This window comes from Oncorhynchus keta, chromosome 5 (assembly GCF_023373465.1).
Source record: "Oncorhynchus keta strain PuntledgeMale-10-30-2019 chromosome 5, Oket_V2, whole genome shotgun sequence".
NCBI classification, from domain to species: Eukaryota; Metazoa; Chordata; class Actinopteri; order Salmoniformes; family Salmonidae; genus Oncorhynchus; species Oncorhynchus keta.
Window position 1 is genome coordinate 3,932,727 of NC_068425.1, and position 115,105 is coordinate 4,047,831.

General features: G+C 43.3%; 2 protein-coding genes across 4 annotated transcripts; one reads left to right on the top strand and one right to left on the bottom strand.

Annotated features, from left to right (window-relative positions):
• Positions 1 to 9,896: 9,896 nt before the first annotated feature.
• Positions 9,897 to 107,406, bottom strand: LOC118384328 (thyroid hormone receptor alpha). 3 transcript variants are annotated; one of them, XM_035770745.2, is made up of 10 exons: positions 107,068 to 107,406; positions 49,552 to 49,974; positions 23,353 to 23,636; positions 17,249 to 17,310; positions 14,598 to 14,719; positions 13,982 to 14,129; positions 13,626 to 13,831; positions 12,599 to 12,745; positions 11,663 to 11,921; positions 9,897 to 11,265 (listed from the first exon to the last, which is right to left on the bottom strand). In XM_035770745.2, exons 3-10 carry the CDS (start codon positions 23,406 to 23,408, stop codon positions 11,015 to 11,017), a joined length of 1,251 nt encoding a protein of 416 aa, XP_035626638.2. In that variant the 5' UTR covers positions 23,409 to 23,636; positions 49,552 to 49,974; positions 107,068 to 107,406; the 3' UTR covers positions 9,897 to 11,014. The 3 variants fall into 3 exon arrangements, with proteins under 3 accessions (XP_035626638.2, XP_052374473.1, XP_035626639.2); XM_052518513.1 differs by lacking the exon at positions 107,068 to 107,406 and adding an exon at positions 106,132 to 106,199; XM_035770746.2 differs by lacking the exons at positions 23,353 to 23,636; positions 49,552 to 49,974; positions 107,068 to 107,406 and adding an exon at positions 19,021 to 19,206.
• LOC127929937 (uncharacterized protein K02A2.6-like) lies at positions 38,146 to 49,238 on the top strand. Its single transcript, XM_052518300.1, has 2 exons — positions 38,146 to 39,360; positions 49,158 to 49,238. Exons 1-2 carry the CDS (start codon positions 38,146 to 38,148, stop codon positions 49,236 to 49,238), a joined length of 1,296 nt encoding a protein of 431 aa, XP_052374260.1.
• Positions 107,407 to 115,105: the final 7,699 nt, after the last annotated feature.

Genomic DNA, 115,105 nt, shown 5'->3' on the forward strand with positions numbered 1-115,105 from the left:
CACTACACCCAATATAATGATCCCCAAATCAATGTAATTCTCATCATATTTGTGCCTCTCCGATGGTCCAACGTCCCTGTCTGTTGTTCGGTGTTTTCCCGGGTAAAGGGGGCAGTAGCTCTTCGGCTGCATCAGATTCACAACCGTCAGTGTCCATGCTAGCTGGGCTAACAACAAATGTAGAATTACTGATGCTAGCATTGGATGTGCTCGTGGAAGCAGAACAGCTTGTGTTGTCGTCAGGTGCAGGTGTAGTACTGCTGGTAGTAGCAGTACTACCAGTAGAGCTGGTATGTGTCTCTATGGACACAAGCATTTTTTTTAACCATTTATCCCTTTTCGAGCAAACAGAATGAGCAGCAGCTACGTTTGGCTACATGAGGACCGTTAGTGAAATTCCCGCGAGAGAGTAACGGTTAATGTGATTGATGTTAATTATTTGACTAGGCTACCTGCTTTTGACATTGTGTTATTTCACTGAACACTAGATTATTTTAGGCAGTGAAACGAGGCTCCACAGGCGAGAAAGAAGAAAAAAAAAAGCTCACCCAAATGTATCACCCAGTTGGAAAATGTAAATAACTGTTTGAAAATGAGATTTCTTGTTTGTTACATCAACATAGCTCAGGCAGTAGGAAGCTCTCATCCATTTATATGCAGATGATAATCTTCTACTCAACTGGCCCCTCCCTGGATTTTGTGTTAAACGATCTAAAACAAACGTTTTAGTGTCCAACAAGCTTTCTCTGCCCTTAAACTTGCTCTGAACACCTATAAAACAAAGGTCATGTGGTTTGGTAAGAAGAATGCCCCTCTCCCCACCGGTGTGATTATTACTTCTGATGGTTTAGAGCTTGAGGTAGTCACCTCATACAAATACTTGGGAGTATGGCTAGATGGTACACTGTCCTTTTTGGTTTCCTCTATCTTAACTGCTCTTCTTTCACCCCAGCTGCCAAATTAACCTCGACTCAGATGACCATCCTACCCATGCTAGATTATGGAGATGTAATTTATAGATCGGCAGGTAAAGGTGCTCTCGAGCGTCTAGATGTTCTTCACCATTCGGCCATCAGATTTGCCACCAATGTTCCTTATAGGACACATCACTGCACTCTATACTCCTCTGTAAACTGGTCATCTCTGTATACCCATCGCAAGACCCACTGGTTGTTGCTTATTTATAAAACCCTCTTAGGCCTCACTCCTCCCTATCTGAGATATCTACTGCAGCCCTCATCCTCCACATACAACACCCGTTCTGACAGTCACATTCTGTTAACGGTCCCCAAAGCACACACATCCCTGATTCTTTTCAGTTAGCGACTGGAACGAGCTGCAAAAACCCCTCAAGACTGTCCAGTTTATCTACTACATCTCTTCATTCAAAGACTCGATCATGGACACTCTTCCTGACAGTTGTGGCTGCTTTGCGTGATGTATTGTTGTCTCTACCTTCTTGCCCTTTTGCTGTTGTCCGTGCCCAGCAAAAGTGTGTTTCCCCTGATTTGCGCTGCTACCATATTGTTGTCATGTGTTGCTACCATGTTTTTGTCATGTGTTGCAACCATGCTATGTTGTCGTCTTAGGTCTCTATGTAGTGTTGTGTTGTCTCTCTTGTCGTGATGCATGTTTTGTCCTATATTTTTACTGAATTTATTTTTATTTCTAATCCCAGCCTTTTGGAATGTGTTCTTAACCGACTTCCCTAGTTAAATAAAGGTTCAATAAAAAATAAACTCGGGTCTGAAAATGTTGGAAACATTAACTTGCTTGACCTTGCTGTTACTGTACCTGCCATATGCTTTGTGGACTTCACCGGACAGAGTTTGCCATCTGGCGTTTGTGATAAAACAAAAAGTTGTGGTTGAATTCATTCTGCCACTGTGTCTTCTTATCGTCTCGGCCTTTAGGCCTAAAGTATATATATATATATCACGGTGACGAGGCATATGAATTAACATGTTGTAGAGCAAACAACACAATTATCACGACACATGTGGCCTCGGCTCCCGCTACAGCTTATGTAACACCGTTTTGCATGTGTGTGTGTGTGTAGAGGGGGTTGGGCGGTATTGTTGTATGACGTGTGAACGGCAAGCTATTTAGATTTGCAGAGTGAAGGAACTCGTGCTTGAATTAACCTGTGCCCAGGCACGTGCGCAAACACTGTACTGATGCCATGGACACTTCACTTTACTCAAACACTGGTTTCATTTTAACTACAGTCTCATACAGTACCTGCAAGGTTTCTAAGTGTGTGTTTGAGCACTAAGTAGTGTCCTTTTTTAATGTAATGCAATTTGATGTGTGTGTATATGTGAGAGCGAAAGTGTGTGTGCGCTATTTTTGTGCCTTTGTGGTGCTGCAAGCACTCTCCTCTCCTGAGCAGAAAAATCTGTAATGGATGTCTGAGTGAGGCTGTCAGCCTGTGTGTGTGTGTGTGTTTGCGTTACTCTGTGAACTCAGATGTTTGCAATCTGTCTGATGTGGTGAGGAGCCGAGAGAGCAGCTCTGTTTGCACAGTGAACAAGGGCAGGGAGCGAGGTGGGAAAGACAGGCTGGTGATTGGTGGAGAGGAAGACTGCCTTTATGACGTCATCTCCTCCACAACAAATCTAAAGCAAACTCCCACAGAGTTCACAGTGCTGTACTTACTCAGGTTCAAGTTCAGAACAGAACCCATATCAAGACAGAAATACATACTCTTTATTAGATAAATATATTGCGAATAGACTAGCCCCAACTACCATACAAATATATAATTTTAAAACAATGAACACAATCTCAAAACCCTTCTTTTTTTTTTACAACTGTGCTGATTGATTGTTTGGACCAGTCAGCCCAACACATATCGGCCCAACACATATCGGGACCACCCATACGTAGAATGTATGCACACATGACTGTAAGTCGCTTTGGATAAAAGCGTCTGCTAAATGGCATATATTATTATTATTATATTACATAAGATAATACCCTCCATCAATAGAACATATGCAACGTGAACAGAATACTGGCTTGAGCAGCTGGTGACAGCAATCACATTAACTGAATTGTCGTGTGTGTTGGTGTCGTAGCAGTACACTGCTTGTACAATTCAATTTGATACTTAATTTTTTTTTTTTTTTTTTTACATTTTAGTCTCTGACAAAACCCCTGAATTTTTATTTTGACTAAGAACCTTGGCACATTATAGCCACATGGGTTAACAACAGTAACGTTTAAATAACTGTAATACTTGTAGGACCTAGGCTGTGAAACCCTGATTACTGCATGAGGTTGTGTGACACACTCCCCCAGAAACACAACAAATACGCAACCGCCGGTCTTGCGACCGGCATACAGAGATGCCCAGTTTACAGAAGCACCCAGTGCTTTCACTTGAGCTAAAATTGCGGTTTTATAACCCGACAACCTACGGTCACATTCACTATCAAAACCTTTTTCTAAGGGAAAACCAAAATGAGAACTCTAATTAGAAAAGCCATTCTATTAGACTACCTCGATTTTTGAAACAGCATCTCCCGTTTTGTGCCTTTGTAACGGATGTGAAACGGCTAGCTTAGTTAGCGGTGTGCGCTAAATAGCGTTTCAATCGGTTACGTCACTTGCTCTGAGACCTTGAAGTAGTAGTTCCCCTTGCTCTGCAAGGGCCGCGGCTTTTGTGGAGCGATGGGTAACGATGCTTCGTGGATGACTGTTGTTGAAGTGTGCAGAGGGTCCCTGGTTCGCGCCCGGGTATGGGCGAGGGGACGGTTTAAAAGTCATACATGACCACTTAGGAACATGACCATAGCCGTGGGACGTAGGAGTGCTGAACGTGCTGCAGCATCAACTGGTACATTTCCAAAATCAAATAATTACTCAACTAACCAAAATGAAACAAATAGTCCTGTTTGTACATAGGCCTAAATAAATACAATTATTCAAAATACTACACCAGAGAGGATAATGTAGCCACAGAGGATCAAGATCTTCTTTAAAAAAAAAAATAGCTGTGAATTGCTTAATATGAAACCGCTGGTTTTCAGCTGCTGTTTCCTGACAGCCGCAGCGCCACATTGGCCTTATATTTCAGAACAGTTTTGAAATCAAATGGTTATGGCTGAAAAGAGAAGAGACTAAAATCGGTCTGTAGTTAGGCTACCAAAATCAATAGGCTACCAATATTGAGAGACCAGCGGAGCGCAACTGCCATTAACCGTGAGTGAAGCTATTCCCAGAAGCCCAGCCCAGGATTCACTAACTTCATAATTGGGGAGTTTGTGCCTCTGAATTATGACATTTTAAAAATATTTTGATTCTTTGTATATTTCCTATGCTGCCTTGATTGTGTAATTGCTTGTCATGCAGGGCTGCCTTGGAAAAGACACCTTGTTCTCAAAATGGGACTCCACACTGCCTAAATAAATGACACCAATAGCATGTCAAATGAAGCAGATTTTCCTGATCCCGAACCCCCGGCCTTTCATGATCACTTAGGTGAAAACAAAATCCTTTGTTCCCGGTCAGTAGACTCAAAATTCAAAAAGGTACTCGCACATCTGAGCTATCTTTGTTGGAGGTGCATGGCAACAATTTAATAAGATGAGAGAGGAAAACATTTTTTTTTTGACCGCACACTGCTCTTTATTTATTAAGCTTTTACGTATCGACCTTCGTCAGAGGTGACAAAGGCCTCGAGGCCTATAAGTAAAGCTTAATAAAGAGCAGTGATACCAGGAAGTGCAGTGATACCAGGAAGAGCAGTGTGCGGGTTTCCTCTTTTTCGTCACCCTGTCAGTAGACTGAAATCACAAGACTATGATTTATCTACGCAGGCTATTCAATTAGCACAGGCAGACCAATTCTTAACATAAACATTCAGATTGAATGCATATTTAACCATTGAAATTGGACATTTATGGACCAGGGTTTGGCGATCTGATACTGCATTGAGACAGAGTTTACTGCGTCAATATGACAAAAAGAGTATAAAAGTGGTTTACCCCAGCTTGAGCCTATCGCGACACTAGATTGATCCGCATTCAACACTGTCACAGCCACACCCACTTACCTCTCATCTGCCCAAGACAAGGCGCAAACACAGACAGTCAAAGACGCGTGAAGGAACAATGGTTTGAGTCTAAATAATCATTTATTAAAGTGAAAAGGTCATCGTTTTCTTATATACCTGAGTTCAACCACCTGCTGCTGCTGCTTTCCACTCCACAATGGCTGCATGTGAAAGTGTGCACCTGTGCATGGGTCTGTGTGCAGGCTCCAATGGTCTTATTTTACTTGTCTTTTACTAGGATCAATTCTCTGAAAATAGATTGGCCTATACTTTAGATCGCCTGGTGTGTCTATACGTGATACCTTTGCTGATGGGACCTTCCAAATTGCCCCTGTCACCATATTTCAGTCATGCCTTCTACGGTATCCAAAGTGACATTCAGAATGGACTTCCATTCTGGGGAATTTCAGGCATCATCGCTAATAATTAAGACTATTTGTCACCTTTTGGCGCAACATATGGCATGTTTGAATACAATGTGCTGGGGGGGGGGGGGGGTATAAAAAGCCAGTAAAATCACATTTATGTCTAGGAGCAATGTAACAAGTGGTCACAACCACATCCCACAAACACAAAATTCTGTAGCCTCCGTTCACCCCTCTACATAACATCGAGTCAGACTTGAGTGAATTTGTTAACACATCTACACAGTTTGTCTCATTGGAAATTGCAGGCGTTTTTCATTTTTAATCAGAACCAATATGCTGCATAAAAATGGTTCCCCCAGTCCTGGTCCTTGAGTTGAGTATAGAAACCTCCCCATCCCATCTCCAAATCAGACATGCTCTACAGTACACCATTCAACTGGAGGGAAGAGCAGATAACTGTTCAACTGAAAAAAACTCAAAGAGGGTCATTCACTTGTCAGCAATAATAGGGGCAATACCCTTGCCTTGCCAACCCAAAGACCAGGATTGAGAAAAACAGGAGTCGTTCATGGACTGCTCCCTCTGCCTATACTGTGTTCGCTCCCTGCTAACCCACAACCTCCCATTCTATATACCCTACTTGACTAATGGTTACCACTGGAAATGGACAGGAAATGGGATGAGTTACCAGACTGCTTTCACTTATCTGGTCCTTTCAGATCAGTGTTCATGAAGGTAAGCTGAGAGAAGAGCAAGCACATAGTTAAATGGCCGATTTCAGAAAAATAATTGGCTCAAGAGCAGGTTGAGGAAGGGAAACGTACCCAAGTAAGAAACTGGACATTAACAACGTTTGACGTAAGTAAGTCACTTTTTAACAACACAAATAAAGAGCTCTGGGATGCCACCATCTCTCGATGTATGTTTTCTGTTGTTGTCAACCTATGAAACCAAAAACAATTGATTGGTGAGTGTCTGAGCGCAAGAGCCACTATCGCATTCTGCAGAGCAGCAATGTCTATATGATTTGTCTAGCGTTACAGGGGTACTGACATAGCCTGCCTCCAGACCGGTTTGTTCCATCTGGCCAACTGTGATAATGACCATAGGAGTTTACAAGACAGCCTGATCTGGGACCAGGCTTGGTTAGGCAGTTATGAGGGACATAAACAAGAGTTATAGACATAGATCTTGTTGAGCTACATTTAATACTGAGCCAGGACATAACATCCCAATACACACTATGTAGAGGGAACCTCAGTTAAACATCTCCTGATCCTGTGAGTCTATCTGAGCCTATTGGATTAAGTGGTTGTGAGAAACTGCATGATGTCAAAAGCCTAAAATTCCGCTTGAATTTAAGATAGTGTCGTTTTATATACAGTTCCTGTCAAGAAGCTTCACACAAACGATGTGAGCGTACGATGCGGCGGCTGGCTATTCATGCATGTGAACCACAACTCCTTTTCATTCCGTTTCCAACTTCATTGTCTGAGGTATGAACAGTTGTTTAAAAAAAAATTAAAAAAAAAATTGGTTTCTGTTTTGTAATTTTTTGATTTTTTTTTCTTAAAAACATAATATTCCTGTTTACATTAAGACAGACAGACGGGCAAATTCATGGGTGACGTTTCCCCCAAGCTCTCAACTAAAGGTCCTTTTTTACTTTAACCTATTAGATCAAGGTTAAGATTGGGTAGAGTATAAGCAGAACACAGATCAGTGTTTTAGGGGCGTCTTCCACCTGGAGCGAACAGTACAAACCAGCTGAGATCAAAGTGAAGTTTCACGAAGACCTAGTCTGCGTCAGAAATAGGGGGTCATTTGGGACGCAGCCCCGACACTGCACAGACGTTCAGAAAGTGTCTACAGCTGTTTGTTTTACACAGTAAAGCATCATATCAGTCAAGCGCCCACAACACAGACATTAACTTAGAAATTAAATCAAGTGCTAAACAAACAATAATTATTTAAAAAAACAAAAAAAACATTTATCCAAGTTGTCTTCTCTTTCCCTCCGTTTCTGGGCTTTCAGTCCTGAGTCTCTTTCTAAACAAACAAAAATCTTTATTGAGACCAATCTGTCAGACAAACAGCATTTCAACCCAGAAGTATGACATCACAAATATGCAGAACGACACTTATTAGTGCACAACATTTTCAGTCTGGGACTTCTCCATTTCATTTAGTCTTTTTTTTATATATTTTTTTTACAATCCTCACAACGACATATCATCCATGTATCTGGGCTTTCCGTTCCTCTCCAAGTTCTCAAAGTGCTACTTTTGGTTGGGGTTCGATTGGATGTTCAGAGGGCAGCGAGACAACCATGTTGTGGGGAGGAAGGGGTTATGGGGAGGTTAAAGCGAGTGAGGGCAAAGCATGAGATTGGCATAACGGGGAGGGGGAGATTGGGGCTAGTTTCCTGGACCCAGATTAAGTCTAGTCCTGGACTAAGAAGCATGTTCGATGGAGATTCTCCATTTAAAGAGGTGAATGGGTGTCAGGGTAGAGATGTGTTGAGTTCCAGAATGTACATGATATCCCTGGTTTAGTAGTGTGGTTAGTTAAGGTGGAGAATGGGAGGTGTGGGGGTAGCGTTGAAGGACATACCTAAGCTAACATTTGGTCGGTTGATTGTATCCACACTGTCCTGACACGAGGATGGCTAGCGAAAGCCTGAGGATCTATCTGCTGTGCTGGTGCGATTGATGGTGTCTGAAGGCAGTGTGCTCTTCGATGCTGGTGAGTCTGATTCTGTGTGAGATTGTCAGTAGTCTAGGGACCACTGGCTGTGTGGGAAAGCTCCCTTCTTCGACATGTTGTTAATAACGACCCCTCTGGGGAACATTTCCATGTCGTTCACAGCTAAAAAGCCAACCCTCTTCTACACCTTATCCAAACCAACCGTCTGGTCAAAGCCTGGCTCGTTCACAGTGAAATCAAAGAGTTGATTATCATTATGCTGCATATTGTTTTTATGTTTATGCATCCTTTATTTAAGTAGGAAAGTCACATTGAGATCGGCATCTCTTTTTCAATCGCCGTGCACGTGTTTGAATAACATCCTATTTTCCATACAGTTAAGAGCTTCTAGGTTCCTTTAAATCCCCTTGTGGTAATACTGAGAGTGTGTGTGTGTGTTGTGACAGAATGTTAGGCACCGGGCTGAAGCTAGGGATTAGGGTAAGACTGCAGGAGAGGGGAGGTATTGTATTAGGAGCGGTGGTGATCTGGATTGTATCGCAACACGGCGCATATATGGTGAAAATACAGGGGGAGACATCCCTTTAGTGCAAAACAAACAACTGTCAATGGCTTTGAAGGAGAGGAGGGGGACATGTAGAGAAAGCGCAGAGCTGGCTGGGTGTAGGATTGGATGTGTGGAGAGGACAGTCAGAGAATCATCTCAAAGGCTTTGTGGCTCTCTGGGGCCTTTTTCCATACTTTAGGAGAACGAGGGTTGCTACTGTGAACGGTGCTGTAAAAAGTACATTATATGGCAGGTTGCATTGGCTGGGCCTCTCATTCTTGTCTCGTCTCTGGACCTGCCACATTGAGAACCAGGGTATCCATCCACAGGTGAATACTACTGAATTGAGTTAGAGATTAGAGTAGGTTTGTTTACCACAATAACAACGATAACAACGTCTACAATAACAACGCTTTGGCCCATCCATCGAGCTCAGTTGGCTTCCAAGGTGTACGGTCTGTCTTTTCCTAAGAAAGAAAGTTTCCTCTGAGTTTGTCAGACACAGAATCTGTATTCCCGCCAGTGGGTTTGTTGTTTGTCTTGAACATAGATAGATGGGAGAATCCATTATGAGACTTGGTCTTGTGTGGTAAAAATAATTCAAAAAGAAAAGTGTAAAAGATAAAGACTGCTGTGCATGTTGATCTGCAGCTTACTCCCATTTCATGGGGTCTTGCTGAACAGGGTAGTAGGGGGACCAAACAGGTCCATATTGGCAACTGTGGAAGTATGTGTGTTTTGCACTCAGAGGGGCATCTACACTGACATGAGAGGCGAGGTAGAATCTGTCAGTTTGGAGGTGGAGCCTGTGGTGTAACCACCGGCGAGGTAAGTGACATCTCTCGCCGTCCCTCAACCAATCCCACATCAGAGGGGGCGGGAGTCCTGTGTGATGGGCAGGGCAACATAGGAGACACACACAGTCTGCAACCAGGAAGTGCAGTGCAGTCCAAACAGGAGATGTAGTGGAGGTTTGGGACAGGTAGAGGTTTGGGACAGGTGGCATGACACAACCTAGGTGAGGATCAACTCACCTCAACTGTCATACGAGGTAAAAGAACAGCAAACTATTATTTTGTGTGTGTACACACAGAGAGAGGTATGTATAGATGAGAGGTACCCATATACACAGGCAGAAGGTTGTTTACTATATATATATATATATATATATATATATATATATATATATATATATATATATATATATATATATATATATATATATATTAAAGAGGTATGGCTGTATTCAGGTAGACAGGTATGTATAGGATGAGGAGTACATGGAGGTAAACCAGTGGGTATATAATGCAGGTACAGAGGTATATGTGCATGCAGGTAGACCGGTGTACTGTATACATGCAGTAAGATAGGTATACAGTACTTGTATGTATGAGGGTAAAGGGTTGTGTATATACATGACGGTACACTTGCACCTTTGCACAACAAATTGGATGTTGTTTGTATCCATTGTCATAAAGAGAGGTTTATGTGTCACTCTGTGTAAGGGGGGGTACGTAAGGTACAGGGAGGTAGGTTCACAAGTACACGCCTTGGCTAGGAGGAGTTTGGGCTGCACATCAGGGGGTGGAAGGTGAAGTGTGGGGGAAGACTTGGTGACTGTCCCAGTGGAGGACGGTGAGGAGGCCGAAGAGGGGAGCAGGTTGGAGGGTGGAGGCTCTGATGGAAGCTCGATTGTGGGACAAAATACAGCAGCTATCTGCCCTGCTCGAGTGACGGGCGGCTCTGAAAAGCTACGTCAGTCCCATGTATGAATATGTGTGTCTATAGCAGTGTGTGTGTTAGGTGAATGTAGATGTACATCAGTGGCTTTATGTGTGAGGTTTGATTTTGTAAAGTGATTGTACGCGTGTATATGTTTGTCTGCCTCAGAGCGATTGCCTTCCACTAACACAGAGCTCCCCACCAGTACCGCTACCCCAACCAGACCTCGGGGGTTTGGGTTTGCATACATGTGCACCTGGTGTATAACAACACAGGAGCAGAACACCGCTCAGGGCTGCTAGCCTCTCTATTAGATAGATGCACAGTGCAGTCAGAGAACCACACTTTAGAGGGGGGCCCCACACCCCAACTCAAAGTGGGGCCCAGCAGCCACAAGAGCCCCAAGTGCGGCCAGAAACGAATCATCAAAACGGCTACGCAAAAGAAAGCCTTTGGTTTTCTGAGACCTTTTTCTTGGTGACTATCCGTGCTGCTGGTGGTGGTGATATTGTGTTTCACAAAACAAAGAAAGCGGCCAATTTCTTTACCCCTTTTCTTTTCCCCTAATAATTCCCCCCTCTCTCTTCCATCTATTCCAGGTCAGAAGTCAGTTCATACTTCCTGGTCCTCGAAGACCTCCAGGAAGAGCGGAGGGAAGAGCTCGTTGGGACACTCCACCTTCATGTGGAGGAAGCGGCTGGCGTGGCACGCCCCGATCATCCTCAGGTCCGTCACCTTCATCAGCAACTTGGGCCAGAAGTGGGGAATGTTGTGCTTGCGGTGGTTGATGTAATGCTCGAAGGCAAGCAGGTACGTCTCCTGGCACTTCTCGATCTTATCTACCGACGTCAGGCCCGAGCGATCTGAGAGGAACGCACAAATACATACATTTTAAAGACCAATAACAATACTAGAGAAATGGTAGATATTGAAGCTTGTTCATAAAATGTTACCAACATAGGGAGACCTTCAGTGTGTTCATACAGCTGTTCTTTGTTCATAAAGATGTTATGTCTGTTCTTAAAGTGGTTATGTCTATTCTTAAAGTGGTTATGTCTATTCTTAAAGTGGTTATGTCTGTTCTTAAAGTGGTTATGTCTGTTCTTAAAGTGGTTATGTCTGTTAAAGTGGTTATGATCCTGATGTCCTTCCATTGATTGACTGTTTTGTTTGTTCATAGAGCAGCTGTGTCTGTTCATTAAGATATTATGTCTGCTCATAGAGTTGTTATAACCTTTCCACAGCCTCCTGGCCCCTCACCTGAGCTCATGAGGAGCACAGCCTGCAGCAGGGCCACCTCAGAGTCGTCCAGGTTAAACTGTGCCAGACTCTTGCCCAAATCAAAGATGGCGTCCGACACCACGCCCAGCCCGCCATTCTTCAGCTGCTCCCTCTTCACCGCCATCTCGCCGCTCAGGGTAAGCGTCTCGCTCTCTGGGTCATAGCGCACGGCGGCACGCAGGGACATGATCTCCATACAGCAGCCTTTCAATAGGATGATCTGGTCCTCACAAGGCAGCTGGAGGGAGGATAGGAGAGGGAGACTGTTAGAGTGTACAGCAAATAAACACAATGATGTCATCCCATGGCAGTGAGGGGCCTGAGAGGAAACCTATAGTCAGCTGAGGTAGATTGCACTAAAGGTCAAGACACACACACACACAGAGAGAGATATACAGAAATGCACACTGCAGTCCTCACAAGGCAACTATAGGGCACATGTACATTATACACACATACACAGCCTGGGAACAAACTGAAAGATCCAGTTACTAAATATCGAGTAATTCCAGCAGCTACCACAACAACATTATTCCTCTGCTGGCCAGTGAGACTGCATTGATGTTTATTTGTAATGATAGTCCAGCTACAGATTACATAACTGGTAAATCACAATCGTTCGGGACTGTCTGTCAGGGACCGTGGATGAAGGTGAGTTCTGTGCACCATAGTCTGAGTACCGTGTGCATGCGCACGCATGTGTGAGAGAAAGTGAGTGAGTGTGAAACAGCAGCATTATGTCCTCATTATATAGCAGATTGAGTCATATGCAGGAGGCAGTAGTGAATATACAGTATAACAAGCACGCAGGAACGAACAGACAGACACCATGACAATAAGTTCTGCTGAAGGAGGAAAAAGAGGAGGACACAGGAACTTACACACACACACACATGCACAGTGCTTTAAACCCACCTCTGAGAACATGGGTAGTTTTTTGGCAAAGTCGACGACGCGTGTGATGGCAGGGGTGATGATCTTGGTGAACTCGCTGAAGGCCTCCAGGTCTACCTTGTCTCCGTCTGGGGTGGGAACCCCGGGGGACTGACCGATATCCTCAGGCTGGGGAAACAAAGATGGTGTCTACTGAATAGTCCCACCGGGCAAACAGTCAGATCAACCAACATCCACATCTGGTTTGATATTTCATTTCGGTTGTTCACCAGACCTGGGTTCAAATGTTTTTTTTTGTATTTATATACTTATTTTCTGTGTATTTGAGTATTTTCAAATAATGTGGCAGAAATAAACTACTTCTATTTGAAGTATGAAACTATTTTTAATTCGTAAGCTATTTATATGAAATCATTGGTGCACCGCCCGCCCGCCCGAGCGAGGTGATGCACCGCCCGACCGAGCGAGGTGATGCACCGCCCGACCGAGGTGATGCACCGCCCGACCGAGGTGATGCACCGCCCGACCGAGGTGATGCACCGCCCGACCGAGGTGATGCACCGCCCGACCGAGGTGATGCACCGCCCGACCGAGGTGATGCACCGCCCGACCGAGGTGATGCACCGCCCGACCGAGGTGATGCACCGCCCGACCGAGGTGATGCACCGCCCGACCGAGGTGATGCACCGCCCGCCCGAGGTGATGCACCGCCCGCCCGAGGTGATGCACCGCCCGCCCGAGGTGATGCACCGCCCGCCCGAGGTGATGCACCGCCCGCCCGAGGTGATGCACGAGTGTGAGTGAATGAGGTGAAGTACTGAGTGTGAGTAAGAGAGACAGATTGTACCAGTACTCCTTCTGTTATGCCTGTTTTCGAGGCTGTGGTTATCAACACCTCATGCACTGGATCAATCCATTCTGAGCAGATCCACATCAACTTTACTTTCAACAATAGAACTCTTCATACTGCGGCTCATTTGCCTGGTTGCCTGGCAACAACTTAGTCTCATTTAGCCCTAGCCAACATTAGATTAGCCTAGCATCTCACCAGGAACTTGCGTTTCTGTTTCCAGTGGGAGCCCTGCGCGTTGGTGTGGCGGTGGGCCTCTGTCACATGGCGAATCAGCTCCCACTCCGAGCTGTCGGGTTCCGGACGGGTCTGCAATGTCTTCACAATCTCGTCTTTCTTCCTCTTCTCCCGGTTCTCCTCAATCAGACGCCGCTTGGCAACCCGCTTAGAGTCGTCCAGCACCACTAAGGACACAGAGTTGTTTTGTGAACCTACTGTATTTCAGTACTAAATGTAGAGGTAATGGGAGTGTAAAGCAGTGAGAAGGTAGGTGTGATATATATATGATTGACACTCATGGTTACACACTCATGGAGTGTGTGTGTGTCACTCACAGTCCATGGCCATGCCAACTGCGATGCACTTCCTGAAGCGACACAGTTGGCACTGGTTCCTTGTGATCTTGTCGATGATACAGCAGCCATCGTACTTACAGGAGTAAGCCGGATGAAGGTTCTTCTGGATGGTGCGCCTGAAGAAACCCTGTGGACATTGGTAGCATCAACTTAGTTATGTCAAAGTACGTTATCAACTTAATGACGTATCAACCATGTTGGTAGTTTTTTTTTAGCTTAGAGACTAAGTTTACAAAAGTACAATTGGTTCTGCAATGTTGAAAATCTGATGTGTGGAGACCAAAGTTTTTATTTAAATTTCAATTTATTTGAGAAGAATTAGGGAACTTTTTTCTTTAAGAAAAGTGCAAGGGTGACAATATATGCTATTTGGACACAATTGTATACATTTTTTAAATATCACTAGAATAATATGTCAATAATTTTGCAATAATTCTTGATAGATAAATCAGAAACAACACTAACTTATTTAATGCATATACGAAGGAAAATCAGGTTATTCCCTAGCAGTTACTGTGGAATGCCTAGGTCGTATAACATTTGACCAAACCAGTCCTTTAAGTCCCACAGGCCAGTCATGGGCCATGTCTCTCACCTTGCAGCCCTCGCAGGTGATGCAGCGGTAATGGTAGCCGGTGGCCTTGTCTCCACATACCACACACGGCTCATCCTTCTCCAAGTAGCTGGGGATGTATCCTTGGACAGAGAGGCTCAGTGCTGAAGGAGAGATGGAGAGGAAGAGTAGAGGAGGTAGAGAGAGGACAGGAGGAGGAGGAAGGAAGAGGAGGAAAGAGGAAGAGTAGAGGAGGTAGAGAGAGTACAGGAGGAGGAAGGAAGAGGAGGAAAGAGGAAGAGTAGAGGAGGTAGAGAGAGAGTACAGGAGGAGGAGGAAGGAAGAGGAGGAAAGAGGAAGAGTAGAGGAGGTAGAGAGAGTACAGGAGGAGGAGGAAGGAAGAGGAGGAAAGAGGAAGAGTAGAGGAGGTAGAGAGTACAGGAGGAGGAGGAAGGAAGAGGAGGAAAGAGGAAGAGTAGAGGAGGTAGAGAGAGGACAGGAGGAGGAGGGGAAGCAAAGGAGGAGGAAAGACAGTGGAAGAGAAATGAAGAGGAGGAGGGAGGAAGAGGGAGTACACGAGGAGGAAGAGGAGGAGGAAGAAGAGGTGGAGGGAGTAGAGAAGGAGAGAGAGTGGAAGAATAGAAGAAGGAGGAGTAGTGTTAACACAGGAGCAACGAAAGCACATGTAGTGTGTGTGTGTGTGTGTGTGTGTGTGTGTGTGTGTGTGTGTGTGTGTGTGTGTTTGATTAGGTCTGTGTGTTTCCTGTGTGGGCACACACATGCACAAACACAGTTGAAATCAGAAGTTTACATACACCTTAGACAAATACATTTAAACTCAGTTTCACAATTCACAATGCATTTTACATGCACTCAGTATTTGGTAGCATTGCCTTTAAATTGTTTAACTTGGGTCAATTGTTTTGGGTAGCCTTCCACAAGCTTCCCACAATAAGTTGGGTGAATTTTGGCCAATTCCTCCTGACAAAGCTGGTGTAACTGAGTCAGGTTTGTAGGCCTCCATGCTTGCACACGCTTTTTCAGTTTTGCCCACAAATTTTCTATGGGATTGAGGTCAGGGCTTTGTGATATCTACTCCAATACCTTGACTTTGTTGTCCTTAAGCCATTTTGCCACAACTTTGGAAGTATGCTTGGGGTCATTGTCCATTTGGAAGACACATTTGCGACCAAGCTTTAACTTCCTGATTGATGTATTGAGATGTTGCTTCAACATATCCACATAATTTTCCTGCTGCCATCTATTTTGTGAAGTGCACCAGTCCCTCCTGCAGCAAATTACCCTCACAATATGATGCTGCCACCCCCGTGCTTCACGGTTGGGACATTGTTTTTCGGCTTGCAAGCTCCCCCCTTTCCCCCCTTTCCCCCCCAAACATAACAATGATCATTATGGCCAAACAGTTATATTTTTGTTTCATCAGACCAGAGTACATTTCTCAAAAAAGTACAATCTTTGTCCCCATGTGCAATTGCAAACCATAGTCTAGCTTTTTTATGGTGGTTTTGGAGCAGTGGCTTTTTCCTTGCTGAGAGGCCTTTCAGGTTGTCGATATACGACTCGTTTTTACTGTGGATATAGATACTTTTGCACCCATTTCCTCCAGCATCTTCACAAGGTCCTTTTGCTGTTGTTCTGGGATTGATTTGCGTCTCCTTCCTGAGCGGTATGATGGCTGCGTGATCCCATGGTGTTTATACTTGCGTACTATTGTTTGTACAGATGAACGTGGTACCTTCAGGTGTTTGGAAATTGTTCCCAAGGTTGAACCAGACTTGTGAAGGTCTACCATTATTTTTTCTGAGGTCTTGGCTGATTTCTTTTGACTGTCCCATGATGATGTCAAGCAAAGAGGCACTGAGATTGAAGGTAGGCCTTGAAATACATCCACAGGTATACCTCCAATTGACTCAAATGATGTATATTAGCCTATCAGAAGCTTCTAAAGCCATGACATCCATTTTTTTCCCCCAGGCTGTTTAAAAGGCACAGTCATCTTCGTGTATGTAAACAATTGTTGGAAAAATTACTTGTGTCATGCCCAAAGTAGATGTCCTAACCGACTTGCCAATAGTTTGTTAACAAGAAATGTGTTGAGTGGCTGAAAAACTCCTTTTAAATCACTCCAACCTAAGTGTATGTAAATTTCTGACTTCAACTGTACAGTATACACACACCACTCTGACCTAATATCACCCCAGGGGAGATCCTAAAGTCACTCACCATCTCAAGTCTTCAGAGCAGAGAACCACATTAACCGCATGGCGGTGCCAAGACTACACAGCTGAAACATATTTATTCCTGACAATTCTAACTTGGGAGTCCCCTCTTTGCAAACGACCTAGTTAAATTAAAATGGTTCTCCAATTCATCTCCTGAAACGCGTGCCCGCGTCTTTGTCTAAAACACTGAAAGCAATTGGGCAGATACTCCACATACTGTAATACACCATATGGTTTAAGTAGAGAAAATAAATAACCATCTGACCACCTAGGAATGCTGTCCCGCCCTCATAAAAAAGAAAATGCTTTATAGAAGGGTATCCAAAGTATGTGGCTGAGTGGCTAGAGTGTAAAGTGCTTAGAACAGCTACATGATACAACCATTTGTAAATGAGCATCGACTTGTCCTTAACTGAGGAATGGTGGCCAATGGCTTGTACACAAACTTACCAGACATGCTCTTCACCGAACATGTGCTGTTCTTTCTCTTCCTTTTTGGGCCATCAGGCCACCTGGAGAGAGGGAGGGAGAGAGAAAGACCGAAACAGACAGACAGAAGGGTAGGGAGAGAGAGGAGGATAGATAGAGAGACAGAGAAAGAGGATAGATCGAGAGAAATGGAGAATGTAACTTTTTCCATTCGAACACACAACCAGCACCTTTAAATAACATTCCACCAACCAATCTGCCCTGTAACTAAAAAATCCCACGACCAAAACAAGACTACTTACAAAGCAGGGCAGCCATACAAATCTCTTCACAAGCCGATTACCATTTCATAGACAGGACAAACTACCTCCCATCCCCCGAACAACATATTATTCTGAAAATTGCCTAATGTTATTCAGTTACTAGGCTCACAGTAACCTGGTTCCTATATGTAATCCACATGACATGACCATTTTAGTGACCTCACAAAACATACACCAGGCATACAACATCTGGACTACTGCCTGAAAAGACATGAGGGAGAGGTACTGAGGGAGAGGTGCTGAGGGAGAGGTGCTGAGGGAGAGGTGCTGAGGGAGAGGTGCTGAGGGAGAGGTACTGAGGGAGAGGTACTGAGGGAGAGGTACTGAGGGAGAGGTACTGAGGGAGAGGTGCTGAGGGAGAGGTGCTGAGGGAGAGGTGCTGAGGGAGAGGTGCTGAGGGAGAGGTACTGAGGGAGAGGTACTGAGAGAGAGCGAGAGTGTTAGAGAGAGACCATACAGAGGGGAGAGGTAGAAAGAGAAAGGTGTGCAACTGGAGCACAAAACTCACCAAAGGTCACTTCCACTTAGAAAACTGAGGTTTTTCCTTGCACACGCTACACACATTACCATCAGTTGATACCCAATGTTACAACACATCTATTTGGGTATTTCGGTTTTATTTTAACATCAAAGTCATTGACGTGTGTTGCTGCTCCCCTTAGGAGGAGCGGTTGTCTTTAGCCTGGTCAAGCAGGCTGACTACTGTACTCACGCTTCCTTTCACAAGAGAAGCTAATCGCGGAATCAGGCTGCTTTCATAAGGACATCAGAGAGCTCTTCCACTGTGCTGGACGAAGTCCCTGCGTCTTTCTCTACGCATATCCTCTCTGACATGGTCAATGTGATACGGTCACTCCCTAACACCACCATTCGTTTTTGCCTCTCATTCGCCCAGCCTCAAGTGTTCTGTGGAGGGTACAGCGCCAGGGCATTCATTTAACCACACTCGTGCACACACGCACGTACACACGCACGTACAGGCGTCACAAGAGACCAATTCCCTTACCCCCATCCTTTGTCCATGTATGACAGTTTTACAGATCAACTTTTGTCAAGCATCCTCTTAAATTGTGCTTCATCTAAATGACTGGTCTATCGTTATATAACATCAAGTTACAGTTGAAGTGAGTCATGATTGGCTTAGCACATTGCCTTCAATGTCAGTTCAGTGATAAGAGATTCTCCGTCCTCTCTCCTCTATACACCTCTACTTGTCCCCTCTCTACCCCTTTTCTCCATTCAATCCCTCTCCCGGTTCCCGCTCCCCTTCTCCATCAGAGATATGTTAATCCCAAAATGGTCTCTCCTCCTTTTCAAATGTGATGATGCAAGCTAGATTGTTTTCCCATTTCTTTCACAGTAAAGGTGCGCTTAAAGCAAGAACGTTCAACTACATTTCAAATACACTGTGGTCAACTTGGCTTTTGCTGTCATAAGCTCACACACACACAGAGACACACAGAGACACACCTGTTGATGCAATAGGGCTGCAGAATATGCATGGCTGTCGTCTGTATATCCCCCTGAGAGATCTGTATAGTATATCTTTCCAGAGCGATCCTCTCGGTACAGTATCTGGGATGCTGTGATGTTCGCTGGGAGATTCAGCCCTCAGTACTCTCTCTCTCTCTCTCTCTCACTCCTTTTCTGGCAGGGAGTACGTTACTTTGCTTTCACTTCCCAACCCCTCTCCCCCTTTCCATCTCTCGCTCGATGCTTCCCCTCTCCCTCTCTCTCTCTCTCTCTCGCTCATGCTTTCATCTGTTGACGCCCCCCCTCCCCCCCCTCTGATGACAGCCAATTAGTGATAACTATCACCTCATGTGACAGAGCTTTAGAAGACACCTCTCCCTGTTCCATCCCTTCTCAAAATCCCTCAGTCCTCCTCCTCCTCAGAATGACTTGATCTTCAATCCCAAGTCACAGAGGCTTTGCTTATATAATCATGGAGATTGTATTCTACAATGGGACCCACAGCTAACATGTTGTGACTTTATTATGGAACACCTGGTAAGTATTCCAGTGAGCTTCATCTAAATGACTGGTTGTCTTTTAATGGTGTTACAAAGGAAAATAAAGACAGGTAAATGTGTTTGATTGATCAATAACGCCAAAGGGTTTAATCAATGGCTCTTCGATTTCAGTGTTTTGAAGCTCACTGCCGGGTTGAATTTAGAGAAACCACAAACTGAAACACAAGCAGATTTTTATATATACACACACTGAACAAAAATATTACGCCGCAACGTGACAATTTAAGATTTTACAGAGTTACAGATCATATAAGGAAATCAGTCATTTGAAATGAATTAATGAGGGCCTAATCTGTCTATTTCACACGACTAGGAATAAAGATATGCATCCATTAGTCACAGACACCTTTAAAAAAAAAAGAAGGGACGTAGATCCGGAAACCAGTGACCACTATTTACCTCCTGCAGCGCAACACGTCTCCTTTGCATAGAGTTAGTTAGCGACATGGGGACGTGCAATTATGCTGAAACATGAGGTGATGAGGCGGATGAATGGCATGACAATGGGAAACAGGATCTTGTTAGGTTCTCTCTGTGCAACAACGGCTCAGATGCGAAGTGGTAGGCCACACAAGCTCACAGAACGGGACCGCCAAGTGCTGAAGCGCATAAAAAAAATAAAAAAAATTCTGTCCTCGGTTGCAACAATCACTACCGGATTCCAAACTGCCTCTGGAAGCAACGTCAGCAAAATAATTGTTTTTCAGGAGCTTCATGAAATGGGTTTCCATGGCCAAGCAGGAGCACACAAGCCTAAGATCACCATGCGCAATGACAAGTGTCGCTGGAGTGGTGTAAAGCTCGCCGCCATTGGACTCTGGAGCAGCATAAATGCGTTCTCTGAAGTGATGAATCACGCTTCACCATCTGGATGAATCTAGGTTTGGCAGATGCCAGGAGAACGCTACCCGCCTGAATGCACAGTGCTGACTTTAAAATTTGGTGGAGGAGGAATAATGATCTGGGGCTATTTTTCATGGTTGGAGCTCGGTCCCTTAGTTCCAGTGAAGGGCAATCTTAACGCTACAGCATACAATGACATTCTAGATGATTCTGTACTTCCAATTTTGTGGCAACAGTTTGTGGAAGGCCCTTTCTTTTTTTCAGCATGACAATGCCCCCGTGCACAAAGTGAGTTCCATACAGAAATGCGTTGTCGAGATCAGTGTGGAAGAACTTGACTGGCCTGAAATCAACACCATCGAATATCTTTGGGATGAATTGTAACGCTGAATGCGAGCCAGGCATCAAAGCCCGACCTCACTAACGCTCTTGTTGCTTAATGGAAGCAACTCCCTGCAGCAATGTTCCAACATCTAGTGGAAAGTCTCCCAGAAGAGTGGAGGCTGTTATAGCAGCCAAGGTTGGGGGACCAACTCCATATTAACACCCATGATTTTGGAATGAGATGTTTGACGAGCAGGGTGTCCACATACTTTTGGTCATGTAGTGTAGATCTAAACCACATCAGGGAACAGGACATCATTTTTAAGACCTTACAGTTGCTTAGATACCTTTATATGTAGTGGGTCTAGTCAAGGCGTAAGATGTTTGAAACGTCTTGACAACCGACTGACTGGCCAAACATTTGTTTCTTCACTGTACCTTTCATTACATTGAGATCCGGTTAACGGTCAGCTGGCTGGTTCCTTTTCACAGATCCTCTTTACCTTATGCATCTAGTCCTGTCCCTGAGCTACCTATTCACTCATAAGTCCGGTGTGTGCGTCTGCCTATTAACTAGGCTGGGTTCTTGGACTGCACAGCTTTTCGGTAATCAAGGCTGTGATGACACACACTGCCATCACTGATATGACTAGTAGCTGATGTCACTATCTGGCTGTGATGTGCTCTGCGATAAAGTAAACTCTGTTAAACATTTAGTAAACTAACATGCGTTAACATTACAATATTCTCTCGGTCACTGACCAGCCCATCAGGTCAAACATTTGTCAATAAACGCGCACGCACGCACGTGTACACGTGCACCCACACGGACACACGGTGCTCGGACGTCACCCTTGCAGGGAAAAGCTTGTGAATGGTAAACAGGCTTGTTGTTGCAATTCAGAACATAGTGTTTGAGGACAGAGTCTGATGGGAAGACAACCTGGTCTCAGAGCATTGTGGGCATCAAGTTAAAACACTGACCCCATTTTACAGGACACGTGAGGTCATAGTCTAGGAAATGCAAGTAGAGTATTGAGAAATGTAATTATTTTACTTATCTAGATAATAGATATGAATATTCGATAATGCATTATCTAAAGCAGGGCTCTCCAACCCTGTTCCTGGAGAGCTACCGTCTTGCAGGTATTTGCTCCAACCCTAATCTAGCGCACATGACTAATAATTAGCTGGTTGATAAACTGAAATCAGGTTAGTTACAACTGGGATTGGAGCGAAAACAGACAGGAAGGTAGCTCTCCAAGAACATGGTTGGACAGCCCTGATCTGAAGTGAAACTGAAGGAGTATATTGATCAATGCATGAAGTTACTGTAGATACCGACCCTAAAATCAATGTCCACTTGTACCTGAAGTGAACGAATAACAAAGGTTTGAATTAGAAACAGCTTGAGGACTCTTTGGTTCCGTTGTTGATCTTCAGAGTGGATAAGCAAAAGGCCCCTGAATAGATTTGAATTCATCACCACTTCATTCTTTTTCACACTCCTTATTAAATTAAAGCTGGTAAGTGAATTTATGTGGTGGGCGCCAAACCTCCCTGAGAAGAGAACTCTTAGACTGCTGCTCTCTAGAGTTAATCCTAATGCGCACACACGCATGGGCACACACAGTAGCGACGTCGCTGTGATTGCCCCAGGGCTCTTGTGTGTGTGTGTGAGACCAAAGAGCTGAGTGACTCAGAGATCACAGGGGGGGTGCATGAGGCAGCTCACACAAGGACACGTGCACAGACATCCTCCACACACACACAATTGCACACAAATAAAACATCAACTCACACACACACACACACAAACACACAGAGACATAAATAGCGACACGCCAGAAACAATCCCCTGCTGGCGTCACATATTGATGTGTCCCGAGTTGTCCTGAGTTTGCTTTCCTGCCATTCCATCTGCCCCCACACTCCTAATCCTACACTCTGTTCTGTTAATCCCTGCACAGTGGACACACTCACATGCACACACAAACACCATACACCTTCACCACATCCTCTGTAGTATAGGCCTATAACCAATACATCCCTTCACTAACAATATAAAATACAGTACATTCGACACACACAAATTTGACATCTAACGTGTGCATTTCTCTACCGCCGTCTGTGCTCATTTAAAAAACGGGACTCCAATTCGCTGGATAAATTCAGCATCTTCACATTTAATGAGAAGGAAGGCGCCGCGCATGTGAGCGCACGTGTTGGGCAGGAGGCAGCGCTTCCCTACAACTCCCTCTACATTCCTCCCCTCATTTTTACATTGTGTTTGCGGTAGATCCATGGTGTGGGTGCGTCCATGCCAGTGTGTGTGTGTAGAACATCTCTTTACAACGACAATGTTGAGACATTCGCTTCGTCTCTAGATTTATACATGAAGTTGCATTATATAACGTCTAACTCGTCCTCTGAACATATGACACACTGGTATGCAATCCCCAGAGGCAGTGTTCAAAAATGATTTGGGATGAACTAAGTGGTGTATTGTGTATCTGAAATGTTACGGACGTTGTTAGTTACAAACCCACACACAGAAATCCCGCTCGTACACACCAGGGAACAGGGAGGAACATGGACTGACCGTTTCTCATCTCCCTCTGATGAGTTGGGGTCCTCGACGTTGGAAATGGGCTCCATTCACCTTAATTCCATCCAGCAGCCAATGAGCGGAGACTGAGGGCGGGCCCCAACCTCACTAGCCTGCTCAGCATTCGCAGTTGGCCCCGTCAAACGACGGCCATCGATGGACGGCAGCGGTGAAGCGTTCCCCGGAGATGGTTGTGTGGAACATCGGCGGGGCAGGCCCCGCCCCTGGTTCTACAGGCTAGCACGTGATGTGCTGAGAAGAGGAGACCCAGCTGAAACCTGTGAGGGGACAAACAGAGAAATTAGAGACATAAAATATACAACATATAGTAGGGAACAAATGCATTATGAGACCACTGGTAACCTTTTATGAATTTATAATAGCTGTTATATCTAAAAGGTTGATTAAATAGCTGTTGATCAATTCTACTGAAACCATTCAACTGAAAGTATGGCTTTTAAATGTTTTGGAGAGCAATAAATAATGCATGACAGTTGTCATCCCCTCTAGTTAAATACACTGAACAAAAATATAAAACGCAACATGTAAAGTGTTGTTCCCATGTTCCAGGAGCTGAAATAAAATATCAAAATGTTTCCATACTCACAAAAAGCTTATTTCTCACATTTTGTGCACAGATTTGTCTACATCCCTGTTAGTGAACATTTCTCATTTGCCAAGGTAATCCATCCACCTGACAGGTGGCACATCAAGAAGCTGATTAAACAGCATGATCATTATTACACAGGTGCACCTTGTGCTGGGGACAAAAAAGGCCACTAAATGTGCAGTGTTGTCAGACAACACAATGCCACAGATGTTTCAAGTTGAGGGAATGTGCAATTGGAATGCTGACTGTAGGACTGTCCCCCATATAGTTTAATGTAGTTTTTCTACCATAAGCCGCCTCCAACATCGTTTTAGAGAATTTGGCAGTGCGTCCAACCGGCCTCATAACCACATACCATGTGTAACCAGGCCCAGGACCTCCACATCCGGCTTCTTCACCGGTGTGATCGACTGAGAACAGCCACCCGGACAACAGATGAAACTGGGGAGCATTTCTGTCTCTAAAGCCATTTTGTGTGGAAAAACTCATTCTGACTGGCTGGGCCCGGCTCCCCAGCGGGTGGGCCTATGCCCTCTCAGGCCCACCCATGACTATGCCCCTTCCCAGTCTTGTGACATCCATAGATTAGGGCTTTTTGTGAATTTATTTCAATTGACTGATTTCCTTATATGAACTGTAACTCAGTAAAATCTTTCATTTTTAATTGATTTATTTCACCTTTATTTAACCAGGTATGCTAGTTGAGAACAAGTTCTCATTTGTAACTGCGACCTGGCCAAGATAAAGCATAGCAATTCGACACATACAACACAGAGTTACACATGGAATAAACAAAACATACAGTCAATAATACAGTAGAACAAAAGAAAACAAAAAGTCTATATACAGTGAGTGCAAATGAGGTAAGTTAAGGAAATAAATGGGCCATGGTGGCGAAGTAATTACAATATAGCAATTAAACACTGAAATGGTAGATCGGCAGAAGATGAATGTGCAGGTTGAGATACTGGGGTGCAAAGGAGCAAAATAAATAAATACCAGTATGGGGATGAGGTAGGTAGATCGCCTATCTGTAAACAGCCCATCTAGGTGCAGTGATCTGTAAACTGCTCTGACAGCTGGTGCTTAAAGCTAGTGAGGGAGATGTGAGTCTCCAGCTTCAGAGATTTTTTCAATTCGTTCCAGTCATGGGTAGCAGAGAACCGGAAGGAAAGACGACCAAATGAGGAATTGGCTTTGGGGGTGACCAGTGAGATATACATGCTGGAGCGCGTGCTACGAGTGGGTGCTGCTATGGTGACCAGTGAGCTGAGATAAGGCGGGGCTTTACCTAGCAGAGACTTGTAGATAACCTGTAGCCAGTGGGTTTGGCGACGAGTATGAAGCGAGGGCCAACCAACGAGAGCGTACAGGTTGCAATGGTGGGTAGTGTATGGGGCTTTGGTGACAAAACGGATGGCCCTGTGATAGACTGCATCCAGTTTGCTGAGTAGAGTGTTAGAGGCTATTTTATAGATGACACCACCGAAGTCGAGGATCGGTAGGATGGTCAGTTTTACGAGGGTATGTTTGAGTGAAGGATGCTTTGTTGTGATATAGGTAGCTGATTCTAGATTTAATTTAGGTAAAATCTTTGAAATTGTTGCGTTTCCATTTTTGTTTCATTATAGCTACAACTCAGTTACAGGAGGTACGACTAAAAGCTGGTGACAGTACAGGTCATGTGTGTATGAGAGAATGTTCTAGAAACCATTTGTCTAGGAAACTTTTCCTTTGAGCTTTTCTAGTAACAGCGTCCTGAGCGAGCGGCTAGTCCATGGCTAACGGATTTACAATGATTAGCCTCAAAAAGCCACAATTCCGAGTTTGTGTTGCAGCCCAACTGCAACTATGGATCCAAGGACTGATAGCTCATGAAATCAATATGATAATACACATTTTAAAAGCCATACATAGTTTCTACACAAAATCAAATGACAAAGAGTAAAAACAAGCTTATATTTTGGTTTATGATAGTGTAAGACAGTTGAACTAAAGCTCATGTGACTTTAATAAGTTATATTCTTCAAGAATCAATGGGTTTGCATCTTCAACTGAAATGACCAATGAGCAGGAGTAAATATCCCAGATTGCCCCTTTAACCTATGTTAAGGGTGTGTCCTGCCTGTGTTGTGCGCGCAAACTGGTTTGCCTGCATACAGTGTCACTGTCAGACTTGTGTCATCTAGGATCAAGGTATTGTGCAACATCACACGTCGACTCAATATCCAATGGCTCCATTGCTGATCAATGCGTTAGTCAAACACTGAACCAGCTAATGTTTATTGACCTATACCGAATTTAATCAATGCTTTGAAATAGATGAAACATCTGGAATGGAAAAAGGGGGGTGTGGCAAGACAGGTTCATTGAGAACACTGGACTAAATATATGTATGTATGCAGGCATGTATGTATGTAGATACATTCGTGGCCAAAAGTTTTGAGAATGACACAAATATTAATTTTCAAAGCCTGCTGCCTCAGTTTGTATGATGGCAATTTGCATATACTCCAGAATGTTATGAAGAGTGATCAGATTAATTGCAAAGTCCCTCTTTGCCATGCAAATGAACTGAATCCCCCAAAAACATTTCCACTGCATTTCAGCCCTGCCACAAAAGGACCAGCTGACATCATGTCAGTGATTCTCTCGTCAACACAGGTGTGAGTATTGACGAGGACAAGGCTAGAGATCACTCTGTCATGCTGATTGAGTTTGAATAACAGACTGGAAGCTTCAAAAGGAGGGTGGTGCTTGGAATCATTGTTCTTCCTCTGTCAGTTATGGCCACCTGCAAGGAAACGTGCCGTCATCATTGCTTTGCACAAAATGGGCTTCACAGGCAAGGATATTGCTGCCAGTAAGATTGCACCTAAATCAACCATTTATCGGATCAAGTACTTCAAGGGAGAGCGGTTCAATTGTTGTGAAGAAAGCTTCAGGGCACCCAAGAAAGTCCAGCAAGCACCAGGACGGTCTCCTAAAGTTGATTCAGCTGCGGGATCGGGGCACCACCAGTACAGAGTTTGCTTAGGAATGGCAGCAGGCAGGTGTGAGTGCATCTGCACTCACAGTGAGGCAAAGACTTTTGGAGGATGGCCTGGTGTCAAGAGGGGCAGCAAAGAAGCCACTTCCCTCCAGGAAAAAGATCAGGGACAGACTGATATTCTGCAAAAGGTACAAGGATTGGACTGCTGAGGACTGGGGTAAAGTCATATTTTCTGATGAATCCCCTTTCCGATGGTCTGAGGCATTCGCAAAAAAAGCTTGTCCGGAGAAGACAAGGTGAGAGCTACCATCAGTCCTGTGTCATGCCAACAGTAAAGCATCCTGAGACCATTCATGTGTGGGGTTGCTTCTCAGCCAAGGGAGTGGGCTCACTCACAATTTTTCCTAAGAACACAGCCATGAACAAAGAATGGTACCAACACATCCTCCGAGAGCAACTTCTCCCAACCATCCAGGAATAGTTTAGTGACGAACAATGACTTTCCAGCATGATGGAGCACCTTGCCTAAAGGCAAAAACATCGATATTTTGGGTCCTTGGCCAGGAAACCCCCCAGACTTAATCCCATTGAGAACTTGTGGTCAATCCTCAAGAGGCAGGTGGACAACAAAAACCCACAAATTCTTACAAACTCAAAGCATTGATTATGCAAGAATGGGCTGCCATCAGTCAGGATGTGGCCCAGAAGTTAATTGACAGCATGCCAGGGTGGATTGCAGAGGTCTTGAAAAAAAAAGGGTCAACACTGCAAATATTGACTCTCAAATATTGCATCAACTTGATGTAATTGTCAATAAAAGCTTTTGACACTTACGAAATGCTTGTAATTATATTTCAGTATTCCATAGTAACATCTGACAAAAATATCTAAAGACACTGAAGCAGTAAACTCTGGAAATTAATTTGTGTTAATCTATCTATCTATCTATCTATATTCTCTATCTATCTATATTCTCTATCTATCTATATTCTCTATCTATCTTCTCTATCTATCTAGGGGCGGCAGGGTAGCCTAGTGGTTCGAGCGCTAGACTAGTAACCGGAAGGTTGCAAGTTCAAACCCCCGAGCCGACATGGTACAAATCTGTCGTTCTGCCCCTGAACAGGCAGTTAACCCACTGTTCCTAGGCAGTCATTGAAAATAAGAATTTGTTCTTAACTGACTTGCCTGGTTAAATAAAGGTAAAATAAAAAAAATCTTCTCTATCTATCTATATATATATATATATATATATATATAGTAGATCTCTACTGTATCAAAGTTGCAATGAGATTACTGGTCAGGACAGCTCTACTAAACAGAGACAGAAAACAGACCTTTTCCCCAGTAATCACTTCACTTCTGTTGCTTTGACAGTAGATGGCACGTGTGTGATTTCAGGTCAGACCTTGCTCACTCTCTATAGAACATCACTGCCGGGAGAGAGAGACATGGAAGATTTGAATTGACCGTTAATTTGAGAAATTTACCAGACCCATATTCTTTGGGTGCGTAACCCATTAGGGCCGTCTACTCACGATGCTGGGAATGTCATCAATCACATTTAGATTATGGTAATTCATCTTAACAGAAGTCAGTCTATCAGCGTGTCTCCCACATTACAATGTGGGCTGGAGGCAGAAGGCTATGCATTTTGAAAACAAAGACATAATTGTTTGAAACCTGAATGTTTTACTACATGAAGAGTAATGAAAATAGTGCCAATTTAATTCCACTAAATTATGCAAATGAACCTATAGACCGATAAGTATGACCATCAAATGTATGAAAAGTTCTTCTCTCCCATTTAATGTGGATGGCAACAATTTTATTTATTAGCTTTTCATAATTTTTTTTCTGGCCAAAAGCTGCCATTTACCAACGGAAACACTGACTGACACACACACACACACACGCAATGCGCGCGTTTGACTCAATGTCCGCGTGGCGGGCGGGTTTAAGTCATGAAATATTGTGTGGATGAAGGACGGGTGGTTGGCGGGCGGGATGAATAAAAATTTAAAATGCATTTAAAAACCCAGAAATGTATTAGTCTTGTGCAATTCATATCTGTAGGCTACATTGAGGTTTTTCTTTCATTCTTCTTTATCTGGCGTTCGTGGGTAGCCTAAGCTTTAGGGCCTAACTGTAGCAGTGTAATTGCCAGATGCTTTTGGGAACTGTGTCTAGTAAAAGTTTAATGCCGAGTGCAGGAGTCTCTCCATTTACAAACATCAGTATCAAACCCATCTGTCAGTCTGGACTTCATCACATCATCTTACAAAGTCTCCATGTGCATTTCCATAGATGCATCTGAACACATACACCGTCACTGTTCTATTACCAACGGCAGTTAGGATAGGTGATATCTGACAAACAAACGGTTTCAACAGTTCAGACTAAACCTACCTAATTCTGGTCTCCCCATCGACGACCGTTGGTGATACTGGTCGGTCCCACAGAAACACAGAGCACTGATTTCCTTAATCATTGGTGGTTATGATCACGATTTGGAGGCACAGGTGAAAAGGTAACGCACTGGATTAATTAGAAAATGATAGCAGTCATTTTTTCAATGCGTGATAAATAAGAGGTGTGGCTTATGAGTGTGAGAAGAGGGTCAAATTGCATGTCTCACACCCAATGCATGAGAGTTGGCAGCACCGCCTCAGTCATCAGAGCAGTAACTCGGTCCAAGCTAAATCTAGGTCATAACTTCATACCACAGCCACAAAGTCATACAGGGCACCCATTTCTACAATTAGCTTTTAAACCTTAACCCTAACCTTAACCACACTACTAACCTTTAACCTGATGCCTAACCTTAAATTAAGACCAAAAAGCTCCTTTTTGTTTTCATTAATGTTTACGATATAACCACTATGTGGGTGTGGTAACTAGTGGAAACCATAATTCTATGCGGTACAGATGTAGACTGACTCTAGAGCCAGATTGTTGTTCCTAGTTCACTGTATTAGTCAGACTCAAACCTGAGTTAACTGCCACCATTATATTGTTTTGCCCTAGGCAATACAACTTGTATAAGCTACAAATTAACTTGCAAATCCAACTTGTAGGGTAATGTTAGCTATCTAGCCAACATGACCTAGCCTGTAGCTAGCTAGCAGTATCTAGACAATACACAATAAACTTGTATGAGCTACGACTTAAGTTGCAATGCGGTAGCTAAAACGTTAGCTAGCCTGCCTCGCTAGCTAGCCTGTAAATGGAACAATATTTTTATGTTGCACATCTTCTAGTTGCCTCATTAAATTATTTCTATACGTTTTATATCCCGGGGAAGGACTGCCCGTTCCATGATCTCGACATCACGGTTGACAAGTCCATTGTGTCCTCCTCCCAGAGCGCTAAGAACCTTGGCGTGATCCTGGACAACACCCTGTCGTTCTCAACTAACATCAAGGCGGTGGCCCGTTCCTGTAGGTTCATGCTCTACAACATCCGCAGAGTACGACCCTGCCTCACACAGGAAGCGGCGCAGGTCCTAATCCAGGCACTTGTCATCTCCCGTCTGGATTACTGCAACTCGCTGTTGGCTGGGCTCCCTGCCTGTGCCATTAAACCCCTACAACTCATCCAGAACGCCGCAGCCCGTCTGGTGTTCAACCTTCCCAAATTCTCTCACGTCACCCCGCTCCTCCGCTCTCTCCACTGGCTTCCAGTTGAAGCTCGCATCCGCTACAAGACCATGGTGCTTGCCTACGGAGCTGTGAGGGAACGGCACCTCATTACCTCCAGGCTCTGATCAGGCCCTACACCCAAACAAGGGCACTGCGTTCATCCACCTCTGGCCTGCTCGCCTCCCTACCACTGAGGAAGTACAGTTCCCGCTCAGCCCAGTCAAAACTGTTCGCTGTTCTGGCCCCCCAATGGTGGAACAAACTCCCTCACGACGCCAGGACAGCGGAGTCAATCACCACCTTCCGGAGACACCTGAAACCCCACCTGTTTAAGGAATACCTAGGATAGGATAAAGTAATCCCTCTCACCCCCCTTAAAAGATTTAGATGCACTATTGTAAAGTGGCTGTTCCACTGGATGTCATAACGTGAATGCACCAATTTGTAAGTCGCTCTGGATAAGAGCGTCTGCTAAATGACTTAAATGTAAATGTAATGTATATGTATTCATACACTTTATAGTTGGTTTGAGTTTTTAAGTCATAGAAATTGCGATATTGACCTTGTCCCTTGTGCGTTGGGTAATACTGATGGTCCTAAATATCCCCATAGGGATATTGAATATCTATCCAAATTGACCATGGGAATTAAGATCTGGTTGCAAGGAGCTGCGCTCCGAATTGATGATTACTTGGATGCTGCCAGCTGTGGCTCGACAATTTATCTTCCTACACTAGTCTTTCTGGCTATTGTTTCTCAATTATTTTATATTCTTTTCACTAATCCCTAGCCTTTACATGTCTCTTCCGTTCACATTTCTTGCTCCTCTCAATTACTATGCTGTGATTTATTGCTGAGAGAATTACTAATCTTTCGGTGTACATGCCCCGGGGCAGGGAAATTTAGTCTACTGAGTATTACTGAGACAGAAATGTCATACATTTTCTGGCTGCTGATCTTTCTGACTTGATTAATAACTTGTTTTTCTTTTTTCTCTCCTGCTTAATTGCATTCTCTCTGTGTGTCTTACTCTACTGCTCTCACCCATATATATACAAAGTGGGGCAAAAAAAGTATTTAGTCAGCCACGAATTGTGCAAGTTCTCCCACTTAAAAAGATGAGGCCTGTGATTTTCATCATAGGTACACTTCAACTATGACAGAGAAAATGAGGGAAAAAAACAGAAAATCACATCGTAGGATTTTTAATGAATTTATTTGCAAATTATGGTGGAAAATAAGTATTTGGTCAATAACAAAAGTTCCTCAATACTTTGTCATTGCCAACAAAGGGTATTTAACAGAGGTCAAACATTTTCTGTAAGTCTTCACAAGGTTTTCACACACTGTTGCTGAAATTTTGGCCACATTCCTCCATGCAGATCTCCTCTAGAGCAGTGATGTTTTGGGGCTGTTGCTGGGCAACACGGACTTTCAACTCCCTCCAAAGATTGTCTATGGGGTTGAGATCTGGAGACTGGCTAGGCCACTCCAGGACCTTTAAATGCTTCTTACGAAGCCACTCCTTCATTGCCCGGGCGGTGTGTTTGGGATCATTGTCATGCTGAAAGACCCAGCCACGTTTAATCTTCAATGCTCTTGCTGATGGAAGGAGGTTTTCACTCAAAATCTCACGATACATGGCCCCATTCATTCTTTCCTTTACACGGATCAGTCGTCCTGGTCCCTTTGCAGAAAAACAGCCCCAAAGCATGATGTTTTCACCCCCATGCTTCACAGTAGGTATAGTGGTCTTTGGATGCAACTCAGCATTCTGTCCTCCAAACACGACGAGTTGAGTTTTTACCAAAAAGTTATATTTTGGTTTCATCTGACCATATGACATTCTCCCAATCTTCTTCTGGATCATCCAAATGCTCTCTAGCAAACTTCAGACGGGCCTGGACATGTATTGGTTTAAGCAGGGGGACACGTCTGGCACTGCAGGATTTGAGTCCCTGGCGGCGTAGTGTGTTACTGATGGTAGGCTTTGTTACTTTGGTCCCAGCTCTCTGCAGGTCATTCACTAGGTCCCCCGGTGTGGTTCTGGGATTTTTTGCTCACCGTTCTTATCTCACTGATCATCCCTAAAGCCAACACCTCATTTGGCCGCCTTTCCTTCCAGTTCTCTGCTGCCCATGACTGGAACGAATTGCAAAAATCGTTGAAGTTGGGGACCTATCTCCCTTACCATCTTTAAACATCTGCTATCTGAGCAGCTAACCGATCGTTGCAGCTGTAAATAGTCCATCGGTAAATAGCCCACCCAATTTACCTACCTTATCCCCATACTGTTTTAATTGATTTACTTTTCTGCTCTTTTGCACACCAGTATCTCTACATGACCATCTGATCATTTATCACTCCAGTGTTAATCTGCAAAATTGTAATTATTCGCCTACCTCCTCATGCCTTTTGCACACAATGTATACAGACTATTCTTTTCTTTTTTTCTACTGTGTTATTGACTTGTTAATTGTTTACTCCATGTGTAACTCTGTGTTGTTGTCTGTTCACACTGCTATGCTTTGTCTTGGCTAGGTCGCATTTGTAAATGGGAACTTGTTCTCAACTAGCCTACCTGGTTAAATAAAGGTGAAAAAAAAAAGTCACAACAGTTTTCCAAGTCCAAAAAAGTAAAAAACTAATCCAATTCTAATATATATTTTTAACATTGCATTCAGGCCAAAGAGTTCAATCTTGGTTTCATCAGACCAGATAGTCTTGTTTCTCATGACCTGAGAGTCCTTTAGGTGCCTTTTGGAAAACTCCAAGCAGGCCGTCATATGTTCCTTTTTCTGAGTAGTGGATTCCATCTGGTCACTTTACCATAAGGGTCTGATTGGTGGAATGCTGCAGAGATAGTTGTCCTTCTGGAAGGTGCCCCCATCTCCACAGAGGAACTCTGGAGCTCTGTCAGCGTGACAATCGGGTTCATGTTCACTTCCCTGACCAAGGCACTTCTCTCCCGATTGCTCTGTTTGGCCGGACGACCAGCTCTAGGAACATTTTTTTGGAACCCTTTCCCAGATCTGTGCCTCACCACAATCCTGTCTCGAAGCTCTGCGGACAATTCCTTCAACCTCATGGCTTGGTTTTTGCTCTGACGTGCACTGTCAACTGTGGGACCTTATATAGATAGGTGTGTGCGCCTTTCCAAATCAATTGACTGTTTGAATTCATGTTTACGTGCTTAACTCTGCCTACCACCGCTCAGTCAGATACTTGTATGCTCAGTCAGATTATATGCAACGCAGGACACGCTAGATAATATCTAGTAATATCAACCATGTGTAGTTAACTAGTGATTATGATTGATTGTTTTTTTATAAGATAAGTTTAATGCTAGCTAGCAATTTGGCTTACTGCATTCGCGTAACAGGCAGTTTCCTTGTGGAGTGCAATGAGAGAGAGGCAGGTCGTTATTGCGTTGGACTAGTTAACTGTAAGGTTGCAAGATTGGATACCCCGAGCTGACAAGGTGAAAATCTGTCGTTCTGCCCCTGAAACTGGCAGTTAACCCACCGTTCCTAGGCCGTTATAGAAACTAAGAATGTGCTCTTAACTGACTTGCCTAGTTAAATAAAGGTATAAAAACAAAATAAAAAAATTATAAAAGGCAAATCGGCGCCCAAAAATACAGATTTCCGATTGTTATGAAATCGGCCCTAATTAATCGGCCACTCCGATTAATCGGTCGACCTCTACTGTATACCCTCTAATATATCAAGGGAAAGCTTACTGTTATGTTCTGTTAATTACTGATGTCCCCTTTAACCTGTTAAGTCGACCCTCTACTTTTTCAAACATTCTGTTAAACATCGCGCAACATTTCAGCGCCCTGCTACTCAGGCCAGGAATATAGTATATGCATATGATTAGTATGTGTGGATAGAAAACACTCAGACGTTTATAAAACTGGTTGAATCACGGCTGTGACTATAACAGAACTTGCGTTTCATCGAAAAGTGCAGGAATATCTGATCACTGAAAATGGAAAAAAAATATCCATCCGCGACTTCAAGGAATTGTTCAAGGTGAATCGAATTAAATGAGGCAGAGGTTGCAGTGCCTACAGCTTCCACACGTTGTCTAGAGTCTTGTCATTTGATTTGCAATTGATTCTTGGTCTAACTGAATCAAGGGAATCGATTCCCTCCGGTCTCCGACCGAATGTTTTGGTTGAGCTCTCTCCAAGACATTTTTTCGAAACAGACACCTATAGAATTGACATCGCCTCCTGATGAATTTTATCGCTTATTAACGTGTACTAATACCTAAAGTTGCATTACAAAAGTATTTCGAAGTGTTTTGTGAAAGTTTATCGTCGACTTTTTGAATTTTAAAAAATGAGGTTACGTTATGAAACGCTATTTTTTTCCGTTTATCACACAGTCTTCATAGATCGATATCTAGGCTATATATGGACCGATTTAATCGAAAAAAAGACCCAATGGTGATTATGGGACATCTAGGAGTGCCAACAAAGAAGATGGTCAAAGGTAATGAATGTTTTATATTTTATTTGTGCGGTCTGTGTAGCGACGACTATGCTAATTATTTTGTTTACGTCCCCTGCGGGTCTTTTGGAGTGTTACATGCTATCAGATAATAGCTTCTCATGCTTTCGCCGAAAAGCATTTTAAACATCTGACTCGTTGCCTGGATTCACAACGAGTGTAGCTTTAATTCAATACCCTGCATGTGTATTTTAATGAACGTTTGAATTTTAACTAATATTGGGACGCCTGCGTGCCAGGTAGGACCAAGAGGTTAAGGATGGAGCGCCCTTGGTCATGCGCAGTATTGTTCTATGTTATTCTGGTACTAACTAGTTTGAGTAAATGTGAAGCTCCAGTTCAATTGCTTGTATTCAGAGTCTTTCTTATTACATAAATAAGTACTAAGTGTTATGGCACTACAATGGCGACGAGGATGATTACCTGCAGTGTGCATCATGAATACAGATGGAGCTCGTAGGAAGAGAGGAAGATTTTGACCCTGTAGCACAACAGCTAGCAAGCAGTGAGGACGAGGGGAGAGCTGACGAGAACGAGGCTGCAGATCAAAGATCCATGGAGCCGGAGGTATAGAGAATGGCTAGCATCGGGAAAATAGATGTGTTTGATGACACGCAAGAAAACTGGGCAACTTACATTGAACGACTGGAACAGTACTTCATTGCAAACGACATTGCTGATAACAAAAGAGTACCAGCGTTGTTGAGTTTAATTGGCCCAAAAACATACAGTTTGCTAAGAGATCTGACTGCCCCTCTGAAGCCCTCAAATAAAACATTCACAGAGATTGTGAAGATATTGCAAAATCACCTATCTCCTAAACCACTCCTCATCGCGGAACGTTTTCGTTTCCACAAGAGAGATCAGAATGAGGGGGAGGGTGTTAGTACATATGTAGCAGTGTTGAAGAAACTGTCTGAACATTGCCAGTTGGGAGAGAACCTAAATGACACATTAAGGGATAGATTTGTTTGTGGACTGAAACATGAACACATTCAAAAACGTTTGCTCACAGAATCAGAGCTCACGTTTGCAAAGGCTGTTGAAATTGCTGTGGCTATGGAAATCGCGACTAAAGATACATTTGAGTTGCAAAGTAAGAGAAGTACTGACCTGTCACAAATTTCCCTGCACAAGTTCACGCAGTCGACAGCGCCCCCGTGTGGCCGAAAAATGCAACAGGTGTGACAGATGGTCACAGAGCAGAGGACTGCCGTTTCAAAGACAAAATTTGTCACAAATGAAGTAGAAGGGGGCACATTCAAAGAGCATGCAAAGCAAAATTCAGTCACAACAGGAAAACTGAGAAAATTAAAGGGTCTGTGAATGCACTAGCAGAGAACAGTGGCAGTGATTCAGATGAACGATTAATTGGTACAATGGAGTTAAACACAGTGACTTCTCCCAGCAGTAGCATAATATGGGTGACACCAGATATCGAAGGCAAACCCCTCAAAATGGAGCTGGACACAGGATCTGCAGTGTCTATAATTTCCACTACTGTCTACAATGAGCACTTTAAGGCTATCAAGCTGAAGAACACAAATGTGTTGCTGAAGACATACTCAGGAGAGAGATTGAGCCCAAAGGGGCCTTGCAGGTCAGAGTGCATTATGGGGGGCAAACACAGCAGTTACAGCTGTATGTGGTGCCTGGAACTGGCCCCCCATTATTTGGCAGGGAATGGCTTTCAAAAATAAAGCTGAATTGGTGTGACTTGAAAATGCTCCACACGTTCCAGTCCAAAGAGAAAGGCACAGACCAAACACTGGAACACTTGCGGAATAAATACAACACAGTTTTCAGTGATCAGATGGGAACATTAAAAGGCTTCACAGCAAAACTTGTACTAAGAGATGACGCAACCCCAAAATTCTGCAAAGCCAGATCTGTTCCATACTCCCTGAGACCAAAGGTGGTAGGGGAAATTGATCGCTTGCAGGATACAGGGATCCTGACGAAAGTGGATAGAAGCGAATGGGCCACACCCATAGTTCCTATTGTGAAGAAAGACGGGTCTGTTAGAATGTGTGGGGACTTCAAGGTAACTGTGAATCCAATGTTGCATGTGGACCAATACCCCCTACCACGCCTGGATGACATCTTTGCTGCACTAGCTGGTGGGAAACACTTCAGTAAAATCGATATGAAACAGGCTTACCTGCAGCTACCGGTTGAAGAGAGTTCCAAACAGTACCTGACAATAAACACACACACAAAGGTCTATACAGGTATAACCGCCTGGTTTTTGGCATTGCATCAGCCCCAGCCATTTGGCAACGAACTATTGACCAGATTTTGCAAGGAATCCCATGAACCCAGTGTATCCTGGATGACATGATCATAACAGGACGCACCGACAAAGAGCACCTGGCTAACCTGGAAGAGGTCCTGAAAAGACTGAAAGAGTATGGTCTACAGGCAAACTTAAAGAAGTGTGAGTTCTTCAAAGACAAGATTGTCTTCTGTGGACATGAGATTGACTGCAATGGATTGCACAAAACACAGGACAAAATCGAGGCAGTGGTACAGGCACCACGACCACAAAATATCACAGAAGTGAGATCTTTCACGGGACTGATCAATTACTACAGAAGATTCCTCCCAAACCTTTCAGCAATAGTCCAGCCTCTAAATCATCTCCTGGAAAATAATAGGACATGGCGGTGGACAGAGCAGTGTGACAATGCATTTCTGGAGGCAAAACGGCTCATAACATCTGAACAGGTCCTGATGCATTACGACCCTGAAATGCCAGTGAAGTTGGCTTGTGATGCGTCCCCTTATGGATTCGGGGCAGTCCTTTCACACACACTGAAAGATGGGTCAGAGAGGCCAGTTGCATTTGAGTCACGGACATTGAATGATGCAGAGAAAAACTGCTCACAAATCGACAAAGAAGCACTGGCACTAGTGTGGGGCGTCAAGAAATTCCACGCATACCTATAAGGCAAGCGTTTCACACTGGTTACAGATCACCAGCCGTTGCTTTCCATTTTCAGTCCAAAGAAAGGCATTCCGGCAATGACAGCAGCCAGGTTACAGCGATACGCCCTGTTCCTTGCCAGTCATATGTATGACATTGAGTTTAAGCCGTCATCCCTCCACACCAATGCAGATGGATTATCCAGACTGCCATGTACAAGAGAAAGGCAAAGGAGGGTGGATGCAGTGGACATGTTCCATACCGCTCAGCTCGAGGCCCTACCAGTCACAAGCACAGTTATCAAACATGAGACAAGGAAAGATGTGACCTTGTCAAAAGTGTACACCTACACCATGTCAGGATGGCCAGCTACTGGCAGAAAGGAGCGGATTCCGTATTTCCAGCGGAGAAACGAAATTACAACGTACCAAGGATGTTTGATGTGGGGAATGAGAGTCATGATACCCCAGAAATGCCAACATCTAGTCTTGCAGCAACTACATGAAGGTCATGTTGGAATTGTCAAAATGAAGCTGCTCGCAAGGAGCCACTTCTGGTGGCCAGGTCTGGACCAACAGATAGAAAATATGGCAAAGAACTGTAGTGGATGTTTGGAAACACTTCACATGCCTGCTCCTGTCCCAGTCCACCCATGGGAATGGCCCGCAGAGCCACGGCAGAGAATTCATGTGGACTACGCTGGTCCCTTTGAAAAGCACATGTTTCTGGTTATAGTTTATGCCCATTCCAAATGGCCAGAGGTGTTTTGCACTGACTCCTCCACCTCAGCTCAGACGATAGAGTGTCTCAGAACAACGTTTGCACGCTTCGGTTTGCCACTGCAGCTGGTAAGTGACAACGCGCAAGCTTTTGTAAGTGACGAGTTTACAAGATTCATGTCAGTAAATGGAATCAAACACTCAACCTCAGCTCCGTACCACCCTGCCACCAATAGGCTGGCAGAACGCTTTGTGCAAACCCTAAAGCAAGGACTCCGTGCAGCAAAACGAGACGAAGGGACTTTGCAAACAAAACTGGCCAAGTTCCTGGCCTCCTACCGAAACACCCCACATGCCACAACAAATGAAAGCCCAGCAGCACTGATGTTCGGGAGGCCTCTCCGCACACAGCTGGACATCATGAAACCAAACAGGCGTAATGAAGTGCTGAACAAACAAGCCAAGATGCTCTCCGGTGGCCGGGAGCGCCATCTCCAAACAGGACAGGAAGTGATGGTGCGAGACTACAGAAGAGGGAAATGGACAAGAGGGACCGTACACACACAAACGGGACCTAGAACTTACCAGGTTCAAGTGAGCCCAGACATAATGTGGCGGCGTCACATTAACCAAATGCATTCCATGGAAAACAGCACAACAATCGAGAGAGAACAGGCACAGAGAGCTCCTGAGAGTGACACACAGGGAACTGTAGAGGACGGTGGGGCAGTAGAGAGACCCCAGGCTGAAAGAAGGGAACGTGTTGATGAAGGTGCTGCTATAGCAGAAGCTATAATGGAACAAGCACACACTGAGGATGTTCAGGAGCCTCCAGACAATCCGAGGCGCTACCTGGAACGAAGGCACCGTCCACCAGACAGACTAGACTTATAAACAAACAAACAAAAACTAACTGTTCAAGTTCAAATTAAAAGATGCAAAATAACTACAACAAGTTCTGGGAAATGTTTCAGTTGCGGTTTGGTAAAAGTAACTCTGATCGTATAAGAGAAGGAATGTTATGTTCTGTTAATTACTGATGTCCCCTTTAAGGATGGAGCGCCCTTGGTCATGCGCAGTATTGTTCTATGTTACTCTGGTACTAACTAGTTTGAGTAAATGTGAAGCTCCAGTTCAATTGCTTGTATTCAGAGTCTTTCTTATTACATAAATAAGTACTAAGTGTTAAGACACTACACTTACATTCACAGCTAGCCGTTAGACATTCTTGGAATGTTCAAGTCAACAGAACCTTGACCTTTGACCTCTAGGGTATAAATCGCTTAAAAAAGGAAACCCTGATACATTAACCTTTGTTTGACAAGTGGTTCTGAAAGGTCATTAATTTACATTTGAAATAATATATACAGTGCCTTGCGAAATTATTCGGCCCCCTTGAACTTTGCGACCTTTTGCCACATTTCAGGCTTCAAACAAAGATATAAAACTGTATTTTTTTGTGAAGAATCAACAACAAGTGGGACACAATCATGAAGTGGAACGACATTTATTGGATATTTCAAACTTTTTTAGGATTCACATATTAACCCCACAGAAGCCTTTTTCCAATATGGCCACCAAACAAGTTTTGGGCTCCCGAGTGGCGCAGAGGTCTTAGGCACTTCACCTCAGTACTAGAGGCGTCACTACAGACGCTGAATAGATCCCGGGCTGTATCACAACCGTCCGTGATCGGGAGTCCCATAGGGCAGCACACACTTGGCCCAGCGTCGGCCCAGCGTCCTGGTTAGGGTTTGGCAGGTGTAGGCCGTCAAATAACAAATGTTAACCTTTTGCGTCTAGGGGGCAGTATTTTCGTTTTTGGTTAAAAAATGTACCCATTTGAAACGGCCTATTTCTCAGCCCCAGAAACTAGAATATGCATATAAATTGTCAGATTAGGATAGAAAACACTCTAAAGTTTCCAAAACTGTAAAAATATTGTCTGAGTATAACAGAACTGATATTGCTGGCGAAAGCCTGAGGAAAATCCAATCAGGAAGTGCCTCTTATTTTGAAACCTCTCTGTTCCTATGCAAGCCTATCCTCCATTTAAAGGGATATCAACCAGATTCCTTTTGCTATGGCTTCCCTAAGGTGTCAGTCTTCAGACAGTTTCGGGCTTTTATTTTGAAAAATGAGCGTGAAGGATCACATTGCGTAAGTGGATAGGTGGGGGCTCTGAGTGAGTTTTTGTGCAACTGAGTAAAGCCGCCGTTGTTCCTCCCGCTGTTATTGAAAAACCTACACACTCGGTTGATATATTATCGAATATACATTTTAAAAACATGAGGATTGATTATAAAAAACATTTGACATGTTTCTGTGGACATCATGGATATTATTTGGAATATATGTCTGTGTTGTCGTGACCACTCTTTCCTGTGGATTTTTGATCATAACGCGACAAACGTCGGTATTTTGGGTATAAAAATAATCTTTATGGAACAAAAGGAACATTTGTTGTGTAACTGGGAGTCTCGTGAGTGAAAACATCTGAAAATCAAAGGTAAACAATTCATTTGATTGCTTTCATGTTTTTCGTGACCAAGCTTCCTGATGCTAAGTGTACATGATTTTACGCTATGCTATCGATAAACATACAAACGCTTGGATTGCTTTCGCTGTAAAGCATAATTTCTAAATCTGAGACGACAGGTGGATTAACAAAAGGCTAAGCTGTGTTTTGCAATATTGCACTTGTGATTTCATGAATATGAATATTTTTTAGTAATATTATTTGACTGTTGCGCCATGCTATTCAGCAGTTGCTGACGAAAATGATCCCGCTAACGGGAGGGGTAGTGCCAAGAAGCTGACTTGCCTAGTTAAAAAATAAATAAAACATTTTTAAAAGTTATTTAACTCAATAGGGTCTTTATTAGATCAATTTTGCATTATCATACCTGTATGAAATATAATTGTATCATGCCCAATATCATACATAACATGTTCATAGTGACGTAGAACACACTACCAAATGAGCCGGCTGTGCAGATAAAGATTATTCACAGAACTGTAAGAATGTGCCAAAAAAAACTGTCCGAATCACTGATTTCTAAAGATGTCACGATCACGATCAATAACTGCAGTATTTTTATCTTCAAACATGTCAAATGGATATGTACAAGTGAATAGTCATGGATGTGAGCCGACTCAAATGATATACGTTATCCTATTAACTGTCGCTGGTTGCTCAGCTCCGAGAGGAGCTTTCTAATAGAAACACTGAGGATTTGTTCCCCGGTTCGGGAAGGAAAAGAAGAGGAGATAAGTCGCCCTGGATAAGAGCGTCTGTCAAATGACTCAAATGTAAATGTTACATGAGATAAGGAGGCGGCAGGGTGGACGAGAAGCAGAAGAAGGGGTCTTGATTGTAAAAGCGGCAGACGCATGGCCTCCTGAGCGAGGATCCGGGGGGTAGAGGGAGTGGAACCACTCACATCAACACTCTATAAAAGATGGAAGTTCTACTTTCATCATATCCCCCTCCCCCCTCCTCTATAACCAGAAGGCAGTCATGTTCTATATGTCGAGCTATATTAGAGAGTGTGTGTGTGTGTAGAATGGTAATGAAAAGCCTTATGTGGTGCAGCCATCTGCTCATGGTGGGAAGTCTGTGGCTTAAGCACCAGCTATCTTCATACTAACGGTCTCACGTTACATCCACTGTACATCGCGTGTAGGTGCTGTTTTTGGCCCTGTGTTTTGCTGGTCTGCCTAAAAACAGGGGCTCGATTCAATCTAAATCATAGGACATAAAAGACCTAGCTACTCCTACCAGGTGCTTCCTCACAGGTACACGTTTGTGTGTGTGATCGAATGTGTGTGCGCATTCCTGCATGCGTGAGTTGAGCCACAAGTGGGAAGTCCAGTGTTAATTCTGATGAAGCATACTCGTCACACGAATACCTCCAGAACAGGAGCAATGACTTCCCAGGCAGCTGCCCTGGCCAAGGGGTTGGTTTGGCGGGTCGTCAGTCCACTCAGCCTGCACGCCTGGCAGCTTTTATGAACGGGCATGCCCAAAATCCCTGCCTGGCTGCGTCACCGCCCAAAACACACAGCACAGGGAATCCTGTTCCCCTAGCTGCAACCAGAGTGTCTGTGTGTACTGTGTTTGTTTGAGACCGTGACAAAAGCGGGCCCTGAGCCACAAGCACTCAGGTAAGAGCAGGAGCCCAAGGTGAGAGTGCTACACACAGATGCGCACGCACACTTCCCTTTGCAGTGAGGCTGACTGAATTTGCATTCCAGTGTTCACAGTAAACCGTCAACAAATTAGATTGATCTCCATCTCGGGTTGGTGTATATGAAACTATGGTGCTGATGAGAAGGGAAATGAAACCTCTCCCTCTCTCTCGTGAAAAAGGTAGCTGGACTGTTGAACGTGCTGCGAAATCGCATAAGATACGGTTGTTACTGTAATGAATGCTTCAGAAAGGCCGCAGTGTTAAAATAGCAACACAGAGCATACCTATGGGGAGTGACAGATGGGCCTGGGTCCTAAATGGCACCCTAATCCCTTTATAGTGCACTTCTTTTGATCAGGGCCCATAGAGCTTTAGTCAAAAGTAGTGCACTATATAGGAACGTGGGTGCTATTTAGGATGCAGACAGGGTCTACGGTAGCTACCTGTATTGTTCTCCAGGGAGAGGTGACTGGGAGAGAAGGGGCAGAGGTGGGGTGGTGGAGGGTCTCTGGTTTCCTTTTAGCCATAATCTTGCGTGACTGCGAACAATGTACTTCAAAAGGTGAGACGGCACTGGCCTTCTTTAGGGCCCCTGTAAAACCAAGCCCCCCCTACAATATCAATGAACACGAAAGACCCTAAGGGTACACAGTGATTGCAAAAGCAATAATGGCAGAAATACGGGGATAGGTGTGTGAGGAGACACCCAAGTTCCAGTATGGGAGGCAGAAAGCACACCAGACCTCGGGTGCTAACCTTGCATGTGAAAGAAACCCTTTAACGGTGAATAGATTTTTTTTAAATCATGGTCTCTCTCTCAGGTCTCGGGAGAAGAAAAAAAAAAACAGAACCACGACACTCAAACTTGACCCATACACACCTCTAACACCCAGGTCCAGTCATAGAGTGTTGACGTGAGCCTAACCATGTCTAAGATTCTCTACTGCACTTGGTCTGCCTTCCACATCTCATCCACACAGATAGGCAGAGGTGGAATGTGTGTGTGTGTGTGTGTGTGTATATATATAATATATACATTTCTAGTTGAGTACTCAACTTGTTGTGTTAGTTTATTAAAAAAGATTAAGGCATTCCAAATGGGTTAAAAACAGACAATATATTAATTTCTATCAGTATTTTTCAGTGAGAATTAAGGACAGGTTAGTAGACAGGCCTTTGTATCTGTATCAAACTTTATTTAAAAAAGGCATTTAAAAGCGGAGATCCGCGAAGGTAAAAAAAACACAAAAAACAGTCATTGGTCGCCCCAGGCGCATTACTTGTTCTATTTGTATTTTTTTTAAAGAGGTGTTGAGCATCCAGTGACCTAACAGAAAAGACTGTAGTCCATACGCTGCTGTTCAATTGTGCGTGTAATGATGTGCAGTGATGACCAAGGGAATAAAACAGTGTTGATTGTTTAGCTTTGACTTCAGTAAAGGCATTGCCAATTTTGTATGTTTTTTTTTTTTTTTGGGGGGGGGGTTCTGCATGTCATTACAATTGTGGAATAGTTCTAGTTCTGTGGACACAACAACTTGACATCAACTGCAGACTTTCTAACTTGCAGCTGAAGTTTATCATGTGTGATGTGTTTGGAACTGGAGCTTGGAGGGAATAGTAAGGCAGACTTGTTAGCTGGTGCTAAGCAGACCAGGCCTGTTATTAAAATATGGGCTGCTTTCAGACTTGATATACTGTACATGCTGCTTTCTGACTTCATATACTGTGCAGGTGTGAATTCTTGTTCTCCATGCATCCAGCCGCCTGTCTGACAAGTAGACAGAGCATTGAAGCCTGCCACGTGAGGCTTACATTCGCTGGACTTCCCCGGGAGTATCTCAAGTCCCTTTATGGCTCCTTAAAAGGAGAGGTCACTCCAAAATCAACATGTTTTTCAGGCCTTTTAGGATCTCAAATATGGTCAAAATGTCGAGAAGAGTCCCACACCATCTGTTGTGTATATCCAGCTATAAGCCTCCATCCCAAATAAAAGGGAAAGAAAGGCACCACCCGAAATGACATAAGACATCCAGCTACATCTATACAACAGATGGCATGGAGTCATCTCAAACATTTGACCACTTTCAGGGCCTGAGCAACAACATCAATAAATGTTCAAAAAAACATTCATTTGTGTGCGAGTTGTTCCTTTAAATCCGAAATCTGACTGACAACAGACAGGGCAAAGGTTGTGAAGGAGCATGAAGGTACACTTTATCAATACTGTAGGTCTACCTGTGGAACAACCCAGTTCTCGTGGCCACGACCAGGGCTCGTCAGTATTATTCCAGAGCAGTGGTGTGGTGGGCGGAACGTTCCGCAGGGTTCCGGAGTGTTACAGAGTGCGTCTGGCCTGGAACTCCCCACCAGCAGCAGGGCAGTAGGCCCCAGGTGGGATTTATGAAGTGTTAAGAATGTTTTGATCTCAAAACCTGATGCAGGCCATCTGGGAGCAGTCTACACCTCACTGGCGCCTCCATGATGCCTCGTCCTCCATCCACCCACTCCCCCTACAGAAAACACTCAGTGTATCTAATATACAGGGAGGTAGCCTGGGTAGGGTAGGAGAGTTAAAAAGTTGGAGACCATGCCCTCTTTTCCCAAGCCACAAGGCCCTCACAACTCCAACATCAATCTCCATCTGGCACAAGGCAGGCTGTCACATTCCTTCCCCAGAACACCCAACCCAACTCGACCAAATATGGACTGGGCTGATACATTCAGTACTGCTGACAAATGTGTCTCAAGTGATTGAGCGGATTAAGTCTATCAGCACAGCCCTTTTATAGGGTGAAGAGCAAAAGCATCCACTTACTCATTCATTTCTAGAGCTGTCTGAGCTGCAATCGCTCCCAAGACCCCATGCATGCTTCACAGAAGTTTACACACTTGAATAATGCAACACAGCATGTAGAAATGTTGACACTGTTCATTACTGTTCGCAAAACAATGTCCATACAGGCTAGAACACTATCCAATGCAAGATGATTACATACCACCACAGACAGATGCTGGCACTAAGACCGCACTCAATGAGCTGTACACCGCCATAAGCAAACAGGAAAACGCTCATCCAGGTGGCGCTCCTAGTTGCCCGGGACTTTAATGCAGGGAAACAAATCAGTTTTACCTAATTTCTCCCAGCATGTTAAATGTGCAACCAGAGAGAAAAATAAAAAATAAAAAATAAATAAATCTAGACCACCTTTACTCCACACACAGAGACGCGTACAAAGCTCTCCCTCCATTAGGCAAATTTCACCATAATTCTATCCTCCTGATTCCTACGTACAAGCAAAAATTAAAGCAGGAAGCACCAGTGACTCGGTCAATAAAAAAAGTGGCCAGATGAAGCAGATGCTAAGCCACAGGACTGTTTTGCAAGCACAGACTGGAATATGTTCCGGCATTGAAGAGTACACCACATCAGTCACTGGCTTCATCAATAAGTGCATCGATGACATAGTCTCCACAGTGACTGTACGTACATACTGCACGATATAGTCAGTGAACATATCGGAATCGGCCGATATTAGCTAAAAATGCCAACATCGGTATAGGCCGATATCTAGTTTAACGCTTGATGTGCAAAACCAAGTTCAAAGCTGACGTGCATACCTATATAAATAAATAAGGTACATGATACAATGACACCATTTAAAATGTTGCGCTACACGTGCAACACAGAACTCCTAAGCAAGCCCACAATGTCTGCTGTGTGGATCGAGCAGTCAACAAGTTGAGCAGTCATTCGAAAGAGTAGCAACATTTCAGCGAGACAACTCAAAGGTGAAATCCATTAAAGCCAGGAATAATGAAACTCATTGCCCTTGACAACCAACCGTTCTCTGTCGTGGGTGATGTTGGCTTTCGCCGACTGGTCGAGCACCGGCTAACACAAAGTGAGACATTTTTCCCGATGTTGCCCTACCGGAGTTACACAGTAGTAGCTTCACTGCTATTAGCTTCACGACATACACTATGGAGCCGCCGTTTGTGTCTATGAGTGTCAAAAAAAAAAGATACAGTAGCACTGTCAAATATGTATAAAAATGTCAGCAAACACCTGTGTGTTTAGAATACCGTGTAGGTAATAAAGCATCATTCGCTAGACCGCTACTTCTGGGGTAGCTAGCTTTAGCTTAGTACCTAGCTAGCACCAATACAACCAGCCTGAAAACAATGACCAGTAAAAACTGCAGTCATTTTCATTATTCTTAGCAATGATTTAGGAATCCTTGTAAGTATTAGCAAATAGTAGAATTATGCCTTGCTTTTATTTTGAAGGCTAATCGCAAAGTCCACCATTAATCAAATAAGAACTGCCTTATAAATTAGGGTTATTTTACATTATGACACATCGCTACAGTGGGGCAAAAAAAGTATTTAGTCAAATAAATGATTACCATTATGCCGTTTTGTAGTTTGATAGATTTTTACCTAAGTAACATTTATTGTAGAATTGATTCAAATAATGCATAAACATTTTGTTTCAAATGTAATGACAGAGCAGTAGCTGAGTTTATCTGCTTGGATCAAGTGCCATTCTGGCTTTGGCTAATAAGCCTTTTTTTGTGTGGTCTCGTTTTGGTATTGAGATAATAAACCTGGTATCGGTATTCAAGTCAAAATGCTGGTATCGTGGCAACACTAGTTATAGGGCTATAGGCAAGAGTCATAGATTCTACAGCCGACCTTGCGCGTCGTCTCTGACTGGTAACATATTGATATTGCATGATGAAAGCATCTACCTTCAACTCTGTTTGCACTCTGCAGTCTGGACACACGCTGAGCTTCAGCAGGCAGGGAGGGAGGGAGGCACATACACCGGTTTTGACAATACCAGTGTTACAATATTTTTTTTCCATGGCAAAAATGTAAACACGAAGCTCTCTTGGTCCTTTAAAAACCTGCTGCCTGTAAAATAGTGTGTTATAAGCTTGGAAAATAAATACATGTGACTCTGGATGACAACATAATGGTGTTTGTTTCCAACATCAGGGCTGTTTTCCTAATTAAGTTACATTCGCTTCGTGTTTTGTTTCCTTGCCACGATACGAACAAGTATCGTACAGAGCACACACAAACGCACACCAACACTCGCACAAACGCATAGCTTCCACAAGTTCAGTAAGGTGAGCACTCCACGGCAGGAGCCTCTGATTGGACTGCCTGGGGTTCTGGTTTCTATACATCAACCTGTTGCTCAGCTGTTCCCGTGCAGCATGTGCAGGAAAGGGAGGACATTACCATGGCAACACAAAGTGCAGGAAAGGGGAAGGTGTTATGGTGCTAGTATGATGCGTGAGACGATTATCAATAGAAGTCAATACAAGTGAAATTTTCACAGCAGAGGGAGTAGGGAATGCTGAGAGAAATTAAAAAGGGGGATCCCTGAGGACGGGGTCAAAGATACGAGTGTTTTGTCACACGATGAGGAATATGGAAATAGCATTGTTTATGTCAAATAAACAATGGAGCCTTGGGAGCGGCAGGTAGCCTAGAAGTTAGAGAAGGTTGCTGGTTCGAATTCCCGAGCCGACTAGGTGAAAAACATCTGTCCATCTGCCCGTGAGCAAAGGCCTAAAACCTTAATTGCTACAGTGTCCCTGGCCGTGACCCCACTGTCCGCTGGGGTTTTAGGGGAGGGGGATGTGCAACAAAACACACTTGTTACACACCTGTACATGTGTGAAACAGAACAAATATCAGCACTTTCGGTATTGAGCTACGTCCCTAACCCAGAATCCCATTGAAACACAGGGACTGGTTCAATCCTGACTTTACCCCTCAGGCATCATAATGGAAGACATTAGATCAAGGGGATCAAAAGGGGACATGAGATCTGTTTGATCCAGACTTATTTGAGCTAAACACACAGGGAGGGAGATCTCCATCTTAGTCTATGAAGCACAACAGTCAAACATCAACCCCGAGGTGTGTCCACACCAAATGTGCCACATTGGTGTCAGCAGTGGGATATAGCCATAGCCCCACAGTCAAACAATCCAGAGTGCACTAGCACCGTCGTGTTAAAAAGGCATACAGAAAAGGGCTCGGCCCAAGGAGGACCTGATCCTCCATCAGCACTCCTACTCCGAGATGCTTTTTTAACATGGGCCCTGTTCAGTTGGATCAGTCACTTCGATCTCTTGACAGTCTAGCTCCCTCCTCTACTTCGACTCTCTCCCCCAGAAACCCTCACGCCACCTGGCGGGTCACGGAGGATTAGCCAATCAAAAAGGTCAGAGGTACACGGAGCTTCCAGTGGCTTAACGCCACAGCCAGACAACACACGAGAGGCAGTGGACTGGTTTACTCAGGCTACTCATGTTGGGAAATAAGTTAGTCGACCGCGTTTAGAACAATTCCTTGACTCAAGACCACATTAAGAGCACCCTAAATCTATACCTTAAGCCTTGAGATAACCTTGCCTCGCCTTCTCAAATTCAATGTGCAGATATGGATATAAAAGAGCTGAAGCTCTGAGCTATCCAATCAGGCCCCAGCCTTGCTACTCCTGTTGTTTCACCCACTGCATCATAAGGCGGAGAGAAGGGGCCGAGTGGGAAGGAACCAGAGAACTCACCTGTGGATTGTTCTTCTCACCCTCGCTCTGCTGGGTCTTACTGTTCTTCTTACAGCCTTTGCCACCTGGCGGGCTATTATCGGCTGATAATAGGCTCCCCTTTCAGTCCCTCTCAGCCCCTAAGGCAACGCGCTGCTCTCAGGGTCCCCAAACCATTCAGGCTTGCCGCTGTGCTGTTTAATGTAAGTGACTGACCCCCAAGCATGCATCCTTCTGGTTTTGACTGCCTCCCAGGTGGGCCATTTTCCAGATGTGATGCTGCCACCCAGGCAAACTGTTTTCAGGCTCTCTCCGTGCTTTTTTTTTGGCAGCAACTCACTAGCTCGGCTAGCCCTGGGTCTGAAAGCCTCAAGACGTGCTCCACTGCTCGGTCCTTGTCTACCTCCCAAAAAGGTGGTCTCCAGTGGATCAGTCAGCCTGCACCTGTAAGACACACACAGAACAGAAGGGTTCGACATAAACACAGAGAAGCCAACAAACTGAGTACAAAAAACCTTTAAACTCACAGGGTAGATTATCAGAGGACTGGTTTCCGGAACACAGATTACACCTAGACAAACTCACAGGGTAGATACTGTAAAAACAGTCAAAGCCTTGATTTTACTGGTGTGTCTATGAGTTTGGTCTGCCTTGCTGGTGTGGTATTGTGGAGTTGAGGTCAACATTATTTTAGGAAGGTATTACTTGAGGACAAGTTCAAGTAGGGAGAATAGCATTTTAGAAAATCTATAAATTGCTCAAGAGACTGTTTCACATACAGTGCAAGTAGGAAATGGCCTATTCTGCAAGTAGGAAATAGCCTACTATAGCCCAAAGCAAGTGGAGTTTGTCAAAAGGCACCTAAATGACTGACCATGAGAAACAAGATTCTCTGGTCTGATGCAGCAGGGACTGGGAGACTAGTCAAGATCGAGGGAAAGATGTACGGTGGGTGCACAGTACAGAGAGTTCCTTGATGAAAACCTGCTCCAGGGTGCTCAGGACCTCAGACTGGGGCAAAGGTTCATCTTCCAGCAGGACAACAAACCTAAGCACACAGCCAAGACAATGCAGGAGTGGCTCGGGACAAGACTCTGAACGTCCTCGAGTGGCCCAGCCAGAGCCCGGACTTGAACCCAATTGAATATTTCTGGAAAGACCTGAAAATAGCTGTGCAGCGACGCTCCTCATCCAACCTGACAGAGCTTGAGAGGATCTGCAGAGAAGAATGGGAGAAAATCCCCAAATACCGGTGCACCAAGCTTATAGTGTCATACCCAAGAAGACTCGAGGCTGTAATCGCTGGTCAAAGGGGCTTCAACAAAGTACTGAGTAAAGGGTCTGAATACTTATGTAAATGTGATAAAGTTATTTATTTTTAATACATTTGCCAACATTTCTAAAAAAACATTTTTGCTTTGTCATTATGGGGAATTGTGTGTAGATTGATGGGGGAAAAAACTATCAATTTTAGAATAAGGCTGTAAAGTAACAAAATATGGAAAACGCAAGGGGTCTGAATACTTTCCGAATGCACTGTATCTTTAAGCATGGTCAAGTTAATAGTTATGTTTTGGATGATGCGTTAAACCACCCAGACACATAAAAGATGCAGTCATCCCTCTGAAAGGAAACCGGCTTAGGGATGTCACGAGGCCTTTGGTGATTTTAAAACAGAGTTCAATAGCTGTGATGGGAGAAAACTGAAGATGGATCAACAACATTGTAGTGACTCCATAATAATGACCTAAAGTGAGTGAAAAGAACACAAATATACAGAATAAAAATATTCAGAAACATTCAAAAGTACACAACAAGGCACAGAATAAAAAACAAATACTGTATAATTGCTGTTTAGCCATGATCCCCAACACCTTGACAGAACTTGAATAATTTTTAAAAGAATAAAATGGGCAAATATTTCACAATTTTCACAAAAAGCTCTTAAGAGACTTACCCAAGAAGACTCACATCTATAAATCAGGCGTTTCTAACATGTATTGACTCGGGGGTGAATTCTTATCTAAATCAAGGTACACAGTATTCATCTTTTTTTAAATAGAATTTTTCTTACAATTTGACAGTATTTTGCGTAGATCATTGACAGAAAATGACAATGAAATCCATTTGAATCCCAGTTTGGAACACAAAATGTGAAGAAATCCAAGGCAGACGTTCCATAGTCACTAAGTAGGGCTGCAAAGAGTCGCAAACCTTCCGGAACATTTCAGGACATTTTTCATGGGGAGGTTAAGCCCGGGAAATTTGCTTAAATTCCTCATCAAAAATGTTAGTTTATATCAGTCAACCTTTTTTTGTGGGATACACCTAAAGGCAATTCTAGGTATTGTGGCATGTTCTGGTTAAACTATCCCCAATTCAATGGAATTGCAACCCTTTGCATGTACAGTGCACTCCTCCATCACATGTACAGCTGATTCTCAAGATCTTGCACAGGAATGAGATGCTATTGAGCCCACACTACTACACAGTCTGAGCCAAGGACTACATGCTTTCTGGTATGTTTTGATTACAATACTGGGTGGGGTGAATATATTTTATACGACATACAATATTTTTTGTTAACTAATAAATAGTAGCCTTCAGCAAAGTGTGTTTAAATCATTTCTAACTTGTTAACAATTTCTGCTAATTAGTTTTTGCTACCATGTGGGTTTTAGCTTGCTTGAGCCTGCCAATTGAGTGTTAATTCACCTGTTTCCATACATTTCATTTTAAAACATTTATCTTACAAATGAGTTGTTTAATCTAACTGCTTAACTATTTATCTGTACATGGAATTGTATTTTTTGTTATCTTTACAGGAAAATGCCACGGGCACTATCTGACACGTGGAGACATTTCACAGAAACTAATGTAGAAGGAAAAGCTGTGTACATTTGCAAATGTACACAGCAACTAATGCTAAATTATATATGTGAAAAATGCAACAAAGATGCAGAATCTGGCCAAGCGCATAAAGTTCCCTCAGCGCTCACAACAAGCAACCTCTGACAAAAGTTATATTCGAGGTGAAAATTATCAGACACCTTATTGATAGCAACAGCTCATGGTTCTCCTGGAATAAGAAGTTGTTTTTTTACTCAATGGAGGAACGTAGTCAGAGAAATTCTGATGAATGTCTTGCTCGAGCTGTGTATGCTACTGGTTCATCTCTGATGCTCACAGGCAATGTGTATTAGAAGAGATTTCTGAATGTTCTTCGCCCAGCATATACCCCTCCAACCAGACATGCTTTATCTACTAATTTGTTGGATGCAGAGTTCAAGTGAAGGTCAAGCAAATCATAGAGAAAGCAGATTATTGCAATCATCTCTGATGGGTCGTTGAACATTCGTGGACAAGGAATAATTAACTACATCATCTCCACCCATCAACAGTCTGCCGATATGGACTTCCCCATCAAGAGGATCCTCCTGGATGATGTATTTTGGGAGAGAGTGGTAAAGCAGCCTGAAACTCCTTAAACCTATAGCAGTAGCCATTGCACGGATTGAGGGAGACAATGCCATCCGGTGTGATGTTCAGACTCTGCTTGCAGATGTAAGAGAATAAATTCATACTGCCCTGCCTACTTCACTGTTGCTCCAAGCAGAGTAAACTGCAGTTCTGAAATACATCAAAAAAGCATGAAGACTTCTGCCTGAAGCCCAGACATGTCGCAGTGTACATGTTGGACCCCAAGTATGCTGGCAAGAGCATCCTGTCTGGTGCAGAGATCAACAAGGCCTATGGTGTCATCGCTACCATGTCTCGCCACCTTGGCCTGGATGAGGGCAAAGTTCTTGGCAGTCTGTGGTAGTACACTTCCAAGCAAGGGCTTTAGGATGTAGATGCAATGTGGCAGTCGTGCCAATATATCTCATCAGCAACCTGGTGGAAGGGACTTTGTGGATCTGAGGCTCTTTCCCCTTTAGTTTCTGGACTATCATTTTACAGATGTATGTTGAAAACGTTTTTGGGAGAAGCGATGGATCATTGGGAATCATTCAATATTCCCTTTTGTTGTTCAGTGAAATCATCCCGTGTGAAGAGTCACAAATGTAACTTGAATTAAAATGAGTTGACTAAATAGTTGTTTTCTTCTATTGGAAGGATTTAATCATTTGCAATTATGTGTACTTATGATCAGGTAAGATGTTTATGATTCGGTCTCCATATGATATGGTAAATATATCCAATGCAAAAAACACCTACATTTAAATGGTACTAATATTAATGTGCATATATTTCCGTTAATTCCCATATATTCCCGTTAATTCCCACGGAAAGTTTCCACCTCGGAATATTCCCCAAAATGTGCAACTCTAGCTGTAAGTAGTGGCCACCGGCAGCGCTAACACCTCTACTGTGGAATTGAGGATACAGCTATTGTAAAATAAAGAAAATAAGTACTCTGGGGGGGGAAATGTGCCATTCAAGACTACTTCATGCTCTATCATTATTTGTGAATTACAGGACTCCGGTTCCAGCGTCAGCTAGGAAGCATCAAAAAAACCCCAGAGTACCCAGCTCCTCTGTGAGACATTATGAACAGCATGAACTCATTTCCAGTACTCTTACAGCCCAGCCCGGAAGGCCTACTCAAAACTGTTTAAGGCAAGGACATATTTTCACTGTGTTACTTTGGTAACGGCCTTGTGATTTTTAGCCATTGAACAAACAAGGAGAGGGTGACTCAGATCGACTCCCTGGCGCTTGAAAGAGTGACAGAGGGAGCGCAATCACAAACAAAACATCAATTAGTTAGTTAATTTAATTAATGTTAGCAATCAGTGACTATCTGCCAAGGACACACTGACAAGGAGGGATGAAAATAACATTTGGCATTGGCAAGACTTCTGTCAGAGACTGCCTTCCCTCCTTTCCTTTTTCCACATTTTGTTGTGTTACAGCCGGTATTTAAATTGATGACATTTAGATATTGTGTCACTGATCCACACACAATACCTCAATGTGAAAGTGGGTTTTTTTGTAGAACATTTGAGATTAATATAAAATGTAAACCTGAAATGACTCGAGTCAATAAGTATTCAACCTCTTTCTTATGGCAAGCCTAAATAAGTTAAGGCGTGAAAATGGCCTTCACAACTCACATAATAAGTTGCATGGACTCACTGTGTTTTTATGACTACCTCATCTCTGTACCCCACACATGCAGATAATTGTCACGCCCTGGCCTTAGTGATCTTTGTTTTCTTTATTATTTTGGTTTAGGCCAGGGTGTGACATGGGTGATTTATTGTGTTCGTAATGTCGAAGGGTTTATTAGAATATGGGGTTGTGTTCAGTTTTGTTGTTTAGGTAAGTCTATGGTTGCCTAGAGTGGTTCTCAGAGGCAGGTGTTTTTCGTTGTCTCTGATTGGGAACCATATTTTAGACCATATTCTTTGGGTATTTTGTGGGTGATTGTTTCCTGTCTTTGTGTTTTATGCACCAGTTAGGACTGTTACGGTTTTCACGTTTATTGTTTTGTAGTTTGTTCATGTTTTGAGTTTTCTTATTAAAGAACCATGAACTTCAACCACGCTGCATTTTGGTCCGCCTCTCCTTCCCAGGAAGAAAATCGTGACAATAATTGTAAGGTCCCACAATCGAGTAGTGATTTTCAAGCACAGATTCAACCACAAAGACCAGTAAGGTTTTTCAATGCCTCGCAAAGATGGGCATCGATTGGCAGATGCAAATATCCCTTTGAGTATGGTGAAGTTATTCATTAGGCTTTGGAAGGTGTATCAATACAACCAGTCACTACAAAGATACAGGTGTCCTTCCTAACTCAGTTGCCGGAGAGTAAGGAAACTGTTCAGGCATTTCACCATGAGGCCAATGGTAAAACAGTTACAGAGTTTAATGGTTGTGATATGAGAAAACTGAGAATGATCAACAATGTAGGTACTCCACAATACTAACATAAATGACAGTGAAAAGGAAACCTGTACAGAATAAAAATATTCAAAAACATGCATTCTGTTTGCAACAAGGCACAAAAGTAATACTGCAAAAAATGTGCCAAAGAAATGAACTTTTTGTTCTGAATACAAAGTGTTATGTTTGGGGTTAATCCAATTCAACACATTACCGAGTACCACTCTATATTTACAAGTGTAGTGGTGGGTGTATCATGTTACAGGTATGCTTGTAATTATTAAAGGACTACGGAGTTTCAGGATACATTTTTTTTTACCCGAATGGAGAAAAGCACAGGCAAACTCCTAAAGAAACACCTTCAATCAATATTAATATATATAATATATATTCAATCAATCCCTATACCAGTCTGCTGTTCCCACATGCTTCAAGAGGGCCACCATTGTTCCTGTTCCCAAGAAAGCTAAGGTAACTGAGCTAAACGACTACCGCCCCGTAGCACTCACTTCCGTCATCATGAAGTGCTTTGAGAGACTAGTCAAGGACCATATCACCTCCACCCTACCTGACACCCTAGACCCACTCCAATTTGCTTACCGCCCAAATAGGTCCACAGACGATGCAATCTCAACCACACTGCACACTGCCCTAACCCACCTGGACAAGAGGAATACCTATGTGAGAATGCTGTTCATCGACTACAGCTCGGCATTCAACACCATAGTACCCTCCAAGCTCGTCATCAAGCTAGAGACCCTGGGTCTCGACCCCGCCCTGTGCAACTGGGTACTGGACTTCCTGACGGGCCACCCCCAGGTGGTGAGGGTAGGCAACAACATCTCCTCCCCGCTGATCCTCAACACGGGGGCCCCACAAGGGTGCGTTCTGAGCCCTCTCCTGTACTCCCTGTTCACCCACGACTGCGTGGCCACGCACGCCTCCAACTCAATCATCAAGTTTGCGGACGACACAACAGTGGTAGGCTTGATTACCAACAACGACGAGACGGCCTACAGGGAGGAGGTGAGGGCCCTCTGAGTGTGGTGTCAGGAAAATAACCTCACACTCAACGTCAACAAAACTAAGGAGATGATTGTGGACTTCAGGAAACAGCAGAGGGAACACCCCCCTATCCACATCGATGGAACAGTAGTGGAGAGGGTAGCAAGTTAAGTTCCTCGGCATACACATCACAGACAAACTGAATTGGTCCACTCACACTGACAGCGTCGTGAAGAAGGCTCAGCAGCGCCTCTTCAACCTCAGGAGGCTGAAGAAATTCGGCTTGTCACCAAAAGCACTCACAAACTTCTACAGATGCACAATCCAGAGCATCCTGGCGGGCTGTATCACCCACCGCCTGGTACGGCAACTGCTCCGCCCACAACCGTAAGGCTCTCCAGAGGGTAGTAAGGTCTGCACAACGCATCACCGGGGGCAAACTACCTGCCCTCCAGGACACCTACACCACCCGATGTTACAGGAAGGCCATAAAGATCATCAAGGACATCAACCACCCGAACCACTGCCTGTTCACCCCGCTATCATCCAGAAGGCGAGGTCAGTACAGGTGCATCAAAGCTGGGACCGAGAGACTGAAAAACAGCTTCTCTCTCAAGGCCATCAGACTGTTAAACAGCCACCACTAACATTGAGTGGCTGCTGCCAACACACTGACTCAACTCCAGCCACTTTAATAATGGGAATTGATGGGAAATGTAAAATATATCACTAGCCACTTTAAACAATGCTACCTCATATGTTTACATACCCTACATTATTCATCTCATATGTATACGTATATACTGTACTCTATATCATCTACTGCATCTTTATGTAATACATGTATCACTAGCCACTTTAACTATGCCACTTTGTTTACATACTCATCTCATATGTATATACTGTACTCAATACCATCTACTGTATCTTGCCTATGCTGCTCTGTACCATCACTCATTCATATATCTTTATGTACATATTCTTTATTCCCTTATACACACACAAGTGTAAGATACATACACAAGTGTAAGACAGTAGTTTTGGAATTGTTAGTTAGATAACTTGTTGGTTATTACTGCATTGCCGGAACTAGAAGCACAAGCATTTCGCTACACTCGCATTAACATCTGCTAACCATGTGTATGTGACAAATAAGATTGGATTTGAATTCCACTTTGACATTATGGGGTATTGTGTGTATGCCAGTGCCAAAAAAAAAATTGCAATTTAATCTATTTTAAATTTAGCTGTAACAAAAAGTGGAAAACGTCAAGGGAGGTGAATAGTTTCTGAAGTCACTGTTCACGCGTTGCAAAATAATGGGTGTAATGACCAATGACAATCCCCATGGTAATGATAGGTTCATCCACAGGCCAAGACGTGACATTGCGTGTTCCCTTGGACTCATCTGTGTGTCACTATTTAGCGAGCTGAACTGGTATGAGTTCAGAGTAAGTGAGAATATTCCGTGCCCTTGGCCTTCTGTTGATATGCCTTTTCGGCAAACAAGTAGTGTAGTTAAGAGTTGCAGCTGTCATGACACACACAACTCTCCCTTTCTATTCTTCTCCCCACCCTACCCCTTCTTTCTTTTTGTACCCCCCTTCTCGCACTCTTAGCAGATAAATAATAATAATAATAATAATAATAATAATAAACATTACAGCAACGTAAACAGGGCTGAAAAGTGACTTGTAGCTGGAATACAGAAATACTTGTGGCAATATACTGATGGTAATATAGTGCACTTGGAAAGTATTCAGACCCTTGACTTTTTCCTAATTTTGTTAAATTTGTTAAAATAGAGTAAATATTTTGTTTTCTCATCCATCTACGCACAATACCCCATAATGGCAAAGCCAAAACAGGTTTAGAATGTTTTGCAAATGTATTAAAAATAACAGAAATACCTTATTTACATAAGTATTCAGACACTTTGATATGAGACTCAAAATTGAGCTCAGGTGCATCCTGTTTTAATTTAACATCCTTGAGATGTTTCTACAACTTGGAGTCCACCTGTGCTAAATTCAATTGATTGGGCATTATTTGGAAAGGTACACACCTGTCTATATAAGGTCCCACAGTTGACAGTGCATGTCAGAGCAAAGACCCAGCCTTGAGGTCGAATGAATTGTCAGTAGAGCTCCGAGACAGGATTGTGTCGAGGTACAGATCTGGGGAAGGGTACCAAAAAATGTCTGCAGCATTAAAGGTCCTCAATAACACAGTGGGCTCCATCATTCTTAAATGGAAGAAGTTTGGAACCACCAAAACTCTTCCTAGAGCTGGCTGCCTGGCCAAACTGAGCAATCGGGGGGGAAAGAGCATTGGCCAGGGAGGTGACCAAGAACCCGATGGTCACTGACAGAGCTTCAAGAGTTCCTCTGGGGAGATGGGAGAACCTTCCAGAAGGACAACCATCTCTGCAGCACTCCACCAATCAGGCCTTTATGGTAGAGAGGCCAGAAAGAAGCCACTCCTCAGTAAAAGGCACAACAGCCCACTTGGAGTTTGCCAAAAGTGGCAGCAGTGTAGCCTAGTGGTTAGTGTTGGACTAGTAACCAAAAGGTTGCAAGTTCAAATCCCCAAGCTGACAAGGTACAACATCTGTCGTTCTGCCACTGAACAAGGCAGATAACCTGCTGTTTCTAGGCTGTCATTGAAAATAAGAATTTGTTTTTAATTGACTGACTTGCCTGGTTAAATAAAAGGCACCTATAAAAGGACTCTCAGACCATGAGAAACAAGATTCTCTGGTCTGATGAAACTATTTGGCCCGCATGAGGTCAATCTTGGTTTCATCAGACCAGAGAATCTTGTTTCTCATGGTCAGAGTCCTTTCACTTTTTATGGCTGCAGGGGCAGTATTGAGTAGCTTGGAAGAAAAGGTGCCCATTGTAAACAGCTAGCTCCTCAGTCTCAGTTGCTAATATATGCATATTATTATGAGTATTGGATAGAAAACTCTAAAGTTTCTAAAACTGTCAAAATATTGTATATGAGTATAACAGAACTGATATTGCAGGCGAAACCTTTAGGAAAATCAAAAAAGGAAGTGGCTTCTATTTTGAAAACTCCATGTTCCATAGCCTCAATTTGCTGGATTTAAAGGGATATGAACCAGATTCCTATCGCTTCCTCAAGGTGTCAACAGTCTTCAGACATACAGTGGGGAGAACAAGTATTTGATACACTGCCGATTTTGCAGATTTTCCTACTTACAAAGCATGTAGAGGTCTAATTTTTATCATAGGTACACTTAAACTGTGAGACGGAATCTAAAACAAAAATCCAGATAATCACATTGTATGATTTTAAAGTAATTAATTTGCATTTTATTGCATGACATAAGTATTTGATACATCAGAAAAGCAGAACTTAATATTTGGTACAGAAACCTGTGTTTGCAATTACAGAGATCATACGTTTCCTGTAGTTCTTGACCAGGTTTGCACACACTGCAGCAGGGATTTTGTCCCACTCCTCCATACAGACCTTCTCCAGATCCTTCAGGTTTCGGGGCTGTCACTGGGCAATACGGACTTTCAGCTCCCTCCAAAACTGTTATATTGGGTTCAGGTCTGGAGACTGGCTAGGCCACTACAGGATCTTGAGATGCTTCTTACGGAGCCACTCCTTAGTTGCCCTGGCTGTGTGTTTCGGATCGTTGTCATGCTGGAACACCCAGACACGACCAATCTTCAATGCTCTTACTGAGGGAAGGAGGTTGTTGGCCAAGATCTCGCGATACATGGCCCGATCCATTCGACCCTCAATACGGCGCAGTCGTCCTGTCCCCTTTGCAGAAAAACATCCTCAAAGAATGATGTTTCCACCTCCATGCTTCACGGTGGGATGGTGTCCTTGGGGTTGTACTAATCCTTCTTCCTCCAAACACGGCGAGTGGAGTTTAGAGCAAAAGGCTCTATTTTTTGTCTCATCAGACCACATGAACTTCTCCCATTCCTCCTCTGGATCATCCAAATGGTCATTGGGAAACTTCAGATGGGCCTGAACATGCGCTGGCTTGAGCAGGGGGATCTTGCGTGCGCTGCAAAATTTTAATCTATGACGGCGTAGTGTGTTACTAATGGTTTTCTTTGAGACTGTGGTCCCAGCTCTCTTCAGGTCATTGACCAGGTCCTGCCGTATAGTTCTGGGCTGATCCCTCACCTTCCTCATGATCATTGATGCCCCACGAGGTGAGATCTTGCATGGAGCCCCAGACCGAGGGTGATTGACCGTCATCTTGAGCTTCTTCCATTTTCAAATAATTGCGCCAACAGTTGTTGCCTTCTTACCAAGCTGCTTGCCTATTGTCCTGTAGCCCATCCCAGCCTTGTGCAGGTCTACAATTTTATCCCTGATGTCCTTACACAACTCTCGGGTCTTGGCCATTGTGGAGAGGTTGGAGTCTGTTTGATTGAGTGTGTGGACAGGTGTCTTTTATACAGGTAACGAGTTCAAACAGGTGTAGTTAATACAGGTAATGAGTGGAGAACAGGAGGGAAAAACTAACAGGTCTGTGAGAGCCGGAATTCTTACTGGTTGGTAGGTTTTCAAATAGTTATGTCATGCAATAAAACGCAAATGAATTACTTAAAAATCATACAATGTGATTTTCTGGATTTTTGTTTTAGATTCCGTCTCTCACAGTTGAAGGGTACCTATGATAAAAATTAGACCTCTACGTGCTTTGTAAGTAGGAAAACCTGCAAAATTGGTAGTGTATCAAATACTTTCTCCCCCACTGGAGTTTCAGGCTTTTATTTTGAAAAATGAGCCAGAACGATAACATCGCGTCAAGTGGTCCCATGAGTTTGGAAAGGTATTACTTTTCCCTCTCCTACTGTGAAAGACATTTGCGGTTGATATATTATCGATTATTTATTTTAAAAACCTGAGGATTGATTGTAAAAAACGTTTGACATGTTTCTGTGGACATTATGGAAACTATTTGGAATTTGTCTGCGTTGTCGTGGGCGCTTTTTCTTCTGAATTTCTGAACATAACGCGCCAAACAAAACAGATATTTTGGAGATAAAAATGTTCTTTATGGAACAAAGGGAACATTTGTTGTGTAACTGGGAGTCTCGTGAGTGAAAACATCAGAAGGGAAACAATTAATTTGATTGCTTTTCTGATTTGTGACCAAGCTACCTGATGCTAAGTGTAAGTTTTCCTATATTGCACTTGTGATTTCTTGAATATAAATATTTTGAATAATATTTATTGAATGTAGCGGTATGCTATTCAGCAGTTGTTGATGACAGTTATCCCGTTAGTGGGATTGCAGCCATAACAAGTTAAGTGCCTTTTGGTGTCACGTCTGTAGGAAACCTGGCACCATTCCTACGGTGAATCATGGTGGCAGCATCATGCTGTGGAGATTTTTTTCAGCGGCAGGGACTGCGAGACTAGTCAGGAAAGAGTGAAAGATGAAAGGAGCAAAGTACAGAGAAATCCTTGATGAAAACCTGTTCCAGAGCACTCAGACTGGGGCGACGGTTCACCTTCCAACAGGACAACAACCCTGAAAAGACAATGCAGGAGCGGCTCGAAAGTCTCCGAATGTCCTTGAGTGGCCCAGTCAGAGTCCGGACATGAACCCATTCGAACATCTCTGGAGACCTGAAAATAGCTGTGCAGTGACGCTCCCCATCCAATCAGACAGAGTTTGAAAGGATCTGCAGAGAAGATTGAGAGAAACTCACCAAATACAGGTGTACCAAGCTTGTAGCGTCACACCCAAGAAGACTTGAGGCTGCAATCGCTGCCAAAGGTGATTCAACAGCATAATCATTACACAGGCAAGTGTGTGTGGGTGGATTTTGCAACTTACAATATTGCTCCATTGTTTACATTTGTTGATGGGCCCATTTGATTGTGGCTTTACTTTACTATCACAGCGATGGTGCATTGATTGTGTAGCCTAGAGATTAGTGATACAGGTTTAAACTCAACAGCCACGTGTACAGTGTACAGACCAAATGTACCCTATCAGTAAAATAACAGCACATCCACTGCTGTGATGTCACATCAGATATTGGTCAGTAGTTACTGACAGCTTCCTTTACCGCTGAAAGAGAAGGGAGGAGGCCAGGGACAACTAGTGAGACAAGAAAGAAAGGAAAGAAAGAGGAAGAGGAAGAGAAAGGCACCAGACATGAGAAATTGAACATAGATTAGATGGAGAGAAATAGCAGGAACAGAGAGAGAAGTGAGAGAGAATTTCAGAGAGAGGAAGAGAAAGTTAGTGTGAGAGAGTAAAAGAAAGAAAGTGTAAGACAGGCTGAAAGAGAGGAGAAAGGAAGTGAGAGGGAGCCTAAGGCAGAGTGAGTGACTATGCATTCTGTGCAGCAGCACCCCTGAGGGGCCCCTTGCTTCATTGGTTAGCTGAGGGTATATGAGGAAAGGAGAGGTCAGTACTAAACCTAACTCAGTCAGCCAGTCAAAGCACAGAGGCCTGCCTGAGCAACAACTAGGTTGGAACTCTGCATATAACCTACATGGTATACATCTTCCCTCTCGACCCCCTCCATCCACCTCCGTTCCCCACCCTCTGTCTAAAAAGGCACGCTCTCCATACATAACTTATATTATACCCCCTCTCCCCCATCTACAACTGATAAGGTGGTCAAAGATAAGGGGAGATTGAGGATGGCGAGGGTCTGCTCCAGGCCTGATTTAGGTCCCTTAGAATGTGTCCAAACATTGCTGAGATGGGAACATAGTGAGCAGGACTGATGGAGAAAAAAACACACACGTTGAGTAGAGGAGAGCTGAGCAGAGGAGAGGAGAACAGAGTAGAACAAAGAATCGAGCAGAGTAGAGGAGAGCATAGAGAGCTGAGCAGAGTAGAGGAGAGCATAGAGAGCTGAGCAGAGGAAACGTGCTGCCTTCTGAGAATTCGCAAGCTACCATCCATTCTAATGTCCAACATGCAATTATAGGAAAATAAAATGGATGACCTACGATGACCTCAAGATTATACCAAAGGGACATTAAAAACGAATATTTTATGCTTCACCGAGTCATGGCTGAACGACTACACGGATAATAGAGCTGGCAGGAGTTTCCATGCACTGGCAAGACAGAGAAGCTACGTGTCTATTTGTCAATAACAGCTGGTGCGAGTTGTCTAATATTAAAGAAGTCTCGAGGTAATGCTCGCCTGAGGTAGAGTACCTTATAATAAGCTGTAGACCACACTATCTACCAAGAGAGTACTCATCTATATTATTTGCAGCCGTCGAGTTACCACCACAAACCGATGCTGGCACTAAGACCGCTCTCAACCAACTCGATAAGGCCATAAGCAAACAAGAAAATGCTCATCCAGAATCGGCGGTCCTAGTGGCCCGGGGACTTCAGACAAACTTAAATTAGTTTTAGCAAATTTTTACCAGCATGTCACGTGCAACCAGCGGGGGAAATAAAAAAAATAATAAAAGTATTTTATTTGTAAACTCTGGACCACCTTTACTCCACACACAGATGCAAACAAATCTCTCCCCCGTCCTCAATTTGGCCAATCTGACCATAATTCTATCCTCCTGATTCCTGCTTACAAGAAAAAACTAAAGCAGGAAGTAACAGTGACTCACTCAATACGGAAGTGCTCAGATGAAGCGGATGCTACAGGACTGTTTTGCTAGCATAGACTGGAATATGTTCCGGGATTCATCCAACGGCATTGAGGACTACACCACCTCAGTCATTGGCTTCATCAACAAGTGTATAGACCATGTTCCCACAGTGACCGTACGTACATATCCCAACCAGAAGCCATGGATTACAGGCAACATCTGTATCGAGCTAAAGGCTAGAGCTGACGCTTTCAAGGAGCGGGACACTAATCCAGACGCATAGAACAAATCCCACTATGCCCTCAGACGAACCATCAAACAAGCAAAGCGTCAATAAAGGATTAAGATTGAATCCTACTACACCGGCTCTGAAGCTCGTCGGATGTGGCAGGGCATGACAACTATTACAGACTGCAAATGGAAACCCAGCCGTGAGCTGCCCAGTGACACAGGTCTACCAGATGAGCAAAATGCATTTTATGCTCGCTTCGGGGCAAGCAACACTGGAGCATGCATAACAGCACCAGCTGTTCTGGACGACTGTGTGATACATGGGCTACCGAGAGCATTAAGACCTTTAAACAGGTCAACATTCACAAATCCCCGGGGCCAAAAGGATTACAAGGACGTGTACTTAAAGCATGCGTGGACCAACTGGCAAGCATCTTCACTGACATTTTCAACCTCTCCCTGACCGAGTCCGTAATACCTACATGTTTCAAACAGACCTCCATGGTCCCTGTGCCCAAGGAAGCGAAGGTAACCTGCCTAAATGACTACCGACACGTCGCACTCTATAGCCATTAAGTGCTTTGAAAGGCTGGTCATGGCACACATCAACACCATCGTCCCGGAAACCCTAGACCCACTCCAATTCACATACTGCCCCAACAGATCTGAAGCCTGGACAAAAGGAACACCTATGTGAGAATGCTGTTCATTGACTACATTCAGCGTTTAACACCATAAAGCTCATCACTAAGCTAAGGACCCTGCGGCTAAACACCTCCCTCTCCAACTGGATCCTGCACTTCTTGACGGGCCGCCCCCAGGCAACAACACATCTGCTACGGTGATCCTCAACACTGGGGCCCCTCAGGGGTGTATGCTTAGTCCCCTCCTGTACTCCCTGTTCACCCATGACTGTGTCGCCAAACACGACTCCAACACTATCAATAAGTTTGCTGACGACACAACAGTGGTAGGTCTGATCACCTGCCAGTGAGGTGCCAGGACAACAACCTCTCCCTCAATGTGAGCAAGACAAAAGGAGCTGATCGTGGACAACAGGAAAAGGACCCATTAACATCGGGGCTGTAGTGGAGCGGGTCGAGAGTTTCAAGTTCCTGGTGTCCACGTCACCAATAAAATATCATGGCCCAAACACACAAAGACAGTCGTGAAAAGGGCACGACAACACCTTTTCCCCCTCTGGAGACTGAAAAGATTTGGCATGAGTCCCAGATCCTCAAAAGGTTCTACAGCTGCACCACCGAGAGCATCCTGACCGGTTGCATCACCGTACTGGTTTGGTAACTGCTTCTGACCGTAAGGCGCTAGAGGGTAGTGCGTACGGCCCAGTACATCACTGGGGGCAAGCTTCCAGCCATCCAGGACCTATATACTAGGCAGTGTCAAAGACTCCAGTCACCCAAGTCATAGACAGTTCTCTGCTTACCACACGGAAAGCGGTACCAGAGCGCCAAGTCTAGGACCAAAAGGCTCCTTTAACAGCTTCTAACCCCAAGCCATAAGACTACTGAACAATTAACCAAATGTTGTGTAGTGCAGTGGTTCCAAAACTGTGGGTTTCAACCCAGACAGGGCTCTAGGTGGGTTGCGGGATGACAGTTTGTGAAGAGCAAATTATTATTTACTTAACTTTCAGTATGAGAAAACGCTTTCAGTGTAAACTTAAACCAAGTATTTAGAAAAGACATACCTACAGTATATATTTTTCAATAATAGCCTATTACCTTTGAGAATTTACAAACAAAATAAAAGACAAAAATCAGGCCCCCATTTATATTTGAGCCTAAGAACACAGCATTAGCCTCGGTCAAAATGTGTTACATTTTAGGAAATTAAGCTTAACTGCACAATTCTCTTTCAGCTCCATGGCAGGATGTGTGGAATTTCAGGAAATAACTTCTGAAACTACAACATTCTCTTTGCTGCCAAGATGATATTTTCTACTTATTTTTGGTCTGTGTATATTTCTTTCGCCACTCAACCATTATGGTGGGTCGCGGATCAAAAATACACCTCAATTGGTGTGTCAAAGCAATAAAGTTTGGGAACCCTACATGTAGTGTAAAGGGAGTAAAGGACAATTACACTAAATTTACACAACAGCGAGTGAAGTGGTTGACACATGTATGATGGGTGAACACGAGTACATAATGTCCTTTCCGAGGCACTAAGAGATGCAGACAGCGTGTACACACACACACACACACACACACACACTAACTCAGCGAGTGGATTAGAGGTCACTGATAAAAGTGTTTGCTCAGTGCGAAGCCTTTGCAGATGGGTGAGGCGATAAGGGAGTTCAATGGGGGTGGCCTCGGGTGTGTTATGCAAACGAGGAAAGACACACACACACACAAAGAGAGAGAGACACCAATGATTTATATATACACTAGATGACTAACAGGGGGGGTACTGTAAAGCCACTGTGCCTCCATCTTGACACCACCCCACCATTGTACTTTTTTTTAACCAATAAGAAATGCATTTATTAATGTCTACATTAGTTTCCCCATTTATTATATTACAGACACAATGTGCAGAGATGTCATCAAGGCAAAGGGTGGCTACTTTGAAGAATCTCAAATATATTTTGATTTGTTAAACACATTTTTGGTTACTTCATGATTCCATAGGTCTTATTTCATAGTTGACGGCTTCACTACTATTCCACAATGTAGAAAATAGTACAAATAAAGACTGATATTATTTTTGTGTGTATTATTATTCACCATAGACTATAAAAGCACCAGCTGCAAGTTATTTTCATTTAGGCAATCTGTTCAAGTATTTCCAAACATAATACAGAGAGCTGTGATCGTATACAAATGTAAACACGGTTTGAAATGATTGTTTGTCAAATGTGTGTTTGGGCTTCTTGCAAGTCAATTTGCGATCTGCAAACTATTTGTAATTATGTTTCGGCTCCCCGACCATCCATTCAATAAAAAAATTGTCTCGTGGCTAAATGTAGTTGATAATCCCTGCCTTAATACTTTAAAATTATATAAAATACTTTTTTTTTTTTAGTCCTGAAAATCTATTTTTTTTAGATTACTAAATGTTAGTGTCCCCTACCACCACAAAACAAATACTTGGAATTTTGAAAAACTGAAGGATTGGACGACTGCCAATCAGTGGCTTCAAAGCTTCTCCATGGTCAATACAGAGCATCACCGCGTGCACACACAGAGACATACAGTACACACACACACGTCGCCCCAGATGGCACATCGAGGGGCCTGGTATGTGTGATTGACCTTGGCTGCTGTGGCGATAGTCCAAGTGGGCACCAGGCAAAAACAACCGCAGGAGGAGGGAGGGCTGTTGTCATTTTCGGCAACCTTTTAGTTACGCAATACTTGCAACTAAGCATAACCAACAAGCCCAGCTGAGGACAAGAAAAAGGAGGAGAAGGAGCATGTGTGTGAGTGTGTGTTCATGCATGTGTCCATGTGTGTGTTCATGCATGTGTCCATGTGTGTGTGCACTAGTGTGTGTGCACTATATCCACGGGGCGGGTGGGTTTTAGGGCCATGAAATATTGTGTGGATGAAGGGCGGGTGGGTTGAAAAAAAAAAAAATGTATGCATTTTTTTCTAAACACGCCAAAAGTATCATTCATGTGCAATTCATATCTGTAGGCTACATTATCTGTCGCTAGGCTCTAAAGCTTAGGCTATGCACTAACTGTAGCGCACCAAATACACACCAATTGCTAAATGCTTTTGGGAACTTCGGTAGAAAAAGTGAACACTGATCCAACCGAGGCAAAACGGACAGTGTCGGAGTTTAATTCAATAAGAAAAAAGCTGCGAAATGGAGAGTTGAAAATAAATAGAAGGCCAGAAGAGTGGGCTATTATCTGGAAAATATTTGGTGAGCTGGCAAAAGAGGCTGAGAGCAGTGCCAGCACTGGGGACTTCAACATGGCACGTCAAGGGAACTGTACTGTTCAGATGGGTTGAATGGAATAGTAGACTAACTGAAATCTGAACTGTAGGTCTTATAACCTCTCACATTGCCTAATATAATATTAACCCCTGCGGAATTAAGTATTTCTTGCAGTAAAATGATACACCAAATGTAAATTCTTACTCAGAAACATGAGTAGAGAAATATTCTTTCAGAATCTTGAGACAATTAATGTGTGGTGCTGCTGCTCTGTCAGCATCTTGACAGCTGATAGCAGTATTTCAAAACATTCAAAATATTCATCCAAACCAAACTGAAATCGTTTTTTAAAAATTGTGTCGTTTGATAGATTTCAATGTCCTTCAAACCGGTGAAACTGATGCCATTTGGTGATTTTACACTGAAAATCGTTCCTGTTTTTTTGGTTATGGGTGAGTTATTGCATTTTATCCCCAGTCCCTAAACGTCTTTGCTGCATGAGAGAAGCAGAGATGAAAGAAAACAAACCTTACCGATGTCAACCAGATTGAAGAATTGATTCTATCGATTTAGCAAATTAAATTAAATGTTATTGGTCACATACACATATTTAGCAGATGTTATTGCGGATGTAGAGAAATGCTTCTGTTTTTGTGACATTCTGGTATCTAAAAAGGCCTGTCAACAACAACAAAAAAAATACTCCCTCTGACTATATTAGTGGGTTAGGGTCGGGTGCGGACCTCACATCTTTCATTTATCATATATACGTCGGGCAGTTGCGAATGGGTTATTAGCAATTGCGGGCGGAACACACAGCTGACCATGCATCACTAGTGTGTGTCCGCTTGCATGTTTATATACACGTGTCTCTGTGTCCATGTACAGTGGGGCAAAAAAGTATTTAGTCAGCCACCAATTGTGCAAGTTCTCCCACTTAAAAAGATGAGGCCTGTAATTTTCATCATAGGTACATAGGTCGATTTCTCAGCCAAACGTGAAGAACAAACGGAGCTATTTCGCCTACAAAAATAATATTTTTGGAAAAAAGGAACATTTGCTATCTAACTGGGAGTCTCGTGAGTGAAAACATCCGAAGCTCAAAGGGAAACGATTTCATTTGATTGCTTTTCTGATTTTCGTGACCAGGTTGCCTGCTGCTAGCTAGTCATAATGCTATGCTAGGCTATCGATAAACTTACACAAATGCTCGTCTTGCTTTGGCTGTAAAGCATATTTTCCAAATCTGAGATGACAGGCTGTGTTTAAATAGATTTCACAAATATGAATATTTTCTAGTAATATTTATGTCCGTTGCGTTATGCTAATTAGTGTCAGTTGATGATTACGCTCCCGGACCTGGGATGGGTAGTATCAAGAGGTTTTAACAGTCTATCCCGTGTGTCACGGTTTTCTTGCGGTGAAGGAGAGTCGGACCAAAATGCAGCGTGGTAATTTTGATACATGTTTAATAACCGAATAAACGCGAACAATACAAAAAACAATAAACGTAACATGAAAACCGAAACAGCCTATGCTGGTGCAAACTAACACAGAGACAGGAACAATCACCCACGCAACACTCAAAGAATATGGCTGCCTAAATATGGTTCCCAATCAGAGACAACGATAAACACCTGCCTCTGAGAACCACTCCAGACAGCCATAGACTATGCTAGATACCCCCACTAAGCCACAAACCCAATACCTAACAAAACCCCAAAACAAAACACACCACAATAAACCCATGTCACACCCTGGCCTGACCAAAATAATAAAGAAAACACAAAATACTAAGACCAGGGCGTGACACCGTGCGTCAATCCAAGTAATAATAAATTGTCCCCATCATAATCTGTCAGGTTAAAGAGTTTATTTTGCATGGGCTGCGTCTCAATCCACTACACCCGCCCTATGTCGGCCTTCCACATCTGCGGTGGAAACTCTCACAAACACGACGGTGTTCTCCGTTTTGCTCTACGACACCCCACAAGTGTCACGGGACTCGTCTGTGAATGGACGTACGGAGGTAGTTTTGTTAGGGGGTTAAATATGTGTCCAAAAAAAACTAAACAATTTCCTGAGCCTTCTTATATGCATCATTCAATGCGTTTCTATGGGCTATAGTAGTAAAGGCCAAGGACTATATATTTTTTGTATTTCTTTTTTGGACACCTAAAGGGGTCCTAAAATACTAAATCATAAAGCTAAATGATTAATGGTATAATCATCTTAAAAAGTTTTTTCACAGTTTTGTACCCCCCGCGGTTTAGATAGAGGTTAACTGTTTTTATAGACCACCTTCTCATTAAATCATACTCTGCTATGTCATACATTCTACACTTGTCCTGGCAGAAGATGGATTTAGGCTAGTAGTAGGCACAGATCTAGGATCAGATTACACGCACTAAATTCCTCACTTTATCCCTCAGGGAGAAGAACTGAGGTTAGATCACCTAAGTGCATCTTCAGCCTACTCCTAAAAGTAAATGTAGGTTAGCCAATCCTGCAACTTACTGTGCAATGTGCACTACACATTTTAATGTTACCCTGGTATTCCTGTACTGTAACGGCGTTCTTCGTTTGTCGAAAGAGAGTCGGACCCAAAATGCAGCGTGGTTGTTACTCATGTTCTTTAATGAATGAAATGACGATACATGAAATAACTATACAATACAAAACAACAAACGGAACGTGAAACCTAATTACAGCCTATCTGGTGAAACTACACAGAGACAGGAACAATCACCCACGAAATACACAGCGAAACCAGGCTACCTAAATACGGTTCCCAATCAGAGACAAGGAGAATCACCTGACTCTGATTGAGAACCGCCTCAGGCAGCAAAGCCCATACTACACCCCTACTCAGCCGCAATCCCAATAATACAAAAGCCCCAATACGAAATATAACATACACCCATGTCACACCCTGGCCTGACCAAATAATTAAAGAAAACAAAAAATACTAAGACCAAGGCGTGACAGAACCCCCCCCCCCCTAAGGTGCGGACTCCCGGACGCACCTCAAAACCATAGGGAGGGTCCGGGTGGGCGTCTGTCCATGGTGGCGGTTCCGGCTCGGGACGTGGACCCCACTCCATTAATGTCCTAGTTCTTCCCCTTCGCGTCCTGGGATAATCCACCCTCGCCGCCGACCATGGCCTAATAGTCCTCACCCAGAACCCCACAGAACTGAGGAGCAGCTTGTGACTGAGGGGCAGCTCGGGACTGAGATGAAGCTCAGGCAGGTAGTAGGCTCCGGTAGATCCTGGCTGGCTGGCGGATCTGGAAGATTCTGGTTGACTGGCGGATCTGGAAGAGACTGGTTGACTGGCGGATCTGGAAGAGACTGGTTGACTGGCGGATCTGGAAGAGACTGGTTGACTGGCGGATCTGGAAGAGACTGGTTGACTGGCGGATCTGGAAGAGACTGGTTGACTGGCGGATCTGGAAGAGACTGATTGACTGGCGGATCTGGAAGAGACTGATTGACTGGCGGATCTGGAAGAGACTGGTTGACTGGCGGATCTGGAAGAGACTGGTTGACTGGCAGATCTGGAAGAGACTGGTTGACTGGCAGATCTGGTTGACTGGCAGATCTGGAAGAGACTGGTTGACTGGCAGATCTGGAAGAGACTGGTTGACTGGCAGATCTGGTTGACTGGCAGATCTGGTTGACTGGCAGATCTGGTTGACTGGCAGATCTGGTTGACTGGCAGATCTGGAAGAGACTGGCAGATCTGGAAGAGACTGGAAGAGTCTGGCAGATCTGGCAGATCTGGAAGAGACTGGTTGACTGGCAGATCTGGAAGAGACTGGTTGACTGGCAGATCTGGAAGAATCTGGTTGACTGGCAGATCTGGAAGAATCTGGTTGACTGGCAGATCTAGAAGATCATGGCTGACTGGCAGATCTAGAAGATCATGGCTGACTGGCGGATCTAGCTGCTCTATGCAGACTGACAGCTCTGGCAGCTCCATGCAGACTGACAGCTCTGGCAGCTCCATGCAGGCTGACAGCTCTTTGCAGACTGACAGCTCTTTGCAGACTGACAGCTCTGGCTGCTTCGAACAGGCAGGAGGCTCCGGCAGCGCTATAGAGGAGGAAGGCACTGATAGCGCTGAACAGGCGGGAGACTCCGACAGCGCAGGAGGGAAGGAAGGCTCTGATAGCACTGAACAGACAGGAGACTCCGGTAGCGCAGGAGAGGAGAAAGGCTCCGACAGCGCTGGAGAGGCGGGAGACTCCGACAGCACTGGAGGGAAGGAAGGCTCTGGCTGTGCTGAACAGGCGAGGCGCACAGAAGGCCTGGTGCGTGGTGCTGGAACTGGTGCTACAGGATCGAGGACACGCACAGGAAGCCTGGTGCGGGGAGCTGCTACCGGAGGACTGGTGTGTGGAGGTGGCTCTGGATAGACCGGACCGTGCAGGCGCACTGGAGCTCTTGAGCACCGAGCCTGCCCAAGCTTACCTGGCTCGATGCCCACACCTAGCCCGGCCAATAGGAAGGGCTGGTATGTGCCGCACCGGGCTATGCACCCGCACTGGAAACACCGTGCGCTCCATAGCATAACAAGGTGCCTGCCCGGTCTCTCTAGCCACCGGTAAGCACAGGGAGTTTGCGCAGGGCTCCTACCTGGCATAGCCATACTCCCATTAAGCCCCCAATAATTTTTTGGGGCTGCTTTTCAGGCTTCCATCCGCGTCACCGTGCTGCCTCCTCATACCAGCGCCTCTCCGCTTTAGCCGCCTCTAGTTCTTCCTTGGGACGGCGATATTCTCCCGGCTGCGCCCAGGGTCCTTTTCCGTCTAATATCATCTCCCAAGACCAGAAGTCCTTATATTGCTGCTCCTCACAATTAACAGGGAGAGTAGGCTCAGGTCTGACTCCTGAGTCAGCTACTCTTTCCCTGAGCCCTCCCCCAATAAATATTTGGGGGTTACTTTCGGTTTTCGCTCTGCGCCGCCGCGTCTTTCTTTTCGACTCCATTCGCCTATAGCCCTCTTCGCACTGCTCTAGCGAATCCCAGGCGGGCTCCTGCACTCTCTCTGGGTCGGCCACCCACCTGTCTATTTCTTCCCACATCGTATACTCCATGCCATTGCTGTCCATAACATCCTCCTTTTTCTGCTCCTGCTGTCGCTGCCTGTAACCACGCCACTCGGTCCGTGTGTGGTGGGTGATTCTGTAACGGCGTTCTTCGTTTGTCGAAAGAGAGTCGGACCGAAATGCAGCGTGGTTGTTACTCATGTTCTTTAATGAATGAAATGACGATACATGAAATAACTATACAATACAAAACAACAAACGGAACCTGAAACCTAATTACAGCCTATTTTTTGTTTTTTGTTTTTTGTGGTTACTCATGACTTTAATAGAAAAGTGACACATGAAAATAACGATACAAAATACAAAACAAACGGAACTTGAAACCTATTACAGCCTCTTTTAAAAAACTTTTTTTATAAAAAATAATTTATTATCTTCAATACCATTCTTTCTTTAAAACTCATAATTTACATACACTCAAATAATGGAATTTTAATTAAACTAAATAAACTAAACATAAACCCAAACAAAACCTCAGGGGAGCATCTTCCCTCCCAGTGACCCTACAAAATACCTTTCCCTATCTCCCCGTCCCTAATCTAACCCCTTACAAATCTAAATGACACCCAGCCCTAAACCCCCCTTCCATCTCTCCCGAGCAGCATGCTGCCCCCACTTCCTCTCCTCCCTCTTCATCCTCCCCCTCAAATCTCCTTCCACCCTCCTCACTATCCCTTCCACCCCCCAATCTCTCCCTGTCTTCACCATGTTCTGCCTTGCTTCCCACAGCCCCCGTTTAAAGAGACTCATGAGAAGCCAGAGCAGAAACCTGTCCCTATCCGTCCCTCTCGCTCTCCCTACACCCCTCTCTAACCTGGCCCACGTCAATACAAAATCCCCCTTTACCAAACAACACCCGTGCCCTAGCCCATACTACTCCGGCAAAGGCACAGTCCCAAAAGACATGGCGCACAGTCTCCTCCCTGCCACAAGAGGATCTTGGACAGGTGGGGGATTGCACCAAACGATACCGGTACAAGATGGAACGTACCGGCAAGCACTTATGGAGGCTCAACCAATTCAGGTCCTTGAGCCTGTTGTCCAGACCCCGCGCCTGCACTCCCTCCCAAACCACTTCCGAGATGCCCACTACAGGCGCCGGACTCCCCGCCTTTCTGACCTCCTCGTACAGGTGCCTGTGATCTAAACCTACTCGGGCAACTTCAACCTCAGGGTGCGCACACAGCCACTTGGCCACATGACCAAAGTGCCACGGCAGCGGTTCCGCCCGAGGACCCGTGTTAGACCACACCATTATGCTTCTCGCCTGATACGAGAAGAACACCCGCAGGAGGTAACCGGATGGGTGTATCACTGGCTGAGCAAGTTCCGTTAACAAGAAAGAAACAAAAATTGTGTCCAGCTTGAGGGGGAAATGTGGTACCCCCCTACCTCCCTCCCCGATGGGACAGATCATGCGTGCCCTGGTGACCCACTCGCACCTGCCACTCCACATAAACTGAAACAAAAGCCTCACTAGAGGCCTCCTCAGACAAGCTGGCAATGGGTAGATGTATGCCAAATACAAAAGAGACGGCAACACATCCACCTTTAGGACCAGGACTTTGCCCATAAAAGACAAATACCTAGCCTTCCACATTGCTAGCTTCCTCTGTACCACTGCGATACGCATATTCCAGTTTAGCGTCGCTGAGCCGGAGGTCTCAAAATGGACCCAGAGAATCCTCAGGGCCCCCTCACAGAGAGATAACCCCCCCAGGCACATCCGTTCTACCGCGCCATCTTCCGAAAAACTTGACAGAAGACTTTGCATGGTTCAGAACTGCTCCCCACGCTCGGGTGAAATCCCCAAAGATGGCAAGGGACCTTGTCAGGCACGAGTCCTTGCACAACAGCAAGGAAGTGTCGTCAGCGTACTGCGTCATCTTAACACGCAGCCCACCACTTCCAGGGATCAGCAAGCCTTCCACCCCTGTGTCTTCCCTAATGGCAGCCCCCAGAGGCTCCATGTACAGAACGAAGAGGAGAGCCGAGAGTGGGCACCCCTGCCTGACCCCAGACGAGAGGTCAAAAAACATCCCCCCCTCTTCCTCCATCACACCATCCCAGGATGCAGGAATAGTGTTTGGCTCCGGGGTGCCCTGCACCCTGGGTCTACCCCCACAATCCTCCCCCTCCCCAGTGTTGCAGCTGGTTTGGGAAAAAATTGGGGAGGCTGAGTCCCCAAACAAAAAACTCCCCACCTCCTCCTGTACCCAGTCCTGAGTCTTGTTAGGTGTGTCCCCACCCAACAGAAATTGAGGGCCTGGGGAAACCAGCAGCAACCCAGAGGTTTCTCCCACCCCCATCACTCTCTTGGCCACCCCCTCCCTCTCACTGTCGGCCAATCGCACCCTCCTCTTCATTGGTGATGGCGGCAGTGGAGAGATACCCCCCCCCCGCCATCTCCTCCACCATACCCCTCATCTCTTCCACCAGGGCACTTTCCCCCCAGTCCACTTGCTCTTCCACCGTCTCCTTCTCCACCACTCCTCCCGCGCTTTCTTCTCTCTCATGCTCCTCCACTCGGTTGCCTTCTTCCGCCGCTTTTCCTGGTTCTCCTACTCCCGTGCCGTCCGTTTCCTTCTCTCTTCCATCTGCCGCTACTTGCTCCTCCTCCTTCCTTGTGGCCTTCCCCTCTGGATCTGTACTCTGGTCATGAGGCGTGCTTCCTTCCCCTCCTCTTCTTCCCCCATCCCCCACTCCTGCTCCCCCCCCAGCCGCAGACGCATATGACCTCTGACGGGCCGGGCACCCCCGCCACAGGTGTGCTGACGAGCCACACCCATGGCACGTCTTAGGCTTGTCACAATCCCACGCCTCGTGTTCCTCAGATCCACAAAATCTGCATTTTCTTGTACTGCACGAGGCGAATATGTGACCGTAGGCCATACAGCGCCTGCAAAATGGGGGCTGACGTGCATGAAACAACGTCCCCCTGTCAGCCCGTAGGGAGAACATAGCAGGAGGATGGAGGTAGCCACCATGTCCCTTTGGGTCCTCTCTGAGGAGGGCCTGGAAGCCTCTCCTCCCATTCCAAAACCCAAGGGAGTCTGAGGTGCCTTGCTGAGGAGATCCATGTAGCTCCCCAGAAAAGCCCTCACCTCTTCGTCCTTAACGTAAGGGTTGTAAATGTTGACAGTTACAACCCTAAAGTTATTCTTCGCCAGGCTTGTTATTTCATAGTGGCACATCGGCCTCTCACCTCCCACTGCTCTTGCCCTTCTCAGGATATCATCGTGTTTTTCCTCTGTATATAGTGCCACGTCGTATGCTCCCTCCAACGAGTTGCCTTGGAAACAAAACACGTCCTTCACCGTCAGCTTTAGAATCCCCATCAATATTATCCTTCCAAAAGTTTCGCGTCCTAAAGGCTCCAACTCCTTTTCCTTCCAAGCAAACCGAATCGTGTTGGCCAGCCCAACCCCAGGGACCGACCGTGTTGATGTATTTAGCACCATCTCCGCAAGGAGAATGGCGCTCGTTCTCTTCTCTTCCAAAACAAGTAAAAAGAAAAACCAAAGTGACCGAGCCTATCTGGTGAAACTACACAGAGACAGGAACAATCACCCACGAAATACACAGCGAAACCAGGCTACCTAAATACGGTTCCCAATCAGAAACAACGAGAATCACCAAATAATTAAAGAAAACAAAAAATACTAAGACCAAGGCGTGACATGTAAAGACCGTTTTATAAGCATTGTATTATCTCCTAATGATAAGGTTTATGATCAGGACAACTCTCACAGATTCACTGTGACTCCTTTCCATTGAATGTTGTCAAATTGTTCCCTGTACTCTCTCATATATATATATATATATCTGTTTATTATACCAGTTGATACAGGGCTAATGTGAAACTATTCTAACTGAACATTTTCTTTCACAGCGACACTGACTCCGAATGGGAGCCCCCAGTGCCAAGGTGTAAATCCCCTACTGAAGCTGGTTCATCCAGCTCCTGCCAGGAGCAGGAGTGATAAACACTGTTGAAGTGTATCATTATAATGCATAAAATCAGCATAAAAAGAGACTTCCCTTTTTCAGGACCCTGTCTTTCAAAGATAATTCGTAAAAATCCAAATAACTTCACAGATCTTCATTTTAAAGGGTTTAAACACTGTTTCCCATGCTTGACCAATGAACCATAAACAATTAATGAACATGCACCTGTGGAACGGTCGTTAAGACAATAACAGCTTACAGACGGTAGGCAATTAAGGTCACAGTTATGAAAACTTTGGACACTAAAGAGGCCTTTCTACTGACTCTGAACAACACCAAAAGAAAGATGCCCAGGGTCCCTACTCATCTGCATGAATGAGCCTTAGTCCTGCTGCGAGGAGGCATGAGGACTGCAGATGTGGCCAGGGAAAGAAATTGTATTGTCCGTACTGTGAGACACCTAAGACAGCGCTACAGGGAGACAGGACGGACAGCTGATCGTCCTCGCAGTGGCAGACCACGTGTAACAACACCTGCACAGGATCGGTACATCCAAACATCCCACCTGCAGGATAGCAACAACTGCCCAAGTTACACCAGGAATGCACAATCCCTCCATCAGTGCTCAAACTGTCCGCAATAGGCAGAGAGCGGTCGGACTGAGGGATTGTAGGACTGTTGTAAGGCAGGTCCTCACCAGACATCACTGGCAACAATGTTGCCTATGGGCACAAACCCACCATCGCTGGACCAGACAGGACAGGCAAAAAGTGCTCTTTACTGACGAGTCAGGGTTTTGTCTCACCAGGGGTGATGGTCAGATTCGCATTTATCATCGAAAGGAATGAGCGTTACACTGGGGCCTGTAATCTGGGGCCTGTACTCTGGAGCGGGATCGATTTGGAGGTGGAGGGTCCGTCATGGTCTGTGGCGGTGTGTCGCAGCATCATCGGACTGAGCTTGTTGTCATTGCAGGCAATCTCAATGCTGTGCGTTACAGGGAAGACACCCTCCTCCCTCATGTGGTACCCTTCCTGCAGGCTCATCCTGACATGACCTTCCAGCATGCCAATGCCACCAGCCATACTGCTCGTTCTGTGCGTGATTTCCTGCAAGACAGGAATGTCAATGTTCTGCCATGGCCAGCAAAGAGCCCGGATCTCAATCTCATTGAGCACACCTGGGACCTGTTGGATCAGAGGGTGAAGGCTAGGGCCATTCCCCCTAGAAATGTCTGGGAACTTGCAGGTGCCTTGGTGGAAGAGTGGGGTAACATCTCACAGCAAGAACTGGCAAATCTGGTGCAGTCCACGAGGAGGAGATGCACTGCAGTACCTTTGTTCAGGGACACATTATTAAATTTCTGTTAGTCACATGTCTGTGGAACTTGTTCAGTTTATGTCTCTGTTGACTCTTGTTACGGTCATACCAATATTTACACATGTTAAATTTGCTGAACATAAACACAGTTGACAGTGAGAGGACATTTCTTTTTTTGCTGAGTTTACATGCAGACACAGCATCATTCAAATAATGGAGTTCAATATGGCTGAAAAAGAACGTCTCAGAGATTCATACCTGCACCGCACCTTTATTTGCCAAGGAAGAGTACATGATCAATTAACATATTCAATGAACAGGCTACAATGTGGAGATCTCGTGCTTGATCAAAAAAAGCTATTTCTAATGTTAAAGAATTGAATAGAGAAAGCTGATCCGAGTACAGCGCTGCCTTAGAACCAATCAGTATCAACAAGAGCTGTCAAAGTTAACGTGTTAATAATGCGTTAACTCTAACGGCATAAACAAAATTGCCACCAATCTTTTCACCTTACTGACCCTTTTAAGCGCAACATGGTATACCGAAACATGGTTTGGAACTATATTTAAAAAATAAAATAAAAACTTTGGCATTTGTGTCAAATGTGTATCAGCGCAGCCGATGCACCCCGTATGGCGAGAAAGCACCGTTCCTGCTCCACTTAGCCCCCACTGGGAGTCTGAGCTGTATCACGTTAGCTCCACACTCCTGCCTCGCAGAAGTTAACACACTAGAATAATGCAACACGGCACGTAGATATTTCATTACTGTTCGCAAAACAATGTCCATATAGGCTAAAACACTACACTGCAAGAAGAAAACGGTATCTTCCAGCTTCGTAGGCTAACTTTTCTTGGTAGCTTACAGCTAAAACTAACATCAATTCACTACCATAGTACTTTGTATTTTTTAGGGGGTAGTTTTAATATTGCAGATATATTGTAGCTTCCATCAATGTAATCGCCTGCATCACTTCCAATCCCTTCCAATGCTCCATGGCACACTGTTAGCTAATCCAAGTTTATCATTTGCAGGGTTAGCTCCAGGTAAGATTTGCAATTCTCCAGCCATTCCTGGACCTGTGACCAAAAACAAGCTACATATAGAAAGTACCAAAACAAATGATCTAATGATTCTGCCTCTTCGCATCGGACACTGGCTGGATTTACAAGAAGTTTACCTTTAAAATGGTGTAAAATACTTGTATGTTTGAGGAATTTTAATTATGGGATTTGTTGTTTTGAATTTGGCACCCTGCAATTTCACTGGCTGTTGTACCAGAGGTTAACAACAAATTTGTGGAGTGATTAAAAAAGTTTTAATGACTACAACCTAGGTGTATGTAAACTTCTGACTTCAACTGTAGATATGCCGATAGTGGACAACCTTGTTTTGCTCTTCTTGACAATTTAAAAGTAGCCATCATTTACTACTTTACACCTAGGGTTACTATACATGATTTTCACCCATTTTTATAAAGAGATTCTCCAAAATTTAAATGTTCCAAGCATTTATATATAAACTCCAGTCGTACTTTATCAAAAGCCTTTTCAAAGTCCACCATGAATAGCAGGCCTGGTTTCCCAGATTTTTCATAGTGTTTTGTTTGTGATAACCAACCATAACGCAAAAAATGCTGATTTACATTTAATAATTTGGCAGACCCTCTTATCCTGTGTGACTTTTATTTATATATCATTTTTTAAAATCCAGAGTGATTTACATGAGCAGATATTTTACCTAGTCCGCTCAGGGTTTCGAACCAGCAACCGTTTCGGTCTCTTAAAATTGGTCTCGCCCTCACGTTTCTCGCAAAGATGTTCTATTGCCTCAGCGAACAGACTGTCTGTAAATAGTGCTTTGATGGGCCGCCCCCCTTTTGCCTCGTGAATGACGTCATTACTGGTTAAAGAGACAGTCCGCACTTTTACAAAATAAGTCACTTCTATGCAAATGTTGTTGATCAGTACAATAAAATAAGTCCCGAAATGGAAGGGAAACAGAATGTCATCTGTAACCCCATCAAATCAGCCAAAACAAGATCAATAACTCAATGCATGCAAACACCCCTATTGAATATGCATTCAACTGTATTGTGAATAGACCTAGGCTACATCTTCATTTAGCCAGTTTATCGATAGAGATGTACCATTCAAATAAATGCTTACAAATGTGGTTAGTTTGGTAAAAACAACATAAAATTGATTGTATAACTGTACAATTGATTTGTTAATGCACACATGGCCACCTGAAAAATGTTAATGTAAAAAATTTTTATGTAATGATATTGAACTCAAAATAAGCCCAATAATTGAACAGAGCAATCGCGTGGTTTCTGTCTGGATCAAGAGATTTACTACATGATTCCATGTGTTATTTCATAGTTCTGATGTCTTCACTATTATTCTACAATGTATAAAATAGTAAAAAATAAAGAAAAACACTTGAATGAGTAGGTGTCCAAACTTTTGACTGGTACTGAAGCTCAGTTCTCCTGTAACACGGTCTCTCCACACTATGCGCACAGGTTTCCACAACACATTTGAAAGAAACCTTGCAGACAGTTCAACCATAAAACACATTCCCAGACGTTTCTTTAGTAACAGCAGACATGTCATTTGCACAGAAGTAGCTAGGTAGTTATGCTAACTAGCTAACCAAAACGAAAATTGTTTGCAATGCCATGTCTAAATGACTCGATTCAACTCAAATTTCCCACAATGATTTTAAAAAGCAGAACAGGATATCCAATCCATTTCGCTACAGTTTTTGTTGTAGATCTCAGGTAAAAAGATTTAAGTAGATTATCCCAATTCTAGTAGCAGCTTATGACTAGTTCATGTTGAAGAACATGGATAAGTAGGCTAGATCTAATAACTGTACAATATTTTACATGAACTCACACCTGGCGGATCTGTTATTGTCTTCTGTGGAATTCCTAACATTGTTGGATAGGTTTAAAGCTCTTTGTATCGATGGAAAAAATAACTAAATCTAATGGTCAACACTCCAATCATACATTGGGAGAACACTCATTTATAATGCCTGAAGCTTTAACAGTACTTGAGCACGTGTGTTAAACTTTAAGAGCATCCATAAGAGGGAGTAGGCCTACTTAAACTTAGTGTTAATAGCTGTATGTTACAGTGATTTTGTGTTGTTAAAAAACATTGATATACTATGTTGTGTTTCTGTCCACTACAATCAAAGTAACCCTGTAACTCAATGCACTTCTTTATTTAAATGCAAAAATATTTATTTAGGGACAAATTTGAACAAATTACATTGCATTAACTACAGAAAATAATGTGATTAATCGAGATAAAAATAATGTATCAGACACCAGACATAATCAAACATTCTCTCAGCGTCTTGTTTTTAGAAAGGCATATTTGGTCTATAGTAAGTCTTCGGCCGTTGTAGGAACAATACATCATTAAAAAACACTCGTAAGCCTAAGTTTCATCACTTTTGGGAAACCGGGCCCAGGGAGTTACTTAATGAGTCTGAAATGGCATCCTATTCCCTATATAGTGCACTACTTTTGAGCAGAGCCTGTTTCAAAAGGTAGTGCATTATATAGGGTGCAATTTCAGCCTTACATTGACTTACTACCAGCCCCTTCTTCCCCAGCCTGCCCTCCTCTCTCCCCCCACCATGCCCTGCATGGGTCTACCTCCTCCTCCCAGATGATGCTGGGGGAGATGAGGGGCACAGGACAGTTTGTGGCTGTAGTCAGCCCACATTATATACAGCAGAACAGTATCTTTCAGTTCCCAAACTCAGGTATACTCAAGCAGCCTGACTGTGGGTTTGTGGGTCAGGCCATGCCAAACAGTCCCCTGCTGTCCCCCAGGATGGCCCATAACCAGTCTCCCATGATACAACAGCAAGGCCAGGGCAAAGCCGCCTTCCAGGCCTCGCCTGACAGTAACGGCTGACTGCCGCAGGGGAATATGTTCAGTACCAAGTTCACGCAGCAGCAACAGACCAACAATGGGGGAAACCTTGGTCAACGGCAATGGAATGAACCTCAACGTCTCCATGGCTACCAACGCCAGCGTCATGGCCGCTGTGAGTCAGATAGCCGGACAGATGAGAGACACCTCGCCTGGGATGACCTGGACAGGAACAGAAATACTGTTGACCCTTGTGGAGCATTCAGCCAACCTGCACCTCGATGTGAATACCCAGGATCCAATGAGCTTGCTGGTTTATTGTCAGCCAACAGCTTGAATGGCTCCTTGATGGTAGCCACCATTAAGGGAATTGGGTCAGTAAATGGAAGGTCGGTGGTTCAAATCCCCGAACAAACTAGGTGAAAAATCTGTCGACGTGTCCTCGAGCAAGACACGGCCCTAATTGTTCCTGTAATGTCGCTCTGGATAAGAGTGTCTGCAAGATGACAAATGAAGAAAGAAAAGCGTAAACTTGTAACAAATCATTTGTGAATTATGCACTACCTCTGCAGTTGCCCTATAGCAGGCCTATACCCTGCTACATCCATCATTTAATCAGCCAATAGGAGTTCTCCTGAGGCTATGATGTAAAAGTAAAGTTATCAGCAAGTAAAGATAAGTAACAGCTTACACATTAGGACATATTCACCAACATCAGTAACATGCATGCATGCCCCCTTCTCAACTGGGAATGTATTTTTCAGCCTCTCTTGTTTGAGGGGAGCAAAACCTTGTCACTTACATCTCACTTGATTGATTGCTTTCATTTTACTCCTGCTACTCTTTCATACTCTTGCATGTACCCATTATTTTTTCCCCCCCAGTTAATGTTACGACTGTGGAATGTTTTTTTAATGACCTGTCAAACACATCCAGGTAATGGCTGAAACGGGCTCAATGGAATACATTGTCTTTCCGTTGAATCGATAAGAACGATGTGATTTAATGCCTCATCGACAATTGCATCATAATAAAAAGATAAATTTTTACTTTGTTTTGTTGGGTGCTCATTTTTTGTGGAATTGAAAAAAATAGCCAATTTAATACAATGGAAATGTTTACAAATTAGATACGAAAGCAAATTCCAAAAATGAACACTCGGATTATAGTGATATTATGTCTGAACTCGCAAACAACGTAACGTATGTATAGATAGGTGTAATCTAGAGCCAAGCATATTGATTGTGTAAATAGCAGGATACCTTCGGATTAACAATCAAATTATGGAACAGAACGTGACAATAACAGTAATTAATGAGTCAGTCTAGACAGTGCAGGTGAGTGCAGGTAGGCCAGAAAAATCACATTGTAGGATTTTTAATGAATTTATTTGCAAATTATGGTGGAAAATAAGTATTTGGTCACCTACAAACAAGTAAGATTTCTGGTTCTCACATACCTGTAACTTCTTCTTTAAGAGGCTCCTCTGTCCTCCACTCGTTACCTGTATTAATGGCACCTGTTTGAACTCGTTATCAGTATAAAAGACACCTGTCCACAACCTCAAACAGTCACACTCCAAATTCCACTATGGCCAAGACCAAAGTCAATAACTAGGTTATTTTCTACCATAATTTGAAAATTAATTCATTTAAAAATCCTACAATGTGATTTTCTGGATTTTTTTTCTCATTTTGTCGGTCATAGTTGAAGTGTACCTATGATGAACATTACAGGCCTCTCATCTTTTTAAGTGGGAGAACTTGCACAATTGGTGGCTGACTAAATACTTTTTTGCCCCACTGAATATGAAAATACACCCAGTGTATTCATGCAAATAAGGCACATATAATTCTTTATTTTAACAGAAAATATGTGCATAAAAGTGCAACTTAGCAATAAATCGAATACTTGAACTCCATTCATTATTTGTCCATGCCAGTAAAAATGTTTCATGTGCTTTTTTCAGTCAATATCTGATCGAATAAAACATTTCTATAAAGGTTTGGAGTGTATTCATCCATTGTCCAACAGTTGCATTACTTAGAATTGTTTTTAGAACCTTTTAACTTTGATGACCGTTTGTACCAAAACACACGAAGGCCACTGATATATATTTCACAATCTACTATTGCACATTCCCGAATGAGAACAAACTGAGTTGAGCACATGGGAGGAGTCTGTTATTTTGTTACTATTGGTAGTGGTGGAATGTGTGCGTAGTGGGGGGGTTAATGAAAGGTGATGCCATGCAGTGTCCCCGTTCCTAAGCGATGAGTGAGACAGAATCTTGCTTACAGAATCCTGCTCCAGACAGAAGTAGATGGGTGGGTTAGTGTGTGTGTGTGTGTGTTGGTGTGTGTGTTGGTGTGTGTGTTGGTGTGTGTGTTGGTGTGTGTGTTGGAGTGTGTGTTGGAGAGTGTGTCCCTCCCTCTGTGCACCGGCCCTGCTCCTCACCACAGTACCTGTCTAGGTGGCAACAGAAGTGGATCCTGATCTTGGACCTCCATGGGGTTCACACTAGAGGGCATCGTGCTGGACCTGCGGCTCCAAACAGATCTCTGCATGGTTGTCATTTTTCATACTGCAGGAGTGGGTGGTCAGAGACAACATTAGGATTCTTTCTTTTTTTGGGGGGGGGACTGTCATCGTTCTGCTTTGTATGCGTTTTAATACAATAGGTAGGCAAAGTACATGTTTGTTGCATTATTCACACGCATAGAATTCCCTGTTTCAAGTCTAGTAGCCTAGGTCTCCTCTCCGAGTTGGATGTGCGAGGTAAAATTTGTGGTCTCAATGAAATCGAGTAGGCTGCCTATGCATGGGCAGAGAATCAAGTGGCAGAGAGCCTAATCATATTGAAGTTAATTTCCGTGGAAAGCTATAGTTTACTTGAGTCTGTAAATAAATAGCGATAACTGAAAGAAGTGGAGGGCGCTGAACCAACATTGAGTGGAGGTGCACAAAAAAAAAAAGTGATAATTGAAAAGGAAAATGTGCAACGCGCATACATTGGTGAGCAAGTGTTGCGCCTATTCCTGTTCAATAAACACATGTATGCCTCTGCCTGCAAATCGTCCTGCTCCTAAGAATTAGGCTATATCCTATATGAAAGACATAGCTCAAGAAAAAGTGCAAGTGTCTGCCCTCATCATTCATGCTGCTTTAAATTCAGTAGCCATACCTCTCCTAGTTTGGAGCGCGAGATCAGGTGCGCATGTGGTCTCAATTAAATAGAGTAGGCTATAGCTACGCATGGGCGGAGAAGCACGGGGCAGTTATCGTTTTCAATTAAATTAACTTCCTAAATATGATTACGCTATAGACTACATTGCATAGAAATAAATATTGATCACCAATATTTGTCTCCGTCTGAAAATCGCCACGCTCCTTAAAAAAGGTAGACTATGCAAAAAGGTAGCCCAAAAGAAGTGTCCGTCCACTCTCTCCAACTGTACTCTATTCAAACTACTGTATGTCTAGCCTATTGGCTGACATAGTCCAGTAATACTGATATAGCCACGCCTAATATAACGGGCCACTTGAGAATCTCTGGTAATTGAAACCATTTCTTAGGTTATTTTTGCGCATTTTGATTTTGCCTATAGGGTGCAACATTGCTGGGACCATGGACATGGCCGAAGTGAGCTGTGTCACATATGCCTAAAATAACATTGCGGGACTGCGGTTGGTTTCGGGACCAGTTCTTGGAGGAGCAGGTGGGAGTCGGAGAGAGAAAGCCAGCAGGAGCGGGTGCGGAATTAAAAGCTGAGGGTGCAGGCAGGAACGGGACAAAGAAATCAGTCTCAAACCAGATGACTTAAAACCATTAAAGCCCATGTCAAATTCATATGGACACTGCATGGTATCAGACTGTAAAGACGCGTTTGTGAATGTTCAAAAGTACAAATTTGTTCTAGGTTAGATTTAGGCCCTACCCATTTGTAACTGAACAGCGTAAAACATGTGTATATTCGTTCCAAAAGGCAGTGCCACATGTGAGTCGGTTTGACATATCTCAAGTCTGAAAAGCACAAAGCCAAACAACGTAGCTACACATGCAGCCTGCAACAACAAATAGCCTAACCTACCAACTTTCTGTCACCCAACTACATGGAGCACCATTTTACTGACCCCATCACACTGACCAAATAAACGTATATGAGAAACGCCACATGCCTCCATAAATGACAAATTACTTCTGTCCAGAAGAAGAAAATACAGTTAAATTAAGTGCATCTATGCCTGAAAGCATAGATCAAAATAGCCCAATCAGCAAGGGGCTATCTCCAGATGGCCCGACCACGATTAGCTTCAACAAAACGTTCATGCATTTAAAACCTCCTTATGATCTAGGATACATTTTAGCTTCACAAAGAGTAATGTCTCATCTCCTCTAGCCCGAGGGAAGGGGGGAGGAGGTTAGTTCACCAGGATATTGGAGTATTTGTCCCTTCTTTGTGTGTAGGCAGGAAGACATGCGGATCCAATTTTGGCTGCCATTGCCGGGAGGGAAGGGAAAAGAGCGAGGAAGTATTTTCAATGGAGAGATACATAGTTTTCCAGAAACATGTCACGTGTCAACTATCATTTCATTTCTGGCAATTTGCTAAACCTCCCAGAAAATACTATGGAACATCTTATTCCGAACAAAAATGTACAAAAGTGGCTCATGCAGAAGATTCGTCAACTGACCGCTCAACTTGTTCTCGAAACCAGACAGACGTTACCAGTGGCCTATTTAGCTAACAGAAAAACTAATCCAGACAACGAGTCCTGCTGGGACAGCGGTAACGTAAACTCACCCCATTCCGTACAAATGTGCATAACCACGACATTCAAACGAGGCTACAAAGTAAACTAAATGGGACTGTAGCAACTGTGTTGACTTCACAAATCGGGGGTGTGAACTAGGTTTCTATTCAAGCGTTGATCGACCTGGTAATGGCTCTCTAGTATTGGAGAAAAGTTGAAAAAAACAGACCCTCCTTTACATCGTGTCATGTCGTAAGGTACAGCATGCATAAAGCAACCATTTGTCTTACAACCTCTCTCCACTTCGCTAATCCTTTAAAAACAAGAAATGGACAGGGGGAGATACCTAGTCATTTTTTTGCGTCATCATTGCATGCGATCATCATTCTCAAAGCCGCTGTTTACTTCTAAGATCACTTCAACACCGCCGTAAAAACCTGATTCAAATTCGACAAACCTTCAACTAGGTATGTAATGACACATTATATAAACTCTTTATAGTGTTTTATTTACATTTTAGACGCGATAAGGTGATAAGTTGGACAGATCGAGTGAAAAAAAGTGTTCCCACACGAAATCTCTCCTCACTATCACGCATTAGTTTCGCTTCCCCACCCGCCATTTTTAAAAAGACCCGACAGGGCTCATTGCCTGCTTGAATTATGCAGAAACGGGCAGCGTTTAGGTCATGTAATTGATTTTGTTGGAAATGGGAGAAATTGTGCTTTACAATGGTATTGACATTACAGTTGATCTGGAAGTATTTGTACGGATTAAGGCGACGTAAGAGTTTACGTTAAACATGTCCTGGGTTTGCACGAGGTCATACGACCCTTTATGACGCAATAACAACCTCAAAACGCCACTTACTTGGCGGCAGAGGTGAGCTCAGTCCATCTGGTGAGTCCCTAAATGTAACTACTCAGATATAGAGCAGTAGCTATAAAGATGGGGAAGTTGACCCACTTCACCAGCCAGCCCAGAGGAAAACCTTGCACTGTGTAACTGCATCTTATTACGGGGTTGTCCTATCCCACCGTAGAGCACACAACACTGATGGTGGTACCACGGCTGCATTTTAATGACCTAAAGTAGCCTCCTCACCTCATATCACCTTCATGTGCACTGAGCTGGGGGGTGAAAACTGGATAAGGGCATTTCCATCTAAGGACCTACGAGAGCCAACGTGAAGTTCATAGGAGTAGTGCTGTCATGATACCAAAATTTACACTTCGATATCAGGTTTAGTATCCCGATACTCGATACCGAAAACAATACCACGGCAAAAAAAGGCGTATTAGCCAAAGTCACAGAATGGCACTTGATCCAAACAGAAACTCCGCTACTGCTCGGTTCAATCGTTGGGCATCTTTTGAATTCAATATCATTCCATTAGACATTTTTTTGAGACAGCAAATGTATGCATTAATAAATCAGTTATACCCTCATACAATCAATTTGGCTATGGTTTTACAAGAGGTTGACCGATTATGATTTTTCAACGCCGATACCGATTGGAGGACCAAAAAAAGCCGACACCGATTAAAAATATATTTGTAATAATGACAATTACAACAATACGTAAAAATCTGGCAAATTAGTTCGCAAATGAGCCAGGTGGCCCAAACTGTTGCATATACCCAGACTCTGCGTGCAATTAACGCAAGAGAAGTGACACAATTTCCCTAGTTTATTATTGCCTGTTAACCTGGATTTCTTTTAACAAAATATGCAGGTTTAAAAAAAATATACCTCTGTGTATTGATTTTAAGAAAGGCATTGATGTTTATGGTTAGGTACACATTGGTGCAACGACAGCGCTTTTTTCACAAATGTGCTTGTTAAATAACAGTTTGGTGAAGTAGGCTATGATTCAATGATAAATTAACAGGCACCTCATCGATTATATACAATGCAGGACAAGCTAGATAAACTAGTAATATCATCAACCATGAGTAGTTAACGAGTGATTATGTTAAGATTGATTCTTTTTTTTTATAAGATAAGTTTAACGCTAGCTTGCACCTTACCTTGGCTCCTTGCTGCACTCGCATAACAAGTAGTCAGCCTGTCACCCAGTCTTGTCACGCCTTGGTCTTAGTATTTTGTGTTTTTATTCATTTGGTCAGGCTAGGGTGTGACATGGGCTTATTTTGTGGTGTGTTTTTGTATTGGGGTTTTAGTAGGTATTGGGAATGTGGCTGAGTAGGGTTGTCTAGGAAAGTCTATGGTTGCCTGAGGCATTTCTTAATCAGAGGCAGGTGATTATCGTTGTCTCTGATTGGGAACCATATTTAGGCAGCCATATTCTTTGAGTGTTTTGTGGGTGATTGTTCCTGTCTCTGTGTTAGTTGTCACCAGATAGGCTGTGTAGGTTTTCACATTCCGTTTGTTGTTTTTGTATTGTTCGTGTTTCATCATTATTAAACATCAAAATTACCACGCTGCATTTTGGTCCGACTCTCCTTCGACGGAAGAAAACCGTAACAAGTCTCCTCGTGGAATGCAATGTAAATCGGCCATAATCGGTGTCCAAAAAGGCCGATTGTTACGAAAACTTATATATATATATATATATAATATATATGCCATTTAGCTGACGCTTTTATCCAAAGCGACTTACAGTCATGTGTGCATACATTCTACGTATGGAAATCGGCCCTAATTTAAAATTGCCCATTCCGATTAAAATCGGTCGACCACTAGTTTTTAACCAATCTAACTACATGACACAATGAGTGATGATAACTTGGCTATATAAGTGTACCAGTACAGAGTCGATGTGCAGAGGGGTACAAGATAATTGAGGTAGATATGTACATATAACTAGGAATAAAGAACTGACATAGTTAAACAATCGCGTATGTGGGGGGAGGGGGTTTGCAAAGAGGTCAATGCAGATAGTCTGGGTAGCTATAACTATTTGGCAGTCTTATGGCTTACGTGTTGAAGCTGTCCAGGGCCTGTTGGTTCTAGACTTGGTGCATCGTACCGCTTGCCATGCGGTAGCAGTGACTTGGGAGGCTGGAGTCTTCAAAAATGTTTAGGGCCTTCCTCTGACACCGCCTGGTAGAGAGGTTCTGGATGGCAGGGAGCTTGGCCCTCGTGATGTACCAAGCCCTGACGCAACCAGTCGTCTGTAGTACAACTGTAGAACGTTATGAAGATGTGATGGCACATTAAATCTTTTCAGATGCTTTTTATAGCTAGCTGAAAGAGAGTCAGCTAGCTCCTCCAACAATGACATCAAAAGCTTGCTTAGCTCATTCAAAATTACCCTGAAGTTGTAGACACAATTAAGAGGAACTTAACAGAATTCAGTCCGTAGATCAGCATGTTTCTTCGTGATCATATCATTGGGTCAGCTGAGCAAAGCAGTTGACTTGGGAGACTACTTGGGAGACTTCAAGAGAGCGAGAGTTGCACCCCTTCTGAAAAAACCTACACTCGATCCCTCCGATGTCAACAACTACAGACCAGTATCCCTTCTCTCTTTTCTCTCCAAAACTCTTGAGCGTGCCGTCCTTGGCCAGCTCTACCGCTATCTCTCTCAGAATGACCTTCTTGATCCAAATCAGTCAGGTTTCAAGACTAGTCATTCAACTGAGACTGCTCTTCTCTGTATCACGGAGGCGCTCCGCACTGCTAAAGCTAACTCTCTCTCCTCTGCTCTCATCCTTCTAGACCTATCGGCTGCCTTCGATACTGTGAACCATCAGATCCTCCTCTCCACCCTCTCCGAGTTGGGCATCTCCGGCGCGGCCCACGCTTGGATTGCGTCCTACCTGACAGGTCGCTCCTACCAGGTGGCGTGGCGAGAATCTGTCTCCTCACCACGCGCTCTCACCACTGGTGTCCCCCAGGGCTCTGTTCTAGGCCCTCTCCTATTCTCGCTATACACCAAGTCACTTGGCTCTGTCATAACCTCACATGGTCTCTCCTATCATTGCTATGCAGACGACACACAATTAATCTTCTCCTTTCCCCCTTCTGATGACCAGGTGGCGAATCGCATCTCTGCATGTCTGGCAGACATATCAGTGTGGATGACGGATCACCACCTCAAGCTGAACCTCAGCAAGACGGAGCTCCTCTTCCTCCCGGGGAAGGACTGCCCGTTCCATGATCTCGCCATCACGGTTGACAACTCCATTGTGTCCTCCTCCCAGAGCGCTAAGAACCTTGGCGTGATCCTGGACAACACCCTGACGTTCTCAACTAACATCAAGGCGGTGTCCCGTTCCTGTAGGTTCATGCTCTACAACATCCGCAGAGTACGACCCTGCCTCACACAGGAAGCGGCGCAGGTCCTAATCCAGGCACTTGTCATCTCCCGTCTTGATTACTGCAACTCGCTGTTGGCTGGGCTCCCTGCCTGTGCCATTAAACCCCTACAACTCATCCAGAACGCCGCAGCCCGTCTGGTGTTCAACCTTCCCAAGTTCTCTCACGTCACCCCGCTCCTCCGCTCTCTCCACTGGCTTCCAGTTGAAGCTCGCATCCGCTACAAGACCATGGTGCTTGCCTACGGAGCTGTGAGGGGAACGGCACCTCAGTACCTCCAGGCTCTGATCAGGCCCTACACCCAAACAAGGGCACTGCGTTCATCCACCTCTGGCCTGCTCGCCTCCCTACCACTGAGGAAGTACAGTTCCCGCTCAGCCCAGTCAAAACTGTTCGCTGCTCTGGCCCCCAATGGTGGAACAAACTCCCTCACGACGCCAGGACAGCGGAGTCAATCACCACCTTCCGGAGACACCTGAAACCCCACCTCTTCAAGGAATACCTAGGATAGGGTAAGTAAGGGTAAGCAATCCTTCTCACCCCCCTTCTCCCCCAAAAAAGATTTAGATGCAAGTGGCTGTTCCACTGGATGTCATAAGGTGTATGCACCAATTTGTAAGTCGCTCTGGATAAGAGCGTCTGCTAAATGACTTAAATGTAATGTAATGTAAATGTACTGCAATGACTTGTGGCAGAAGAACAGCAGCTCCATGAAACCGCATAATAAATGTAAGCATTAGCACTACTAACTACAGTAGCTTGCTAGCTAGCTTTTGTTGGAAGATTCAACATTGAGTGTGCAGCACTAAGTATGTAGCTGGTTGGTTAGCAGCATTGTTCAGTCAAAGATGATTTCAGTGACTGGCTCAGCTAGTCAAATGTCAGACACAATGAAGAAGAATCCTTGATTAGCTAGATGGAAAAAGGTGGCGACTAAAACATCCTCCCCAAAAACCCCTCAACATTGACTTAGTTGAGGCAGTACTGGCGTTCAGCAGACAATGTCACCTAGGTAATATGTTCGAATGTTATGGCAGCCCATTGTAGCTGGACAACTTTTGATCAATCCCATTACCCTTTGTGAGATACAAGACAGATCCGTGCAATATCTGATGTAAGACAATGGGCATGTCGGCGATGGACATTTCCTTTCTCTGACAATGCTTGCTCCTTGTGACAAGGAATGTGGGTTCGCCTTCTGTGTAGTAATAGACACTCTGACCTGTCAATCATGCAGTTTGATAAAGAAAACAGAGAATGGAGGGTGTTGAAAAAAAAATGTCTCTTGTTTAGTGGTCTCCCCATATGATCTGATTTGACCAATACTTTCTCAAGGTCCAACATAACGTAGACCGACTCTCTAATTCAGCGAAAATGCACACAGGGACGGGACTATGGATGTACCCTCATTATTGTGTCAATATTTAAAGCTCGGATCTGTGTTTCAGTCCAAATGCAGCCAGCAGCCCCCACCACTTGGTTTGAAACAGAATGAGCTAGGCTACATTGCTGGGAAATAGTCTACAAATTTAAGGGTAGTTCTGAGCGAGTGATGCAAGGACTGACATTAGATCGGCATGCTATTTTGAAACCGTATTTGAAAAGGCCTATACATTATTCGCTTGCAAAAGACTCAAAACAACAGCATAATATCCTACAAGCTAAAGATTTGGTGTTATGATAGTAGGAATGTCTTACCCTAAGCCCATAAAGCATAGACTAGTTTATAGACCCACTCCTCAGAATCAATTGAAGTGACCATTAAAAATGTCAGGAAAAGTTATGGTTTGTGGCTTTTAGGGCAACTTTACACACCAGTGATTTTTGCAATCACATTGATGGATCATTTATTATTTTCAGATGGTGCTTTTTCATTAGGTTCAAGAGTGATAGTTGTTGTCTATGGGGGTAACTAACCACAACAACAACCAATTAACACACCCACCTTCCGAAAAGGAAAATATACAGATTAATTCCCTAAAAAAAAAGGCTTAAATCTGTTGGTTTGTCAATCTGTTGGTTCAAGAACACATTAGACTGAGTTGATCGTTAGTATGCTGGTACCATCATTATCACTCATAAAGACAGACATGATATGTGTACACATTGGCTGGTACTAGTACAAAATAGACCAAGAACACATTGTAATTCAAGGCAAATCTCTATGCTGTAATTCAAGCCATATGAGTGCATAATGGAATACCATATTACTGTGTAACTGGGATTCAAAATGACCAGCAGGAATGTTGTAATGATGTTGGGGGTTTGAACAAACCAAGTTCCTCCTCTGCAGTTTGTGGACAACGACACACATACACAACGACACACATACAGTACGCATGCACACACACTTGGAAACACCCGCCTGCACTCAAGCGCAAACTGATCATGAGGGGCCACATTTGCCCGCGGATCTGCATACCCACATCCATACTCACACAACATGCATTTTTACTAGAGGTCGACCGATTATGATTTTTCAACGCCGTTACCGATTATTGGAGGACCAAAAAGTCGATACCGATTAAATATATATAATGACAATTACAACAATACTGAATGAAAACTTATTTTAACTTAATATAATACATAAGTAAAATCTATTTAGTCTCAAATAAATGTTTAATTTGGTTTAAATAATGCAAAAAACAAAGTGTTGGAGAAGTAAAAGCGAAATATGTGCCATGTAAAAAAGCTAACGTTTAAGTTCCTTGCTCAGAACATATGAAGCTGGTGGTTCCTTTTAACATGAGTCTTCAATATTCCCAGGCAAGAAGTTTTAGGTTGTAGTTATTATAAGACTATTTCTCTCTATACCATTTGTATTTCATATACCTTTGACTATTAAATGTCTTACAGGCACTATAGTTGCCAGCCTAATCTCGGGAGTTGATAGGCTTGAAGTCATAAAACAGCGCTGTGGTTAAAGCATTGCTAAGAGTTGCTGGCAAAAACGCAGTAAAGTGCTGTTTGAATGAATGCTTACGAGCCTGCTGCTGCCTACCACCGCTCAGTCAAACTGCTCTATCAATTCAGACTTAATCATAATATAATAAAAACACAGAAATACGAGCATTAGGTCATTAATATGGTCAAATCCGGAAACTATCATTTTGAAAACAAAATGTTTATTCTGTCAATGAAATACGGAACCGTTCCATATTTTATCGAAAGGATGGCATCCCCAAGTCTAAATATCACATTGCACAACCTTCAATTTTATGTCATAATTATGTAAAATTCTGGCAAATAAATTAGTCTTTGTTAGGAAGAAATGGTCTTCACACAGTTCACGTCGAGCCAGACGGCCCAAACTGCTGCATAAGAGAAGTGACAATTTCCCTAGTTCAAAGAAATTCACGTTAGCAGGCAATATCAACTAAATATGCAGGTTTAAAAATATACACTTGTGTATCGATTTTAGACATTGATGTTCATGGTTAGGTACACATTGGTGCAACGACAGTGCTTTTTTCACAAATGCGCGTTAAATCATCACCTGTTTGGCGAAGTAGGCTGTGTTAAGCTAGATAAACTAGTAATATCGTCAACCATGTGTAGTTAACTAGTGATTATGTTTAGATTGATTATTTTTTTAAAGATACGTTTAATGCTGGCTAGCAACTTACCTTCGCTCCTTGCTGCACTCAACTAATAGATAGTCAGCCTGCCAAGCAGTCTCCTCGTGGAGTGTAATGTAATCGGCCATAATCGGTGTCCAAAAATGCCGATTATGATTGTTATGAAAAATGAATTGGTCGACCTCTAGTTCAAAGGCACTTTTGTCATTCCCATTCACCCTCTGAATGGCACACATACACAATCCATGTCTCAATTGTCTCAAGGCTGAAAGTCCTTTCACCTGTGGATGTAACAAGTGACATCAATAAGGGATCATAGATTTCACCTCGATTCATCTGGTCAGTCTGTCATGGAAAGAGCAGGTGCTCTTAATGTTTGTACACTTCGTGTATTTATATCATTATTTTAATTTAACTAGGAAAGTCAGATAAGAACAAATTCTTATTTTACAATGACAGCCTACCCCGGCCAAACCCTTCCCTAAACCAGACGATGCTGGGCCAAATTGTGCGCCGCCCTATGGGACACCCGATCATTGCTGGTTGTGATACAGCCCGGGATCGAACCAGGGTCTGTAGTGACGCCTCCAGCATTGAGATGTGATGCATTAGACCGGGAGCCACTCGCCACCTGCTGCGCCACATTTATATTACATTGCCTTTTGTTAAATAGTGAAAAGATTCTGCCTGCACTGATCGGTCTCGTATCTTGCAAAGAGTAATGAGCTAGAGCAAAAGAAGAAGTTCAGCCACAGATTCCTTAAAGGATCCCTGGTTCGGCTCCAAATGTGCAGTCTAACATTTGAAATGTTTACCTAGGTGACTTCGTATGCTCCCTAAAATGAGTTGACATGAATCTAAGAGAAAACAATACACAGGCTGTCAGTCATGTTTTGTTGATGAGGAAGTCTTATTTTCCCCCCCATTTTAGACCTAGCTAAGGATTACAGTGCTTCAATAAACAGTATTTCTGAAATTTGACTATAGGTATGAAAGCATAAACTTGTCCATTACCTTGCCAGCTGAGCCAGTCACTGAAATGTTGCTAACAAACAGCTGCCCACACACACACACACACACACACACACACACACACTGACTCTTTCAACAAAATCTAGATAGTAAGCTACTGCTACCAGCTAATGCTTACATTATGAGTTTCATGATGCCGCCATTGTGCCACGAGTCATTGCACTAGCCTTCCGAGGTGCGTCAACAAAGTACAGAGTAAAGGGTCTGTATGTAAAATGTGATATTTCATATATGTGTTTATTTAAAAATGTGCACATCTCCTAAAAACATGTTTTCGCTTTGCCATTATGGGGTATTGTGTATAGATTGAGGAAAAACATGTATTTAAATCCATTTTAGAATAAAGCAGAAACGTAGCATAACGTGGAGAAAGGGAATGAATACTTTCCGAATGCACTGCATATACACTAAACAAAAACAAAATGCTACGTGGTTTCCATGTCGCATGAGCTGAAATAAAAACGTGCCCAGACATTTTCCATCTTCACAAAAAGCTTATTTCTCTCAAATTTTGGGCGCAATTTGTTTACATCCCTCTTAGTGAGCATTTCTCCTTTGCCAAGATAATCCACCCCGTGACAGATTAAAACAGCATGATCATTACACACGTGCACCTTGTGCTGGGTACAATAAAAGCACTCTAAAAAGTGCAGTTTTGTCACAACAAAATGCCACAGATGTCTCAAGTAAACATGTTGACCACAGGAATGTCCACCAGAGCTGTTGCCAGATAATTGAATGTTACAGCCAAAATGGGAGCCACTTAAGGAAAACTACAAATTCTAGCTCATTTTTTCAAAAACAAGCCTGAAACTCTTTCTAAAGGCTTGAGTGTTTCCTATCCAGATCTACCAATTATATGCATATCCTAGCTTCTGGGCCTGAGTAACAGGCAGTTTACTTTGGACATGCTTTTCATCCAGATGTCAAAATACTGCCCCCTAGCCCAAAGAGGTTTTAAGAGTTGCGTCCTGACAGCAAAACAAACAAAAATAAAATCCCGATCACAGAAGATGACTAAAAATACTACTTTTAAAAATCACAGATCATGACTTAACGTTAGACCCATTTATATTCTTAAACAAAGAGCAGTGCCTATAATCCTTCCATACAGGCGTGACATGCTGGAGTGATGCGCCTATGAAATTGTTGATGATCAGTAGGCTATTACAGAGGACCTTCAGAAAGTATTCAAACCCCTAGAATTGTTCCACATTTTGTTGTGTTAGAGCCTGGATTCAAAATGGATCAAAGAGATTTCCCCACCCCCCCTCACCCATCTACACATACACACACACACACACACACATAATGACAAAGTGAAAACATGTTCAGAAACTTTTACAAATGCATTGAAAATGAAACAGAAATATCTAATGTACATACAGTACCAGTCAAAAGTTTGGACACCTACTCATTCAAGGGTTTTTCTTATTGCTGCAAAGAAACCACTACTAAAAGGACACCAATAAGAAGAAAAGTCCCAATGGACTTGCTTGGGTCAAGAAACACAAACAATGCACATTTGACTGGTGGAAATCTGTCCTTTGGACCGATTGCAAATTTGAGATTTTTGGTTCCAACCGCTATGTCTTTGTGAGATGCAAAGAAGGTGAACGGATGATCTCCGCATGTATGGTTCCCACTGTGAAGCATGTTGGAGGAGCTGTGATGGTGCTTTGCTGGTGACAGTCAGTGATTTATTTAGAATTCAAGGCACACTTAAACAGCATGGCTACCACAGCATTCTACAGCGATAGATACGCCATTCCATCTGGTTTGCGCTTAGTGGGACTATCATTTGCTTTTCAACAGGACAATGACCCAACACAGGCTGTGTGAGGGCTATTTGAGAGCAAGAAGGAGAGTGATGAGTGCTGCTTTAGATCACCTGGCCTCCACAATCACCCGACCTCAACCCAATTGAGATGGTTTGGGATGAGTTGGAACACAGAGTGAAGGAAAAACAGACAACAGGTGCTCAGCATATGTGGGAACTCCTTCATGACTGCCTTTCAAGTTAAGCTGGTTGAGAGAATGCCACAAGTGTGCAAAGCTGTCAAGACAAAGGGTGCCTACTTTGAATTATCTCAAATATAAAATTGACTTACATTTGTTTAGCACTTTTGGTTACTTCATGATTCCATGTGTTATTTCATAGTTTTGATGTCTTCACTATTCTTCTACAATGTAGAAAACATTTAAAGAAAGAAAAACCATTGAATGAGTAGGTGTCCAACCTTTTTGACGGGTACTGTACATGTCATGTGTGAGGGAGCATGCTGTCATTTCCCAGGGTCCAACATCTTGTACATTGTCAGAACAGGCTCTTAAATAGAACATAATTCAGGATGGAATGTAGCTTACTGCGGTAAACATATTTCCACACACACACACACACACACAACTGAGCTTGAACACACACACACCAAAACAGTTACCCCTCCTCGTCTTTGGGTAGTAAATCTAAGGTAAACGATTTTGAAACACCCACAATTTTGGCCAAACTCAATGCATAGCCAACGCCCCTGTGTGCAGAAACTTCAAAAGATCCATACACATTTAAACAAAACAATAGGCTACAGCTTCAGAATAATAATGTCAGCTGCAGAGGCGCCATGAAGAAATTTTTTTTTTTAAATAAAAAAAAACTCACCTTATTCCTTGGAATGGAGTCAAGAGCGGCAGCCTGGTTTGCTTGGCTCTTGTGCACATTTTACTGCTATGCATTCATTTAAAGCGTTGAGAAATGTACAGCCCTGCCGCTGACCAATCAGGTGTTAACCCCACCCTAAACAGGAAGTGAAGCCATTACACGGCGACATTAGTGGAGGTTTGCCCCTTCATTGTCTGTGTCCAGGGACACAGTACTGTTGGTCCTGCATCTGCTGATTGGGAATATCCTTTTACCATTAATCACTTCAACATCCACCAAATCATCCATCTACTAGGCTATACGCTGCATAGAGATCATTTGAAGGATTATGTCTTGTTTGCTCAGCTTCAGAAAACGTAACCAGAACATTTAAAAAAAATAAATAAATAAATCAACAATCAAAAAGACCCAAACATGATAAAGATAATTTGTGTGTGCCGCCTGATGCATATGTGCATCTCGGAGTTACATCACAGTGACCGCAGCAAGTCAGAGAGCCGAGGGCCTGTTTGTGGGAACAGCTCCAGGAGGAGGCCGATACTAAGTCAGCCATCTGCGACAGACGCGCCCCACTAATCCTCCACAAGGAGAGGAGAGAAGAGCCATGCAGTTTACACCACTGAGCACTCTAGCACAGTGACAGCACAGCTCAGCTGTACCAAGCCCCGTGGAGAACAGAGGCACAGCTACAGATGCCGCATCTTAAAATGTGATCATCCTGGAGTTTAAGGATGTTTCCTACGCAACAGAAAATGCAAACTTGTAGTTTGTTGAAGGTCATAAAAAGGCTTCTAAAATGCTGGTTATTTCCACTTTAACGCGTACGAACACACAAGTGTGCTCATTCTACTGTGGTCCCTGCAGTGATTAGAACGTCTAGTTACAATCGACGCAACAGTTGGCGTTTGAGCTGGCCACTCCTCCTCCACAAGCGTTGTGCAACATGTACAAAGTTATGTCCTCAATGGGATGTCAGCTTACTTTTGGATGCAACGTTCACACATTCTCAGAAGTAGCAACAGCATAACACAATTCTCATCCAAACCCGGGAAACGTAGGCTACATTAGTAACGCAGGCTACATTAGTAACGCAGGCTACATTAGTAACGCAGGCTACATTAGTAACGCAGGCTACATTAGTAACGCAGGCTACATTAGTAACGCAGGCTACATTAGTAACGCAGGCTACATTAGTAACGCAGGCTACATTAGTAACGCAGGCTACATTAGTAACGCAGGCTACATTAGTAACGCAGGCTACATTAGTAACGCAGGCTACATTAGTAACAGGCTACATTAGTAACGCAGGCTACATTAGTAACGCAGGCTACATTAGTAACGCAGGCTACATTAGTAACGCAGGCTACATTAGTAACGCAGGCTACATTAGTAACGCAGGCTACATTAGTAACGCAGGCTACATTAGTAACGCAGGCTACATTAGTAACGCAGGCTACATTAGTAACGCAGGCTACATTAGTAACGTAGGCTACATTAGTAACGCAGGCTACATTAGTAACGCAGGCTACATTAGTAACGCAGGCTACATTAGTAACGCAGGCTACATTAGTAACGCAGGCTACATTAGTAACGCAGGCTACATTAGTAACGCAGGCTACATTAGTAACGCAGGCTACATTAGTAACGCAGGCTACATTAGTAACGCAGGCTACATTAGTAACGTAGGCTACATTAGCCCTAGCGCTAACGGAGGAGACGGAGCCAACACAAGCCGTCGTATTTAGCCTCTCCTCTCCCTCATCCTCTCCATTCAGCATGTTGCTAGCACACAAAAGCAATCATCAATCTCAGGGAAGAAAGGTTGGCAAGTCATATTCAATACTGTGTGTGTGTGGTTTCTGAAAGTACAGAATAAAGAGGATTTAGTAGTCAGAATAAAATAAGGACACAGCAATAATACACTGTAACAATGAAGTAACATGACTGAAGCGCTCCACAGGGGGGCAGGGCAGAGCTATGCTAAAGAAGCTCAATTTCTTCAGAGCTATGCTAAAGAAGCTCAATTACTTCTTTGACACAATTAGCAATGTTTTACAGAAGTTATAGAAACATTTAACTAGATAAGCACAATTGAGCAGAACACTATTAGAAAAATCAGTACCTAGCGTGTCCACGGTTATAAAGGAAAACACACAGAATAAATTATGCAGCATACATAAATACAGGGGGGGGGCTACAATAGAAAAAGACGTAACACGATATACATCAACTGTATTACGATAAAGGTAATAAGGCACTTACTTTAATAAGAACACACACACAGTAAATACTTGTAACAACAATGAAGACAACTCAGGCGCCGGCCGGAAAATGCAGCCAGGTTCTGTCCTAACTGGAGATGTGCAAATGTCTGCAAACTTGGCCTGAGGGAACACTGGGGGAGAGCTCATTTAGCTAATCCTTGCCTTACATTAGCATAGCATGCCTCAAATGTAAATTGTCCACCACAGTGAAATAGACTACTTCTATGTGAATTAGTGAGGCGGAATGCACCCAATTTCAAAAGTTTTTTTTTTAAATCATATAAAATGTACAGGTTGATGCATAATATATAGAGATATATTAGCAGGCAGTGCCTTGATTTGAGGGCGGCCCAGGTTAACGAATCCACGAGCTGACAAGGTAAAAATCTGTCATTCTGCCTCTGAACAAGGCAGTTAACCCACTGTGCCCCGTAAGGCCGTCATTGTAAATAAGAATCTGTTCTTAACTGACTTGACCAGTTAAATTAAAAATAAAATAAATAAACTTATTATTCTTATTTATTCTTTTTAAACATGCTTACCTCACTTCCATAGATTTTTAGCGAGAGGTGGCTAAAGTTAGCTGAAGAATGTAATGACTGTTTAAAGAGAACCAAACTATGGATTTCAGTTTCCCCTGGCCCATAGACTACTTTCAGAGTGAGGAACCATCTAACAAGTTGTAAAATAGTGAACTACTCCTTTAACTCTGATGACCTGGCTTGAATCTATATAAGCTGGGAAAGCCGAGCAGAGCGGGGAAAACCGGGTTTACCCAATCAAGAGATTTCCTCCACTCCAATTACTCTCCATGCAAAACAACAGATTTGGGATCAGTTGTCCCTGTGTTCACCCTGTATATGAGAAGTTGGACAGCATTGGATCTGTGTAAGCTTGATGATGAGAATTTATTTTCACCATGCTTCTTTCGCCAGTCATTAAATTTTAAATCCATGAGGAGGGGTGGAGCGATCAAGTGTATCTTTCAGGGGAGAAAGAGAGCTAGAGAATTGGCCATCAGCTCCTATAGCGGAGTGGCTGACCGCGTCTTTTGATGTCTTCCCCGGGCAGATGGGCCACTTTCTCACGTGGGCCACGCCTGACGGCCCTCCCTGATAGGCCCAGCAGAGTGGAGCTTGTTAAGTTCTCTGAGCCATCACAACACTGATGTGGGGGGTTTCCCATTTGCCTGCCTTGGCTTTCTCTCAAAACAATGCCAGTCCTCAGAGAGTTAATACTGATCCAGCCTTAAAGGGATAGTTCTGGATTTTGGCAATGAAGCCCTGTATAATTACCCAGAGTCAGATGAACGTGTGGATACCATTTTTATGTATCCGCGTCCAGTATGGTGTAAGTTAAGAGGTAGTTTCACAAGGAAATGCTAGCTAGCACTAACACAATTACCAGAAGTCTACAGGAACACCTAGCATACTAGAACTTTGTCAGAGGCTTGTGTTTGCAATCATGTCTGGAAGTCTAGGTCTAAAAATGGGGCAATGCCTTTAAAACAGCCAGAAAGGCTTATTTATAAGATCACCATGGTAACAAATTTGAAATAGGTCAGTGTCCCCGTTTAGGGTCGGGTTAATATGATGATTTAACTGTCATATCGCTCCCACATGGACAACGATGAGAAGAAAAAAAATGCGTAACTTAAAAATAGATTTGAAACCAATACTATTTACAACATAGGCACTACATGAAGTCATTACCGTTTATTACACCTTGTTCCCTGTCTATAGCGGCTATACCATGCATATAAACTGAGAAGGGTGTAATTATGGCCTACTCCTGCATGTGGGCAATTTATACTTCTATTGGTCCATTTTTAAGCAAGGGACTCCAGTACACAGGTGGGAGGCAGGGCACTCCAGTATAGTAGGTGGTGGTAATGCACTTTAACGTTGGATGCCAACTAGAGGTCGACCGATTAATCGGAATGGCTGATTATTTAGGGCCGATTTGGCCACCAATGTTTTTTTACCACCTAGGCAAGTCAGTTAAGAACACATTCTTATTTTCAATGACGGCCTAGGAACCGTGGGTTAACCGTCTCGTTCAGGGGCAGAACAACCTTGTCAGCTCGGGCGATTACAGTTAACTAGTCCAACACTAACCACATGATTACATTGCCATCCACGAGGAGACTGCCTGTTAAGTGAATGCAGTAAGCCAAGGTAAGTTGCTAGCTAGCATTAAACTTATCTTATAAAAAAAAACAATCATAATCACTAGTTACCTACACATGGTTGATGATATTACTAGTTTATCTAGCGTGTCCTGCGTTGCATATCATCGATGTGGTGCGTAACGTTGCTCCAATGTATACCTAACCATAAACATTAATGCCTTTCTTAAAATCAATACACAGAAGTATATATTTTTAAACCTGCATATTTAGCTAAAAAAAAATCCAGGTTAGCAGGCAATATTAACCAGGTGAAATTGTGTCACTTTTGCGTTCATTGCACACAGAGTCGGTGTATATGCAACAATTTGTGCCGCCTAATTTGCCAGAATTTTACGTAATTATGACATAACATTGAAGGTTGTGCAATGTAACAGGAATATTTAGACTTATGGATGCCACCCGTTAGATAAAATACGGAACGGTTCTGTATTTCACTGAAAGAATAAACGTCTTGTTTTTGAGATGATAGTTTCCGGATTCGACCATATTAATGACCTAAAGGCTCGTATTTCTGTGTGTTATCATGTTATAACTAAGTCTATGATTTGATAGAGCAGTCTGACTGAGCGATGGTAGGCACCAGCAGGCTCGTAAGCATTCATTCAAACAGCACTTTCGTGCGTTTGCCAGCAGCTGTTTATGACTTCAAGCCTATCAACTCCTGAGATGAGGCTTGTGTAACCGATGTGAAATGGCTAGCTAGTTAGCAGGGTGCGGGCTAATAGAGTTTCAAACATCACTCACTCTGAGACTTGGAGTGGTTGTTCCCCTTGCTCTCGTTGGGTAACGCTGCTTCAAGGGTGGCTGTTGTCGTTGTGTTCCTGGTTTGAGACCAGGTAGGAGCAAGAAGAGGGACGGAAGCTATACTGTTACACTGGCAATACTAAAGTGCCTATAAGAACATCCAATAGTCAAAGGTTAATGAAATACAAATGGTATAGAGAGAAATAATCCTATAATTCCTATAACCTAAAACTTCTTACCTGGGAATATTGAAGACTCATGTTAAAAGGAACCACCAGCTTTCATATGTTCTGAGCAAGGAACTGAAACGTTAGCTTTCTTACATGGCACATATTGCACTTTTACTTTCTTCTCCAACACTTTGTTTTTGCATTATTTAAACCAAATTGAACATATTTCATTATTTATTTGAGGCTAAATTGATTTTATTGATGTATTATATTAAGTTAAAATAAGTGTTCATTCCGTATTGTTGTAATTGTCATTAATACAAATACATTTTAAAAAATTGGCCGATTAATCAGTATCGGCTTTTTATGGTCCTCCAATAATCGGTATCAGCATTGAAAAATCATAATCAGTCGACCTCTAATGCCAGCCGCCGATAAACCCCATAGAAGAAGATGAGGCGGGGGGCGACAAAGGTAGCTAGCTGGCTAGGATACCGGTAGACAGTGTCTTTTACCCCTGCCTGTTGGGCACTGCTTTCCCACAATTCTGTTAACAACAGCAGGTGTTCGGCAGGCGAGAACAAAGGACACTATGTTAGCTAACTAGCTAGAACTCTGGTACACAGCAGGCGGGATAGGTAGCTAGCTAGGACAATGTCCTTCTTCCCGAAAAACTCTGAAAATACTATTATTTCCGTTTTGACACCCATTTTAACCGCATTGACAATCAGGGGAAATCCAAAATATAAAAATTGTCACACCAGCATGAAGATGGCATGCTCGAGGGGTGTAAGTCGCTCTGGATAAGAGCGTCTGCTAAATGACTTAAATGTAATGTAATGTAAATGGGTGGGGCATTCATGCAGGAACCAATGGGATGTTTGAAAGGGTGTGTGGGGGCGTTCTGAATTGTGGGCTTCAATCTCACACTATTGTGTAAATAGATTTTTTTATTTCTCAGTTGATGAACTGCCATGCGCGACATATCGGGCTAAATTTATGCATTGGTGGTGCAGTGTTGACCTGAGCAGACAGGGTTAACCTGCTGCCTTGTAGCTTCTGACATAACTGGTGCAATGAATTCAGACTATTGGGACAACAACTGAAGTCTTTCATTTCCCACTGGTTAGCCCAATAAAAACAAAAACTGATTCATTTAAATAATAGGATACTCATTAATTCATTCTTTCAATTCAAAGAGAAAATTATTTATTTTTTCCTCTTTAAAGAGTAGGATAATATTTTATCAGAATTTTTTTATCAGAAAAGTTCCAATGGACAGTAATTTCTTAGATGTTTTATAAGCTGTACAAACTATAACCCTACCAGGTGAATTACAGCCTTACTTATTGCCAGTGTAATTTACCTTTGAACAGTGTTTTTGCAGATCTACAACAGTGGGCGGGCTAATTCAGTGTTGGGGGAACTAGTAAATATCCAAAGGAACCAGTGGCGTTCGGTGCCATTTAAGATGTGGGAGGAGGATGTATTTTTCAAATGAGCATGGCCTTACTTCTTTTACAGCATATTGGATGACTGTCATTCATTTTCCATTCACCCATCTCATTGTAATGTCGATAGGTTTAGGCTACTGCATGATATTTGAAATGTTCCTTGTACCCGTCATGGGGTTGCTACAACCTAGTCCATGAATTAAAGTTTTACAACGTTAGTCAAACACAGTTCACTTTCATAGCAGCCATGTAAAAACAGCATGATCCCTTTGCTCCTTGTATATACATATAATTCCTTCTGGCAACTATCTACATGCTCTCCTCCTCTCACCTTTTCCCTTCACTTGTGGACTTCAGTGCAAAACACATCAGCTGTCTGTGACCAGGCGAAAAAAAAGCTTTCCAAGCCAAACTATCATGACTGCATCATCACTATCATGATAGTCAACATATCTATTGAAACTAACGCTCGTAAACCCATTACAATCATGCAGTATATTGTACAGTTTGTGCAGGCCCCGTTGGCAAAAAATAAATAAATAAAACCAAAAGCTTACCTTGACTTGGAAGAGTTGAAGTGTTGGATAGACATAGCCTGCTAGCTAACATAACATCCCTCTTTTTAAATGTTCCGATATTTATGAAATTCACTGAGGATAGTCCTCCCACTCCTCTGAGGAGCCTTCACTGAAAGGAAGGAACCATGTGACAATCAACGTGGCTAAATTAACTTAGAAATGTAGGCTGGGGAGAGATGTAGGCTAATTTAGGCTATATGCCCATCATTCCACATAGGCCTTTTTGTAAGCTATTATAGGCTTCTAGTTACGCTAATAGACACAAGTGAATAATATATATATTTTTTTTTATTTGGAGGGGGGCAGTTCGTGTAGGCTGACATTGTTCTTCTATGAGTACCTGGGCTTTTCACGTTCAGAACAACCCCAATGGCTGTTGTGAACGTTTTTTATTTTTATGTAGTTCTATCCTTGAGCTGTTCTTCTTCGTCTATTAATGATCTGTAATATGTTATGTTTCATGTGGACCCGTAGAAGAGTAAAGCAGCTTATGGGGATCCTAATAAAATAACAAAACTGCGGATGTCATTCCAAAGGAATGTTTACTTTGACCGCGCAAATCAGAAACACATTTCACTGGGAAGACATTCATATGAAAAGTACTGCATCAAAAATTACTAGGCTTCTAAAAACTCTCATTACGACTATGGCAAGATCACACGCCCCCTGTGACAAAACAGTTTCACAATGTTACAGTAGCTACGCAAGTTGCATTGCTACCAAGTGATTAAGAGCTCAATTCACATGGCTACAAAACGAGGCCAAACTGTGTTAGCAAAGTGTTGCCTTGCATTCCAGATTATGTCTGACTGCACAGACTGACCTTGCTGCTAAGAATTGGAGTAATAGTAAATGAACGGACACCATTCGTATGGGCTTTACAGCTCGAGTTGACATGAGGACAGCAGCACTCACCTTGCCGCAGACGAATAGGTAAGGTGCCTTCTCGGTGACAGTCACGGACGGATACAAGTGTCAAATCCAACCAGTTTCCTGGCTACCGGTGGTAGTCGTACGATAGCTCACCGTTAGGAATTTAACGCACAGCGCAGTTTAGAACTTATCAGACGTTAATAAACGTTAACCAGCCATCTGTAAACATGCTGCGTTGAGCAGACCATTTCAGAAAAGGAGTAAATGAACGCTTAATACTCGACTTTTCCACTCTGGATATATTAGCACCGTTCACGTTCCACTGCCACGACTGGGAAATGTAACAGACAGCAATAATACATAGGTCCCTCCCCTTTAAAGTATGGGTGCGTGCAGTGTGCAGCCAAGAGTTTTATCGAAATGTCTACTGCTCTCTATAGGGCAATGTTAAAGCTGCAGTTCAACCCTATAGAGCAGGGTTTCCCAAACTCAGTTCTGCCCCCCCCCCCCCTCTCCCCTGGGTGCACGTTCTGGTTTTTTGCCCTAGCGCTACACAGCTAATTAAAATAAGGCATACCCTGGGTGCACATTTCAAATAGCCAACTCATCACCAAACTTAGATTATTTTAATTAGCTGTGTAGCGCTGTCTTAATTAATTGCCTGGCGATGTCACCAGGGTGGGCCAAAATTCCATCCCACCAAAACCGGCTGCAATTTCAGGTGGCCTTTCCAAACAGCTCTTACACTAAAAGGGTATTATCATAATTTTCACAATTGTGGAAATATATATAAAACACAGGAATATCACGTTTTTGACTGCCTTTAAACAATAGTGTGACAGGGTAGGAAAGAAAAAGTTGGCCAGTGTTTCCAAATAGACCTTTATTAGCAGGGAACATTTAAAATGGTATAAAATCCTGCCCTTACAGTGTACACCTCTCCAGATCAGCGCTTTGTCTCTGAAAGTCATGTGTAGGCTAAACTGTGCTGTGAAAGTTTGGGGTGTTTATTTGTGTCAGTACTTTGTTTAAATTTGACAATATCCAAATGTTTGTTTAATCTCAGTTACGGGTATTGGGAAGAAATTACCTTCACACAAACATTTGGGACAATGTATATTGTACAGTACAACAATTTAAACATTGTAGCAATTGACTGCAGGTTGTTGACAATGCGGTTTTTAAAGGCAATTTCCGATTGAGTCGACATATGCAGAGTGAATGAGACCTCCCTGCGAACACGGGAACATTGCCTTTAAAAGCTGCATTGTTGACAACATGCTGCCGGATTGAATCCCGGCCTAGGTCTTAACTTCAACTGTATCCTCTCTTACAAGTTGCTGAATGTGGAACTCGTTGGAATGTATGGGTCTTCGGCGCCGACAGAGATGGCAGCTCGCTTCGCGTTCCAAGGGAACTATGCAGTATTTTTATTTTGTTACGTGTTATTTCTTACATTGGTACCCCAGGTAATCTTAGGTGTCATTACATACAGTCGGGAAGAACTACTGAAGATAAGAGCAACGTCAACTCACAATCAGTATGACCAGGAATATGACTTTTGCGAAGCGAATCCTGTGTTCTGCCTTCCACCCAGGACAACGGAATGGATCCCAGCCTGCGACCCAAAACAACGACGTCGACCCCGCCCTGTGCAACTGTGTACTGGACTTCCTGACGGGCCGCCGCCAGGTGGTATATAATAGGTATATAATAGTACTGCGTGTGTGTGTATATATGTAGTACTCTCCACCCCGCTGATCCTCAATACTGGGAACCCACAAGGGTGCATTCTGAGCCCTCTCCTGTACTCCCTGTTCACCCATGACTGCGTGGCCATGCACGCCTCCAACTCAATCATCAAGTTTGCGGACAACACTACAGATTACCAACAACAACGAGATGGCCTACAGAGAGGAGGTGAGGGCCCTCGGAGTGTGGTGTCAGGAATTTATTTATTTCCCCAATAAAATGTTGTACACTTATTTAAGAACAAAAGTAGGAACTGCCTGTTAACTGCCTGTTCAGGGGCAGAACGACAGATTTGTACCTTGTCAGCTCGGGGATTTGAACTTGCAACCTTCTGATTACTAGTCCAACGCTCTAACCACTAGGCTACCCTGCCACCCCAATAACCTCACACTCATTGTCAACAAAACAAAGGAGATGATTGTGGACTTCAGGAAACAGCAGAGGGAGCACCCCCCTATCAACATTGATGGGACAATAGTGGAAAGGGTAGTAAGTTTTAAGTTCCTCTGCGTACACATCACGGACAAACTGAATTGGTCCACCCACACAGACAGCATCGGGAAGAAGGCGCAGCAGTGCCTCTTCAACCTCAGGAGGCTGAAGAAATTTGGCTTGTCACCAAAAGCACTCACAATCTTCTACAGATGCACAATCGAGAGCATCCTGTCGGGCTGTATTACCGCCTGGTACGGCAACTGCTCCGCCCACAACCATAAGGCTCTCCAGAGGGTAGTGAGGTCTGCACAACGCATCACCGGGGGCAAACTATCTGCCCTCCAGGACACCTACAGCACCCGATGTCACAGGAAAGCTATAAAGATCATCAAGGACAACAACCACCCGAGCCACTGCCTGTTCACCCCGCTATCATCCAGAAGGCGAGGTCAGTACAGGTGCATCAAAGCAGGGACCGAGAGACTGAAAAACAGCTTCTATCTCAAGGCCATCAGACTGTTAAACAGCCTCCATTAACATTGAGTGGCTGCTGCCAACACACTGACTCAACTCCAGCCACTTTAATAATGGGAATGGATGGAAATTGATGTAAAATATATCACTCGCCACTTTAAACAATGCTACTTAATATAATGTTTACATACCCTACATTACTCATCTCATATGTATATGTATATACTATACTCTATATCATCTACTGCATCTTTATGGAATACATGTATCACTAGCCACTTTAAACTATGCCACTTTGTTTACATACCCTACATTACTCATCTCATATGTATATACTGTACTCGATACCATCTACTGCATCTTGCCTATGCCGTTCTGTACCATCACTCATTCATGTATCTTTATGTACATATTCTTTATCCCTTTACACTTGTGTTAATAAGGTAGTAGTTTTGGAATTGTTAGGTTAGATTACGCGTTGGTTATTACTGCATTGTCGGAACTAGAAGCACAAGCATTTCGCTACACTCGCATTAACATCTGCTAACCATGTGTATGTGACAAATACATTTGATTTGATTTGTTGTGTAGTATGTAGTGAGAGAACTATGAATCATTGAAGAACCTATCACAAATACCCAGTTATTACACAAACAAATGCCTATAGCATGATTTAATTTACATACTGCCCAGCTGGAAAGTATGTTCTGAGACCTGGTAGCTGGCAGCAATTACAGCTGAGAGTCTTTCTGGGTAAGTCTCTAAGAGCTTTCCACACCTTCATTGTACAACATTTGCCCATTATTCTTTTCAAAATGATTCAAGCTCAGTCAAATTGATTGTTGATCATTGTTGGACAACCATTTTCAGGCCTTGCCTCAGATTTTCAAGCAGATTTAAGTCAAAACTGTAACTCGGTCACTCAGGAAAATTCACTGGTTTCTTTGTAAGCAACTCCAGCGTAGATTTGGCCTTGTGTTTAGGTTATTGTCCTGCTGAAAGTTAATTCCTCTCCCAGTGTCTGGTGGAAAGCTGACTGAACCAAGTTTTCCTCAAAGGTTTTACCTGTGCTTAGCTTTATTCAGTTTATTTTTTATCCTGAAAAACTCCCTAGTCCTTAATGTTAACAAGCATACCCATAACATTATGTAGCTTGAAAATATGGAGAGTGGTACTCAGTGTTGTATTGGATTTTCCCTAAACATAACACTTTGTATTTCAGACATAAAGTTAATTTCATTGCCACATGTTTTACAGTATTACTTTAGTGCCTTGTTGCAAACAGGACTCATGTTTTGTAATATTTTTATTCTGTACAGACTTCCTTCTTTTCACTCTGTCATTTAGGTTAGTATTGTGGATTAACTACAATGTTGTTGAGCCATCAGTTTTCTCTTATCAATGCCATTAAACCCTGTAACTGTTTTAAAGTCACCATTGGCCTCATGGTGAAATTCCTGAGTGGTTTCCTTCCTCTCTGGCAACTGAGTTTGGAAGGACACCTGTATCTCTGTAGTGACTGGGTGTATTGTTACACCATCCAAAGTGTAATTTATAACTTCACCATGCTCAAAGGGATAATCAATGTCTGTTTTTTATAGATGACTTGTTAAACACTATTATTGTGCACAGTTTTATTCTATCCAAATTATTATGTGACTCATTATTATTAAATGACTCCTGAACTTATTTAGGTTTGCCATAATAAAGTTATTGAATACTTATTGACTCAAGCTTTAAATGTTTTATTCATTTGTAAAAAAATAATAATAATAATAATAATAATAATTCCACTTTGACATTATGGGGTAGTTTGTGTAGGTCAGTGACACAAAATCTCAATTTAATCAATTTTAAATTCAGGCTGTAACACAACAAAATGTGGAAAAAGTCAAGAGGTGTGAATACTTTCTGTAGGCACAGTAAGAATATTTTGAAGATAAATACACAATGCAGAGGACGAGGGGTCAATACAGTACTAACAATCAATGGAAATAGTGTTTTTTTCTGTAATAGGGAATTAATGATCAATGGGTCAGAGACATGGGAGGAATCTCAGTCAAGGACTCATAGCTACATGGCAAGTTCTCATTGGTCCAAATAGTTTATACATTGAACCTGAAATAGGATACTTGTTATTTGGCCATTGGCCCAGTTTTAATGCAAGGAATTCTAATTGGTCAACCACAGGCTAGGGCTGGGTTATAACAACATCCTGTCCCTTTACTCTGTGGAGAGAATCACCTGAGAGAAAATCACCTGAGAGAAAATCACCTGAGAGAAAATCACCTGAGAGAAAATCACCTGAGAGAAAATCACCTGAGAGAAAATCACTGAGGATATGGAAGAAATGACCATCTACCATCCACTTCCAAGCATGATTTGTACCCTTTGAATAAACCTATTTTCCTCCCCCTGATTTGCTTTGGGGTCTGTGTTATTGTAGAGTGACATCAACTGTTAACACTTGGTGCCGTAACCCGGATGAATTGGTCATGAACAACAACAAAAAAACTCATCGACTGTGTTGATCCAGAAGAAAGAGAGAAGGCTGAGCGCAGCCCACTTTGGGAGTCAACTCTTAATCTCCTGATTGATGTAAGTGCTGAGTGAGTCTAGACCAATATCATTTTAAAATAAGCAAATCAGGTTAAAATTAGTGTGTGCAACGAGTGATACATATCTGTGCTGTATACGGTTCAAGTCCTTTTTTCTGTTTGTTAAATCTCTATTATAGGGGTTCAAGTCCTCTATTAAAAGGTCAGAGTCATTTTTGTGAAAGCTTCTTGTTGCATAGAAGTGAGTTGCTAGATGAGTAGCAATTTGTACAGGTGAACACAAGTTTTATTTATTTTTTATTTTTTTATTTCACCTTTATTTGGGTAATCTCATTTAAGCCTTCAACAAGCTTTTGAAGTGAACACAAGTTTTATAGGGTCACCAGGTCCTACAGAAACAATTTGTGTTCTATAGATAGGAGATTTGAGTCCTCAAGGGGTTGTCTTTTGGGGTTAAATAAATAAATAAACATATAGATATTTATTATGTAACTTTTTAAATTAATGTAATGCCATTGTTAAGTGAGAGAACCACTCTGGAGAAGGGAGTAACAGCTCCTCCGGATGTGAGCATGAAATAGATTTTAAATTCACTGTCTAGTGATATAAAGAACCATTTCACAGTAGAGAAGTGTAGTCAAGAGATAAATAAATATTCCATCATTGTTGACAAAGACGGAATATGGAATCTGTCTGATATACAAAAAGCTTGGGGGAAAATACAGAGAGCGTCTAACTCGTTGACAAAAACAAGACGGTCTTTAACGGTATTAGCCGAAGTAAGGAAGAGGGATGAGAAAATGTGTCTTGATAACCGTGATAGGACATTGCAGTGAGATAAAGATAGTTGGAAAGATCTTGGTGAACAGATAAAAACATTGAAAGGCAAAATTCAACAATTTACAGGAGGCAAGGGTGGAAGACTTGACCCTCACCTGTGGACACTTTGTTCCCCCAATCTACCTTCAGGCTGAGTTGCGCAAGATGATCGGGTTTCAAGCATCTAGTCAGCACTGCCTGGCTTTGAGTCAACAGATACTGATAGCAGTATCCACGGGATGTCTTAGGCCAACCAGAACACAGGTTGTAAAAGGAAGTAAAGACAAACCTCCAGTGACAGTAATCACACATAAATCAGCATCTCCTGAATGGTCAAAAATGTTGAAACATCCACGGGAAGTAGGTATGAAAACATAAGACCATTTGAAGCGTTATAAGAAGCTCTACAATCTACATCCTTATGATGGGTTCCAGTTATTAGCCTTTGTTTTGAACAACCGTGAACATGGTGTACTTGAAGAAAAGGTTTATAGAGCTGTGGGTGGTGAAGAGCAAGATGTGGCTGATGGATGGAGAGCCAGACATGTTTTCCTTAATTAGGGATAGGGTTTCCTGAATTTCTGCCTGACTGATGTGACCAAAGTAAACTGACTGTTACTCAGGCCCAGAAGCCAGGATATGTATATACTTATTAGTATTGAATAGAAAACACTTTGAAGTTTCTAAAACTGTTAACATAATGTCTGAGTCTATAACATAATTGATATGGCAGGTGAAAATCCAAAGAAAATCCAACCAGAATTGTATTTTTGAGGTCCCAGGCTCTAATTATGGAAACGTATTGTTTCTATGTAAATCTGTCTCCCAGATTGCAATTCCTATGGCCTCCACTAGATGTCAACAGTCTTTATTCAAGGTTTCAAGCTTGTTTTTTGAAAAACTAACAAGTAATTGGAGTTTTGGTGAGAAGAGCTCCGGAACAATATCAGTCTTTCGGCGCGCGAGGGAGAGGGCGTGTGCTTACTAATTTTGCTTTCCTATTGGACATACTATTTTTCCTATGAAATATTATAGTTTATTTACATTTTAGAGTACCTGCAAATTAAATAGAAACGTTGTTTGACTTGTTTCGATGAAGTTTAGCGGTAGCTTTTTGTGCTCCTTTGTCTGCATGTTGAACGAGTGGATTACTGAAATCGATGGTGCCAACTAAAGACTTTTTGGGATATAAAGGATTTTATCTAACAAAACAACCATTCATGTTGCAGCTGTGACCCTTGGGATTGCAAACAGAGGAAGATCTTCAAAAGTAAATGATTTATTTAAATCGCTATTTGTGATTTTATGAAGCCTGTGCTGGTTGGAAAATATTTTGAAATCGGAGAACGCAGTTAGATTAACAAGAATTGAAGCTTTTAAATGATATAAGATCATGAATTATGTTCATGAATGTTTAATATTTATTTGAATTGCGCGCCCTCCAATTTTTTCACCGGATGTTGTCGGCTGGTGTCCCGCTAACGGGACGCTTATCCCTAGGGTTTGACCGATGCAACCAGCAATTGGGGAGAGATAACCAAATGTGTTCAAAAACTGAAAGGACCCTTTGTTGAATTTGAAGAAAGGTTTAGAACAGAGGAAGTTAGACACAGTGGGTTACCCGAGATGGAAGATGAAGATGCACTCAATTCCTACAAAAATGGGGCAATCACTCATCAACTGACGCAATCCGTACATGACGATTTGCAAAAATAACAAAACGTTTGTTTCCACAACCAATGACTGGGAGAGACAAAACTATGGCGACATCATCGACAGGTTGTCACGGCTGGACAGAGACACCAAACAACATAATCAACTCGCTGTTATCAAGAGTTGTGGAGGTTTCCGAGTGAAACCAATAACATTACTCGTTCAGCAGAAGAGAAACCTGGTCTATGTCATTATTTTTGCGGGATTTATCGTTGCCAGTGACGTCGTTGCCAGTGACGTCGTTGCCAGTGGGGAATAACTCCCGAGGGGAGACATGACGTACTATCAGGACAGTGGGTGATGGTAAAAAAAAACATGTCACAGACACA

Coding starts and splice junctions, on each gene's coding strand:
- LOC118384328 (XM_035770745.2), bottom strand. CDS start 23,408: ATGGAGCCCATTTCCAACGTCGAGGACCCCAACTCATCAGAGGGAGAT. Junction 14,130..14,597: donor TCACCTGCGAGGGCTGCAAG/GTGAGAGACATG, acceptor CAATGTCCACAG/GGTTTCTTCAGGCGCACCAT. Junction 11,922..12,598: donor AACTACCCATGTTCTCAGAG/GTGGGTTTAAAG, acceptor TCCTCCCTCCAG/CTGCCTTGTGAGGACCAGAT.
- LOC127929937 (XM_052518300.1), top strand. CDS start 38,146: ATGACAGCAGCCAGGTTACAGCGATACGCCCTGTTCCTTGCCAGTCAT. Junction 39,361..49,157: donor CTAGAACTTACCAGGTTCAA/GTGAGCCCAGAC, acceptor TCTCTCCCCCAG/AAACCCTCACGCCACCTGGC.